The 144,179-nt window shown below is 50.5% G+C and overlaps 1 protein-coding gene across 1 annotated transcript; it reads right to left on the reverse strand.

Annotated features, from left to right (window-relative positions):
- Nucleotides 1–9,516: 9,516 nt before the first annotated feature.
- LOC140720444 (C-type lectin domain family 17, member A-like) lies at nucleotides 9,517–100,337 on the reverse strand. Its single transcript, XM_073035298.1, has 8 exons — nucleotides 100,068–100,337; nucleotides 99,197–99,288; nucleotides 86,008–86,261; nucleotides 65,571–65,684; nucleotides 58,915–59,082; nucleotides 11,435–11,577; nucleotides 10,978–11,042; nucleotides 9,517–9,697 (listed from the first exon to the last, which is right to left on the reverse strand). The coding sequence occupies exons 3-8, from the start codon at nucleotides 86,042–86,044 to the stop codon at nucleotides 9,517–9,519; spliced, it is 708 nt and encodes a 235-aa protein (XP_072891399.1). The 5' UTR covers nucleotides 86,045–86,261; nucleotides 99,197–99,288; nucleotides 100,068–100,337.
- Nucleotides 100,338–144,179: the final 43,842 nt, after the last annotated feature.

Here is a 144,179-nt window from a genome sequence, read left to right on the forward strand (position 1 = left end):
TATTTTTTTGTCGTCGAATATGGGTTGCACACGGTCTTCTGGTTCATATGGATGTGCCTGGATTTAGGAACGATAAAGGGTTGCAACCTTTTAGGGGAGTGCTCCGGTATAAGGGTGCGCACCTTTTTAGGGATCGCAAAATTTAGGGTAGTTGGCGAATAAGTGAGTCTCCACGTTTTTGTGAGTGCATATCAATTTGGTGATTTTGGGATACGTGGTGGTTTTTACCAGACAGCCATTTTGTGTTTGCAATGATTATCCGTCTGGGTCATCTAATGTGCCTGTGGGGTGCTCTCGTATTTGAGGATGTGCGCAGATGTGGGGGTGCGGACGGATTTTAGTGATCAATTAGGGGAATAGTCTTGAATACGGGGCTGCAGACGGATTTGGGTTGACACGCACATTTGGGTGTGTCGCCGATCTGCAAAAGGATTTTGGCGCACATATGGCTTGCTATCCTCGAGACGGTCATTTTCTGAATTGATTGAAATGTTCCTTGCCTGGGATAATCCATTATGCCTCTCGGGTGTCAGAGGGTTTGGGGTGCGCACCGATTTTGGGTTTGCGCAGATTTAGGGCTGCTTCGGCATATCTGGGTGGCAACCGATTTGCGATGCGAAGGGATTTAATAAAATCAGCGGATTTAGGGGTACACAGAGATTTGGTCTTTTTAGGAGAGTTTCGGCGAGTACGTGTGCACAGTGATGGGTGGATTTGGAACCACATACGTATCTGATGGTGGTATCTGATTGGGAGGTTGCACAAGATTAGGAACCAATATGGGGGCACAGGACGTCAGTATGGATTTGGGGTGCACACGGGTGCCTGACGATTGGGGATGAGGACAGGTTTAAGTGCGTGTCGGCGCGTATGGGTGTATTCACTAACATGAATTTGTTAGTGTCGGTCGATTTGGGGTTGTGGTGAATCTCAAGGTCATTTCATTTATAGTGCCTTTAATAATAGCTGCACTATGCCCTCGCGACTTCTTAAGGTGACTCTTCCTTTGGGAAAATCAAATGCGTACACGTGAGTATCAGCAGGTTTGGTGATGTACACGATCTTAGATGCTCCCGGATTTGGGGTCCTGACAAATCTCACGGTTGTTTCATTGATAGGAACTTTACTAATGCATACACTTTTTCTACTCTGAAAGAAAAGAGTTTTCTTCTCTGCTCTTGCTGTGATTTTTAAGTTGGAAGTTACTACTTTCTGAACTATTTGAAATTATTTCTCCTCTCGGATAATCTGTAAGTGGGAGGTGTTGACAGGTTCGGAGTGCGCACCCATTTGGGTGTGCATACGGATTCGGGAATGCACGTGGATTTTGGTTGTCGGAGGAATTGGGTAAAATGCCAAAATTCAAATTGTTTCTTTTACAGATACTCGGATAAATAATGCACTTTAACGTTGAGCCTTGTTCTTGCTATTTTTTAAAGTGGATTAAGCTATCTTGTGAAATATTTGAAATGTTTCTCTCTCTGGGATAAACAATTGTACATATAGGGGCGGACTCGGATTTGGGGGTTCTCAGAGATTTTGACATGTGCGCGGCGAGTTTGGGTACACACAGATTTGGGTGTGTCGGTGGATTGGGGGGGCGTGACGAATTACAAGGTTGTTTCACTTATAGATACTTTAATAATAGAACTTGGAAGTTTGATTTAGGTTTTTGAAAGCGAAGCTATTTTGTGAACTGTTTGACCTGACTCGTGATTTCGGATAATCCAGCGTGCATGTGGGTTTGTCGTCAGGATTGGGGTGCATATGGATTCAGGGCGAGCTCTTACTCGGTCATGCGCACAGATTTATGGTTGAATACGGACTTGGGAATGTGCGCAGATTTAGGCGTCTGTTGTCTAATATGGAGGTTCACAGGTTACACTCAGATCTGTGTGTGTCAAACGATCTGGAATTGCAGATGCATTTCGGGATGCGTGCTGATTTTAATGTCGAAGCAGTCATTTTCTGATCGATTTGAAATGATTCCCGCTCTGAGATCATCTATTATGCATGTTGGGGAGACAGCGTGTATGGAGAGAGCACTGATTTTTGGGATTACGCAGATTTAAGGCGGGTGTCGGCAAATATGTCCTCACACACTAATCTGAGGATGCGAACAGATTTAGTGATTTGGAGTTGTTAGATATCTGAAGGTTGTTTCATTCAGAGATAATTTCAGAACCAATGCTCCTTGAACTTTTCACCAGTATTCTTGTAAGTTTATGCTGGAGGCAGGCATTTTGTGAACTGTTCGAGATTATTCTTGCCCTGTGACACTGTATGGGAAGTGTAGGGGTGTCAGCGGGTTTGCGATGCCAATTGAATTGAACATTACACAGAGTTAAGGCAAAATAGTCAAACATGTAATGCCTTTGATGGCTGGATCTCAGAAGAATGAGGGGGACGGATGTTGTTGTTGGAAATGATCGGATGTTTAAAGGCATCGATAAAGAAGAAGTGGAGAGAAGGTTCCCCGTGGCGGGACAGTCAATACCAGCGGACCCACATCGGAATGGAGGTCCGTCCTTTCAGAACGGAGATTGGGAGTGTTAGGTACACGTAAATGTGTGTGGTAAAACAATCAGCAGCAATAGAACAGACCTGGAGTCTGGTTTTGCTGTTAGCAAACATTATTCAATTAGCAACCACTTAATATAGCATCTTAAACCAGAAAATCGAAAGTTAGCAGAGTTATGCTGATATAGGCGAATAAAATAAAGTTCCCGAACTCATTCAAGTTCGGCAGGCAAGAGTTACAGTCTGACGATGGTCTGTAAGAAACTTCAGTTCAATCCACAGAACTGAGCTGAGAGAGAGGTATTTGTAATCTGAATAAACAGGGGTCGTCGGTCTTGCCGTTCTCCTCTGAATCCTTCAAGTTAGTCAAATGTGACTCCCCTAAGGGTACCGTCTTCAAGGGGTAAATCTACTAAGCCAGACAAGGGTTAAACACACCGGTAGTTTGCACAACGTCACCCTTGCACTCACTGTGACGGCCTCTGATCAATCTCACTTGATCGACCCTCAAACCACCCTCGTGTGCACTCGAAGAGTTCATCCAGTGACTCCTTCGTCACCAGCCTCTGTGAGTCTCTTCTGTTTGTCTGCGAGAAAGACAGTTGGCCTTACACACGCTGAACATCAGATGTCCATCATGTAACTCCTCCTCTCTCTCCATAGCAACTCGGGCAGCAGCAGAAGACAGCTGCTTTTCGTAACACTGTATTCCGTCTCTCTCTCTCTCTCTCACTCTCTCTCTCTCTCTCTCTCTCTCTCTCTCTCTCTCTCTCTCTCTCTCTCTCTCTCTCTCTCTCTCTCTCATCTCTCTCTCTCTCTCTCTCTCTCTCTCTCTCTCTCTCTCTCCTTAAAGGCACAGTCAATAGTGAATGAAACATAAGATCCCATCACAGGAGGAATTTATTTCCTCACAATATGGTAAATCTGTAGAACAGGTTACACAGGCGGCTGTGGAGTCTGACTTTAGATATATTGAAGTCAGAGGTGGACATATTGTTGATTACTCAGGGCATGAAGGAATACGTTGAAAAGGCAGGAGATTGGGGCTGAGGGGGACCTGGATCAGACATGATGAAATGGCGCAGCAGACTCGATGGCCTAATTCTGCTCCGATATCTCATGGTCTGATTTTAGGTTCCTGTGTTGCCGGGTGTCAGCATCTCAGTGGATCTGTCCTGCGACCAACCGAGAGTGGGGGAGAGGGAGAGATTGACCGAGACGGAGGTGAGGAATAGCAGGAGAAGTAGGAACAAATGAAATGGGTAGTGATGCACAGTAAGGAGGAGTCAGGGAGTCGGGGTAGGTTTTAGCGGATGGATGGGGTAACATAAAACTGTTCGGATGTCGGAGAGAGAGGAGATGACGGAGACGAAGAAGGTTGTAGTTGAGTAAGTATTCAGGTTGAGAAGTCACGTTGCTGTTGAAAAAGACATTCGAGAGGGGCACCAGGTTCGGCTCTGCTCGCCCCCTTCTCTTCTGTAACCTCCGTCTCGAAGGCCGATGTAAGAATCATCCCTCAGGTAGGTGAACCTCGCAGATCATGGGGTTCCGAATGTGTACCAGGTAGGGCACTGAAAACCTTTGCCACCAACAGGCTGGATTGTTCAAGGACTCGGTGGTGAGGAAGGCAAATAAAAGGTTCTCATTCATTTCCCGGGCAAGGATTTAATTTTAACGTTCTGCTGTGGCCTCATTTGGAGGGTGCGTAGCTGTCACTTTCAATTTAAAACTCGGACTGCCAATTTCTGTCTGTCACAATCCTTCCTCAAAGTTTGTAATTCAAGAGTTCGTGCTGAGCACTCAGTGCTCAACCGTAGGAAATCCATTTCCAGCACTGTTGGTTGTGATCCGACACCTCCCAATATTCTTATGAAACAGCGCTTGGGCTTCAACTTACAAGGTTCATCTTTGCCAGAAAACAGCCTGGCCGAATCCACACTTGCCAGATCATTCCTGCCTCCAAAAAATGTCAGCCTTCATTCAATTTAGAACTAAACCCGATGTCATAAATACCCTTTTCCATAATCACCTTGAAACTTATGGCAATATCATCACGTGATGCAAATTTGTCACCTGCACTAACTTTTGTCACCTGCCTTGTTCCATTCCGCAGGAGGGGATCCAGTATTGCACTCTCGGGTTGGAATTATCTACGTACTGATTAAGGAAACTTTCTTGAAAACATTTGAGAAGCTACCCCACTGGTCCTTTCACGGTATGGAGCTCACAGATAATACCTGTTAAAATCACCCAATATCACAACCTAATGTTTCGCTACAGGTTTGTTCCTCTGAATCCCGGGGGACTATTAGGTGATTGATAATATGGCCCCATGATCGAGTTCATACCTTTCTTATTCCTCAGTTCCTCCCTAAAAAACCTCACCGGGATGGGTTCCCCAGACTGTCCTGACTGAGTACCGCCGTGACATTTTCCCTGACGCAAAGCCGCCCCTCATGTTTGCATTGATTGCGCATTAGCACGACTAAAACAGCCGAATCTCAGAATATTCAGCTAACGGTCCTACCTCTCCTGAAACAACGTCTCACTACTACCTACAATGCCATACTTCCAGACTTTGACCCCCCTCCCTGAGCTCATCTGCTTTTCGTGGAATACTTCCTGCATTGAAACGGAGGCAGCTCAGAACATGAACCCCAGCAGGCTCAACCTTTTACTTCCTGACTTCGTCTGAGTCCTTAACTGCATCTGTTCCAACAACCTTTCTTCTATCTGTGATGGCATTACGGTTTTCACCCCCCTGTAACTCTAGTTTTATGACCTCTTTTATGCCAGGAATTGCCGCTGAGATATTATTTCAACTCAAGTTGCTGTGTAAACTGAGAGAGTTGCTCGCTGGCAGAGGAAGTGAAGGAGCTGCACACGGTAGAGCGGTGTGGCGTGGCCTCCAGGCAGGAGTCTGTGCTGCCCCCCAGTGTTCGCTCAGCAGAAGACAGCCTCTGTTGAGGGCGACTGCAGATATCAGTGGTATTCAGTTGACCCAAGGCCTCCAACTGCGTTGGTATTTTTTTTCTATTTTATACATATTTTTGTGCTTTCTGCCGTGTCTGAATGCTGACAATGTGTTTTGCACCTTGTTTCTGGAGTAACGCTGTCTCGTTTGGCTGTATTCATGGATGTTCTTGTGTCGTCCTGACCTGTGAGATATAGCTCCACTTGGCCATTTTAACCTGTCTCTCCCGACCAGAAGTATACAAACTGGTGTACCTGTTATTGAGCCGCTTGGCCACAGGGAGACGCTGTACTGGGCCTGGATTATTTAACCCATTGAATCATCACACAAGTTCGGGGTCAGACAAGGAGTGAAGCTCCCACTCACAGTCGTATAACGTATTTCCGGAGTCAGAGAGAGACTGAATCTCCCTCCACACTGTCCCATCACACACTGCTGGGCTCAGACACAGAGTGCGTCTCCCCGCACGCCGTGCTAAAGCACACTCCCGGGATCAGACACAGTGTGAGATCCCTCCACACCGTCCCGTCACACAGCTTTCCGGAGCAGACACAGAGTACAGCTCCCTGCACACCGTCCCATGGCAGATCCCCGGCATCAAACACGTGATGCTCCCTCGACACTGTCCCATCACATTCTTTCTGGTACAGACACAGAGTGAATTCCCTGTTCCCCCTCCCTTCACACACTCACCGTTCAGATATTGTTCAGTTCATCAGCAACTCCCCAGCTCAAAACCCGCACAATAGCATCACACACTACCCAGGTCAATAGGAGAGCTAAACCCCCTCCGTCCTCCACTCTCCCCTCTCAGCAATCCCCAGCGCTCCGCCATCCCAGTCGTCTGGAATTCTGTCCCGGATACTGTGAGTGCGCGTGACAGGATGTGGATTATTCAGCGCGCACGTGCTCCCGGTTTTAATCAGCGACTCCAAATCCCGGGCTGGGGTCCGTCCCTCTGCAACGGGATGATAGACTCCCTCATCCGGAAACCACAGACGGTACCAACGTTACCGAGAGACAGGTTGTGCTGAGGAAGCAGGGGGGCTGCAGAAGAGCTCAGAGAGATTAGGAGAATGAAAATAGACGTGGCAGAATGAATACAGTGCTGGGAATCGTATGGTCATTCAAAAAAAATCGTAGAATATTTTCTAAAGGGAGGGATATTTCATTTTTAACCCAGGCAACCTGTTCATATTCTATACCTTCACAGAATGGTCTGGGTCAATTTTGAACCGGCCCAAGAATCCCCTCATAACATGTGTCTATACAAAGTTTGAACCGCAGATCTATTTCGTATGTATAAATAGCCTATCTGACGTTAATAAATGGGTGATGAAAATTTAATTAATTTTTATAACATATAACCATATAACAATCACAGCACGGAAACAGGCCATTCCGGCCCTCCTAGTCCGTGCCGAACTCTTAATCTCACCTAGTCCCACCTACCCGCACTCAGCCCATAACCCTCCACTCCTTTCCTATCCATATACCTATCCAATTTTACCTTAAATGACACAACTGATCTGGCCTCTACTACTTCTACAGGAAGCTCATTCCACACAGCTATCACTCTCTGAGTAAAGAAATACCCCCTCGTGTTTCCCTTAAACTTTTGCCCCCTAACTCTCAAATCATGTCCTCTCGTTTGAATCTCCCCTACTCTCAATGGAAACAGCCTATTCACGTCAACTCTATCTATCCCTCTCAACATTTTAAATACCTCGATCAAATCCCCCCTCAACCTTCTACGCTCCAATGAATAGAGACCTAACTTGTTCAACCTTTCTCTGTAACTTAAGTGCTGAAACCCTGGTAACATCCTAGTAAATCGTCTCTGCACTCTCTCTAATTTATTGATATCTTTCCTATAATTCGGTGACCAGAACTGTACACAATATTCCAAATTTGGCCTTACCAATGCCTTGTACAATTTTAACATTACATCCCAACTTCTGTACTCAATGCTCTGATTTATAAAGGCCAGCGTTCCAAAAGCCTTCTTCACCACCCTATCTACATGAGACTCCACCTTCAGGGAACTATGCACTGTTATTCCTAGATCTCTCTGTTCCACTGCATTCCTCAATGCCCTACCATTTACCCTGTATGTTCTATTTGGATTATTCCTGCCAAAATGTAGAACCTCACACTTCTCAGCATTAAACTCCATCTGCCAACGTTCAGCCCATTCTTCTAACCGGCATAAATCTCCCTGCAAGCTTTGAAAACCCACCTCATTATCCACAACACCTCCTACCTTAGTATCATCAGCATACTTACTAATCCAATTTACCACCCCATCATCCAGATCATTTATGTATATTACAAACAACATTGGGCCCAAAACAGATCCCTGAGGCACCCCGCTAGTCACCGGCCTCCATCCCGATAAACAATTATCCACCACTACTCTCTGGCATCTCCCATCTAGCCACTGTTGAATCCATTTTATTACTCCAGCACTAATACCTAACGACTGAACCTTCTTAACTAACCTTCCATGTGGAACTTTGTCAAAGGCCTTGCTGAAGTCCATATAGACTACATCCACTTGCCTTTTCAGAGATCTAAAATCAATTTCAATAGATACGGGTCAAATCCGACCCGAAGCAGCTTCAATGTACAAACATTTGTAGCACCTGTACAAAAGTATAAACCTTCAGGGTGTTTTTACTGTTGTCAAATGTCAGAACAGGTCAAACATGACGGGCACAGTATGTAAGGGTTAAAAACAGTTTGCGTTGCAGAGGGATTTGGGAGATTTCGTGCAGCTTCCCGGACGTTTAACCTGCAGCTTGAGCCGGCGGTGAGGAAGGCAAATGCGATGACAGCATTCATTTCGAGAAGACTGGAACGTCAAAGCAAGGACGTCATTCTCAGGCTTAATACTTCACTGTTGAGGTCACATTTGGAGTTTTGTGGACAGGTCTCGATCGCGTATCTCACAGGGGATGTGAGACATTGGAGAGGGTTCACAGGAATGATAACGGGATTGGACGTGGTATTACAGGAGGAGTATTTGACAGCTCCGGGAGACAGAACACCCACACACAGCGATTCAGGAACCGCTTCTTCCCCTGCCCCATCAAATCTTTCAATGAATCAGCAAGAAGTCGACATTTCTGCGGTGTTTATTAATATATCAAATTTACATTAATTGTACATCTTTGCTCCGTACTGATGCTTCAAAAGAACAAATTCCAGGGGTTATAAGCTTCAGATAATAATTGAAATAGCGATTCCGGTGGAAAACATCCGATAGGGTGGACAGGGCACTTGGCACGCTGGTCTTTACCAGTCACACTGAGTACAGGAGGCGGGAGGTCACGTTCCCGTGGTACAAGACGGCGGTGACGCCGCCCTGCTTTAGGAAAAATGTCAGTGAACTGGATATATTGTACAGGGAGTTCTACGGGGATATTGCCGGAACTCGAAGGACTGATTTATGGTTGGAGGGAGGGAAGGTTGGGACTTTATTCACTGGAGCATAGTTATAACCTTCACAGAGTTCCATAAACCCGGGAGGGGCACAGACAGTGGGAATGCGCACAGACTTTCACTCAGGGTTGGGTTATCGAGCACCAGAGGGGACAGGATTGAGGTGAGAGTGAGTGGAAAGGAGAAAGAGAGAGAGAGAGATCAGGGAGACGGAGGGTATAGAGAGAACGGGGAGTGGAGGTAGAGAGTTCCTGAGGAGGGAAGGGGAGAGAGGTGTAAGAGGAGTGCAGAGGGAGCACAGAAAGTGCAGGCGGTGAATGTTCGAGGGAATAAGGGGAGCTGAGGGGTAGAGAGGAAGTAGAGGAAACTAGAAAGAGCGGTACGGGGGCAGTGGCGAGAACGAAGGGGATAGACGGCGAGAGGGGTTTGTCGGTGTCTGCTGGGGATAATATGATGGTGACAAAAGGAGGAGATGGAGTAGGACGGAGGGACAGAGAGGGTGGGGAGCGAATTTGAAAGGATTTAGGAGGGAGAGTGAAGGGGACAGAAGGAGGAGAAAATGGGGGTAGTCACTTGATTCATGTTGACTCCACTGGCTGTTGACAGAGACCCAGGATCTTTTCAGGAACGTCCGGGAACAAAGGTGCCGACCTCTCGCAGATGAAATTTCGATCACCATCACAAGTGTTACTCGTTCCGCACTGAATGCATTCGGGATTTCCCGGGGACGCCTTGTACAGGAGATTCCGGCCCACATTCCTATCCAGGAGGGTTAATAAATTTCAACAGAGACAAAACAGCTTCAGTGGAGGACCCGAGCCGAGACCGTCCCCAAGCTAATCCCATGAATTCGATCTCTCCTAATTGCCTGTGTGAGTCCCCAAACTCATCCCATTCAACTACTCTCCCCCCACGGCAGTGTCAGTACCGAGGCAGACACCACGGTCCCAATGTCTCCCCACAATCCTGTGTCAGTCCCCAATCTAATCGTACTGACCCAATGTCTCCCCATAGCCCCGTATCCCCCAAACTGATCCCACCGAACCGCTTTCCCATCACAGTTCCCTTTCAGTCCCCAAACTCATCCCAGTCAACCACTCTCTCCCCACAGTCCATTGCCGGCACCCAGAAAAATACCACGGTCCCAATGTCTCCCCACAATCCTATGTCAGTTCCCAAACTAATCGTACTGACCCAATGTCTCCCCACAGCCCCGTAACCCCCAAACTAATCCCACCGAACCGCTTCCCCGCTACAGACCCCTTTCAGTCCCCATACGAATCGAACAGGCCCACCCTCCCCCCTCTGATCTGTTTCTGTCCCCGAACAAACCCAACTGTCCCACCGTCTCACCACAGTTATGTCTGTCCCGAAATGAATCCCACTGTTCCACACTCTTCCCTCAGCCCTGTGTGGCTCCAGGTTCATCTCGTTGTCCCTTCCTCTACCCGGAGCTTCGTGTCTGTCTCCCGACATATCCCACTACACCGCGCTCTCCCCACCGCCTCTGGTCCGCCTCCAGACTTATACCACTGGCACCCTCTCCCCCACATCCTTGCCTCTATTCGCAAACTAATTCCGTTAACCCACTGACTGCCACCGCCCTGTATCGGTCTCCACACTACTCCAGGTGTCCTACTCTCGCCCCTCAGATCCGTGTCATTCACCAAACTAATCCCACTGTTGATCCCTCTCCCCACAGCCCGGCGACGATCTCCAAAATGATCCCACTGCACCGCGCTGTCCTCACCTACTTGCGTCAGTACCACAATAATCCCTGTGTACTGATCTTTCCCCACGGCCCCCTGGCAGTTTCCGAAATATTCCCACTGCCCTGTCCTTCCCCGACAGACTCGTGTCGGACCCAAAATGTTCCCATTGTACCACGCTAGCCCCTACCCACGTACAGTCTGCAAACAAATCCCAATGCCCCTCCCTTTTCCCAAGAAACTACTTCAGTCCGTAAACTAATCCCATTTTCTCCCGTCAGGACTATCTCAATAACCAATATTCACCCCAGAGATTAGTGATAATCTCACCCGTTTTCGCATTTTTCAATCCAGTAAACAAGGTTGTTGTCCGGAAGATTGTGGGATACAAAGCGCTGGGAAGTTAAATTTACTTGATTAATGCCTAGAATCGAAAAATATGTACTGAGCTTCTCTCAGCTGATTACAACAGAAATCTGGGATGGGTCTGCCTGGAAGGAGATTCACTCTGAGTCTGACCCCGGCAGTGTGTTGTGGGACGCTGTGGAGGGAGATTCACTCTGTGTCTGACCCCGGGAGTGTGTGATGGGAAAGTGTGGAGGGAGATTCACTCTGAGTCTGACCCCGGCAGTTTGTGGTGGGACGGTGTGGAGGGAGATTCACTCTGTGTCTGACCCCGGGAGTGTGTGATGGGAAAGTGTGGAGGGAGATTCACGCTGTGTCTGACCCCGGGAGAGTGTGATGATTCTCGTGTTACTGTGGGATCTTCTAGTGCAGTGACACATACCGCTTCATCCCTTGAATTGATTTCCAGCAGCCTTGAATCACGGTTTGAACATTCTTGCTTCGCTTTTTGGAAAGATGTATGAAACGTGGATACGTAATAACACCGGTCTTTATTTGTGAGCCAGTCCTTGGAACACGTTTGCTCTGGAAATCAGGAACAAGAAACAGTGAGACACAGAGTGAATTTCCCTTCAAACCTTCCTGTCACACACACCCGGGGAGACACAAAAAGTGAAATTCCCTCCACGGGGTACCATCCCGCACAACGTCTCATCGTAAATTAACAAGCATCAGACACAGTGAATTTCTCTACACACCATCCATCACACTCTTGCGGGATCAAGACACAGGGTGAATAGAACATGGGACATAGAATAATACAGCACAGTACAGGCCGTGTGGCCCACAATGTTGTGCCTACACTTTAACCCTTCCTCCCATATATTCGCCTACCTTAATTTCCTCCATATACCTGTCTAGTAGTCTCTTAAATTTCACTAGTATATCTGTCTCCACCACTGACTCAGGCAGTGCATTCCACACACCAACCACTCTCTGAGTAAAAACACCTTCCTCTAATATCCCCCTTGAACTTCCCACACCTTACCTTAAAGCGATGTCCTCTTGTACTGATCAGTGGTGCCCTGCAGAAGAGGCGCTGGCTATCCACTCTATACATTCCTCTTAATATCTTATACACCTCCGACATGTCTCCTCTCATCCTCCTTCTCTTTTGGTAAAGCCCTAGCTCCCTTAATCTCTGATCATAATCCACACTCTCTAAACCAGGCAGCATCCTGGTAAATCTCCTCTGTACCCTTTCCAATGCTTCCACATCCTTTCTATAGTGAAGCGACCAGAACTGGACACAGTACTCCAAGTGTGGCCTAACCAGACTTTTCTAGAGCAGCATCATTACCTCGCAACTCTAAAACATAGAACATAGAATAGCACAGTACATTACAGGTCCTTCGGCCCACAATGTTATGCCGACCTTCAATCTTTACATCCCATATTACCCCCTACCTTAAATTCCTCCATATACTTGTCTAGTAGTTTATTAAACTTCACTGGTGTATCTGTCTCCACCACTGACTCAGTGAGTGAAATACCTGCCTCTAATAGCCCCGGTGAACTTTCTTCCCCTTACCTTAAAGCCATGTCATCTTGTGTTGAACAGTGGTGCCCTGAGAAAGAGGCGCTGGCTGTCCACTATCTATTCCACTTAATATCTTGTATACCACTGTCATGTCTCCTCTCCAGGCATGCGGCACTGTTCCCTGTGTCAGACACACGCATGACCCCAAACCCAAAACCTCTCACCCACCCCCATTCCCGACATAGCTACTCATCACAGGCGCACTGTGTCAAACACAGAGTCCCATCGTACATACACGGGGTGAGACACAGTTTTAAGATACCTGCACCTTCCGATCACACACTAACACGGTCAGACGCAGATTGAATCTCCCTCTCCACGGACCCATCACACACTCCAGGCGTCAGACGTGGTGTGAAGCTCCGTGCACACTGCCTTTTATAAACGCCCGGGGTCAGACGTGGAGTGAAGGTCCGCGTACACTGCCTTTTATAAACGCCCGGGGTCAGACGTGGAGTGAAGCGCCGTGCACACTGCCTTTTATAAACGCCCGGAGTCAGACGTGGAGTGAATGGCCGTGCACACTGCCTTTTATAAACGCCCGGCGTCAGATGTAGAGTGAGGCTCCGTGTACACTGCATTTTATAAACGCCCAGGGTCAGACGTGGAGAGAAGCTCCGTGCACACTGCCTGTTATAAACGCCCGGGGTTAGACGTGGAGTGAAGCTCCGTGCACACTGCCTTTTATAAACGCCCGGGGTCAGACGTGGAATGAAGCTCCGTGCACACTGCCTTTTATAAACGCCCGGGGTCAGACGTGGAGTGAAGCTCCGTGCACACTGCCTTTTATAAACGCCCGGGGTCAGACGTGGAATGAAGCTCCGTGCACACTGCCTTTTATAAACGCCCGGGGTCAGACGTGGAGTGAAGCTCCGTGCACACTGCCTTTTATAAATGCCCGGGATCAGACGTGGACTGAAGATCCGTGCACACTGCCTTTTATAAACGCCCGGGGTCAGACGTGGAGTGATGCTCCGTGAACACTGCCTTTTATAAACGCCCGGGGTCAGACGTGGAGTGAAGCTCCGTGCACACTGCCTTTTATAAACGCCCGGGGTCAGATGTAGAGTGAGGCTCCGTGTACACTGACTTTTATAAACGCCCGGGGTCAGACGTGGAGTGAAGCTCCGTGCACACTGCCTTTTATAAACGCCCGGGGTCAGACGTGGAGTGAAGCGCCGTGCACACTGCCTTTTATAAACGCCCAGAGTTAGACGTGGAGTGAAGCTCCGTGCACACTGCCTTTTATAAACGCCCGGGGTCAGACGTGGAGTGAAGCGCCGTGCACACTGCCTTTTATATACGCCCGGGGTCAGATGTGGAGTGAGGCTCCGTGCACACTGTCTTTTATAAACGCCCGGGGTCAGACGTGGAGTGAAGCGCCGTGCACACTGCCTTTTATAAACGCCCGGGGTCAGACGTGGAGTGAAGCTCCGTGCACACTGCCTTTTATAAACGCCCGGGGTCAGACGTGGACAGAAGCTCCGTGCACACTGCCTGTTATAAACGCCCGGGGTCAGACGTGGAGTGAGGCTCCCTGCACACTGCCTTTTATAAACGCCCGGGGTCAGACGTGCAGTGAGGCTCGGTGTACACTGCCTTTTATAAACGCCGGGGGTCAGACGTGGAGTGAAGCTCCATGCACACTGCCTTTTATAAACGCCCGGGGTCAGACGTGGTGTGAAGCTCCGTGCACACTGCCTTTTATAAACTCCCGGGGTCAGACGTGGAGTGAAGCTCCATGCACACTGACTTTTATAAACGCCCGGGGTCAGACGTGCAGTGAAGCTCCGTGCACACTGCCTTTTATAAACGCCCGGGAACAGACGTGGAGTGAAGCTCCGTGAACACTGCCTTTTATAAACGTCCGGGGTCAGACGTGGAGTGAAGCTCCGTGCACACTGCCTTTTATAAGCTCCCGGGGTCAGACGTGGAGTGAAGCTCCGTGCACACTGCCTTTTATAAACGCCCGGGAACAGACGTGGAGTGAAGCTCCGTGCACACTGCCTTTTATAAACGCCCGGGGTCAGACGTGGTGTGAAGCTCCGTGCACACTGCCTTTTATAAACGCCCGGGGTCAGACGTGGAGTGAAGCTCCGTGCACACTGCCTTTTATAAACTCCCGGGGTCAGACGTGGAGTGAAGCTCCGTGCACACTGCCTTTTATAAACGCCCGGGAACAGACGTGGAGTGAAGCTCCGTGCACACTGCCTTTTATAAACGCCCGGGGTCAGACGTGGTGTGAAGCTCCGTGCACACTGCCTTTTATAAACGCCCGGGGTCAGACGTGGAGTGAAGCTCCGTGCACACTGCCTTTTATAAACGCCCGGTGTCAGACGTGGAGTGAAGCTCCGTGCACACTGCCTTTTATAAACACCCGGGGTCAGACGTGGAGTGAAGCTCCGTGTACACTGCCTATTATAAACGCCCGGAGTCAGCCGTGGAGTGAGGCTCCGTGCACACTGCCTTTTATAAACGCCCGGGGTCAGACGTGGAGTGAAGCTCCGTGCACACTGCCTTTTATAAACGCCCGGGGTCAGACGTGGAGTGAAGCTCCATGCACACTGCCTTTTATAAACGCCCGGGGTAGGACGTGGAGTGAAGCTCCGTGCACACTGCCTTTTATAAACGCCCGGGGTCAGACGTGGAGTGAAGCTCCGTGCACACTGCCTTTTATAATCGCCCGGGGTCAGACGTGGAGTGAAGCTCCGTGCACACTGCCTTTTATAAACGCCCGGGGTCAGACGTGGAGTGAAGCTCCGTGCACACTGCCTTTTATAAACGCCCGGGGTCAGACGTGGAGTGAAGCTCCGTGCACACTGCCTTATATAAACTGCCGGGGTCAGACGTGGAGTGAAGCTCCGTGCACACTGTCTTTTATAAACGCCCGGGGTCAGACGTGGAGTGAAGCTCCCTGCACACTGCCTTTTATAAACGACCGGGGTCAGACGTGGAGTGAAGCTCCGTGCACACTGTCTTTTGTAAACGCCCGGGGTCAGACGTGGAGTGAAGCTCCGTGCACTCTGCCTTTTATAAAAGCCCGGGGTCAGACGTGGAGTGAAGCTCCGTGCACACTGATTTTATAAACGCCCGGGGTCAGACGTGGAGTGAAGCTCCCTGCACACTGTCTTGTATAAACGCCCGGGGTCAGACGTGGAGTGAAGCTCCGTGCACACTGCCTTTTATAAACGCCCGGGGTCAGACGTGGAGTGAAGCGCCGTGCACACTGCCTTTTATAAACGCCCGGGGTCAGACGTGGAGTGAAGCTCCCTGCACACTGTCTTTTATAAACGCCCGGGGTCAGACGTGGAGTGAAGCTCCGTGCACACTGCCTTTTATAAACGCCCGGGGTCAGACGTGGAGTGAAGCTCCGTGCACACTGCCTTTTATAAACGCCCGGGGTCAGACGTGGAGTGAAGCTCCTTGCACACTGCCTTTTATAAACGCCCGGGGTCAGACGTGGAGTGAAGCACCGTGCACACTGCCTTTTATAAACGCACGGGGTCAGACGTGGAGTGAGGCTCCATGCACACTGACTTTTATAAATCCCCGGGGTCAGACGTGGAGTGAAGCTTCGTGCACACTGACTTTTATAAACGCCCGGGGTCAGACGTGGAGTGAAGCTCCGTGCACACTGCCTTTTATAAACTCCCGGGGTCAGACGTGGAGTGAAGCTCCGTGCACACTGCCTTTTATAAACGCCCGGGAACAGACGTGGAGTGAAGCTCCGTGCACACTGCCTTTTATAAACGCCCGGGGTCAGACGTGGTGTGAAGCTCCGTGCACACTGCCTTTTATAAACGCCCGGGAACAGACGTGGAGTGAAGCTCCGTGCACACTGCCTTTTATAAACGCCCGGGAACAGACGTGGAGTGAAGCTCCGTGCACACTGCCTTTTATAAACGCCCGGGGTCAGACGTGGTGTGAAGCTCCGTGCACACTGCCTTTTATAAACGCCCGGGGTCAGACGTGGAGTGAAGCTCCGTGCACACTGCCTTTTATAAACGCCCGGGGTCAGACGTGGAGTGAAGCTCCGTGCACACTGCCTTTTAATAACGCCCGGGGTCAGACGTGGAGTGAAGCTCCCTGCACACTGCCTTTTATAAACGCCCGGTGTCAGACGTGGAGTGAAGCTCCGTGCACACTGCCTTTTATAAACACCCGGGGTCAGACGTGGAGTGAAGCTCCGTGTACACTGCCTATTATAAACGCCCGGAGTCAGCCGTGGAGTGAGGCTCCGTGCACACTGCCTTTTATAAACGCCCGGGGTCAGACGTGGAGTGAAGCTCCGTGCACACTGCCTTTTATAAACGCCCGGGGTCAGACGTGGAGTGAAGCTCCATGCACACTGCCTTTTATAAACGCCCGGGGTAGGACGTGGAGTGAAGCTCCGTGCACACTGCCTTTTATAAACGCCCGGGGTCAGACGTGGAGTGAAGCTCCGTGCACACTGCCTTTTATAATCGCCCGGGGTCAGACGTGGAGTGAAGCTCCGTGCACACTGCCTTTTATAAACGCCCGGGGTCAGACGTGGAGTGAAGCTCCGTGCACACTGCCTTTTATAAACGCCCGGGGTCAGACGTGGAGTGAAGCTCCGTGCACACTGCCTTATATAAACTGCCGGGGTCAGACGTGGAGTGAAGCTCCGTGCACACTGTCTTTTATAAACGCCCGGGGTCAGACGTGGAGTGAAGCTCCCTGCACACTGCCTTTTATAAACGACCGGGGTCAGACGTGGAGTGAAGCTCCGTGCACACTGTCTTTTGTAAACGCCCGGGGTCAGACGTGGAGTGAAGCTCCGTGCACTCTGCCTTTTATAAAAGCCCGGGGTCAGACGTGGAGTGAAGCTCCGTGCACACTGATTTTATAAACGCCCGGGGTCAGACGTGGAGTGAAGCTCCCTGCACACTGTCTTGTATAAACGCCCGGGGTCAGACGTGGAGTGAAGCTCCGTGCACACTGCCTTTTATAAACGCCCGGGGTCAGACGTGGAGTGAAGCGCCGTGCACACTGCCTTTTATAAACGCCCGGGGTCAGACGTGGAGTGAAGCTCCCTGCACACTGTCTTTTATAAACGCCCGGGGTCAGACGTGGAGTGAAGCTCCGTGCACACTGCCTTTTATAAACGCCCGGGGTCAGACGTGGAGTGAAGCTCCGTGCACACTGCCTTTTATAAACGCCCGGGGTCAGACGTGGAGTGAAGCTCCTTGCACACTGCCTTTTATAAACGCCCGGGGTCAGACGTGGAGTGAAGCACCGTGCACACTGCCTTTTATAAACGCACGGGGTCAGACGTGGAGTGAGGCTCCATGCACACTGACTTTTATAAATCCCCGGGGTCAGACGTGGAGTGAAGCTTCGTGCACACTGACTTTTATAAACGCCCGGGGTCAGACGTGGAGTGAAGCACCCTGTTCACTGCATTTTATAAACGCGCGGTGTCAGATGTGGAGTGAAGCTCCGTGCACACTGCCTTTTATAAACGCACGGGGTCAGACGTGGAGTGAAACTCCGTGCACACTGCCTTTTATAAACGCCCGGGGTCAGACGTGGAGTGAAGCTCCGTGCACACTGCCTTTTATAAAGGCCCGGGGTCAGACGTGGAGTGAAGCTCCGTGCACACTGCCTTTTATAAACGCCCGGGGTCAGACGTGGAGTGAAGCTCCGTGCACACTGCCTTTTATAAACGCCCGGGGTCAGACGTGGAGTGGAACTCCGTGCACACTGCCTTTTATAAACGCTCTGGGTCAGACGTGGAGTGAAGCTCCATGCACACTGACTTTTATAAATCCCCGGGGTCAGACGTGGAGTGAAGCTCCGTGCAGACTGCCTTTTATAAACGCCCGGGGTCAGACGTGGAGTGAGGCTCCATGCACACTGACTTTTATAAATCCCCGGGGTCAGACGTGGAGTGAAGATTCGTGCACACTGCCTTTTATAAACGCCCGGGGTCAGACGTGGAGTGAAGCACCCTGTTCACTGCATTTTATAAACGCCCGGGGTCAGACGTGGAGTGAAGCTCCGTACACACTGACTTTTTCAAACGCCCGGTGTCAGACGTGGAGTGAAGCTCCGTGCACACTGCCTTTTATAAACGCCCGGGGTCAGACGTGGAGTGAAGCTCCGTGCACACTGCCTTTTATAAACGCCCGGGGTCAGACGTGGAGTGAAGCTCCGTGCACACTACCTTTTCTAAACGTCCGAGGTCAGACGTGGAGTGAAGCTCCGTGCACACTGCCTTTTATAAACGCCCGGGTTCAGACGTGTAGTGAAGCTCCATGCACACTGCCTTTTATAAAGGCCCGGGGTCAGACGTGGAGTGAAGCTCCGTGCACACTGCCTTTTATAAAGGCCCGGGGTCAGACGTGGAGTGAAGCTCCGTGCACACTGCCTTTTATAAACGCCCGGGGTCAGACGTTGAGTGAAGCTCCGTGCACACTGCCTTTTATAAACGCCCGGGGTCAGACGTGGAGTGGAACTCCGTGCACACTGCCTTTTATAAACGCTCTGGGTCAGACGTGGAGTGAAGCTCCATGCACACTGACTTTTATAAATCCCCGGGGTCAGACGTGGAGTGAAGCTCCGTGCAGACTGCCTTTTATAAACGCCCGGGGTCAGACGTGGAGTGAGGCTCCATGCACACTGACTTTTATAAATCCCCGGGGTCAGACGTGGAGTGAAGATTCGTGCACACTGCCTTTTATAAACGCCCGGGGTCAGACGTGGAGTGAAGCACCCTGTTCACTGCATTTTATAAACGCCCGGGGTCAGACGTGGAGTGAAGCTCCGTACACACTGACTTTTTCAAACGCCCGGTGTCAGACGTGGAGTGAAGCTCCGTGCACACTGCCTTTTATAAACGCCCGGGGTCAGACGTGGAGTGAAGCTCCGTGCACACTGCCTTTTATAAACGCCCGGGGTCAGACGTGGAGTGAAGCTCCGTGCACACTACCTTTTCTAAACGTCCGAGGTCAGACGTGGAGTGAAGCTCCGTGCACACTGCCTTTTATAAACGCCCGGGTTCAGACGTGTAGTGAAGCTCCATGCACACTGCCTTTTATAAAGGCCCGGGGTCAGACGTGGAGTGAAGCTCCGTGCACACTGCCTTTTATAAACGCCCGGGGTCAGACGTGGAGTGAAGCTCCGTGCACACTACCTTTTCTAAACGTCCGAGGTCAGACGTGGAGTGAAGCTCCGTGCACACTGCCTTTTATAAACGCCCGGGTTCAGACGTGTAGTGAAGCTCCATGCACACTGACTTTTATAAACGCCCGTGGTCAGACGTGGAGTGAAGCTCCGTGCACATTGCCTTTTATAAACGCCCGGGGTCAGACGTGGAGTGAAGCTCCATGCACACTGTATCTTATAAACTCCCGGGGTCAGACGTGGAGTGAAGCTCCGTGCACATTGCCTTTTATAAACGCCCGGGGTCAGACGTGGAGTGAAGCTCCCTGCACACCGCCTTTTATAAACGCTCGGGGTCAGACGTGGAGTGAAGCTCCATGCACACTGTATCTTATAAACTCCCGGGGTCAGACGTGGAGTGAAGCTCCGTGCACACTGCCTCTTATAAACGGCCGGGGTCAGACGTGGAGTGAAGCTCCGTGCACACTGCCTTTTATAATCGCCCGGGGTCAGACGTGGAGTGAAGCTCCGTGCACACTGCCTTTTATAAACGCCCGGGGTCAGACGTGGAGTGAAGCTCCGTGCACACTGCCTTTTATAATCGCCCGGGGTCAGACGTGGAGTGAAGCTCCGTGCACACTGCCTTTTATAAACGCCCGGGGTCAGACGTGGAGTGAAGCTCCGTGCACACTGCCTTTTATAAACGCCCGGGGTCAGACGTGGAGTGAAGCTCCGTGCACACTGCCTTATATAAACTGCCGGGGTCAGACGTGGAGTGAAGCTCCGTGCACACTGTCTTTTATAAACGCCCGGGGTCAGACGTGGAGTGAAGCTCCCTGCACACAGCCTTTTATAATCGACCGGGGTCAGACGTGGAGTGAAGCTCCGTGCACACTGTCTTTTGTAAACGCCCGGGGTCAGACGTGGAGTGAAGCTCCGTGCACTCTGCCTTTTATAAAAGCCCGGGGTCAGACGTGGAGTGAAGCTCCGTGCACACTGATTTTATAAACGCCCGGGGTCAGACGTGGAGTGAAGCTCCCTGCACACTGTCTTGTATAAACGCCCGGGGTCAGACGTGGAGTGAAGCTCCGTGCACACTGCCTTTTATAAACGCCCGGGGACAGACGTGGAGTGAAGCTCCCTGCACACTGTCTTTTATAAACGCCCGGGGTCAGACGTGGAGTGAAGCTCCGTGCACACTGCCTTTTATAAACGCCCGGGGTCAGACGTGGAGTGAAGCTCCGTGCACACTGCCTTTTATAAACGCCCGGGGTCAGACGTGGAGTGAAGCTCCTTGCACACTGCCTTTTATAAACGCCCGGGGTCAGACGTGGAGTGAAGCACCGTGCACACTGCCTTTTATAAACGCCCGGGGTCAGACGTGGAGTGAGGCTCCATGCACACTGACTTTTATAAATCCCCGGGGTCAGACGTGGAGTGAAGCTTCGTGCACACTGACTTTTATAAACGCCCGGGGTCAGACGTGGAGTGAAGCACCCTGTTCACTGCATTTTATAAACGCGCGGTGTCAGATGTGGAGTGAAGCTCCGTGCACACTGCCTTTTATAAACGCCCGGGGTCAGACGTGGAGTGAAACTCCGTGCACACTGCCTTTTATAAACGCCCGGGGTCAGACGTGGAGTGAAGCTCCGTGCACACTGCCTTTTATAAAGGCCCGGGGTCAGACGTGGAGTGAAGCTCCGTGCACACTGCCTTTTATAAACGCCCGGGGTCAGACGTGGAGTGAAGCTCCGTGCACACTGCCTTTTATAAACGCCCGGGGTCAGACGTGGAGTGGAACTCCGTGCACACTGCCTTTTATAAACGCTCTGGGTCAGACGTGGAGTGAAACTCCATGCACACTGACTTTTATAAATCCCCGGGGTCAGACGTGGAGTGAAGCTCCGTGCAGACTGCCTTTTATAAACGCCCGGGGTCAGACGTGGAGTGAGGCTCCATGCACACTGACTTTTATAAATCCCCGGGGTCAGACGTGGAGTGAAGATTCGTGCACACTGCCTTTTATAAACGCCCGGGGTCAGACGTGGAGTGAAGCACCCTGTTCACTGCATTTTATAAACGCCCGGGGTCAGACGTGGAGTGAAGCTCCGTACACACTGACTTTTTCAAACGCCCGGTGTCAGACGTGGAGTGAAGCTCCGTGCACACTGCCTTTTATAAACGCCCGGGGTCAGACGTGGAGTGAAGCTCCGTGCACACTGCCTTTTATAAACGCCCGGGGTCAGACGTGGAGTGAAGCTCCGTGCACACTACCTTTTCTAAACGTCCGAGGTCAGACGTGGAGTGAAGCTCCGTGCACACTGCCTTTTATAAACGCCCGGGTTCAGACGTGTAGTGAAGCTCCATGCACACTGCCTTTTATAAAGGCCCGGGGTCAGACGTGGAGTGAAGCTCCGTGCACACTGCCTTTTATAAACGCCCGGGGTCAGACGTGGAGTGAAGCTCCGTGCACACTACCTTTTCTAAACGTCCGAGGTCAGACGTGGAGTGAAGCTCCGTGCACACTGCCTTTTATAAACGCCCGGGTTCAGACGTGTAGTGAAGCTCCATGCACACTGACTTTTATAAACGCCCGTGGTCAGACGTGGAGTGAAGCTCCGTGCACATTGCCTTTTATAAACGCCCGGGGTCAGACGTGGAGTGAAGCTCCATGCACACTGTATCTTATAAACTCCCGGGGTCAAACGTGGAGTGAAGCTCCGTGCACATTGCCTTTTATAAACGCCCGGGGTCAGACGTGGAGTGAAGCTCCCTGCACACCGCCTTTTATAAACGCTCGGGGTCAGACGTGGAGTGAAGCTCCATGCACACTGTATCTTATAAACTCCCGGGGTCAGACGTGGAGTGAAGCTCCGTGCACACTGCCTCTTATAAACGGCCGGGGTCAGACGTGGAGTGAAGCTCCGTGCACACTGCCTTTTATAAACGCCCAGGGTCAGACGTGGAGTGAAGCTCCGTGCACACTGCCTTTTATAAACGCCCGGGTCAGAAGTGGAGTGAAGCTCCGTGCACACTGCCTTTTATAAACGCCCGGGGTCATACGTGGACAGAAGCTCCATGCACACTGCCTTTTCTTAACGCCCGGGGTCAGACGTGGAGTGAAGCTCCGTGCACACTGCCTTTTATAAACGCCCGGGGTCAGACGTGGAGTTTAGCTCCGTGCACACTGCCTTTTATAAACGCCCGGGGTCAGACGTGGAGTGAAGCTCCGGGCACACTGACTTTTATGAACGCCCGGGGTCAGACGTGGAGTGAAGCTCCGTGCACACTGCCTTTTATAACAGCCCGGGGTCAGACGTGGAGTGAAGCTCCGTGCACACTGTCTTTTATAAACGCCCGGGGTCAGACGTGGAGTGAAGCTCCGTGCACACTGCCTTTTAATAACGCCCGGGGTCAGACGTGGAGTGAAGCTCCGTGCACACTGCCTTTTATAAACGCCCGGGGTCAGACGTGGAGTGAAGCTCCGTGCACACTGCCTTTTATAAACGCCCGGGGTCAGACGTGGAGTGAAGCTCCGTGCACACTGCCTTTTATAAACGCCCGGGGTCAGACGTGGAGTGAAGCTCCGTGCACACTACCTTTTCTAAACGTCCGAGGTCAGACGTGGAGTGAAGCTCCGTGCACACTGCCTTTTATAAACGCCCGGGTTCAGACGTGTAGTGAAGCTCCATGCACACTGCCTTTTATAAACGCCCGGGTTCAGACGTGTAGTGAAGCTCCATGCACACTGCCTTTTATAAACGCCCGTGGTCAGACGTGGAGTGAAGCTCCGTGCACATTGCCTTTTATAAACTCCCGGGGTCAGACGTGGAGTGAAGCTCCCTGCACACCGCCTTTTATAAACGCTCGGGGTCAGACGTGGAGTGAAGCTCCCTGCACACCGCCTTTTATAAACGCCCGGGGTCAGACGTGGAGTGAAGCTCCATGCACACTGTATCTTATAAACTCCCGGGGTCAGACGTGGAGTGAAGCTCCGTGCACACTGCCTCTTATAAACGGCCGGGGTCAGACGTGGAGTGAAGCTCCGTGCACACTGCCTTTTATAAACGCCCAGGGTCAGACGTGGAGTGAAGCTCCGTGCACACTGCCTTTTATAAACGCCCGGGTCAGAAGTGGAGTGAAGCTCCGTGCACACTGCCTTTTATAAACGCCCGGGGTCATACGTGGACAGAAGCTCCATGCACACTGCCTTTTATAAACGCCCGGGGTCAGACGTGGAGTGAAGCTCCGTGCACACTGCCTTTTATAAACGCCCGGGGTCAGACGTGGAGTGAAGCTCCGTGCACACTGCCTTTTATAAACGCCCGGGGTCAGACGTGGAGTGAAGCTCCGGGCACACTGACTTTTATGAACGCCCGGGGTCAGACGTGGAGTGAAGCTCCGTGCACACTGCCTTTTATAAACGCCCGGGGTCAGAGGTGTAGTGAAGCTCCGTGCACACTGCCTTTTATAAACGCCCGGGGTCAGACGTGGAGTGAAGCTCCGTGCACACTGCCTTTTAATAACGCCCGGGGTCAGACGTGGTGTGAAGCTCCATGCACACTGCCTTTTATAAACGCCCGGGGTCAGACGTGGAGTGAAGCTCCGTGCACACTGCCTTTTATAAACGCCCGGGGTCAGACGTGGAGTGAAGCTCCGTGCACACTGCCTTTTATAAACGCCCGGGGTCAGACGTGGAGTGAAGCTCCCCGCACATTGTCTTTTATAATCGCCCGGGGTCAGACGTGGAGTGAAGCTCCGTGCACACTGCCTTTTATAAACGCCCGGGGTCAGACGTGGAGTGAAGCTCCCCGCACATTGTCTTTTATAATCGCCCGGGGTCAGACGTGGAGTGAAGCTCCGTGCACACTGCCTTTTATAGACGCCCAGCGGCAGACGTGGAGTGAAGCTCCGTGCACACTGCCTTTTATAAACGCCCGGGGTCAGACGTGGAGTGAAGCTCCGTGCACACTGCCTTTTATAAACGCCCAGCGGCAGACGTGGAGTGAAGCTCCGTGCACACTGCCTTTTATAAACTTCCAGGGTCAGACGTGGAGTGAAGCTACAAAGACACTGCCTTTTATAAACGCCCGGGGTCAGACGTGGAGTGAAGCTCCGTGCACACTGCCTTTTATAAACGCCCGGGGTCAGACGTGGAGTGAAGCTCCCCGCACACTGCCTTTTATAATCGCCCGGGGTCAGACGTGGAGTGAAGCTCCCCGCACACTGCCTTTTATAAACGCCCGGGGTCAGACGTGGACTGAAGCTCCGTGCACACTGCCTTTTATAAACGCCCGGGGTCAGACGTGGAGTGAAGCTCCGTGCACACTGCCTTTTATAAACACCCGGGGTCAGACGTGGAGTGAAGCTCCGTGCACTCTGCCTGTTATAAACGCCCGGGGTCAGACGTGGAGTGAAGCTCCGTGCAGACTGCCTTTTATAAACGCCCGGGGTCAGATGTGGAGTGAATCTCCGTGCTCACTGCCTTTTATAAACACACGGGGTCAGACGTGGAGTGAAGCTCCGTGCACACTGCCTGTTATTAACACACGGGGTCAGACGTGGAGTGAAGCTCCGTGCACACAGCCTTTTAGAAACGCCCGCGGTCAGACGTGGAGTGAAGCTCCGTGCACACAGCCTTTTATAAACGCCCGGGTTCAGACGTGGAGTGAAGCTCCGTGCACACTGCCTTTTATAAACGCCCGGGGTCGGACGTGGAGTGAAGCTCCGTGCACACAGCCTTTTATAAACGCCCGGGGTCAGACGTGGAGAGAAGCTCCGTGCACACAGCCTTTTATAAAGACCCGGGGTCAGACGTGGAGTGAAGCTCCGTGCACACAGCCTTTTATAAACGCCCGGGGTCAGACGTGGAGTGAAGCTCCGTGCACACTGCCTTTTATAAAGACCCGGGGTCAGACGTGGAGTGAAGCTCCGTGCACACAGCGTTTTATAAACGCCCGGGGTCAGACGTGGAGTGAAGCTCCGTGCACACAGCCTTTTATAAAGGCCCGGGGTCAGACGTGGATTGAAGCTCCGTGCACACTGCCTTTTATAAACGCCCGGGGTTAGACGTGGAGTGAAGCACCGTGCACACTGCCTTTTATAAGCGCCCGGGGTCAGACGTGGAGTGAGGCTCCATGCACACTGACTTTTATAAATCCCCGGGGTCAGACGTGGAGTGAAGCTCCGTGCACACTGACTTTTATAAGCGCCCGGGGTCAGACGTGGAATGAAGCACCGTGCACACTGCCTTTTATAAATCCCCGGGGTCAGACGTGGAGTGAAGCTTCGTGCTCACTGCCTTTTATAAACGCCCGGGGTCAGACGTGGAGTGAAGCTCCGTACACACTGACTTTTAGAAACGCCCGGTGTCAGACGTGGAGTGAAGCTCCGTGCACACTGCCTTTTATAAACGCCCGGGGTCAGACGTGGAGTGAAGCTCCGTGCACACTGCCTTTTATAAACGCCCGGGGTCAGACGTGGAGTGAAGCTCCGTGCACACTGCCTTTTAATAACGCCCGGGGTCAGACGTGGAGTGAAGCTCCGTGCACACTGCCTTTTATAAACGCCCGGGGTCAGACGTGGAGTGAAGCTCCGTGCACACTGCCTTTTATAAACGCCCGGGGTCAGACGTGGAGTGAAGCTCCGTGCACACTGCCTTTTATAAACGCCCGGGGTCAGACGTGGAGTGAAGCTCCGTGCACACTACCTTTTCTAAACGTCCGAGGTCAGACGTGGAGTGAAGCTCCGTGCACACTGCCTTTTATAAACGCCCGGGTTCAGACGTGTAGTGAAGCTCCATGCACACTGCCTTTTATAAACGCCCGGGTTCAGACGTGTAGTGAAGCTCCATGCACACTGCCTTTTATAAACGCCCGTGGTCAGACGTGGAGTGAAGCTCCGTGCACATTGCCTTTTATAAACTCCCGGGGTCAGACGTGGAGTGAAGCTCCCTGCACACCGCCTTTTATAAACGCTCGGGGTCAGACGTGGAGTGAAGCTCCCTGCACACCGCCTTTTATAAACGCCCGGGGTCAGACGTGGAGTGAAGCTCCATGCACACTGTATCTTATAAACTCCCGGGGTCAGACGTGGAGTGAAGCTCCGTGCACACTGCCTCTTATAAACGGCCGGGGTCAGACGTGGAGTGAAGCTCCGTGCACACTGCCTTTTATAAACGCCCAGGGTCAGACGTGGAGTGAAGCTCCGTGCACACTGCCTTTTATAAACGCCCGGGTCAGAAGTGGAGTGAAGCTCCGTGCACACTGCCTTTTATAAACGCCCGGGGTCATACGTGGACAGAAGCTCCATGCACACTGCCTTTTATAAACGCCCGGGGTCAGACGTGGAGTGAAGCTCCGTGCACACTGCCTTTTATAAACGCCCGGGGTCAGACGTGGAGTGAAGCTCCGTGCACACTGCCTTTTATAAACGCCCGGGGTCAGACGTGGAGTGAAGCTCCGGGCACACTGACTTTTATGAACGCCCGGGGTCAGACGTGGAGTGAAGCTCCGTGCACACTGCCTTTTATAAACGCCCGGGGTCAGAGGTGTAGTGAAGCTCCGTGCACACTGCCTTTTATAAACGCCCGGGGTCAGACGTGGAGTGAAGCTCCGTGCACACTGCCTTTTAATAACGCCCGGGGTCAGACGTGGTGTGAAGCTCCATGCACACTGCCTTTTATAAACGCCCGGGGTCAGACGTGGAGTGAAGCTCCGTGCACACTGCCTTTTATAAACGCCCGGGGTCAGACGTGGAGTGAAGCTCCGTGCACACTGCCTTTTATAAACGCCCGGGGTCAGACGTGGAGTGAAGCTCCCCGCACATTGTCTTTTATAATCGCCCGGGGTCAGACGTGGAGTGAAGCTCCGTGCACACTGCCTTTTATAAACGCCCGGGGTCAGACGTGGAGTGAAGCTCCCCGCACATTGTCTTTTATAATCGCCCGGGGTCAGACGTGGAGTGAAGCTCCGTGCACACTGCCTTTTATAGACGCCCAGCGGCAGACGTGGAGTGAAGCTCCGTGCACACTGCCTTTTATAAACGCCCGGGGTCAGACGTGGAGTGAAGCTCCGTGCACACTGCCTTTTATAAACGCCCAGCGGCAGACGTGGAGTGAAGCTCCGTGCACACTGCCTTTTATAAACTTCCAGGGTCAGACGTGGAGTGAAGCTACATACACACTGCCTTTTATAAACGCCCGGGGTCAGACGTGGAGTGAAGCTCCGTGCACACTGCCTTTTATAAACGCCCGGGGTCAGACGTGGAGTGAAGCTCCCCGCACACTGCCTTTTATAATCGCCCGGGGTCAGACGTGGAGTGAAGCTCCCCGCACACTGCCTTTTATAAACGCCCGGGGTCAGACGTGGACTGAAGCTCCGTGCACACTGCCTTTTATAAACGCCCGGGGTCAGACGTGGAGTGAAGCTCCGTGCACACTGCCTTTTATAAACACCCGGGGTCAGACGTGGAGTGAAGCTCCGTGCACTCTGCCTGTTATAAACGCCCGGGGTCAGACGTGGAGTGAAGCTCCGTGCAGACTGCCTTTTATAAACGCCCGGGGTCAGATGTGGAGTGAATCTCCGTGCTCACTGCCTTTTATAAACACACGGGGTCAGACGTGGAGTGAAGCTCCGTGCACACTGCCTGTTATTAACACACGGGGTCAGACGTGGAGTGAAGCTCCGTGCACACAGCCTTTTAGAAACGCCCGCGGTCAGACGTGGAGTGAAGCTCCGTGCACACAGCCTTTTATAAACGCCCGGGTTCAGACGTGGAGTGAAGCTCCGTGCACACTGCCTTTTATAAACGCCCGGGGTCGGACGTGGAGTGAAGCTCCGTGCACACAGCCTTTTATAAACGCCCGGGGTCAGACGTGGAGAGAAGCTCCGTGCACACAGCCTTTTATAAAGACCCGGGGTCAGACGTGGAGTGAAGCTCCGTGCACACAGCCTTTTATAAACGCCCGGGGTCAGACGTGGAGTGAAGCTCCGTGCACACTGCCTTTTATAAAGACCCGGGGTCAGACGTGGAGTGAAGCTCCGTGCACACAGCGTTTTATAAACGCCCGGGGTCAGACGTGGAGTGAAGCTCCGTGCACACAGCCTTTTATAAAGGCCCGGGGTCAGACGTGGATTGAAGCTCCGTGCACACTGCCTTTTATAAACGCCCGGGGTTAGACGTGGAGTGAAGCACCGTGCACACTGCCTTTTATAAGCGCCCGGGGTCAGACGTGGAGTGAGGCTCCATGCACACTGACTTTTATAAATCCCCGGGGTCAGACGTGGAGTGAAGCTCCGTGCACACTGACTTTTATAAGCGCCCGGGGTCAGACGTGGAATGAAGCACCGTGCACACTGCCTTTTATAAATCCCCGGGGTCAGACGTGGAGTGAAGCTTCGTGCTCACTGCCTTTTATAAACGCCCGGGGTCAGACGTGGAGTGAAGCTCCGTACACACTGACTTTTAGAAACGCCCGGTGTCAGACGTGGAGTGAAGCTCCGTGCACACTGCCTTTTATAAACGCCCGGGGTCAGACGTGGAGTGAAGCTCCGTGCACACTGCCTTTTATAAACGCCCGGGGTCAGACGTGGAGTGAAGCTCCGTGCACACTACCTTTTCTAAACGTCCGAGGTCAGACGTGGAGTGAAGCTCCGTGCACACTGCCTTTTATAAACGCCCGGGGTCAGACGTGGAGTGAAGCTCCCTGCACACCGCCTTTTATAAACGCTCGGGGTCAGACGTGGAGTGAAGCTCCCTGCACACCGCCTTTTATAAACGCCCGGGGTCAGACGTGGAGTGAAGCTCCATGCACACTGTATCTTATAAACTCCCGGGGTCAGACGTGGAATGAAGCTCCGTGCACACTGCCTCTTATAAACGCCCGGGGTCAGACGTGGAGTGAAGCTCCGTGCACACTGCCTTTTATAAACGCCCAGGGTCAGACGTGGAGTGAAGCTCCGTGCACACTGCCTTTTATAAACGCCCGGGTCAGAAGTGGAGTGAAGCTCCGTGCACACTGCCTTTTATAAACGCCCGGGGTCATACGTGGACAGAAGCTCCATGCACACTGCCTTTTATAAACGCCCGGGGTCAGACGTGGAGTGAAGCTCCGTGCACACTGCCTTTTATAAACGCCCGGGGTCAGACGTGGAGTGAAGCTCCGTGCACACTGCCTTTTATAAACGCCCGGGGTCAGACGTGGAGTGAAGCTCCGGGCACACTGACTTTTATGAACGCCCGGGGTCAGACGTGGAGTGAAGCTCCGTGCACACTGCCTTTTATAAACGCCCGGGGTCAGAGGTGTAGTGAAGCTCCGTACACACTGCCTTTTATAAACGCCCGGGGTCAGACGTGGAGTGAGGCTCCGTGCACACTGCCTTTTATAAACACCCGGTGTCAGACATGGAATGAAGCTCCGTGAACACTGCCTTTTATAAACGCCCGGGGTCAGACGTGGAGTGAAGCTCCGTGCACACTGCCTTTTATAAACGCCCGGGGTCAGACGTGGAGTGAAGCTCCGTGCACACTGCCTTTTATAAACGCCCGGGGTCAGACGTGGAGTGAAGCGCCGTGCACACTGCCTTTTATAAACGCCCGGGGTCAGACGTGGAGTGAAGCTCCCCGCACATTGTCTTTTATAATCGCCCGGGGTCAGACGTGGAGTGAAGCTCCGTGCACACTGCCTTTTATAAACGCCCGGGGTCAGACGTGGAGTGAAGCTCCCCGCACATTGTCTTTTATAATCGCCCGGGGTCAGACGTGGAGTGAAGCTCCGTGCACACTGCCTTTTATAAACGCCCAGCGGCAGACGTGGAGTGAAGCTCCGTGCTCACTGCCTTTTATAAACGCCCGGGGTCAGACGTGGAGTGAAGCTCCGTGCACACTGCCTTTTATAAACGCCCAGCGGCAGACGTGGAGTGAAGCTCCGTGCACACTGCCTTTTATAAACGCCCGGGGTCATACGTGGACAGAAGCTCCATGCACACTGCCTTTTATAAACGCCCGGGGTCAGACGTGGAGTGAAGCTCCGTGCACACTGCCTTTTATAAACGCCCGGGGTCAGACGTGGAGTGAAGCTCCGTGCACACTGCCTTTTATAAACGCCCGGGGTCAGACGTGGAGTGAAGCTCCGGGCACACTGACTTTTATAAACGCCCGGGGTCAGACGTGGAGTGAAGCTCCGTACACACTGCCTTTTATAAACGCCCGGGGTCAGAGGTGTAGTGAAGCTCCGTGCACACTGCCTTTTATAAACGCCCGGGGTCAGACGTGGAGTGAAGCTCCGTGCACACTGCCTTTTAATAACGCCCGGGGTCAGACGTGGTGTGAAGCTCCATGCACACTGCCTTTTATAAACGCCCGGGGTCAGACGTGGAGTGAAGCTCCGTGCACACTGCCTTTTATAAACGCCCGGGGTCAGACGTGGAGTGAAGCTCCGTGCACACTGCCTTTTATAAACGCCCGGGGTCAGACGTGGAGTGAAGCTCCCCGCACATTGTCTTTTATAATCGCCCGGGGTCAGACGTGGAGTGAAGCTCCGTGCACACTGCCTTTTATAAACGCCCGGGGTCAGACGTGGAGTGAAGCTCCCCGCACATTGTCTTTTATAATCGCCCGGGGTCAGACGTGGAGTGAAGCTCCGTGCACACTGCCTTTTATAGACGCCCAGCGGCAGACGTGGAGTGAAGCTCCGTGCACACTGCCTTTTATAAACGCCCGGGGTCAGACGTGGAGTGAAGCTCCGTGCACACTGCCTTTTATAAACGCCCAGCGGCAGACGTGGAGTGAAGCTCCGTGCACACTGCCTTTTATAAACTTCCAGGGTCAGACGTGGAGTGAAGCTACATACACACTGCCTTTTATAAACGCCCGGGGTCAGACGTGGAGTGAAGCTCCGTGCACACTGCCTTTTATAAACGCCCGGGGTCAGACGTGGAGTGAAGCTCCCCGCACACTGCCTTTTATAATCGCCCGGGGTCAGACGTGGAGTGAAGCTCCCCGCACACTGCCTTTTATAAACGCCCGGGGTCAGACGTGGACTGAAGCTCCGTGCACACTGCCTTTTATAAACGCCCGGGGTCAGACGTGGAGTGAAGCTCCGTGCACACTGCCTTTTATAAACACCCGGGGTCAGACGTGGAGTGAAGCTCCGTGCACTCTGCCTGTTATAAACGCCCGGGGTCAGACGTGGAGTGAAGCTCCGTGCAGACTGCCTTTTATAAACGCCCGGGGTCAGATGTGGAGTGAATCTCCGTGCTCACTGCCTTTTATAAACACACGGGATCAGACGTGGAGTGAAGCTCCGTGCACACTGCCTGTTATTAACACACGGGGTCAGACGTGGAGTGAAGCTCCGTGCACACAGCCTTTTAGAAACGCCCGCGGTCAGACGTGGAGTGAAGCTCCGTGCACACAGCCTTTTATAAACGCCCGGGTTCAGACGTGGAGTGAAGCTCCGTGCACACTGCCTTTTATAAACGCCCGGGGTCGGACGTGGAGTGAAGCTCCGTGCACACAGCCTTTTATAAACGCCCGGGGTCAGACGTGGAGAGAAGCTCCGTGCACACAGCCTTTTATAAAGACCCGGGGTCAGACGTGGAGTGAAGCTCCGTGCACACAGCCTTTTATAAACGCCCGGGGTCAGACGTGGAGTGAAGCTCCGTGCACACTGCCTTTTATAAAGACCCGGGGTCAGACGTGGAGTGAAGCTCCGTGCACACAGCGTTTTATAAACGCCCGGGGTCAGACGTGGAGTGAAGCTCCGTGCACACAGCCTTTTATAAAGGCCCGGGGTCAGACGTGGATTGAAGCTCCGTGCACACTGCCTTTTATAAACGCCCGGGGTTAGACGTGGAGTGAAGCACCGTGCACACTGCCTTTTATAAGCGCCCGGGGTCAGACGTGGAGTGAGGCTCCATGCACACTGACTTTTATAAATCCCCGGGGTCAGACGTGGAGTGAAGCTCCGTGCACACTGACTTTTATAAGCGCCCGGGGTCAGACGTGGAATGAAGCACCGTGCACACTGCCTTTTATAAATCCCCGGGGTCAGACGTGGAGTGAAGCTTCGTGCTCACTGCCTTTTATAAACGCCCGGGGTCAGACGTGGAGTGAAGCTCCGTACACACTGACTTTTAGAAACGCCCGGTGTCAGACGTGGAGTGAAGCTCCGTGCACACTGCCTTTTATAAACGCCCGGGGTCAGACGTGGAGTGAAGCTCCGTGCACACTGCCTTTTATAAACGCCCGGGGTCAGACGTGGAGTGAAGCTCCGTGCACACTACCTTTTCTAAACGTCCGAGGTCAGACGTGGAGTGAAGCTCCGTGCACACTGCCTTTTATAAACGCCCGGGGTCAGACGTGGAGTGAAGCTCCCTGCACACCGCCTTTTATAAACGCTCGGGGTCAGACGTGGAGTGAAGCTCCCTGCACACCGCCTTTTATAAACGCCCGGGGTCAGACGTGGAGTGAAGCTCCATGCACACTGTATCTTATAAACTCCCGGGGTCAGACGTGGAGTGAAGCTCCGTGCACACTGCCTCTTATAAACGCCCGGGGTCAGACGTGGAGTGAAGCTCCGTGCACACTGCCTTTTATAAACGCCCAGGGTCAGACGTGGAGTGAAGCTCCGTGCACACTGCCTTTTATAAACGCCCGGGTCAGAAGTGGAGTGAAGCTCCGTGCACACTGCCTTTTATAAACGCCCGGGGTCATACGTGGACAGAAGCTCCATGCACACTGCCTTTTATAAACGCCCGGGGTCAGACGTGGAGTGAAGCTCCGTGCACACTGCCTTTTATAAACGCCCGGGGTCAGACGTGGAGTGAAGCTCCGTGCACACTGCCTTTTATAAACGCCCGGGGTCAGACGTGGAGTGAAGCTCCGGGCACACTGACTTTTATGAACGCCCGGGGTCAGACGTGGAGTGAAGCTCCGTGCACACTGCCTTTTATAAACGCCCGGGGTCAGAGGTGTAGTGAAGCTCCGTACACACTGCCTTTTATAAACACCCGGGGTCAGACGTGGAGTGAGGCTCCGTGCACACTGCCTTTTATAAACACCCGGTGTCAGACATGGAATGAAGCTCCGTGAACACTGCCTTTTATAAACGCCCGGGGTCAGACGTGGAGTGAAGCTCCGTGCACACTGCCTTTTATAAACGCCCGGGGTCAGACGTGGAGTGAAGCTCCGTGCACACTGCCTTTTATAAACGCCCGGGGTCAGACGTGGAGTGAAGCGCCGTGCACACTGCCTTTTATAAACGCCCGGGGTCAGACGTGGAGTGAAGCTCCCCGCACATTGTCTTTTATAATCGCCCGGGGTCAGACGTGGAGTGAAGCTCCGTGCACACTGCCTTTTATAAACGCCCGGGGTCAGACGTGGAGTGAAGCTCCCCGCACATTGTCTTTTATAATCGCCCGGGGTCAGACGTGGAGTGAAGCTCCGTGCACACTGCCTTTTATAAACGCCCAGCGGCAGACGTGGAGTGAAGCTCCGTGCTCACTGCCTTTTATAAACGCCCGGGGTCAGACGTGGAGTGAAGCTCCGTGCACACTGCCTTTTATAAACGCCCAGCGGCAGACGTGGAGTGAAGCTCCGTGCACACTGCCTTTTATAAACGCCCGGGGTCATACGTGGACAGAAGCTCCATGCACACTGCCTTTTATAAACGCCCGGGGTCAGACGTGGAGTGAAGCTCCGTGCACACTGCCTTTTATAAACGCCCGGGGTCAGACGTGGAGTGAAGCTCCGTGCACACTGCCTTTTATAAACGCCCGGGGTCAGACGTGGAGTGAAGCTCCGGGCACACTGACTTTTATAAACGCCCGGGGTCAGACGTGGAGTGAAGCTCCGTGCACACTGCCTTTTATAAACGCCCGGGGTCAGACGTGGAGTGAAGCGCCGTGCACACTGCCTTTTATAAACGCCCGGGGTCAGACGTGGAGTGAAGCTCCCCGCACATTGTCTTTTATAATCGCCCGGGGTCAGACGTGGAGTGAAGCTCCGTGCACACTGCCTTTTATAAACGCCCGGGGTCAGACGTGGAGTGAAGCTCCCCGCACATTGTCTTTTATAATCGCCCGGGGTCAGACGTGGAGTGAAGCTCCGTGCACACTGCCTTTTATAAACGCCCAGCGGCAGACGTGGAGTGAATCTCCGTGCTCACTGCCTTTTATAAACGCCCAGGGTCAGACGTGGAGTGAAGCTCCGTGCACACTGCCTTTTATAAACGCCCGGGTCAGAAGTGGAGTGAAGCTCCGTGCACACTGCCTTTTATAAACGCCCGGGGTCATACGTGGACAGAAGCTCCATGCACACTGCCTTTTATAAACGCCCGGGGTCAGACGTGGAGTGAAGCTCCGTGCACACTGCCTTTTATAAACGCCCGGGGTCAGACGTGGAGTGAAGCGCCGTGCACACTGCCTTTTATAAACGCCCGGGGTCAGACGTGGAGTGAAGCTCCCCGCACATTGTCTTTTATAATCGCCCGGGGTCAGACGTGGAGTGAAGCTCCGTGCACACTGCCTTTTATAAACGCCCGGGGTCAGACGTGGAGTGAAGCTCCCCGCACATTGTCTTTTATAATCGCCCGGGGTCAGACGTGGAGTGAAGCTCCGTGCACACTGCCTTTTATAAACGCCCAGCGGCAGACGTGGAGTGAAGCTCCGTGCTCACTGCCTTTTATAAACGCCCAGGGTCAGACGTGGAGTGAAGCTCCGTGCACACTGCCTTTTATAAACGCCCGGGTCAGAAGTGGAGTGAAGCTCCGTGCACACTGCCTTTTATAAACGCCCGGGGTCATACGTGGACAGAAGCTCCATGCACACTGCCTTTTATAAACGCCCGGGGTCAGACGTGGAGTGAAGCTCCGTGCACACTGCCTTTTATAAACGCCCGGGGTCAGACGTGGAGTGAAGCTCCGTGCACACTGCCTTTTATAAACTTCCAGGGTCAGACGTGGAGTGAAGCTACATACACACTGACTTTTATGAACGCCCGGGGTCAGACGTGGAGTGAAGCTCCGTGCACACTGCCTTTTATAAACGCCCGGGGTCAGAGGTGTAGTGAAGCTCCGTGCACACTGCCTTTTATAAACGCCCGGGGTCAGACGTGGAGTGAGGCTCCGTGCACACTGCCTTTTATAAACACCCGGTGTCAGACATGGAATGAAGCTCCGTGAACACTGCCTTTTATAAACGCCCGGGGTCAGACGTGGAGTGAAGCTCCGTGCACACTGCCTTTGATAAACGCCCGGGGTCAGACGTGGAGTGAAGCTCCGTGCACACTGCCTTTTATAAACGCCCGGGGTCAGACGTGGAGTGAAGCGCCGTGCACACTGCCTTTTATAAACGCCCGGGGTCAGACGTGGAGTGAAGCTCCCCGCACATTGTCTTTTATAATCGCCCGGGGTCAGACGTGGAGTGAAGCTCCGTGCACACTGCCTTTTATAAACGCCCGGGGTCAGACGTGGAGTGAAGCTCCCCGCACATTGTCTTTTATAATCGCCCGGGGTCAGACGTGGAGTGAAGCTCCGTGCACACTGCCTTTTATAAACGCCCAGCTGCAGACGTGGAGTGAAGCTCCGTGCTCACTGCCTTTTATAAACGCCCGGGGTCAGACGTGGAGTGAAGCTCCGTGCACACTGCCTTTTATAAACGCCCGGGGTCAGACGTGGAGTGAAGCTCCGTGCAGACTGCCTTTTATAAACTTCCAGGGTCAGACGTGGAGTGAAGCTCCATACACACTGCCTTTTATAAACGCCCGGGGTCAGACGTGGAGTGAAGCTCCGTGCACACTGCCTTTTATAAACGCCCGGGGTCAGACGTGGACTGAAGCTCCGTGCACACTGCCTATTATAAACGCCCGGGGTCAGACGTGGAGTGAAGCTCCCCGCACACTGCCTTTTATAAACGCCCGGGGTCAGACGTGGACTGAAGCTCCGTGCACACTGCCTATTATAAACCCCGGGGTCAGACGTGGAGTGAAGCTCCGTGCACACTGCCTTTTATAAACACCCGGGGTCAGACGTGGAGTGAAGCTCCGTGCACACTGCCTGTTATAAACGCCCGGGGTCAGACGTGGAGTGAAGCTCCGTGCAGACTGCCTTTTATAAACGCCCGGGGTCAGACGTGGAGTGAAGCTCCGTGCTCACTGCCTTTTATAAACACACGGGGTCAGACGTGGAGTGAAGCTCCGTGCACACTGCCTTTTATTAACACCCGGGGTCAGACGTGGAGTGAAGCTCCGTGCACACAGCCTTTTAGAAACGCCCGGGGTCAGACGTGGAGTGAAGCTCCGTGCACAAAGCCTTTTATAAACGCCCGGGGTCGGACGTGGAGTGTTGCTCCGTGCACACAGCCTTTTATAAACGCCCGGGGTCAGACGTGGAGTCAAGCTCCGTGCACACTGCCTTTTATAAAGACCCGGGGTCAGACGTGGAGTGAAGCTCCGTGCACACAGCCTTTTATAAACGCCCGGGGTCAGACGTGGAGTGAAGCTCCGTGCACACAGCCTTTTATAAAGGCCCGGGGTCAGACGTGGAGTGAAGCTCCGTGCACACTGCCTTTTATAAACGCCCGGGGTCAGACGTGGAGTGAAGCTCCGTGCACACTGCCTTTTATAAAGACCCGGGGTCAGACGTGGAGTGAAGCTCCGTGCACACAGCCTTTTATAAACGCCCGGGGTCAGACGTGGAGTGAAGCTCCGTGCACACAGCCTTTTATAAAGGCCCGGGGTCAGACGTGGAGTGAAGCTCCGTGCACACTGCCTTTTATAAACGCCCGGGGTTAGACGTGGAGTGAAGCACCGTGCACACTGCCTTTTATAAGCGCCCGGGGTCAGACGTGGAGTGAGGCTCCATGCACACTGACTTTTATAAATCCCCGGGGTCAGACTAGGAGTGAATCTCCGTGCACACTGACTTTTATAAGCGCCCGGGGTCAGACGTGGAGTGAAGCACCGTGCACACTGCCTTTTATAAGCGCCCGGGGTCAGACGTGGAGTGAAGCTCCGTGCACACTGCCTTTTATAAGCGCCCGGGTTCAAACGTGGAGTGAAGCACCGTGCACACTGCCTTTTATAAGCGCCCGGGGTCAGACGTGGAGTGAGGCTCCATGCACACTGACTTTTATAAATCCCCGGGGTCAGACGGGGAGTGAAGCTCCGTGAACACTGACTTTTATAAACGCCCGGGGTCAGACGTGGAGTGAATCTCCCTGTACACTGCATTTTATAAACGCGCGGTGTCAGACGTGGAGCGAAGCTCCCTGTACACTGCATTTTATAAACGCCCGGCGTCAGACATGGAGTGAAGCTCCGTGCACACTGCCTTTTATAAACGCCCGGGGTCAGACGTGGAGAGAAGCTCCGGGCACACTGACTTTTATGAACGCCCGGGGTCAGACGTGGAGTGAAGCTCCGTGCACACTGCCTTTTATAAACGCCCGGGGTCAGAGGTGTTTGAAGCTCCGTGCACACTGCCTTTTATAAACGCCCGGGGTCAGACGTGGAGTGAAGCTCCGTGCACACTGCCTTTTAATAACGCCCGGGGTCAGACGTGGAGTGAAGCTCCATGCACACTGCCTTTTATAAACGCCCGGGGTCAGACGTGGAGTGAAGCTCCGTGCACACTGCCTTTTATAAACGCCCGGGGTCAGACGTGGAGTGAAGCTCCGTGCACACTGCCTTTTATAAACGCCCGGGGTCAGACGTGGAGTGAAGCTCCCCGCACATTGTCTTTTATAATCGCCCGGGGTCAGACGTGGAGTGAAGCTCCGTGCACACTGCCTTTTATAAACGCCCGGGGTCAGACGTGGAGTGAAGCTCCCCGCACATTGTCTTTTATAATCGCCCGGGGTCAGACGTGGAGTGAAGCTCCGTGCACACTGCCTTTTATAGACGCCCAGCGGCAGACGTGGAGTGAAGCTCCGTGCACACTGCCTTTTATAAACGCCCGGGGTCAGACGTGGAGTGAAGCTCCGTGCACACTGCCTTTTATAAACGCCCAGCGGCAGACGTGGAGTGAAGCTCCGTGCACACTGCCTTTTATAAACTTCCAGTGTCAGACGTGGAGTGAAGCTCCATACACACTGCCTTTTATAAACGCCCGGGGTCAGACGTGGAGTGAAGCTCCGTGCACACTGCCTTTTATAAACGCCCGGGGTCAGACGTGGAGTGAAGCTCCCCGCACACTGCCTTTTATAATCGCCCGGGGTCAGACGTGGAGTGAAGCTCCCCGCACACTGCCTTTTATAAACGCCCGGGGTCAGACGTGGACTGAAGCTCCGTGCACACTGCCTTTTATAAACGCCCGGGGTCAGACGTGGAGTGAAGCTCCGTGCACACTGCCTTTTATAAACACCCGGGGTCAGACGTGGAGTGAAGCTCCGTGCACTCTGCCTGTTATAAACGCCCGGGGTCAGACGTGGAGTGAAGCTCCGTGCAGACTGCCTTTTATAAACGCCCGGGGTCAGACGTGGAGTGAATCTCCGTGCTCACTGCCTTTTATAAACACACGGGGTCAGACGTGGAGTGAAGCTCCGTGCACACTGCCTTTTATTAACACCCGGGGTCAGACGTGGAGTGAAGCTCCGTGCACACAGCCTTTTAGAAACGCCCGGGGTCAGACGTGGAGTGAAGCTCCGTGCACACAGCCTTTTATAAACGCCCGGGGTCAGACGTGGAGTGAAGCTCCGTGCACACTGCCTTTTATAAACGCCCGGGGTCAGACGTGGAGTGAAGCTCCGTGCACACTGCCTTTTATAAACGCCCGGGGTCAGACGTGGAGTGAAGCTCCCCGCACATTGTCTTTTATAATCGCCCGGGGTCAGACGTGGAGTGAAGCTCCGTGCACACTGCCTTTTATAAACGCCCGGGGTCAGACGTGGAGTGAAGCTCCCCGCACATTGTCTTTTATAATCGCCCGGGGTCAGACGTGGAGTGAAGCTCCGTGCACACTGCCTTTTATAGACGCCCAGCGGCAGACGTGGAGTGAAGCTCCGTGCACACTGCCTTTTATAAACGCCCGGGGTCAGACGTGGAGTGAAGCTCCGTGCACACTGCCTTTTATAAACGCCCAGCGGCAGACGTGGAGTGAAGCTCCGTGCACACTGCCTTTTATAAACTTCCAGTGTCAGACGTGGAGTGAAGCTCCATACACACTGCCTTTTATAAACGCCCGGGGTCAGACGTGGAGTGAAGCTCCGTGCACACTGCCTTTTATAAACGCCCGGGGTCAGACGTGGAGTGAAGCTCCCCGCACACTGCCTTTTATAATCGCCCGGGGTCAGACGTGGAGTGAAGCTCCCCGCACACTGCCTTTTATAAACGCCCGGGGTCAGACGTGGACTGAAGCTCCGTGCACACTGCCTTTTATAAACGCCCGGGGTCAGACGTGGAGTGAAGCTCCGTGCACACTGCCTTTTATAAACACCCGGGGTCAGACGTGGAGTGAAGCTCCGTGCACTCTGCCTGTTATAAACGCCCGGGGTCAGACGTGGAGTGAAGCTCCGTGCAGACTGCCTTTTATAAACGCCCGGGGTCAGACGTGGAGTGAATCTCCGTGCTCACTGCCTTTTATAAACACACGGGGTCAGACGTGGAGTGAAGCTCCGTGCACACTGCCTTTTATTAACACCCGGGGTCAGACGTGGAGTGAAGCTCCGTGCACACAGCCTTTTAGAAACGCCCGGGGTCAGACGTGGAGTGACGCTCCGTGCACACAGCCTTTTATAAACGCCCGGGGTCAGACGTGGAGTGAAGCTCCGTGCACACTGCCTTTTATAAACGCCCGGGGTCGGACGTGGAGTGAAGCTCCGTGCACACAGCCTTTTATAAACGCCCGGGGTCAGACGTGGAGAGAAGCTCCGTGCACACAGCCTTTTATAAAGACCCGGGGTCAGACGTGGAGTGAAGCTCCGTGCACACAGCCTTTTATAAACGCCCGGGGTCAGACGTGGAGTGAAGCTCCGTGCACACTGCCTTTTATAAAGACCCGGGGTCAGACGTGGAGTGAAGCTCCGTGCACACAGCGTTTTATAAACGCCCGGGGTCAGACGTGGAGTGAAGCTCCGTGCACACAGCCTTTTATAAAGGCCCGGGGTCAGACGTGGATTGAAGCTCCGTGCACACTGCCTTTTATAAACGCCCGGGGTTAGACGTGGAGTGAATCACCGTGCACACTGCCTTTTATAAGCGCCCGGGGTCAGACGTGGAGTGAGGCTCCATGCACACTGACTTTTATAAATCCCCGGGGTCAGACGTGGAGTGAAGCTCCGTGCACACTGACTTTTATAAGCGCCCGGGGTCAGACGTGGAGTGAAGCACCGTGCACACTGCCTTTTATAAATCCCCGGGGTCAGACGTGGAGTGAAGCTTCGTGCACACTGCCTTTTATAAACGCCCGGGGTCAGACGTGGAGTGAAGCTCCGTACACACTGACTTTTAGAAACGCCCGGTGTCAGACGTGGAGTGAAGCTCCGTGCACACTGCCTTTTATAAACGCCCGGGGTCAGACGTGGAGTGAAGCTCCGTGCACACTGCCTTTTATAAACGCCCAGGGTCAGACGTGGAGTGAAGCTCCGTGCACACTACCTTTTCTAAACGTCCGAGGTCAGACGTGGAGTGAAGTTCCGTGCACACTGCCTTTTATAAACGCCCGGGTTCAGACGTGTAGTGAAGCTCCATGCACACTGACTTTTATAAACGCCCGTGGTCAGACGTGGAGTGAAGCTCCGTGCACATTGCCTTTTATAAACGCCCGGGGTCAGACGTGGAGTGAAGCTCCCTGCACACCGCCTTTTATAAACGCTCGGGGTCAGACGTGGAGTGAAGCTCCCTGCACACCGCCTTTTATAAACGCCCGGGGTCAGACGTGGAGTGAAGCTCCATGCACACTGTATCTTATAAACTCCCGGGGTCAGACGTGGAGTGAAGCTCCGTGCACACTGCCTCTTATAAACGCCCGGGGTCAGACGTGGAGTGAAGCTCCGTGCACACTGCCTTTTATAAACGCCCAGGGTCAGACGTGGAGTGAAGCTCCGTGCACACTGCCTTTTATAAACGCCCGGGTCAGAAGTGGAGTGAAGCTCCGTGCACACTGCCTTTTATAAACGCCCGGGGTCATACGTGGACAGAAGCTCCATGCACACTGCCTTTTATAAACGCCCGGGGTCAGACGTGGAGTGAAGCTCCGTGCACACTGCCTTTTATAAACGCCCGGGGACAGACGTGGAGTGAAGCTCCGTGCACACTGCCTTTTATAAACGCCCGGGGTCAGACGTGGAGTGAAGCTCCGGGCACACTGACTTTTATGAACGCCCGGGGTCAGACGTGGAGTGAAGCTCCGTGCACACTGCCTTTTATAAACGCCCGGGGTCAGAGGTGTAGTGAAGCTCCGTGCACACTGCCTTTTATAAACGCCCGGGGTCAGACGTGGAGTGAGGCTCCGTGCACACTGCCTTTTATAAACACCCGGTGTCAGACATGGAATGAAGCTCCGTGAACACTGCCTTTTATAAACGCCCGGGGTCAGACGTGGAGTGACGCTCCGTGCACACTGCCTTTTATAAACGCCCGGGGTCAGACGTGGAGTGAAGCTCCGTGCACACTGCCTTTTAATAACGCCCGGGGTCAGACGTGGAGTGAAGCTCCATGCACACTGCCTTTTATAAACGCCCGGGGTCAGACGTGGAGTGAAGCTCCGTGCACACTGCCTTTTATAAACGCCCGGGGTCAGACGTGGAGTGAAGCGCCGTGCACACTGCCTTTTATAAACGCCCGGGGTCAGACGTGGAATGAAGCTCCCCGCACATTGTCTTTTATAATCGCCCGGGGTCAGACGTGGAGTGAAGCTCCGTGCACACTGCCTTTTATAAACGCCCGGGGTCAGACGTGGAGTGAAGCTCCCCGCACATTGTCTTTTATAATCGCCCGGGGTCAGACGTGGAGTGAAGCTCCGTGCACACTGCCTTTTATAAACGCCCAGCGGCAGACGTGGAGTGAAGCTCCGTGCTCACTGCCTTTTATAAACGCCCGGGGTCAGACGTGGAGTGAAGCTCCGTGCACACTGCCTTTTATAAACGCCCAGCGGCAGACGTGGAGTGAAGCTCCGTGCACACTGCCTTTTATAAACTTCCAGGGTCAGACGTGGAGTGAAGCTCCATACACACTGCCTTTTATAAACGCCCGGGGTCAGACGTGGAGTGAAGCTCCGTGCACACTGCCTTTTATAAACGCCCGGGGTCAGACGTGGAGTGAAGCTCCCCGCACACTGCCTTTTATAATCGCCCGGGGTCAGACGTGGAGTGAAGCTCCCCGCACACTGCCTTTTATAAACGCCCGGGGTCAGACGTGGACTGAAGCTCCGTGCACACTGCCTATTATAAACGCCCGGGGTCAGACGTGGAGTGAAGCTCCGTGCACACTGCCTTTTATAAACACCCGGGGTCAGACGTGGAGTGAAGCTCCGTGCACACTGCCTGTTATAAACGCCCGGGGTCAGACGTGGAGTGAAGCTCCGTGCACAGTGCCTTTTATTAACACCCGGGGTCAGACGTGGAGTGAAGCTCCGTGCACACAGCCTTTTAGAAACGCCCGGGGTCAGACGTGGAGTGAAGCTCCGTGCACACAGCCTTTTATAAACGCCCGGGGTCGGACGTGGAGTGAAGCTCCGTGCACACAGCCTTTTATAAACGCCCGGGGTCAGACGTGGAGTGAAGCTCCGTGCACACTGCCTTTTATAAAGACCCGGGGTCAGACGTGGAGTGAAGCTCCGTGCACACAGCCTTTTATAAACGCCCGGGGTCAGACGTGGAGTGAAGCTCCGTGCACACAGCCTTTTATAAAGGCCCGGGGTCAGACGTGGAGTGAAGCTCCGTGCACACTGCCTTTTATAAACGCCCGGGGTCAGACGTGGAGTGAAGCTCCGTGCACACTGCCTTTTATAAAGACCCGGGGTCAGACGTGGATTGAAGCTCCGTGCACACAGCCTTTTATAAACGCCCGGGGTCAGACGTGGAGTGAAGCTCCGTGCACACAGCCTTTTATAAAGGCCCGGGGTCAGACGTGGAGTGAAGCTCCGTGCACACTGCCTTTTATAAACGCCCGGGGTTAGACGTGGAGTGAAGCACCGTGCACACTGCCTTTTAGATGCGCCCGGGGTCAGACGTGGAGTGAAGCTCCGTGCACACTGCCTTTTATAAACGCCCGGGGTCAGACGTGGAGTGAAGCTCCGTGCACACTGCCTTTTAATAACGCCCGGGGTCAGACGTGGAGTGAAGCTCCATGCACACTGCCTTTTATAAACGCCCGGGGTCAGACGTGGAGTGAAGCTCCGTGCACACTGCCTTTTATAAACGCCCGGGGTCAGACGTGGAGTGAAGCTCCGTGCACACTGCCTTTTATAAACGCCCGGGGTCAGACGTGGAGTGAAGCTCCGTGCACACTGCCTTTTATAAACGCCCGGGGTCACACGTGGAGTGAAGCTCCCCGCACATTGTCTTTTATAATCGCCCGGGGTCAGACGTGGAGTGAAGCTCCGTGCACACTGCCTTTTATAAACGCCCAGCGGCAGACGTGGAGTGAAGCTCCGTGCACACTGCCTTTTATAAACGCCCGGGGTCAGACGTGGAGTGCAGCTCCGTGCACACTGCCTTTTATAAACTTCCAGGGTCAGACGTGGAGTGAAGCTCCATACACACTGCCTTTTATAAACGCCCGGGGTCAGACGTGGAGTGAAGCTCCGTGCACACTGCCTTTTATAAACGCCCGGGGTCAGACGTGGAGTGAAGCTCCGTGCACACTGCCTTTTATAAACGCCCGGGGTCAGACGTGGAGTGAAGCTCCGTGCACACTGCCTTTTATAAACGCCCGGGGTCAGACGTGGAGTGAAGCTCCCCGCACACTGCCTTTTATAATCGCCCGGGGTCAGACGTGGAGTGAAGCTCCGTGCACACTGCCTTTTATAAACGCCCGGGGTCAGACGTGGAGTGAAGCTCCGTGCACACTGCCTTTTATAAACACCCGGGGTCAGACGTGGAGTGAAGCTCCGTGCACACTGCCTGTTATAAACGCCCGGGGTCAGACGTGGCGTGAAGCTCCGTGCAGACTGCCTTTTATAAACGCCCGGGGTCAGACGTGGAGTGAAGTTCCGTGCTCACTGCCTTTTATAAACACACGGGGTCAGACGTGGAGTGAAGCTCCGTGCACACTGCCTTTTATTAACACCCGGGGTCAGACGTGGAGTGAAGCTCCGTGCACACAGCCTTTTAGAAACGCCCGGGGTCAGACGTGGAGTGAAGCTCCGTGCACACAGCCTTTTATAAAAGCCCGGGGTCAGACGTGGAGTGAAGCTCCGTGCACACTGCCTTTTATAAACGCCCGGGGTCGGACGTGGAGTGAAGCTCCGTGCACACAGCCTTATATAAACGCCGGGGGTCAGACGTGGAGTGAAGCTCCGTGCACACAGCCTTTTATAAACGCCTGGGGTCAGACGTGGAGTGAAGCTCCGTGCACACTGCCTTTTATAAACGCCCGGGGTCAGACGTGGAGTGAAGCTCCGTGCACACTGCCTATTATAAAGACCCGGGGTCAGACGTGGAGTGAAGCTCCGTGCACACTGCCTTTTATAAACGCCCAGCGGCAGACGTGGAGTGAAGCTCCGTGCACACTGCCTTTTATAAACGCCCGGGGTCAGACGTGGAGTGCAGCTCCGTGCACACTGCCTTTTATAAACTTCCAGGGTCAGACGTGGAGTGAAGCTCCATACACACTGCCTTTTATAAACGCCCGGGGTCAGACGTGGAGTGAAGCTCCGTGCACACTGCCTTTTATAAACGCCCGGGGTCAGACGTGGAGTGAAGCTCCGTGCACACTGCCTTTTATAAACGCCCGGGGTCAGACGTGGAGTGAAGCTCCGTGCACACTGCCTTTTATAAACGCCCGGGGTCAGACGTGGAGTGAAGCTCCCCGCACACTGCCTTTTATAATCGCCCGGGGTCAGACGTGGAGTGAAGCTCCGTGCACACTGCCTTTTATAAACGCCCGGGGTCAGACGTGGAGTGAAGCTCCGTGCACACTGCCTTTTATAAACACCCGGGGTCAGACGTGGAGTGAAGCTCCGTGCACACTGCCTGTTATAAACGCCCGGGGTCAGACGTGGCGTGAAGCTCCGTGCAGACTGCCTTTTATAAACGCCCGGGGTCAGACGTGGAGTGAAGTTCCGTGCTCACTGCCTTTTATAAACACACGGGGTCAGACGTGGAGTGAAGCTCCGTGCACACTGCCTTTTATTAACACCCGGGGTCAGACGTGGAGTGAAGCTCCGTGCACACAGCCTTTTAGAAACGCCCGGGGTCAGACGTGGAGTGAAGCTCCGTGCACACAGCCTTTTATAAAAGCCCGGGGTCAGACGTGGAGTGAAGCTCCGTGCACACTGCCTTTTATAAACGCCCGGGGTCGGACGTGGAGTGAAGCTCCGTGCACACAGCCTTATATAAACGCCGGGGGTCAGACGTGGAGTGAAGCTCCGTGCACACAGCCTTTTATAAACGCCTGGGGTCAGACGTGGAGTGAAGCTCCGTGCACACTGCATTTTATAAACGCGCGGTGTCAGACGTGGAGCGAAGCTCCCTGTACACTGCATTTTATAAACGCCCGGCGTCAGACATGGAGTGAAGCTCCGTGCACACTGCCTTTTATAAACGCCCGGGGTCAGACGTGGAGAGAAGCTCCGGGCACACTGACTTTTATGAACGCCCGGGGTCAGACGTGGAGTGAAGCTCCGTGCACACTGCCTTTTATAAACGCCCGGGGTCAGAGGTGTTTGAAGCTCCGTGCACACTGCCTTTTATAAACGCCCGGGGTCAGACGTGGAGTGAAGCTCCGTGCACACTGCCTTTTAATAACGCCCGGGGTCAGACGTGGAGTGAAGCTCCATGCACACTGCCTTTTATAAACGCCCGGGGTCAGACGTGGAGTGAAGCTCCGTGCACACTGCCTTTTATAAACGCCCGGGGTCAGACGTGGAGTGAAGCTCCGTGCACACTGCCTTTTATAAACGCCCGGGGTCAGACGTGGAGTGAAGCTCCCCGCACATTGTCTTTTATAATCGCCCGGGGTCAGACGTGGAGTGAAGCTCCGTGCACACTGCCTTTTATAAACGCCCGGGGTCAGACGTGGAGTGAAGCTCCCCGCACATTGTCTTTTATAATCGCCCGGGGTCAGACGTGGAGTGAAGCTCCGTGCACACTGCCTTTTATAGACGCCCAGCGGCAGACGTGGAGTGAAGCTCCGTGCACACTGCCTTTTATAAACGCCCGGGGTCAGACGTGGAGTGAAGCTCCGTGCACACTGCCTTTTATAAACGCCCAGCGGCAGACGTGGAGTGAAGCTCCGTGCACACTGCCTTTTATAAACTTCCAGTGTCAGACGTGGAGTGAAGCTCCATACACACTGCCTTTTATAAACGCCCGGGGTCAGACGTGGAGTGAAGCTCCGTGCACACTGCCTTTTATAAACGCCCGGGGTCAGACGTGGAGTGAAGCTCCCCGCACACTGCCTTTTATAATCGCCCGGGGTCAGACGTGGAGTGAAGCTCCCCGCACACTGCCTTTTATAAACGCCCGGGGTCAGACGTGGACTGAAGCTCCGTGCACACTGCCTTTTATAAACGCCCGGGGTCAGACGTGGAGTGAAGCTCCGTGCACACTGCCTTTTATAAACACCCGGGGTCAGACGTGGAGTGAAGCTCCGTGCACTCTGCCTGTTATAAACGCCCGGGGTCAGACGTGGAGTGAAGCTCCGTGCAGACTGCCTTTTATAAACGCCCGGGGTCAGACGTGGAGTGAATCTCCGTGCTCACTGCCTTTTATAAACACACGGGGTCAGACGTGGAGTGAAGCTCCGTGCACACTGCCTTTTATTAACACCCGGGGTCAGACGTGGAGTGAAGCTCCGTGCACACAGCCTTTTAGAAACGCCCGGGGTCAGACGTGGAGTGAAGCTCCGTGCACACAGCCTTTTATAAACGCCCGGGGTCAGACGTGGAGTGAAGCTCCGTGCACACTGCCTTTTATAAACGCCCGGGGTCAGACGTGGAGTGAAGCTCCGTGCACACTGCCTTTTATAAACGCCCGGGGTCAGACGTGGAGTGAAGCTCCCCGCACATTGTCTTTTATAATCGCCCGGGGTCAGACGTGGAGTGAAGCTCCGTGCACACTGCCTTTTATAAACGCCCGGGGTCAGACGTGGAGTGAAGCTCCCCGCACATTGTCTTTTATAATCGCCCGGGGTCAGACGTGGAGTGAAGCTCCGTGCACACTGCCTTTTATAGACGCCCAGCGGCAGACGTGGAGTGAAGCTCCGTGCACACTGCCTTTTATAAACGCCCGGGGTCAGACGTGGAGTGAAGCTCCGTGCACACTGCCTTTTATAAACGCCCAGCGGCAGACGTGGAGTGAAGCTCCGTGCACACTGCCTTTTATAAACTTCCAGTGTCAGACGTGGAGTGAAGCTCCATACACACTGCCTTTTATAAACGCCCGGGGTCAGACGTGGAGTGAAGCTCCGTGCACACTGCCTTTTATAAACGCCCGGGGTCAGACGTGGAGTGAAGCTCCCCGCACACTGCCTTTTATAATCGCCCGGGGTCAGACGTGGAGTGAAGCTCCCCGCACACTGCCTTTTATAAACGCCCGGGGTCAGACGTGGACTGAAGCTCCGTGCACACTGCCTTTTATAAACGCCCGGGGTCAGACGTGGAGTGAAGCTCCGTGCACACTGCCTTTTATAAACACCCGGGGTCAGACGTGGAGTGAAGCTCCGTGCACTCTGCCTGTTATAAACGCCCGGGGTCAGACGTGGAGTGAAGCTCCGTGCAGACTGCCTTTTATAAACGCCCGGGGTCAGACGTGGAGTGAATCTCCGTGCTCACTGCCTTTTATAAACACACGGGGTCAGACGTGGAGTGAAGCTCCGTGCACACTGCCTTTTATTAACACCCGGGGTCAGACGTGGAGTGAAGCTCCGTGCACACAGCCTTTTAGAAACGCCCGGGGTCAGACGTGGAGTGACGCTCCGTGCACACAGCCTTTTATAAACGCCCGGGGTCAGACGTGGAGTGAAGCTCCGTGCACACTGCCTTTTATAAACGCCCGGGGTCGGACGTGGAGTGAAGCTCCGTGCACACAGCCTTTTATAAACGCCCGGGGTCAGACGTGGAGAGAAGCTCCGTGCACACAGCCTTTTATAAAGACCCGGGGTCAGACGTGGAGTGAAGCTCCGTGCACACAGCCTTTTATAAACGCCCGGGGTCAGACGTGGAGTGAAGCTCCGTGCACACTGCCTTTTATAAAGACCCGGGGTCAGACGTGGAGTGAAGCTCCGTGCACACAGCGTTTTATAAACGCCCGGGGTCAGACGTGGAGTGAAGCTCCGTGCACACAGCCTTTTATAAAGGCCCGGGGTCAGACGTGGATTGAAGCTCCGTGCACACTGCCTTTTATAAACGCCCGGGGTTAGACGTGGAGTGAATCACCGTGCACACTGCCTTTTATAAGCGCCCGGGGTCAGACGTGGAGTGAGGCTCCATGCACACTGACTTTTATAAATCCCCGGGGTCAGACGTGGAGTGAAGCTCCGTGCACACTGACTTTTATAAGCGCCCGGGGTCAGACGTGGAGTGAAGCACCGTGCACACTGCCTTTTATAAATCCCCGGGGTCAGACGTGGAGTGAAGCTTCGTGCACACTGCCTTTTATAAACGCCCGGGGTCAGACGTGGAGTGAAGCTCCGTACACACTGACTTTTAGAAACGCCCGGTGTCAGACGTGGAGTGAAGCTCCGTGCACACTGCCTTTTATAAACGCCCGGGGTCAGACGTGGAGTGAAGCTCCGTGCACACTGCCTTTTATAAACGCCCAGGGTCAGACGTGGAGTGAAGCTCCGTGCACACTACCTTTTCTAAACGTCCGAGGTCAGACGTGGAGTGAAGTTCCGTGCACACTGCCTTTTATAAACGCCCGGGTTCAGACGTGTAGTGAAGCTCCATGCACACTGACTTTTATAAACGCCCGTGGTCAGACGTGGAGTGAAGCTCCGTGCACATTGCCTTTTATAAACGCCCGGGGTCAGACGTGGAGTGAAGCTCCCTGCACACCGCCTTTTATAAACGCTCGGGGTCAGACGTGGAGTGAAGCTCCCTGCACACCGCCTTTTATAAACGCCCGGGGTCAGACGTGGAGTGAAGCTCCATGCACACTGTATCTTATAAACTCCCGGGGTCAGACGTGGAGTGAAGCTCCGTGCACACTGCCTCTTATAAACGCCCGGGGTCAGACGTGGAGTGAAGCTCCGTGCACACTGCCTTTTATAAACGCCCAGGGTCAGACGTGGAGTGAAGCTCCGTGCACACTGCCTTTTATAAACGCCCGGGTCAGAAGTGGAGTGAAGCTCCGTGCACACTGCCTTTTATAAACGCCCGGGGTCATACGTGGACAGAAGCTCCATGCACACTGCCTTTTATAAACGCCCGGGGTCAGACGTGGAGTGAAGCTCCGTGCACACTGCCTTTTATAAACGCCCGGGGACAGACGTGGAGTGAAGCTCCGTGCACACTGCCTTTTATAAACGCCCGGGGTCAGACGTGGAGTGAAGCTCCGGGCACACTGACTTTTATGAACGCCCGGGGTCAGACGTGGAGTGAAGCTCCGTGCACACTGCCTTTTATAAACGCCCGGGGTCAGAGGTGTAGTGAAGCTCCGTGCACACTGCCTTTTATAAACGCCCGGGGTCAGACGTGGAGTGAGGCTCCGTGCACACTGCCTTTTATAAACACCCGGTGTCAGACATGGAATGAAGCTCCGTGAACACTGCCTTTTATAAACGCCCGGGGTCAGACGTGGAGTGAAGCTCCGTGCACACTGCCTTTTATAAACGCCCGGGGTCAGACGTGGAGTGAAGCTCCGTGCACACTGCCTTTTAATAACGCCCGGGGTCAGACGTGGAGTGAAGCTCCATGCACACTGCCTTTTATAAACGCCCGGGGTCAGACGTGGAGTGAAGCTCCGTGCACACTGCCTTTTATAAACGCCCGGGGTCAGACGTGGAGTGAAGCGCCGTGCACACTGCCTTTTATAAACGCCCGGGGTCAGACGTGGAATGAAGCTCCCCGCACATTGTCTTTTATAATCGCCCGGGGTCAGACGTGGAGTGAAGCTCCGTGCACACTGCCTTTTATAAACGCCCGGGGTCAGACGTGGAGTGAAGCTCCCCGCACATTGTCTTTTATAATCGCCCGGGGTCAGACGTGGAGTGAAGCTCCGTGCACACTGCCTTTTATAAACGCCCAGCGGCAGACGTGGAGTGAAGCTCCGTGCTCACTGCCTTTTATAAACGCCCGGGGTCAGACGTGGAGTGAAGCTCCGTGCACACTGCCTTTTATAAACGCCCAGCGGCAGACGTGGAGTGAAGCTCCGTGCACACTGCCTTTTATAAACTTCCAGGGTCAGACGTGGAGTGAAGCTCCATACACACTGCCTTTTATAAACGCCCGGGGTCAGACGTGGAGTGAAGCTCCGTGCACACTGCCTTTTATAAACGCCCGGGGTCAGACGTGGAGTGAAGCTCCCCGCACACTGCCTTTTATAATCGCCCGGGGTCAGACGTGGAGTGAAGCTCCCCGCACACTGCCTTTTATAAACGCCCGGGGTCAGACGTGGACTGAAGCTCCGTGCACACTGCCTATTATAAACGCCCGGGGTCAGACGTGGAGTGAAGCTCCGTGCACACTGCCTTTTATAAACACCCGGGGTCAGACGTGGAGTGAAGCTCCGTGCACACTGCCTGTTATAAACGCCCGGGGTCAGACGTGGAGTGAAGCTCCGTGCACACTGCCTTTTATTAACACCCGGGGTCAGACGTGGAGTGAAGCTCCGTGCACACAGCCTTTTAGAAACGCCCGGGGTCAGACGTGGAGTGAAGCTCCGTGCACACAGCCTTTTATAAACGCCCGGGGTCGGACGTGGAGTGAAGCTCCGTGCACACAGCCTTTTATAAACGCCCGGGGTCAGACGTGGAGTGAAGCTCCGTGCACACTGCCTTTTATAAAGACCCGGGGTCAGACGTGGAGTGAAGCTCCGTGCACACAGCCTTTTATAAACGCCCGGGGTCAGACGTGGAGTGAAGCTCCGTGCACACAGCCTTTTATAAAGGCCCGGGGTCAGACGTGGAGTGAAGCTCCGTGCACACTGCCTTTTATAAACGCCCGGGGTCAGACGTGGAGTGAAGCTCCGTGCACACTGCCTTTTATAAAGACCCGGGGTCAGACGTGGATTGAAGCTCCGTGCACACAGCCTTTTATAAACGCCCGGGGTCAGACGTGGAGTGAAGCTCCGTGCACACAGCCTTTTATAAAGGCCCGGGGTCAGACGTGGAGTGAAGCTCCGTGCACACTGCCTTTTATAAACGCCCGGGGTTAGACGTGGAGTGAAGCACCGTGCACACTGCCTTTTAGATGCGCCCGGGGTCAGACGTGGAGTGAAGCTCCGTGCACACTGCCTTTTATAAACGCCCGGGGTCAGACGTGGAGTGAAGCTCCGTGCACACTGCCTTTTAATAACGCCCGGGGTCAGACGTGGAGTGAAGCTCCATGCACACTGCCTTTTATAAACGCCCGGGGTCAGACGTGGAGTGAAGCTCCGTGCACACTGCCTTTTATAAACGCCCGGGGTCAGACGTGGAGTGAAGCTCCGTGCACACTGCCTTTTATAAACGCCCGGGGTCAGACGTGGAGTGAAGCTCCGTGCACACTGCCTTTTATAAACGCCCGGGGTCACACGTGGAGTGAAGCTCCCCGCACATTGTCTTTTATAATCGCCCGGGGTCAGACGTGGAGTGAAGCTCCGTGCACACTGCCTTTTATAAACGCCCAGCGGCAGACGTGGAGTGAAGCTCCGTGCACACTGCCTTTTATAAACGCCCGGGGTCAGACGTGGAGTGCAGCTCCGTGCACACTGCCTTTTATAAACTTCCAGGGTCAGACGTGGAGTGAAGCTCCATACACACTGCCTTTTATAAACGCCCGGGGTCAGACGTGGAGTGAAGCTCCGTGCACACTGCCTTTTATAAACGCCCGGGGTCAGACGTGGAGTGAAGCTCCGTGCACACTGCCTTTTATAAACGCCCGGGGTCAGACGTGGAGTGAAGCTCCGTGCACACTGCCTTTTATAAACGCCCGGGGTCAGACGTGGAGTGAAGCTCCCCGCACACTGCCTTTTATAATCGCCCGGGGTCAGACGTGGAGTGAAGCTCCGTGCACACTGCCTTTTATAAACGCCCGGGGTCAGACGTGGAGTGAAGCTCCGTGCACACTGCCTTTTATAAACACCCGGGGTCAGACGTGGAGTGAAGCTCCGTGCACACTGCCTGTTATAAACGCCCGGGGTCAGACGTGGCGTGAAGCTCCGTGCAGACTGCCTTTTATAAACGCCCGGGGTCAGACGTGGAGTGAAGTTCCGTGCTCACTGCCTTTTATAAACACACGGGGTCAGACGTGGAGTGAAGCTCCGTGCACACTGCCTTTTATTAACACCCGGGGTCAGACGTGGAGTGAAGCTCCGTGCACACAGCCTTTTAGAAACGCCCGGGGTCAGACGTGGAGTGAAGCTCCGTGCACACAGCCTTTTATAAAAGCCCGGGGTCAGACGTGGAGTGAAGCTCCGTGCACACTGCCTTTTATAAACGCCCGGGGTCGGACGTGGAGTGAAGCTCCGTGCACACAGCCTTATATAAACGCCGGGGGTCAGACGTGGAGTGAAGCTCCGTGCACACAGCCTTTTATAAACGCCTGGGGTCAGACGTGGAGTGAAGCTCCGTGCACACTGCCTTTTATAAACGCCCGGGGTCAGACGTGGAGTGAAGCTCCGTGCACACTGCCTATTATAAAGACCCGGGGTCAGACGTGGAGTGAAGCTCCGTGCACACTGCCTTTTATAAACGCCCAGCGGCAGACGTGGAGTGAAGCTCCGTGCACACTGCCTTTTATAAACGCCCGGGGTCAGACGTGGAGTGCAGCTCCGTGCACACTGCCTTTTATAAACTTCCAGGGTCAGACGTGGAGTGAAGCTCCATACACACTGCCTTTTATAAACGCCCGGGGTCAGACGTGGAGTGAAGCTCCGTGCACACTGCCTTTTATAAACGCCCGGGGTCAGACGTGGAGTGAAGCTCCGTGCACACTGCCTTTTATAAACGCCCGGGGTCAGACGTGGAGTGAAGCTCCGTGCACACTGCCTTTTATAAACGCCCGGGGTCAGACGTGGAGTGAAGCTCCCCGCACACTGCCTTTTATAATCGCCCGGGGTCAGACGTGGAGTGAAGCTCCGTGCACACTGCCTTTTATAAACGCCCGGGGTCAGACGTGGAGTGAAGCTCCGTGCACACTGCCTTTTATAAACACCCGGGGTCAGACGTGGAGTGAAGCTCCGTGCACACTGCCTGTTATAAACGCCCGGGGTCAGACGTGGCGTGAAGCTCCGTGCAGACTGCCTTTTATAAACGCCCGGGGTCAGACGTGGAGTGAAGTTCCGTGCTCACTGCCTTTTATAAACACACGGGGTCAGACGTGGAGTGAAGCTCCGTGCACACTGCCTTTTATTAACACCCGGGGTCAGACGTGGAGTGAAGCTCCGTGCACACAGCCTTTTAGAAACGCCCGGGGTCAGACGTGGAGTGAAGCTCCGTGCACACAGCCTTTTATAAAAGCCCGGGGTCAGACGTGGAGTGAAGCTCCGTGCACACTGCCTTTTATAAACGCCCGGGGTCGGACGTGGAGTGAAGCTCCGTGCACACAGCCTTATATAAACGCCGGGGGTCAGACGTGGAGTGAAGCTCCGTGCACACAGCCTTTTATAAACGCCTGGGGTCAGACGTGGAGTGAAGCTCCGTGCACACTGCCTTTTATAAACGCCCGGGGTCAGACGTGGAGTGAAGCTCCGTGCACACTGCCTATTATAAAGACCCGGGGTCAGACGTGGAGTGAAGCTCCGTGCACACAGCCTTTTATAAACGCCCGGGGTCAGACGTGGAGTGAAGCTCCGTGCACACAGCCTTTTATAAAGGCCCGGGGTCAGACGTGGAGTGAAGCTCCGTGCACACTGCCTTTTATAAACGCCCGGGGTTAGACGTGGAGTGAAGCACCGTGCACACTGCCTTTTATAAGCGCCCGGGGTCAGACGTGGAGTGAGGCTCCATGCACACTGACTTTTATAAATCCCCGGGGTCAGACGTGGAGTGAAGCTCCGTGCACACTGACTTTTATAAGCGCCCGGGGTCAGACGTGGAGTGAAGCACCGTGCACACTGCCTTTTATAAGCGCCCGGGGTCAGACGTGGAGTGAAGCACCGTGCACACTGCCTTTTATAAGCGCCCGGGGTCAGACGTGGAGTGAAGCACCGTGCACACTGCCTTTTATAAGCGCCCGGGGTCAGACGTGGAGTGAGGCTCCATGCACACTGACTTTTATAAAGACTCGGGATCAGACGTGGTGTGAAGCTCCGTGCACACTGCCTTTTATAAGCGCCCGGGTTCAGACGTGGAGTGAAGCACCGTGCACACTGCCTTTTATAAGCGCCCGGGGTCAGACGTGGAGTGAGGCTCCATGCACACTGACTTTTATAAATCCCCGGGGTCAGACGTGGAGTGAAGCTCCGTGCACACTGACTTTTATAAACGCCCGGGGTCAGACGTGGAGTGAAGCTCCCTGTACACTGCATTTTATAAACGCGCGGTGTCAGACGTGGAGTGAAGTTCCCTGTACACTGCATTTTATAAACGCCCGGCGTCAGACATGGAGTGAAGCTCCGTGCACACTGTCTTTTATAAACGCCCGGGGTCAGACGTGGAGTGAAGCTCCGTACACACTGACTTTTACAAACGCCCGGGGTCAGACGTGGAGTGAAGCTCCGTGCACACTGCCTTTTATAAACGCCCGGGGTCAGACGTGGAGTGAAGCTCCCTGCACACTGCCTTTTATAAACGCCCGGGGTCAGACGTGGAGTGAAGCTCCCTGCACACTGCCTATTATAAACGCCCGGGGTCAGACGTGGAGTGAAGCTCCGTGCACACTGCCTTTTATAAACGCCCGGGGTCAGACGTGGAGTGAAGCTCCGTGCACACTGCCTTTTATAAACGACCGAGGTCAGACGTGGAGTGAAGCTCCGTGCACACTGCCTTTTATAAACGCCCGAGGTCAGACGTGGAGTGAAGCTCCGTGCACACTGCCTTTTATAAACGCCCGGGGTCAGACGTGGAGTGAAGCTCCGTGCACACTGCCTTTTATAAACGCCCGTGGTCAGACGTGGAATGAAGCTCCGTGCACACTGCCTTTTATAAACGCCCGGGGTCAGACGTGGAGTGAAGCTCCCTGCACACCGCCTTTTATAAACGCCCGGGGTCAGACGTGGAGTGAATCTCCCTGCACACCGCCTTTTATAAACGCCCGGGGTCAGACGTGGAGTGAAGCTCCATGCACACTGTATCTTATAAACTCCCGGGGTCAGACGTGGAGTGAAGCTCCGTGCACACTGCCTTTTATAAACGCCCGGGGTCAGACGTGGAGTGAAGCTCCGTGCACACTGCCTTTTTCAAACTCCCGGGGTCAGATGTGGAGTGAAGCTCCGTGCACACTGCCTTTTATAAACTCCCGTGGTCAGACGTGGAGTGAAGCTCCGTGCACACTGCCTCTTATAAACGCCCGGGGTCAGACGTGGAGTGAAGCTCAGTGCACACTGCCTTTTATAAACGCCCGGGGTCAGACGTGGAGTGAAGCTCCGTGCACACTGCCTTTTATAAACGCCCGGGTCAGACGTGGAGTGAAGCTCCGTGCACACTGCCTTTTATAAACGCCCGGGGTCATACGTGGAGAGAAGCTCCTTGCACACTGCCTTTTATAAACGCCCGGGGTCAGACGTGGAGTGAAGCTCCGTGCACACTGCCTTTTATAAACGCCCGGGGTCAGACGTGGAGTGAAGCTCCGTGCACACAGCCTTTTATAAACGCCCGGGGTCAGACGTGGAGTGAAGCTCAGTGCACACTGCCTGTTATAAACGCCCGGGGTCAGACGTGGAGTGAAGCTCCGTGCACACTGCCTTTTATAAACGCCCGGGGTCAGACGTGGAGTGAAGCTCCGTGCACACTGCCTTTTATAAACGCCCGGGGTCAGACGTGGAGTGAAGCTCCGTGCACACTGCCTTTTATAAACGCCCGGGGTCAGACGTGGAGTGAAGCTCCGTGCACACAGCCTTTTATAAACGCCCGGGGTCAGACGTGGAGTGAAGCTCAGTGCACACTGCCTGTTATAAACGCCCGGGGTCAGACGTGGAGTGAAGCTCCGTGCACACTGCCTTTTATAAACGCCCGGGGTCAGACGTGGAGTGAAGCTCCGTGCACACTGCCTTTTATAAACGCCGGGTGTCAGACGTGGAGAGAAGCTCCGTGCACACTGCCTTTTATAAACGCCCGGGGTCAGACGTGGAGTGAAGCTCCGTGCACACTGCCTTTTATAAACGCCCGGGGTCAGACGTGGAGTGAAGCTCCGTGCACACTGCCTTTTATAAACGCCCGGGGTCAGACGTGGAGTGAAGCTCCGTGCACACTGCCTTTTATAAACGCCCGGGGTCAGACGTGGAGTGAAGCTCCGTGCACACTGCCTTTTATAAACGCCCGGGTTCAGACGTGGAGTGAAGCTCCGTGCACTCTGTCTTTTATAAACGCCCGGGGTCAGACGTGGAGTGAAGATCAGTGCACACTGCCTTTTATAAACGCCCGGGTCAGACGTGGGTGAAGCTCCGTGCACACTGCCTTTTATAAACGCCCGGGGTCAGACGTGGAGTGAAGCTCCGTGCACACTGCCTTTTATAAACGCCCGTGGTCAGACGTGGAGTGAAGCTCCCTGCACACTGCCTTTTATAAACACCCGGAGTCAGACGTGGAGTGAAGCTCCGTGCACACTGCCTTTTATAAACACCCGGGGTCAGACGTGGAGAGAAGCTCCGTGCACACTGCCTTTTATAAACGCCCGGTGTCAGACGTGGAGTGAAGCTCCGTGCACACTGCCTTTTATAAACGCCCGGGGTCAGACGTGGAGTGAAGCTCCATGCACACTGCCTTTTATAAACGCCCGGGGTCAGACGTGGAGTGAGGCTCCGTGCACACTGCCTGTTATAAACGCCCGGGGTCAGACGTGGAGTGAAGCTCCGTGCACACTGCCTTTTATAAACGCCGGGTGTCAGACGTGGAGAGAAGCTCCGTGCACACTGCCTTTTATAAACGCCCAGGGTCAGACGTGGAGTGAAGCTCCCTGCACACTGCCTTTTATAAACGCCCGGGGTCAGACTTGGAGTGAAGCTCTGTGCACACTGACTTTTATAAACGCCCGGGGTCAGACGTGGAGTGAAGCTCTGTGCACACTGACTTTTATAAACGCCCGGGGTCAGACGTGGAGTGAAGCTCCATGCACACTGCCTTTTATAAACGCCGGGTGTCAGATGTGGAGAGAAGCTCCGTGCACACTGCCTTTTATAAACGCCAGGGGTCAGACGTGGAGTGAATCTTCCGTCTACATTGTCCCATCAAACAATCTCGGAGTCAGACACAGACCAGATGTGAAGTGATGTTTCCTGCACAACGTCCTGTCACACTCTGCCGGGTTCAGATTCTGAGTGTTACTCCTCTGCACCCTCCCTTGCACACCGGCCCTCACACACTCCCGGGGTCAGAGTGAAACTCTCTCTCCACGGTCTCATAACATACTTCACGGGTCAGACATGGGGTATCCCTCTGGGCAGTGTCCCATCACTCAATCCCCCTGTCAGACACAGAGCGAATATGGATCCATACTGTCCCATCAGACACTCCCGGAGTGAGACATAGAGTGAAGCAGCAATGTTACGTCTCTCAATCCCGTGTACAAAAACAGAGTGGATCCACCTCCACAACGTCCCATCACACTCTCCTAGATTCAGTTACAGAGGGAAATTCCCTCCACGCAGTCCCATCATTCTCGCCGGGTCAAACACAGAGTGAATCATTTTCCGTTCCATCTCTTCACACACTCCCGATGTCAAGCACAGAGTGACGCTTCCTCTCTCTATTCCTGCCCTGTGATGAGGAGCGGGTGAAAGAGGGGGATAATGACTCACCTCTTCTGCTGGTCAACAATTCACAGATTTGAGCCTTGGTTTCGTTGACAGATCTGTACTTCGTTTCCATCTCAGTGAACTGGTGACGGAGATCGCTGTGCATTCGTTTAAGAACGGAATGATTAGCGTTTCGGTGACATGTTTCGTAAGACTGACGAATCTGTGATACTGAGAGAGATGGTGAAGTAAGTTTAGCGTTTACAGTGACACGTGAGTCAGCGTCACACTACCGACTGGGTTACGGAGAGTGTTGTGTCAGTGTCACGGTGAAGGGTGTCACACTGAACGATGTGCTGGTGTCTCAGTGAGAGGCGTCGGCGACACCTTGAGGGTCGTGTCTATGTCACGCTGAGGGTTTATCAATGTCCCGGTGAAGGTTTTGCAGTTGTTACCATGTGGTTTGCGTCAGTATCGTGCGGGGCATGTCCGAGTTGCTGTGAGTGACGTGTCCTTGACACTGTGATAGGAGATTCTGAACACCGGCGGGAGGTGTACCGGGTCACAGTAAAGAGAATCTCGATGTCAAGGCGAGGAAAATGTCAGAGTGAGGGGACTTGTGTTGTCACCGTGGGTGTAGTATCTGTGTCACGGTGTGGCTTGTGCTGGTCTCACAGACAGGGGTGTGTCTGTGTCACGTTGAGGGATATGTCCTGGCCACGGGTTGTGTGAGAAGGTCACGCTGAGGTGTGTGATGGTGTCACAGAGAGTACTATGGCGGTGTCATTGTGAATTTGGGTGTTGGTATCACGTTCAGGGGTTTGCCTATGTCAAGGTGAGGTGCGGGTAATTGCCTCAGTGAGCGGTGCATTTGTGTAATGTTGAGGGGCGATACCGTCACGGTATGGGGTGTTACAGTGACTTCTGAGTCTTTGTCACGGTGCGGGGCGAAGCGGATCACATTGAGGAGCGTGAAGATGTCACGGTGTCCGGTACCTCAGTGTCACGGTGAAGAGCGTGTCAGTGTCACTGTGAGGTGTGTTTCGGTGTCCCATTGAGGAGTTTATCAGTAACAGCGGCAGGGACATGTCGATGTCACTGAAGGGTACCATGCGGTCAGTGTGACTGCCATGTGTGTGTCACGGCGATGGTCATGTCAGTGTCGCGGTCAGGAGTGTATCTGTGTCTCGTTGAAGGTCGTTACCGTGCTACGGTAACAGTATTGTTGATGTTAGGGTGAATGTCGTGTCGGTATCAGGACGAGTCTTGATTGTGTTACGGTAAAGGCCGTGTTTTTATCACGGTTACTGTGTGCCCGTCTTATGGAACTTATAACATAGAATAATACAGTACAATCCTTTAGGCCCACGTTGTTCTGTCGACGCTTAAACCAAGTGTCCCATATAAACCCCCAGTTCAAATTCCTCCATATACCTGTCTAGCAGTCTCTTAAATTAAACTAGTCCATCTGACTCCACCACTGACTCAGGCAGTGCATTCCACGCGACAACCACTCTCTGAGTAAAAAACCTTGCTCTGATATCTCCCTTGAACATCCCACCCCTTACCTTAAAGCCATGTCTTCTTGTATTCAGCAGTTGTGCCCTGGGGAAGAGGCGCTGGCTGTCCACTCTATTTATTCCTCTTAATATCTTGTATACCTCTATCATGTTTCCTCTCATCCTCCTTCTCTCCAGACAGTAAAGCCCTAGCTCCCTTAATCTCTGATCAGAATGCATACTCTCTAAAACAGACAGCATCCTGGTAAATCTCCTCTGTATCCTTTCCAATTCTTCCACATCCTTCCTCTAGTGAGGCGACCAGAACTGGACACAGTACTCCAAATGTTACCTGACCAGGGTTCTATAGAGCTGCATCATTACCTCGCGACTCTTAAACTCCGTCCCTCGACTTATAAAAGGTAACACTCCATAAGCTTTCTTAACTAACCTATCTACCTGTGAGGCAACTTTTAGGGATCTGTAGACATATACCCACAGATACCTCGGCTCCTCCACAGTACCAGGTATCCTGCCATTTACATTGTACACTGCCTTAGAGTTTGTCTTTCCAAAGTGTACCACCTCACATTTCTCTGGGTTGAACTCCATCTGCCGCTTCTCAGCCCACTTCTGCATCTTGTCAATGTCTCTCTGCAATCTTTGACAATCCTCCACACCATCCACAACACCACAAACCTTCGTGTCGTTTGAAAACTTGCCAACCCAGACTTCTATCCCCACATCCAGGTCGTTAATAAAATTCACGAAATGTAGGGGTCCCAGAACCGACATTGTGGGGCACCACTAGTCACAGCCCTCCAATCCGAATGTACTCCCTCCACCACGACCCTCTGCTTTCTTCAGGCAAGCCAAATCTGAATCCACCTGGCCAAACTTCCCTGGAGCCCATTTCCTCTGTCATGCAGGTTCCGCTAAGTTTTGTTTCGGTAGTTTAGAGTAGAGAGAATGCCAGGCAGGATGCTGGAATGTTCTTCTTGCAGGATGTGGGAAGTGAGGGAGACCTCCGCTGTCCCTGACAACGACACCTGCAGGAAGTGCACCCAGCTGCAGCTCCTAACAAACCGCGTTAGGGAACTGGAGCAGGAGCTGGATGACCTCTGGATCATTCGTGAGAATGAGGAGTTTATAGATAGTAGTTTCAGGGAGGTAGTTACGGCAAAGAAGCAGGACACAGGTAATTGGGTTATCTTCAGGCGGTGGAGGGGGGAAAGGGCAGAAAGAGCAGTGTTCCTCCTTGGCCATGCCCCTGAACAACATGTATACAGATTTGGATGCTGTTGGGAGGGATGACTTACCTGGGACAAGCTGCGGCTGCCGGATCTCTGGCACTGAGTCTGGTTCTGCAGGGCAGAAGGGAGCGGGGCAGATGAGGAGAGCGGTAGTGATAGAGGACTCTATAGTTAGAGGTATAGACAGGAGGTTCTGTAGTCGTGACAGAGACTCCCGGATGGTTTGTTGCCTCACGTGTGCCAGGGTCAGGGATGTCTCTGATCTTCTGCACAGCATTCTGAAGTGGGAGGGTGAACAGCCAGACAGCAAGGTTCTCGTCGGTACAAATGACGTAGGAAGAAAGAGTGCGGACGTCCTGAAGTTTGAGTTTGGAGAGTTCGGTAGGAGTTTAAAAAGCAGGACCTCGAGAGTAGTGATCTCAAGATTGCTTCCTGTGCCACGTGCCAGTAAGGGTAAGTGTCAGATCTGGAGGAGGAACACGTGGTTGAGGAACTGATGTAGGGGGTACGGTTTCAGATTTTTGGATCTTTGGGATCTCCTCTGGGCAGGTGGGACATGTACAATAGAGAAGGGTTACATCTGAAATACAGGGGGCCCCTATATCCTTGCAGGGAGGTTTGCTGGTGCAATTGCGGATGGTTTAAATTAGATTTGCAAGGGGATGGGAACCAGAGTGCCAGAGCAGATACTGCAGCGGGGGTGAAAATATATGATGTTAAAAGTTCATGCAAAGTCAGAAATAGAAGAGCTGTGTGTGGTGGCAATAATCTTCTGCGATGTGCCTATTTAAAAGCGAGGAGTATTTTGAGGAAGGCAGACGACCTGAGGGCGTGGATTAACACATGGAATTATGACTTTATAGCCATTAGAGAAACTTGTCTATAGGAGGGGCAGGACTAGCAGCTTCATGTTCCAGGGATACGAATTTTCAGAGGTAGTAGAGACAAAGGGATGAAGGGAGTGTGTTGGAATTGCTAGTCAAGGAAAATTTTACAGTAGTGCTCAGGCAGGATAGATTAGAGGGCTTGTCTACCGATGTCATCTGGGTGGAACTGAGAAACAGGAATGGTATGACCACATTAATGGGATTGTATTTCAGAACACGCAATCGTCAGCGAGAATTGGAGCTGCAAAACTGCAGAGATAGCAGACAACTTCAGGAAACATAAAGTTGTGATAGTAAGAGATTTTAATTTTCCACATATTGTTGGGGCTCCCATACTGACTGGTCAGATTTTGTAAAATGTGAACAGGAAAGTTCTCTAAATCAATATATAGAGGTACCAACTAGATAGGATGCAATAGTGGATTTCCTATAAGGCATATATGTCAAATGCAAGGCCCACGGGTCAAATCCGGCCCGCGGTGGAATTATCTTTGGCCCGCGAGATAATATCTAATTACTATTAAAGCTGGCCCCAGTAATCGAAGAGCCTATGGCGTATGATATGGCTAATGCTGAGTTTATTCAGGTACCAGGTTTTCAGGGTTTTTAGTGTTTATTCGGCAGTCTTGCTCGGCAGTCTTCTTCATAAGAAACGGAATTTGTAAAGTGAAACACGTTGTAGTTATAGCAGAGACTGAGACACATGAGAGCAGGCTGAAAAAACGGAGGCAACGAAAGCTGCGTTCGCACGCGTCCGACTGATCCGGCCCGCATGAAGCTGCATTTTGCTCAATCCGGCCCGTGACCTAAAATGAGTTTGACACGACTGCTTAAGGAAACGAGTTAGGACAAGTGACGGGAGTGTGTGTAGGGGAACTCTTCGGGTCCAGTGATCATAACACCATTATTTTCAACTTGGCCATGGATAAAGATGGATCAGGTCTTCGGGTTGATGTACTAAACTGGAAAAAGGGGAAATTTGAAGAAATGAGAAAGGATCGAAAAAGACTGGAATGGAAATCTGATAAAGAAGAAGAGAGGGATGTATGAAAGTTATAGGCAACAAGAAGCAAATAAGGTGCTTGAGGAGTATACAATTGAGGGATAAAATTGGTCCTCTTGAAGAGCAGAGCATTCAGCTATGTATGGAACCAAAATAAATGGGGGAGATTTTAACTGATTTTTTTTAGCATCTGTATTTACTAAGGAATTGCAAGGAGCCTCTGGAAATAAGGCAAACAAGTAGTGAGGACTCGGAACCTCAACAGTTAAAGAGGAGTATGGGCTTGCTGTCTTGAAGCAAATCAGAGTAGATAAATTCCCATGAGCAGACAGAGTATTCCCTTGGTCCTTGAAGGAGAGTAGTGTTTAAATTTCTGGGGCCCTGGCAGATATATTGAAAATGTTGGTATCGACGGGTGAGGTGCCGAAGGATTGGAGGGCACCTCATGTTGTTCCGTTGTTTAAAAAAAAAACTGCAAATGTAATCCGGGAAATTATAGGCCGGTATGTGCGACGTCAGTAGTAGGTAACCAATTGGAAGGAGTACTAAGAGATATGATCTACAGACAGTAACTTATTAGGCAGAGTCAACATGGCTTTGTGCGTGGTAGGTCGTGTTTAACCAATCTGTTAAAGTAGTTCGAGGAGGTTACCAGGAAAGTAGATGAAGGGAAGGCAGAGGATGTTGTATACATGGACTTCAGTAAGGCCTTTGACATGGTCCCACAAGGGAGGTTAGTTAGGAAGATTCAGTCGCTAGGTATTTATGGTGAGGTAGTAAATTGGATTAGACATTGGCTCAATGGAAGCAGCCAGGGACTGGTAGTGGAGAATTGGTGCTCTGAGTGGAGACCTGTGACTAGTGGTGTGCCACAGGGATCAGTGCTGTGTCCATTGTTATTTGTCATCTATATTAATGATCTGGATGATAATGGGGTGAATTGGATCAGCAAATAATACAAAGATTGGAGGTGTAGTGGACAGTGAGGAAGATTTTGAAAGCTTGCAGAGGGAATTGGATCAGCTGGAAAAGTGGGATGACAAATGGAAGATGGAGTTTAATGCAGACAAGTGTGAGGTATTTCACTTTGAAAGGAAAAACCAAGGTTGAACATACAAGGTAAATGGTAAGACACTGAGGAGTGCAGTAGATCAGAGGGATCTGTGAATACAGGTACATAATTTTCTAAATGTTGCGTCACAGGTAGATAGGGTCGTAAACAGAGCTTTCGGCACTTTGACCTTTATAAATCAAAGGATTGAGAATAAGAGTTGGAATGTTATTGCGAGGTTTTATAAGACATTGATGAGGCCGAATTTGAGTGTTCCGTTTAGTTTTGGTCACCTAATTAGAGGAAGGATATTAATAAGGTTGAAAGAGTGCAGAGAAGGTTTACAGGGAAGTTGCCGGGACTTGAGAAACTGAGTTACAGAGGAAGGTTGAATAGGTTAGGACTTTATTCCCTGAAGCGTGAAGAATGAGGGGAGATTTGATAGAGGTGTATAAAATTATGATAGGTATAGATACAGTGAATGCAAGCAAGCTTTTTTAAACTGAGTTTAAGGGAGAAAAAAAGAAACGAAGGACATGGGTTAAGGGTGAAGGGCTAAAAGTTTAAAGGGCACATTAGTGGCGGCTTCGTCACACAGAGAGTAGTGGGAGTGTGGAATGAGCCGCCATTTAATGTGGTGAATGCAGGCTTACTTTTATCATTTATGAAAAGCCTGGACTGGTACATGGATGAGAGGTCTATGGAGGGATATGGTCTAGCTGCAGGTCAGTGGGACTAGGCAGTAAAAATTGGTCAGAGGAGCGAAAGAGCCTGCTTCTGTGCTGTAATGTTCTATGGTTGGCAGTTGTGTGTCGGTATCACTTTGAGCGATGTGTTGGTGGGGGCTGTGTCGCGGTCACGGTGAGGTATGTGTCGTAGTACTTATAAGTGGCCCGTCAGTACCACAGTGAGGGGTATCTTGGTATCACAGTGAAGGTGTTTCGGGTAATGTTGGTAATGTGTCACTGTTACAATAGCCATTCTTATTCTCTGCGGTTTGGTCGTTGCGACCGGTGTGAAACTCACCATGAATCCTCCAGCAGATACCCGTGATAATGAGGGTCGCTGTTAAAACGCAGATAAGCCATATGCTTGAGTCTGATCGGTCTCTCCGTTTGGGTCGTTCACTGTCCATGCCGTCTGTGGAAAAAAAATCGTTTCGTGACTTTGTTAATCGTCATTTTCCCTGATCTAATCCATCGCTGCTGGTTATAGATTATACTGTCTATTCCAGGCAGCGTCCCGGTGAAGTTCTTCTGCATTCTCTCCGAAGACCCCCACACTCTTCCCGTAACGAGGCAACAAGAAACTAGTTTGTGGACTCGGAAACTTGAGACTCTGTCCAAATTCCCGTCGCTCGTTTTCTCGGCTCTCCTCACCATTCACAATGTGTGTATCCCAGCAGGGTACACCAAAGTCCAATTCCCGTCGCTCGTTTCCCCGGCTCTCCTCACCATTCACAATGTGTGTATCCCAGCAGTGTACACCCAAGTCCCAATTCCCGTCGCTCGTTTCCTCGGCTCTCCTCACCATTCACAATGTGTGTATCCCAGCAGTGTACACCCAAGTCCCAATTCCCGTCGCTCGTTTCCTCGGCTCTCCTCACCATTCACAATGTGTGTATCCCAGCAGTGTACACCCAAGTCCCAATTCCCGTCGCTCGTTTCCTCGGCTCTCCTCACCATTCACAATGTGTGTATCCCAGCAGTGTACACCCAAGTCCCAATTCCCGTCGCTCGTTTCCTCGGCTCTCCTCACCATTCACAATGTGTGTATCCCAGCAGTGTACACCCAAGTCCCAATTCCCGTCGCTCGTTTCCTCGGCTCTCCTCACCATTCACAATGTGTGTATCCCAGCAGTGTACACCCAAGTCCCAATTCCCGTCGCTCGTTTCCTCGGCTCTCTTCACCATTCACAATGTGTGTATCCCAGCAGTCTACACCCAAGTCGCTCTCTCCTTCAGCCCTTCCCACCATTGACGGTCTGGGCCTTTCCCTTGGGCACGGAGGTTAAATGGCGCTTCGGCTTCAAATTACCAGCCATACCTCTGCAGGGAAATAGCCTCTCCTAATCCACTTATTGCCCAGGAATTTGGCCACAAGAATATTCTGCCCTGGCTGCGTAACCCCTTTCAGCTTCCTGACTTTCATGCCATTTCCTCTTTCCTACACGGTGGTTCTAACTACTTCCAATATGCCCTCCTTATCATCCCCTCAGCTTCCCGAATCAAGTTCCAGATCCAGCTCCTTAACCCCGAGTGTTAGAAGCTGAATCCGGATGCACCTCTGACAGGTGAAGTCGTCAGGGACGCTGGAGGTCTCCCTGCCATCCCACGTCCTGCAAGAGGAGCATTCAACGCTCCAGCCAGGCATTGCCTACTAGTCTAACTGTGCAATTCTGAAGATGGTAACAATAAATGAAACGAAAACAAATGTCTCAACAGTTTCGTGCTTTCTCTCACTCCAGACTTTCCTCCTCGAAGCACCAAAGCGGTAAATAATCGCCACGATGACACTGCCCACTCCAACAGTGCCCTCTCCGCTTGTACCAGCCATATTTTTTTATTTGCACTTGCTAATGAATCTCAGACCCTGTGGTTGCTATTTAAACGCTGATACTTCCGAGAATCGCTGCTATTTAATGGCCACTCGCCGACACGTGTGAATGACATTTACCTGACTCCTTCTCTTTGCTTGGAAACACCAAAATCACCTGTCTCCATCACTCAGACACGGGGGGGTCTCACTCCATGCCATCGAATCACACAGTTCCCCGGTGAATCTCCTTCCACATTTTCCCGTGACACGCTTCCGGGTACAGACACAGAGAGAAGCTCCTTCTTTCCCGTCCCGAACACCCACCCGTGGTCAGAGAAGAACTGAAGCACACTACAGGCAGCTCCATCACACACATCTGCAGTTAGACACTGAGTGAATCTCTCTCCACGGTCGTATCATGCACTGCCAGAGGTCAACCACTGGGGGGGTGCGCTAACCACACCGTCTCAAAACAAGCTGTTTTGTGAAGTCGATAACCTTCCCCCTGCTCCACGGATGGGGTGTGGGGAACAGAGGCCGAAATGAGTGTAGAGCGCTTTGCTGGAAGGGGTGGTGAGATTACACCCAATGGAGGATGTTGGGGTGAAACCGCATGATCGGCCTGAGCACACAGAGCAGTGGAGAGATTCAGAACCGGGAAATCGATATTCGGGGGGAAAGAGTGAGGTGTGACAACAGACGTAATCTCTCCCACTCCCTCATCACAGTTCCTTATGAATACATGGAGGGGCATAGGGGAGGTGTGGGATGACGGAAAGAGGCCAAGTGTAGGAGAGATAGGGGTGTGTAATGCATACGAGGAAAGATATGGGAGTAAGAATACGCTCGTGGATATAGAGGTTAGTTAGTGAGGAGACGGGAGGGGTACGGGTAATGGAGACCGAAAGGAGTGTGTCAGTATTATGATGTAGAGTGTGTCGGACTATCGGCGTCACAATGAAGGACGTGTCGGTTTCACGGCGAGGCTGTGTCGGTGTCGAGTGGGACGTGTGTCAGTCCCTTGGCACTCCTCACCATTCACAGTGTGTGCACCCCAGACTTGTACACCAAAGTCCCTCTCTCCTTCAACACTTTCCACTATTCAGAGCATAGGCCGTTCACTTGAACACTGAGATGAAACTGCGCTAGCGATCTAAATTATCAAGTTCACCATCACCAGAGAGAAAAAAAAACTTGTCCAAATCCACATTTCCCCGATCCATTCTGATCCAAGGTAAAATTGGCCTTGTTCCGATTTAGAATCCAAACCCGAGGACAGGACCTCTCCTTTTTCATAACTACCTTGAGACGAATGGTATCTTAATTAATAGATTAAAGATATTCCCCTGCATAAACCTCTAACACCTTAGTATTCCGAGTATTCTCAAGAGGGAGGGTGAGCAGCCAGATGTCGTGGACCATGTAGGGACCAATGAAGTGAATAGGAAGGAGGACGATGTCCTGCAAAGGGAGTTTAAGCAGTTTGGTGCAAAGTTAAAGGACAGGACCTCCAGGGTGGCAGTTTCAGTATTGCGAACCGTGCCACGTGCTAGGGAGGCTATAAATAGTAAGATAATGCAGCTAAATACGTGGCTAAGGAGTTAGTGCAGGAGGGAGGGCTTCATGTTTCTGGATAATTGGGCATGGTTCCAGGGAGAGAAGGGAACTGTTCAGACTGGACGGGTTGCACCTGAACTGGAGGGGGACTAATAGAATCATAGAACCACGGAACATTACAACATAGAAACATGCCTTCTGGCCCTTCTTCGCTGTGCCGAACCATTTTTTTCTGCCTAATCCCACTGATCAGCAACTGGACTGTATCCCTCCATACACCTCTCATCCATGTAGCTGTCCAAGCTTTTAATTACATGTTAACGGTGAGCCCGCATATACCACTTCATCTGGCAGCTCATTCCACACTCCCACTACTCTCTGTGTGAAGAAGCCCCCCCTTAATGTTCCCTTTAAACTTTCCCCCTTCACCCTTAACCCATGTCCTCTGTTTTTCTTCTCCCCTAGACTCAGTGGAAAAAAGCCTGCTTGCATTCACTCTATCTATACCCATCATAATTTTATACATTTCTATCAAATCTCCCCTAATTCTTCTGCGCTCTAGGGTATGAAGACCTCACCTATTCAACCTTTCTCTGTAAATCAGTTTCTCAAGTGCCGGCAACATCCTTGTAAACATTATGGGCACTCTTTCAACCTTATTAATATCCTTCATGTAATTCGGTGACCTAAACTGCACAGAAGACTCCAAGTTCGGCCTCACCAGTGCCTTATACAACCTCACTGTAACATTCCAACTCTAGTACCCAATACTTTGATTTATAAAGGCCAATGTACAAAAAGCTCTATTTACTAACCTATCGACCTGTGATACCACTTTTAGGGGATTTTGTCTCTGCATTCCTGTATCCCTCTATTCTACTGCATTCCTCAATGCCCTACCATTTACCTTGTATGTTCCAGCTCGTTTTTCCTTCCAAAGTGCAGAACCTCACACTTGTCTGCATTAAACTGCATCGTACTCCATCAGCACTGTACGAAAGTAATGTGGCAAATGTTCAGGGCGTATTTGCGTAGAGTTCTGCATATGTACGTTCCAATGAGAAAGGGAAAGGATGGAATGGTACAGGAACCGTGGTGTACAAAGGCTACTATACATCTAATGAAGAAGCAAAGAAGGCTTTACGAGAGGTTCAAAACACTACTTGATGACAAAGATCTAAAAGATTATACAGCTAGCAGGAAAGAGCTTAAGAAAGAAATTAGGAGAGCCAGACGGGACTATAAAAATGCTTTGGAGGATAGGATTAATGTAAATCGCAGGACATTCTATAAGTATGTGAAGAACAAGCGGGTATTTCTTGAGAGATTAGGACGAATCGAGTGTGAAAGTGGAAGAATGTGTATGGAACCGGAGGGGATAGCAGAGGTACATAATGAATACTTTGCTTCAGTATTCACTCGGGTAAAGGATTCTGCCGATTGTCAGGGTGACATAGAGCGGAGTGAAAAGCATGACCATGTAGATATTAATAAAGCCGATATGCTGTCGCTTTTAGAAAACATCAGGTTGCATGGGTCACCGGGAAAGGACGACCAGACTACTGTGCAATCCGAGCGAGGAAATTGCTGAGCCTCTGGCGATGATATTTGTACCATCAATGGGAACGGGAGAGATTCCGGAGGATTGGAGGGTTGCGGATGTTATTCCTTTATTTTTGAAGGGGAGTAGAGATAGCCCAGGAACTTATAGACCAATGAGTCCTACTTCAGTGTTTTGTAAGTTGACGGAAAAGATCCTGATAGGCTGGATTTATGAACATTTGTAGAGGTATTATATGATTAATCTGATCAGTAAGTCATAAAGATTTGTGAAAGGCAGGTCGTGCCTTCCGAGACTGGTTGAATATTTATCGGGATGTGACTGAAAATAATTGATGAAGGTAGCGCAGTAGATGTAGTGTATATTGATTTCACCGAGAATTTGATAAGTTACCCATGGAAGGCTTATTGAGAAGGTAAGGAGGCATGGGTCCGGAGGGTGCATTGCTTTGTGGATCCAGAACTGGCTTGCCCACAGAAGGCAAAAAGAGGTTGTGGACGGGTCATATTCTGCATGGAGGCCGGTGACCAGTGGAGTTCCTCAGGGATCTGTTCTGGGACCCATACTCTTCCTGATTTTATAAATGACCTGGATGAGAATGTGGAAGTGTGGTTGCTTAATATGCGGATGATAGAATGGTTGGGGCTGTTGTAGATACCCCCTATTTAGACGTCTGTCAGAGTTTGCTGCAGGACATTCATAGGATGCAAAAGAGGGCTGAGAAGTGGCCGATGGAGTTCAACCCAGTTAAGTGTGAGGGTGTTCATATTGGTAGGTTAAAATAAGATGACAGAATATAGTAGTAATGGTAATACTCTTGACAGTGTGCGGATCAGAGGGATCTTGGGGTCCGAGTCCATAGGACACACAACGCTGCGGCGCAGGTTGTCTCTGTGGTTAAGGTAGCATATGGGGCATTGGTCTTCATCAATCGTGAGATTGAGTTTAGGAGCCGAAAGGTAATGTTGCAGCTATATAGGACCCTGGTCAGACCCCATCTGAAATACTGTGCTCAGTTCTGGCCGCCTCACTACCGGAAAGACGTGGAGAGGGTACAGAGGAGATTTAGAAGGATGTTGCCTGGATTGCAGAGCCTGTCTTATGAGAATAGGTTGAGAAAACTCGGCCATTTCTCCTTGGAGCGACGGAGAATGACAGATGACCTGATAAGGTGTATAAGATGATGAGAGGCATTGATCGTGTCGATAGTCAGAGGCCTTTCTTTCCCAGTGGTGAAATGGATAGCACGAGAGGGAACAGTTATGAGCTGCTAAGAAGTAGGTACAAAGGGGATGACAGGGGTATTTTTTTTTTGGTTCGGAGAGAGTGGTGAGTACGCGTAATGCGCTGCCGTACACGGTTGTGGAGCCTGATACGACAGGCACTTTTAACAGAGAGGTACATCGAGCTCAAGAAAATAGAGAGTTATTGGTAAACCTAGGTAATTTAGAAGTCCATTCTGTAAAAGGGCTGGATGGCTCGGAGGTAAGGACATGTTCACACGATTTGTCGGCCAAAGGGTGATTTAGTTATTTTGTGTTTCTACGTTTAGACAGTAGACAATAGTCAATAGGTGCAGAAGTAGACAATTCGGCCCTTCGAGCCTGGGCCGCCATTTTGAGATTATGGCTGATCATCTACTATCAATACCCGGCTCCTGCCTTGTCCCCTATCCATAAAATACCTATCTAGCTCCTTCTTGAAAGCATCCAGAGAATTGGCCTCCACTACCTTCCGAGGCAGTGCATTCCAGACCACCACAACTCTCTGAGAGAAGAAGTTTTTCCTTAACTCTGTCCTAAATGACCAACCCCTTATTCTCAAAACATGCCCTCTGGTACTGGACTCTCCCAGCATCTGGAACATATTTCCTGCCTCTATCTTGTCCAATCCCTTAATAATCTTATATGTTTCAATCAGATCCCCTCTCAATCTCCTTAATTCCAGCGTGTACAAGCCCTGTCTCTATACCCTCTCTGCGTAAGACAGTCCAGACATCCCAGGAATTAACCTTGTGAATCTACGCCGATCTTCCTCTACAGCCAGGATGTCCTTCCTTAACCTCGGAGACCTAAACTGTACACAATTTACCAGGTGTGGTCTCACCAGGGGTCTGTACAAATGCAAGAGGATTTCCTTGCTCTTGTACTCAATTCCCTTTGTAATGAAGGCCAACATTACATTAGCCTTCTTCACGGCCTGCTGCACTTGCTCATTCACCTTCAGTGACTGATGAATAAGGACTCTCTTTGTATTTCTCCCTTACCTAACTCTAAACCGTTCAGATAATAATCTGCCTTCCTGTTCTTTCTCCCAAAGTAGATAACCTCACACTTATTCACATTAAACGTCATTTGCCAATTATTTGCACACTCACCCAACCTATCCAAGTCACCCTGAATTCTCCTAACATCCTCATCACATGTCACACTGCCACCCAGCTTAGTATCATCAGCAAATTTGCTGATGCTATTCTCAATGCCGTCATCTAAATCGTTGATGTAAATTGTAAACAGCTGGTTACATCCTCGTAAACTCCAGTAGATTTGTCAAGCATGATTTACCCTTGTTAAATCCATGCTTGCCCGGCCCAATCCTATCACTGCTATCTAGACATGCCACTATTTCATCTTTAATAATGGACTCTAGCATCTTCCCCACCACCGATGTCAGGCTGAAAGGTCGATAGTTCTCTGTTTACTCACTCCCTCCTTTCTTAAAACGTGGGATAACATTAGCCGTTCTCCAATCCTCTAGATCTGATCCTGAATCTAAGGAACATTGGAAAATGTTTACCAATGCATCTGCAATTTCCAGGGCCACCTCGTGTAGTACCCTAGGATGCAGACCATCTGGACTTGGGGATTTGTCAGCCTTCAGTCCCATCAGTTTACTCATCACAGTTTCCCTCCTAATGTCAATCTGTTTCATTGCCTCTGTTACCCTATGTCCTTGGCCCATCCATACATCTGGGAAATTGCTTGTGTCTTCCTTTGTGAAGACAGATCTAAAGTGCTTATTAAATTCTTCTGCCATTTCTCTGTTTTCCATAACAATTTCACCCAGTTCATTCTTCAAGGGCCCAACATTGTTCCTAACTATCTTCTTTCTCTTCACATACCTAAAAAAGCTTTTGCTATCCTCCTTTATATTCCTGGCTAGCTTGAGTACGTACCTCATTTTTTCTCCCCGTATTGCCTTTTTAGTTAAGTTCTGTTGTTCCGAAAAAACTTCCCAATCATCTGTCCTCCCACTCAACTTAGCTCTGTCATACTTCCTTTTTTTTAATGCTATGCAATCTCTGACTTCCTTTGTCAACCACTGTGGCCCCTTTCCCCCCTTTGAATCCTTCCTTCTCCGGGGGACGAACTGATTTTGCAACTTGTGCATTATTCCCAAGAATACCTGCCATAGCTGTTCCACTGTCTTTTCTGCTCGGATATCCGTCCAGTCAACTTTGGCCAGCAACTCCCTCATGGCTCCATAGTTTCCCCTGTTCAACTGCAACACTGACACCTCCGAGCTGCCCTTATCCTTCTCAAATTGCAGATAAAAACTTATCATATTATGATCACTACCTCCTAATGGCTCCTTTACTTCAAGATCGCTTATCATATCCTGTTCATTACACAAGACTAAATCCAGAATAGCCTTGTCCCTGGTCGGCTCTCGTACAAGCTGTTCCAAGAATGCATCCCGTAGGCACTCTACAAACTCCCTATCCTGGGGTCCAGCACCAACCTGATTCTTTGCCACATGCCAATGTTAACTCCTTATTCAACATGCACCCAATATCCATGCTACTGTTTCTATGACCTCTGGACGGAGCGGTCTGAGGAGAGTGGGTCCGAGGGTCGCCTACGCTCGGGAGAGGTCGACTGGAACAAATGGACGACACTATGAGCTACAACGTTGGAATATTAGACTGTTTCATAAGAATGTGCCCATTTCTTTTTTCTATGTTGCTTTACTAACCATATAGTCAAAATACAAAGTTAAAGCTCAATCGTTTGCACTCATATTGTGTACTGTTTCTAAACATCGTATTGCATCTACCCAAACGAGATTTCGTAAATTTCTCAGGCCGGGGGCTAGCATCACCCGGATGAAGCCGCGAGCCGGACCGATGTTTGAATTCCCACTATTTTCTATTTTCTTGTAAGCCCTTTCTTTAGCCTTTACAAGAGTTTTGAGTTCCCTTTTCGGGCCAAAGTTGAATACTTCTTGAGTACTGAGAACTTCTTCATTTTTGGAATACACATGTCCTGCACCTTCCTCATCTTTTCCTAGAAACGAAAGCAATTGCTGCTCTGCTGAAATCCCTTGCAGATGTGGTTGGAGAAATGGCAGATGAGTTCAACCCGGACAAATAGAAAGATACAGCACACTATTAAAGACAAGTCAGTGTCGATGAGCAGAGGGATCTTACGGTCCGTGTATGCAGCTCCATGAACGTGGCTCCACAGTATGGAGACGATATGAGGATCAGTGGAGGGGAAGGTAGTTTTTGAGGAAGTAGACAGGCTACAGAAGGGCTTAGACAGGGCAAAGTAATGGCAAATGTACTGCTGTGTTGAAACATGGTCATGCACGTTGAGACAATATAAAAGCGTTGAGTGTTTTATGAATGGAGAGAAAGCATTAAAAAAAAATCAGAGCTTCAAACAGACTTTAACGTCCTTGTGCGGGATTCCCTAAAGGATAATTTGCAGGCTGGACATAGAAATCTACGGCACATTCCCGGCCCCTCAGCCCACAATGTTGTGCCGATGATGTAACTTTCTCAGGTTGAGTCTGTGGTGAGGAGGGCAAATGTATGTCAGCATTTCGACTCGAATATAAAAGGAAAGGTGTGATGCTGAGACTTTATAAAGCACTGGTGAGGCCTCACGTGGAGTATTGTGAACAGTTTTGGGCCCCTTAACTTAGAAAGATGTTGCTCAAAGTAGAGAGGGTTCAAACAAGGTTCACAAAAATGATTCCAAGAGTGAAGTGCCTCATATGAGAAGTGGTGGATATCTCTAGACCCGCACTCACTGGAATTTAGAAGGAAGAAGGGTGACCCCATCGAAATCTATTGAATATTTAAATGCCTTGGTCGAATGGGTGTGGAGAGGATAGTTTCTATGGTGGGGGAGTCGAAGACCAGCGGACAAAGACTTAGAAGAGCGGCGCGTCCTTTTAGAACAGAGACAAGGAGAAATTACATTAGCCAGAGTGCGGTGAATTTGTGGATTTCTTTGCCACAGGCGGCCGTGGAGGCCAAAGCTTTCTTTTTTATATATTTATGGCAGAGGTTCTTGATTGGTCAGGGCTTGAAGGAATACTGAAAGAAGGGAGATAATTGAGGCTGAGAAGTAAATTGGATCAGACACGATGAAATGGTGGAGCAGACCAAATGGGACAAATGGTCTAATTCTGCTACTAAATCCTACGTTCTCATGCTACGTTACTTTGTCTGAATGTGGAAAAAAATGTTTTTGCGAAGCTGGACTTGCTGAAGTTTGAGGTCGAAGGGCACAGGATAGGATGCAGACGCTGCCTTGATTGTGCGACCTAACAAAAGCTAGTAGCGTTGCATACCTAGAATGAGGTAATGTTAACTTTTATCCAACACAGTCTTGGTAAAAGAGGAACTAACTGCAGACGTGCAGTTCTAATTTTGTGCACCACCTCGAGGCATTCGTAGACTGTCTGATATCCAACAAGTGCTTCTTGAAATCGCTCACTGAGTATATTTGGCTGTTGGCTCGTGCCCAAAATTCACTGTATAAATTTAAGATATAACCTGACATTGGCGGAGTCGTAGGGCAACGGGAGCACCTATTGCAGGGTTAACCGTACACCGTTGTTTGTGCCTTTATTTCTGTTTGATCCCGGACTAAATTATTTTACAGTCCAATTCGGTAAAACAGGGTAAATCCTTCGAGAATAATGATGTGGGATACAGGGAGAGATGACCGGATGATTTGATTGTGTAGGAGCTATTTTTTGTATTGGTTTGTGTAATAAACATATATACGTCCATTAAGAATATCCCAGATGGTAGACATACTAGGAGATGGAAGATTGGGAGAGACGGACATGAACTGGAGTGGTGAGAGAGGGAAAGAGAGGAGGAGATTGGGAGCGTGGAACATCGAAGGGGAGGGAGGTATCAGGTGGCGTGAGACCCAGGGAGAGTTGTTGGTCTGATTTGACCGGGGAAGGTAGATCACGCACGGATAGTAGATGTAACTTTCATGGAATTTAACAAGGCTTTTGACAAGGTCCAGTTTGCAGACTACACTGGAGGATGATGTGGAACCCGGGAACACCTCTCTGAGCAGTTTGATTGCGTTCAGCTATATGGCGGTTTGCATGATAATGTACAAGGAGCTGTGAATAGCCTTGCCGAAGAGAGTAATGTTGGTGGTGTTGTCTCTGACTATCCACACGATCAATACCTCTCATCATTTATACACATCTGTATGGTCAACTCACATCCTCCGTCGTTGCAAGGAGAGAATTCCGAGTTGACTGAAACAATTAATAGAAGGCATGATCCCCAATCCAGGCAAAATCCTTGTAAAGCTCCTCTTTACCATTGCTATAGGTTCCACATTATTCCTGTAGTGTGTTGACCAGAACTGAGCACAGTTCTCCAAGGTAGGAGGGGGTTGGTTTGACCGGTGTGCTATAGGGTTGTAACATTACCTCTCGCTGTTGAACTCAATTCTACGGTTGATGATTACCAATGCATCGTATTCTTAAACACAGAGTCAAACTGCGCAGCAGTTATAACTGCTATAACTGTTATAACTGGGATCTCCAAGATCCCTCTGATCGTCCACACTACAAGGTTTACCATTAGTAATATATTCTGCTGTTATATTAAACCTACACAAATGAACCACCTCCCACTTACCTGGGTTGTACGCAATCTGCCAATTCTCAGCCCAGTTTTGCATCCATAACACCATAAACAAAGGAGCAGAAGTCAGCCATTCGGCCCATCGAGTCTGCTCCGCCATTTTATCATGAGCTGATCCATTCTCCCATTCAGTCCCACTCCCCCGCCTTCTCACCTTATCCTTTGATGCCCTGGCAACTTAGATAACTATCAATCTCTGCCTTAAATGCACCCAATTACTTGAAATCCTCTGCCGCCCGTGGCAACAAATTCCATAGATTCACCACCCTCTGGATAATGAAAAAAATAAATCTTCACATCTCTGTTCTGAATGGGCGCCCTTCAATCCTTAACTCATGTCCTCTCGTACTTGACTCCCTCACCTTGGGAAACGACTTTGCCACATCCACACTGTCCATGCATTTTAACATCAGAAATGTTTCTAACAGTTCCCCGCTCATTCTTTTAAACTCCAAGGAGTACAGTCCAAAGCAGTCAAACGTTCCTCATATGTTAACCCTCTCATTGCCGGTATCATCCTAGTGAATCTTCTCTGAACCCTCTTCAACGTCAGCACATCCTTTCTTAAAAAAAGGAGCCCAAAACTGAAACACAGTACTCCAGGTGAGGTCTTATGAATGCCTTATAGAGCCACAACATCGCATTATTGTCCCTGTACTCTATTCCTCTCGAAATAAATGCCAACATTGCATTCGCATTCTTCACCACCGTCTCAACATGGAGGTTATAATTTGGGTGTTCTCGTGCAGGACACCCAAGTCCTTTTGAATCTCAGAATTTTGAATTATCTCCTTACTTGAATTATATTCTGTCCGTTTATTTAACCATATTACCATATAACAATTACAGCACAGAAAAAGGCCATCTCGGCCCTTCTAGTCCGTTCTGACGCTTACACGCACCTAGTCCCACTGGCCCGCACTCAGCCCATAACCCTCCATTCCTTTCCTGTACATATACCTAACCAATTTTACTTTAAATGACAATATCGAACCTGCCTCTACCACTTCTCCTAGAAGCTCTTTCCACACAGCTACCACTCTCTGACTAAAGAAATTCCCCCTCGTGTTACCCTTAAGCTTTTGCCCCTTATCTTTCAACTCATTTCCTCTTGTTTGAATCTCCCCTAATCTCAATGGAAAAAAGCCTGTCCACGTCAACTCGATCTATCCCCCTCATAATTGCAAATACCTCCATCACGTCCCCCTCCACCTTCTACGCTCCAAAGACTAAAGAGCTAACTTGTTCAGCCTTTCCCTGTAACTTAGTTGCTGAAACTCAGGTAACATTCTGATAAACCTTCTCTGTACTCTCTCTATTTTGTTGATATCTTTCCTATAATTCTGTGACCAGAACTGTACACAATACTCCAAATTCGGCCTTACCAATGCCTTGTTCAATTTGAACATTACATGCCAACTCTTATACTCAATGGTCTAATTTATAAAGGTCATCATACCAAAAGTTTTCTTCACCACACTATCCACATGAGATTCTACCTTCAGTGAACTATGCACCATTATTCCTAGATCACTCTGTTCTACTGCATTCTTCAATGCCCTACCATTTACCACGTATGTCCTATTTGGATTATTCCTACAAAAATGTAGCACCTCACATTTATCAGCATTAAACTCCATCTGCCATCGTTCAGCACCCTCTTCTAACTGGCCCAAATCTCTGTGCCAGCTTTCTTCTACCAAAGTGCATGACCGTGCACTTTCCAACATTATATTTCATTTGCCAATTATTTTCCCGTTCTCACAATCTATCCGTCTGTCTGCAGACTCCCTGTTTACTCAACACGACCTGCCCCTCCACCCATTTTGAATCATGAGCAAACATTGCCAGATAGCAATCTATTACCTAATCCAAATCGGTGCTATACAACGTAAAAATTAGCGGCCACAGCACAGAGCCCTGTTGAACGCCAAAGGTAAGCGGCAGCAGACCAGAATGGGATCCCTTTATTCACACTCTCTGTTTCCTGCCAATCAGCCAACGCTCTATCCACGTATGTAACTTTCCCGTAATTCCATGGGCTCTTGTCAAGCTCATAAGGCACGTCCTGCCCTTGACAAAGATATGCTCTCTATTGCTAAACATATTATAGCTCCACAAATGTGCATAAATCCTGCCTCTTACGATCTTCTCCATCAACGTACCAACCACCGAGGTAGGAATCACTGGTCTAGAATTTCCTGGGCTGCATCTACCCCCTTTCTGGAATAAAGGAACAACATCCGCAACCCAGCAATCCACGGGAACCTCGCCCGTCCCCATTGAGGCTACAAAGATCAATCCCAAAGTCTCGGTAACCTCCTCCCTTACTTCCCAGAGTCGCCTTGGGTACATCTCATCCGGTCCCGGCGACTTATCCAAATGATGGTTTCCAAAATCTCCATCACATCCTCTTTTTTTAATATCTACGTGCTAAAGCTTTTCAGTCTGCTGGAAGTCATCACAACGATCACCAATATCCTCTTTCATAGTGAGATCTCACTGAGATCTAACAACTGACAGGTTAATTTTCCAATACTAAATTAAGAACAGCTTCTCGTCTTGCAGGCTTATCTACATATTGTGTCAAGAAACCTTCCTTAAGACACCCAACAGACTCCAATCCATCTAAACCTCTTGCCAACCGAAATTTGGGAAATTAATATCTCTCATCGCGACTACTCTGCTATTATCATAACCTTCCAGGATTTGTTTCCCTATCTTCTCCTCGATATTTCTGCTACTATTGGGCGGCCTATAAAAAAACACTCGGTAAAGTTATTGACCCTTGCCTGTTCACAATCTTCACCCTAAGAGTCTCCGTAGATAATTCCTCCATGGTGTCCACCTTTTCTGCAACTGTGTCACTAGCTCTGATCAACAGTGCCACGCCCACAGCTCTTTTGCACCCCACGTCCTTTCTGAAACATCTAAAAGTTGGCACTTGAAGTATCCATTCCTGACTCTTGAGCCATCTAAGTCTCTGTAATGTCCACCACATCATATCTCCAAAGGATTACTTCGGCAGTTCGAACGGGGCACGACTGTGCAAGTGCGTGAAAGTGAGGTAAGGCCGGGTAATCTCCTTTAATTAATCTAATTAGTTTAGGGGTAGGTAATGGAGGTAGCAGTTAGGGCAGTCGAGAGAACCGTTAACAATATGTGGGAAGTCCGGACGAGTACAAACGTGCCTGATGGCCACACCTGCAAAAGGTGCATCCAGATGCAACTCTTGACAAACCGAGTTAAGGAGCTGGATAAACTTCAGATCATTCGGGAGGCAAAAGGGGAAATAAACAGGAGGTTCTGCATGACACTCACCCCTAAATGTTAGGAGGCATGTATCTGGGTGACTGTGAGCGGAGGGAAGAGGAATAGACACAATGAGCAGAGCACCCCTGCGGCCGTTCCCACCAATAATCAGTACACCGTTTTGGATACTGTTGGTGGGGACGACCTACCAGGGACAATTTGTGGTGGTCACGTCCCTGGCACTAAGACTGGATCCACAGCTCATAAGGGAAGGAGTAAAAAGAGAAGAACAGTAGTGATAGGGGATTCGATGGTTGGGGAGAGAGATAGGAGGTTCTGTGAGAGAGATCGAGGATCCCGAATGGTCTCTTGCCTCCCTGGTGCCAGGGTCCGCGATATCTCGGATTGAGTTCTCCGTATTCTCACGATGGAGGGTGAGCAGCCAGATGTCGTGGTCCACGTAGGGACAAATGACATGGATAGGAAGAAGGAGGAGGTCCTGCAAAGAGTGTTTAGGGAGTTAGGTGCAAAGTTGGAGTAAGGGACCTCCAGGGTTACAATCACAGGATCGCTACCCGTGCCACGTTCTAGTGAGGCCAGAAATAGGAAAATAATGCAGCTAAATACGTGGCTAAGGAGTTTGTGCAATAAGGATGGCTTCATATTTCTGGACAATTGGGCCTTGTCCCAGGGAAGGTGGAACTTGTACCGACGGGAGGTGTTGCACCGGAACTGGTGGCGGACTAACATCCTTGCGGGAAGGTTTGCTGGTGCTGCACCGGGGGGTTATACTAGATTTGCGGGGGGAGGGGAACCAGAGTGTTAGAGCAGATGGTGAGGTGGGGAAGGATAAAGGTCATGCGAGAGCTGCAAGTACAGTGCATGGAGTAAAGCCAGATCTAACATTTCAGGAAACAGAAACAGAATAAAGGGTGTAAAGGTAGTTAGGTAGAAGGGCTAAAGTGCGTGTACGACAATGCAAGAAACATCATGAACAAAGGTGATGACAAATTGCCCATACAATTTCTCAGTTCTATCCATACTGACTCTATATCTCCTGATTCTATGTGACACCTCGCAAGGGACTGAATTTCATTCCACACCAGCACAGCTACCCCACCCCCTCTGCACACCTGCTTGTCCTTCGATAGAATGTATACGCTTGAGATGAAAAGTGTGAGGTGGTACACTTTGGAAGGACAAACTCCAGGACAGACTACAAAGTAAATGGCAGGATACGTGGTTGTAGGGAGGAGTAGAGTGATGTGGGGGTGGGGGGTTACATGTCCACAGATCCATGAAAGTTGCCTCACAGATAGGTTAGATAAGAAAGCCTATGGGGTGTTAGCTTTCATAAATCGAGGGATAGAGTTTTAGAGTGGCGATGTAAAGATGCATCTCTATAAAATCCTGATTAGGCCACACTTGGAGTACTGTGTCAGTCTAATCGCCTCACTACAGGAAGGATGTGGAAGCATTGGAGAGGGTACAGAAGAGATTTACCAGGATGCTTCCTAGTTTAGAGCGTATACATTATGATCGGAGATTAGGAGAACTAGGGATTTACTCTTTGGAGAGAAGGAGGATGAGAGGAGACAGGATAGAGGTATACAAGATATTAAGAGGAATAGATAGAATGGACAGCCAGAGCCTCTTCCCCAGGGCACCGCTGCTCAATACAAGAGGACATGACTTTAAGTTAAGGTGTTGGAAGTTCAACCCCTGTACTATTCTATTTTCTATGTTGTAACATTGCCATACATTTCTTATTCGTCACTTCCTCCCATAAAGTCTCACTTAGACGAATTGTCTTGCCTGTCCTGACACTCCACTGCGGTGACACTTTCTCAGCCTAGTAATGGCACCCCTCCTCCATTAATTCCTTCCTCTTTCTCACGACTAAAAATAGGGAATCCCGAAATATCGTGCTCTCCTGCTTGCTCCTCCTACAACCAATTCTCAGTAATGTTCACAATTTCCGCTATTTGCTCTGGAGCTCTGATTCCCATCCCCCTGCAACTCAAGTTCATCAACTCTCCCAAAAAATCTCATGCACAGTACTGACAAACCTTCCCGCTGGGATATCAGTTCCCCTTCAATTCCAGTGTGAACCGCATTACATCTCTTCTATACAGATCCCACCTTCCTCGAAAAAAATACAATGATTCAAAATTTTGGAGCCCACCCACTTACACCACGTCCTAATCTGTATGGTCTTCCTATGTCTGAACACACTGGGACGGGTAGTTGTCTTGTCCTTTAATTTAATAGCTAAATCCCTGTCCTCACTTTGCAAAACCACCTTCCCATACATACCGATTTCATTGCTACATATATGCTACTCACTCACTTAAGAATCATAGAGAAGGAATGGTGTGCTGTGAAAAGAGGAAGGAAGAGGAGGAGAGTGGGGCCACAGAGAGGGTGACTCAGTTTGCAGCCGTTGGAGCAGAGGATGAGAGTTACCATTTTCTTGCTCCCTATCTTTGCTTGGAGTCAGCTTAAAAGCCGAAATCCACTGACCCATGACTAGGAGTCATAGACAGAGCGAGAATTCCTCCATACAATCCCATCGCTCACTCCTGGAAACATACACTGAGTAACGCTGCCTCCGCAAAGATCCATCACACACAGCCGGGGTCAGTCACAGAGTGCAACTCCCCCCATATTGTCTCAACACACACTCCCGGGGTCATACACTGAGTAAAGCTCCGTCCACACCGTCCCATCACACTTTTCCTGGGTCTGATAACCAGCGAAGCTCCCTAAATATTATCCCATGACACTCCGGGAGTCAGACATGTGAAGTACCTCCCGCAACATCGCAGTACACTCCACTAGAATGAGAAAAAGTACGAAACCCTCTCCCTCCTCCGTCTCCCCACTCACCAATACCCAGCCTTTCGGCTTTCCAGTAGTCTTGAATCGTGTGTGTCTCTCGGAGATGGTGTGTGTGTGTGAGCGGACTGTGTGCTGCCGTTAGAGGAAGGAAGGGGAGGAGAGAGGAGGCCAGGGAAAGGGTGGTGAGTTTGCAGCCACTGATACAAGTGGTGTGGAATCACGTGACCGGCCTGAGCATGCAGAGTTGTGGAGAGATTCAGATCCTGGATATCGATATCAGTTGGAATGTGCAGGAGATGTATCACCACCCATCATGTCTCCCTCAAACTACGCTCAATTACCTGTGCCACAGAGTGGGAGAAGAGTGGAGGGACGACGTAGATGGTGAGTGTTTAGCACATGGGGTGTATCACCGAGATGGGGAAGGGACGGATGGGTACGTACGGGATGATGGAGACGGCGAAGTGTGCAGAAGGGGGTTTGGGTCACGGAGACGGGGTTGCTTGGAACTGAGGGGTGGGGACGGAGACGGGAGTGGTGTATTGCAGACAGTGTGTGACGGTGACGGGAAGTAGTGTAGGGGAGAACGTTTGACGGGGTTCAGAGGGATTTTGCAGAGTGAGGGAGTTATGCACACGGAGTTAAGTGTTTTCGATTGTTTTAGAATTACATTGCAGGTTAACTTTCTCTAATATGTCCTCCCTATCACACCCTCGGCATCCCGAATGACCCTGAATGCATCCAGTTCCATTTCCGACTCCTCAACGCGGAGTGTTAGATGCTGCAGCTGGATACACTTCAGACCATAAGACTCAGGGGCAGAGGTCGGCCATACGTCCCATCGAGTCTGCTCCGCTATTTTATCATGAGCTGATCCATTCACCGATTTAGTCCCACTTCCCCCGCCTTCTCACCATAACCTTTGATGCCCTGGCTACTCAGATACCTACCAATCAGTGCCTTAAATACACCCAATGACTTGGCCTCCACTGCCGCCTGTGACATCAAATTCCAGAGATTCAACACCCTCAGGCTAAAAGAATTTCTTCGCATCTCTGTTCTGAATGGGCGTACTTCAATCCTTCAGTCATGCCCTATCGTAATAGACTCCCCCACCATGGAAAACAACTTTGCCACATCCACTCTGTCCATGCCTTTCAGCATTTGAAATGTTTCTATGAGGTCCCCCCTCATTCTTCTAAACTCCGAGGAGTACAGTCCAAGAACAGTTAAACGTTCCTCATATGTTACCCTCTCATTCCCGGGCTCATTCTAGTGAAATTTCTCTGAACCCTCTCCAACGTCAGCACATACTTAATTAAATAAGGAGCCTAAAACTGCACACAGCACTCCAAGTGAGTTCTTACCAGTGCCTTATAGAGCTTCAACATCACACCCATGCTCCTATAATCTATTCTTCTAGAAGTAGACAATAGGTGCAGGAGTAGGCCATTGGAGCCAGCACCGCCATTCAATGTGATCAGGGCTGAACATCCACAATCAATACCTTGTCCTGCCTTCTACCAATATCCCTGGACTGCGCTATCTTTAAGAGCTCTATCTAACTCTTTCTTAAACGCATACAGAGAATTGGCCTCCACTGCCTTCTGAGGCAAAGCATTCCATAGAGCCACAACTCACTGTGTTATTTTTTTCCTGAACTCCGTTCTAAATGGGCTAATCCTTAAACTGTGGCCTTTGGTTCTGCACGCCCCCCATCATCGGGAACATGTTTCCGGCCTCTGGCGTGTCCAATCCCTTAATAATCATATATTTTTCAATCAGATCCCCTCCCATCCTTCTAAATTCCAATGTATACAAGTCCAGTACTCCAATCTTTCAACACCTGAAAGTCCCGCAATCCCGGGAATCAACCTCGTGAACATATGCTGCACTCCATCAATAGAAAGAATGTCCTTCCTCAAATTTGGAGACCAAAACTGAACACAATACTGTAGATGTGGTCTCACGAGGGCTCTGTGCAACTGCAGAAGGACCTCTTTGCTCCTATACTCAACTCGCCTTGTTATGAAGGTCATCATGCCATTAGCTTTCTTCACTGTCTGCTGTACCTGCAAGCTTTCTTTCAATGTCTGATAAACAAGGACATCTAGATCTCATTGTACTTCCTTTTTTCCTAACTTGACACCATGCAGATAGTAATTTGCCTTCCTGTTCTTGTCACCAAAGTGGATAACCTCACATTTATACACATTAAACTGCATCTGTTATGCATCTGCCCACTCACGCAACCTGTCCTAATCACCCTGCATTCTCCCAACACCCTCCTCATATTTCACACTGCCACCCAGCTTTGTGTCATCTGCAAATTTACTAATGTTACTCTAAATCCCTTTATCTGAATCATTAATGTTAATTGTAAATAGCTGCGGTCCCAGCACTGAGCCTTGCGGTACCCCACTAGTCACTGTCTGCCGTTCTGAAAATGACCCGTTAAACCCTAGTCTTTGTTTCCTGTCAGAAAAACAATTTTCTACCCATGTCTGTACTCTACTCCCAATTCCATGTGCTCTAATTTTGCCCACTAATCTCCTGAGTGGGACCTTATCAAAGGCTTACTGAAAGTCCATGTACAGTACATCCACTGACTCCCCTTGTACGGTCTAGTGGTTCTTGTCCTCTCTGTCTCTGTCTCTCTGTCTCTCTGTCTCTCTCTCTCTCTCTCTCTCTCTCTCTCTCTCTCTCTCTCTCTCTCTCTCTCTCTCTCTCTCTCTCTCTCTCTCTCTCTCTCTCTCTCTCTCTCGAGGGTAGGAGCGGGGGAATGGGGGCTTTTACCTCACCTTTCCTGCAGGTCAACGTTGGCAGAATAATTTGCATTCGGGGATAGAGCTGTTGTGATTGACGATGCACATGTTCCTGAGACAGGTGGCCTGGCAGAGGTCCCGAAGGGATTTCGCGATTGTCCTGGATTCAAGGGGCGAATATAACTCAAGGAATGTTAGTCGATATTGGCTCCAGGTCCTGTTCATCTCCTGATATTGTTCCACAAAAGTCAGCTGATCTCGTTCGGAAGAGATCAGGGAGAGGCGAAACTCTGTCAAGAAGAAAAGAGAAAATTGCAAAAGTTTCGGAAGGCAAGGTAATATCTAAAAGATTGTAAGGCTAGCAGGAAGGATCTTAAGAGGGTAATTAGGAGGGCCAGAAGGGGCCATCTGAAGCCTTGGCGGGCAGGATTAAGGAATAATTCACCGGGACTGGATGAGATGTGCTCCAGGCTACAATGACAGGCGAGAGAGGAGATTGCTGAGCCTCTGGCGATGATCTCTACATCATCAATGGAGACGGAATAGGTTCGGGAGGATTGGAGAGTTGCGAATATTGTTCCTTTATTCAAGAAAGGGAGCAGAGATAGCCCAGGAATTTATAAACCAGTGAGTCTTAACTCATTGGTAGGTAGGTTGATGGAGTAGATTCTGAGATGCAAGATTTATGAACATTTGGATAGGTATGATGTGATTAGAAATAGTCAGCATGGCTTTGCCTAGGACAGGCTGTGCCGTACGAGGCTGATTGAATTTTTTGAGGATGTGACTAAACACATTGATGAAGGAAGAGCAGTAGATGCAGTGTATATGGATTTCAGCAAGGCATTTGATAAAGTTTTCCAGGTAATGATTATTGAGAAAGTAAAGGAGGTATGGGATCCAAGGGGACATTGTTTCGTGCATCCAGAACCGGTTCACAGAAGGTTATGAGTTGTTTTAGACGTGTCATGTTTTGCATGGAAGTCGGTCACCAGTGGAATGCCTCAAGGATCTGTTCTGGGACCCTAACTTTTAGTGATTTTCTTTAATGACCTGGATGAGGAAGTGGAGGGTTGGGTTAGTACGTTTGCTGCTGACACAAAGGTTAAGGGTGTTATGTACAGTGTGGAGGACTGTCAGAGTTTACAGCGGGACCTTGATAGGATGCAAAACTGGACTGAGAAGTGGCAGATGGATATCAACCCAGGGAAGTGTAAAGTGGTTCATTTTGGCAGGTCAGATATGATTGCAGATTATGGTATTAATGGTAAGACTCTTGGCAGTGTGGAGGATCAGGGGGATCTTGGGGTCCGAGTCCATGGGACGCTCAAAGCAGCTGCGCAGGTTGACTCTGTGGTTAAGAAGGCGCATGGTGTATTGGGTTTCATCAATCGTGGAACTGAATTTAGAAGCCCAGAGGAAATGTTGCAGCTAAATAGGTCCCTAGTCAAACCATTGGAGTACTGTGCTCAGTTGTTTTCTCCTCACTGAAGAAAGGATGAGGAAGCCATAAAAAGAATGAAGAGGATATTTACAATGATGTTTCCTGGAATGGGGAGCATGCCCTATGTGAATAGGTTGAGTCAACTCGGCCTTTTCTCATAGGAGCGACGGAGGATGAGAGGTGACCTGATAGAGATGTATAAGATGATGAGAGGCATTGATCGTGTGGACACTCAGAGACTTTTTCCTACGGCTGAAATGTCTATCAGGAGTGGGCACAGTTTTAAGGAGCTTGGCCAGTAGGTACAGAAGTGATGTCAGCGGTATGCTCTTTACTGAGAGAGTGATGAGTTAGTGGAATGGGCTGCCGGCAACGGTGGTGGATGCGAATAAGATAGGGTCTTTTAAAAGACTTTTGGATAGCTGCATGGAGCAGAGTAAAATAGAGGGCTATAGGTAAGCCAAGTAATTTCTAAAGTAGGGACATGTTCGGCACAAATTTGTGGGCCGAAGGATCTTATTGTGCTGTAGTTTTTTCTGTTTTCATGAAAACTACGCAACTCAGAACATGGGTCCCACCAACATACCATCCGGGACTCTCGCTCTCTCCACAGATCCTCATTTTGTTACCCTTGATAACGAATCCCCTGTCACGACAGCTCGCCTCTGCTCTCCCTCACATTCCCTTCAAGGTCACAGAACATTAAACAGAGACACCAAACTGCTGTCAGCAACTACCAACACACACACACACACACACACACACACACACACACACACACACACACACACACACACACACACACACACACACACACACACACACACACACACACACACACACACCAGTAGCCCAAGTGTGTGGTTGTGTATGTGTGTGGGAGGCGGGTGTGTGGGGCCTGAGGCCGGAATGGGAATATACGGGTGGTGATATAGTGGGTCCTACAGGGAGTTGTGTGCACGCAGACATGGGGTCACTGATGTAAAATTGCTCCGGCACCATCACAGCACACTCTAATGGAGTCAGTAAAACTGCGCAACGCTCTCCCTCCTCCGTGCTACCCACTCACCAATACCCAGCCTTTATGCTTTCGAGTGTCGAATTGAGTGTGTCTCTCCAAGATGGTATGTGTGTGTGTGACCGTATAATTTGCTGCGAGAAGACTAAGGAAGGGGAGGAGAGAAGTGGGCAGGGAAAGGATGTTAAGATTGCAGACACTGAAGCAAGTGATGTGGAACCGCACGACAGGCCTGAGCATACAGAGCTGTTGAGAAGCTCAGATCCTGGTGATAGATATGCAGTGGAAGGGGCGAGGTGTAATACTAGACGTCATCTCTCCCTTATACTCACCACAATTGCCTCTGACACAGGGAGGGAGGAGGGAGCGGGGTCGACGGAGATGGGGAGCGTTTTAGCAAATGGAGTGTATCTCGGATACGGAGATGGGCGTAGGGAACGTACAGTATGTGAGAGGGGGGTAGAGAGTTTGTGTCAAATAGAGGCAGTAGAGCAAAAGAGGAAGTGTCAGTGCAGAAAGAGAGAGAGGGAGAGTAGAGACATTGAGATTTGGGTGAGGACAGAGAGTGTGTGTGTGGGCGGTAGAGTGCACAAAGGGAAAGAGAGAGAGAGAGAGAGGAGAGAGGAGAGAGAGAGAGAGAGAGAGAGGAGAGGAGATGAGAGAGAGAGAGAGAGAGAGAGAGAGAGAGAGAGAGAGAGAGATACAGAACAATAACCCATTGAATGTCCAAACAAACACGACCGGGGTCAGACACAGAGAGTGAAGTTCCCTCCACACCTAATGCTTTCGGGTATAGAGAGATTCTTGTTGAGGGTGTAAGCATTCTTGAGACAGTTGCTCTGGCCGAGGACCAGAAGTTAATTAGCGGTTATCCTTGATTCAACGTGTGTGAATGAAACTCATGGACATTTAGACGATATCGGCACCGGTTCCTGTTCCTCTTGTTCCCAAAGGTCTACTAGTCTCGGTCGGAAGTGATCGGAGAGAGACAAATATCTGTCAGAAAGAAAAGAAAAGCTTCCGAAAGGGGTTCACAGAGTTTGGTTAATGTCAGAGATCTCGAAGATTATAAGGCTAATAGAAAGGAGCTGAAGAAGGAAATTAGGAGAGCCGGAAGGGGCCATGTGAAGGTGTTGGCGGGCAGGATGAAGGAAGACCCCAAGACATTCTACAAGTATGTGAAGAGCAAGAGGGGAAGACGTGAAAGAATTGGACCCATCAAGAGTGACAGTGGAAAGTGTGTATGGAACCAAAACAAATAGCAGAGGGACTTAATGAATACTTTGCTTCAGTATTCACTATGGAATAGGATCTTGGTGATAGAGGTGATAACTTGCAGCAAACTGAAAAGATTGATCATGTGGAAAAGTCACTTAGACCGGATGAGATGTAACCCAGGCTACCATAAGAGGCGAGGGAGGAGATTACTGGGCCTCTGGCGATGATCTTTGAATCATCAGGAGAGTTCCTGGAGGATTGGAGGGTTGCGGATGTTGTTCCTTTATCCAAGAAAGGGAGTAGAGATAGCCCAGGAAATTATAAACCAGTGAGTCTTACATCACCGGTTGGTAAGTTGATGGAGAAGATACTGAGAGGCAGTATTTATGAACTTTTGAGCGGTATGATATGATTAGGAATAGTTAGAATGGCTTTGTCAAGGGCATGTTGTGCCGTACGAGACTGTTTGATTTTGCTGAGGATCTGACTGAACACGTTGATGAAGGAAGAGCAGAAGATGTAGTGTACATTGATTTCAGCAAGGCATTTATTAACGTACTACATGTATGGCTTACTGAGGAAGTAAAGTGGCATGCGATACAAGGCGACATTACCTTGTGGATCCAGAAATGGTTACCTACGGAAGAAAAAGAGTGGGTGTGGACGGGTCATTTTCTACAGGGTGGTCGGTGACCAGTGGGTTGCCTCAGGGATCTGTTCTGGGACCCTTACTGTTCGTCTTTTTTTTTAATGGGCTGGATTGAAGAAGTGGAGCGATGGGTTAGTAAGTGTATTGATGACACAAAGGCTGGAGGATTTGTGGGTAGTGTTTAGGGCTGTCACACGTTACAGCGGGACATTGATTGGGTGCAGAACTGGTTTGAGAAGAAGTAGAAAGAGTTCAACCCAGATTCTTGAAAAGTGGTCTATTTTGGTAGGTCGGTGATAAGGCAGAATATAGTATTAATGGTAATAATGTTGGCACTGTGGAGGATCAGTGAGATCTTGGGGTCCGAGTCCATAGAACGCTCAAAGCAGCTGCGCATGTTGACTCTGTGGTTGTGAAGACGTACGGTGTATTTTCCTTCATCAATCGAGGAATTCAATTTAGAGCCGAGAGGTAATGTTACAGCTATATATGCCCCTGAACCAATCCCACTTGGAGTACTGTGTTCACTTCCCGTCTCCACACTGCGGAAAGGATTTGGAAGCCATAGAAAGGGTGCAGAGAAGATTTACAGGGATGTTTCCTCGAGTGAGGACTATTATACAATACAATACGTAATATATTATAATTTTATAATTTTATATATTTTAAATTATAATTTTATATAATTATATAATTATAAATAATTATAATTATAATAATATATAATATATTAGTATAAGTATACACTTATTACTTAATACGTTGAGTTTTTCTCCTTGGAGCCAAAGAGGATGAGGTCACCTGACAGAGGTGGAAAATGTGATGAGAGGCATTAATCGTATGGATGGGCAAAGGCATTTTTTCCCAAGGGCTGAAATGGTTGCCACAAGAGGACACCGCTTAAGTAGCTGGGGTGTAGGTACAGAGGGGATATCAGAGGTATATTTTTAATCAGAGAGAGGTGAGTACGTGGAAATGGTGACAGGCAGCAGTGGTGGAGGCGGATACAACAGGGTCTTTTAAGAGCCTTCGAAATAGGTACATGGAGCTTAGTAAAGGGCTATAGGTAAGCCAAGTAATTTTTAAAAGAGGGTCATGTTCGGCACGAGCCTGTATTGTGCTGTAGATTTTCTATGTTTCTATGAAAACTGCGCAACACAGAACATGGGACCATCCATGACTCTCGTTCTCTCCACAGAGTCTCCGTTTGTTACCCATATTAATGAATCCCCTGTCACGACAGCTCGCCTCTGCTCTCCCTCACATTCCCTTCTGAGTCACAGTACATTAAACAGAGGCACCAAACTGCTGTCAGCAACTACACACACACACACACACACACACACACACACACACACACACACACACACACACACACACACACACACACACACACACACACACACACACACACACACACACACACACACACACACACACACACACACATCCGAACTGTGTGATTGTGTATGTGTGCGGGGTAGAAGACGGAATGATATGGTGATACAATGGGCACTACAGCGGGTGGTGTCCACGCAGACATGGAGGTCACAGAAGTAAAGTTGCTCCGGCACCATCGCAGCATACTCTAATGGAGCCAGAAAAAGTGCTCAGCCCTCCCCCTCCTCCGTTCTCCCCACTCTCAAATACCCTGCATTTCGGCGTTCCCCTAGTCTCGAATTGGGTGTGACTCTCGGAGATGGTATGTGTGTGTGTGTGTGTGTGTGTGTGTCTGTGATTGATCATGTGCTGCAGGAAGAGCAAGGAAGAGTAGGAGAGAAGAAGGGAGATAAAGGGTGTTAAGTTTGCAGATAGAGCAGCAAGTGGAGTAGAACCACACGACCGGCCTGTGCATACAGAGCTGTGGAGAAGCTCAGATCGTGTGGAAAGGGCGCGGTGTAATACTAGACGTCATCTCTCCCCTACACTCCCCACAATAGGCTATGACACAGGGAGGGAGGAGCGAGCGCGGGGCGAGGTAGATTGGGAGCGTTTAGCAGATGGCGTGTATCTCGGAGACACAAATAGGTGTAGGGAACGTACAGGATGTGAGAGAGATTAAAAAAGTGTATGTCAAATAGAGGCAACAGAACAAAAGAGAAGAGTGTCCTCATAGAAAGAGAGACCGTCCCATCTCACAATCCCGGGCTCAGACATTGAGTGAAACTCCCTCCACACCGTCCCATCACACAGTCCCGGGGTCAGACACAGAGTGAATCTCCCTCCACACCGTCCAATTATCCTTTCACATTGTCAGACACAGTGATCTCCCTCCACACCATCCCATCACACACTCCCGGGGTCAGACGCAGAGTGAATCTCCCTCCACACCGTCCCATCACACACTCCCAGGGTCAGACACAGAGTGAATCTCCCTCCACACCGTCCCATCTCACACTCCCAGGGTCAGACACAGAGGGAATCTCCCTCCACACCGTCCCATCACACACTCCCGTGGTCAGACACAGAGGGAATCTCCCTCCACACCGTCCCATCACACACTCCCGGGGTCAGACGCAGAGTGAATCTCCCTCCACACCGTCCCATCACACACTCCCAGGGTCAGACACAGAGTGAATCTCCCTCCACACCGTCCCATCTCACACTCCCAGGGTCAGACACACAGTGAATCTCCGTCCACACCGTCCCATCACACACTCCCGGGGGTCAGACGCAGAGTGAATCTCCCTCCACACCGACCCATCACACACTCCCAGGGTCAGACACAGAGTGAATCTCCCTCCACACCGTCCCATCTCACACTCCCAGGGTCAGACACACAGTGAATCTCCGTCCACACCGTCCCATCACACACTCCAAGGGTCAGGCACAGAGTGAATCTCCCTCCACACCGTCCCATCACACCACTCCCAGGGTCAGGCACACAGTGAATCTCCGTCCACACCGTCCCATCACACACTCCCGGGGTCAGACACAGAGGGAATCTCCCTCCACACCGTCCCATCACACACTCCCAGGGTCAGGCACAGAGTGAATCTCCCTCCACACCGTCCCCATCACACACTCCCGTGGTCAGACACAGAGGGAATCTTCGTCCACACCGTCCCATCACACACTCCAAGGGTCAGGCACAGAGTGAATCTCCCTCCACACCGTCCCATCACACACTCCTGGGGTCAGACGGCGAGTCTTTCTCTCTCTCTCTCTCTCTCTCTCTCTCTCTCTCCTTAACATTAGGAGCGGGGGAATGCGGGATTTCACTTCACCTTTCCTGCTGGTGCACAGCTGGCAGAAGAATTTGTTTTCGGGGAGAGAGAGTATTTTGTTGAGGGTGTAAGCATTCTCGAGACTGGTGTTCTGGCCGTGGACCAGAAGGACACACACACACACACACACACACACACCCACACACACACACACACACACACACACACACACACACACACACACACACACACACACAGAGTAAGGTGGGGGGGGGGGGAGGTTCAGAGGCCGGAATGGGACTATATTGCTGGTGATATAGTGCACACTAGAGGGAGTGGTTTCCACGCAGAGCCGTGGAGAGATTCAGAACCCAGAGGTCAATATCCGGTGGAAAGGAGGAGATGTGACAACTGGCACCAATATTCCCCTTCCTCATCACACATCCCTCTGATCACAGAGAGGGAGTGGTGCAGATATACTGAGGGGGTAGTGGAGGTATGGGGAAGACGGAAATGGAGAGGGGTATATGGGAGGACGGGGTGACGCATGCGAAGAAGAGTATGGGGAGGGTATTCGGTTTGGAGACATGGAGGTTTTTAAGGGAGGGAAGAGTGAAGGGGACGGGGTGGGGTCCCCTCTATTCACATTGTGTATTCCCCAGCCTTGTACACCAAATCCATCTCTCCTTCAACACTTCCCACTATTCACAGTATAGGACGCTCCCCGGCTACAACGAACTATGCACCGCTTAGTCACCAAGTTACCAAGAGCATATTTGCCAGAAAACATCTTCTCCAAATCCACACATTCCACATAATTTCTGATCCAAGGTAAACTTCGCCTTGTTCCAATTTAGAATCTAAACTTGAGGAACGTCCTATCGTTTCTGATAATTATTTGAAGCTAATGACTTTCTGATCACTAGATACAATGTGTACCCTGGCATAAAACTCTGACACCTGCCTTGTCTCATGCCACAGTAGCAGTTCAGGTCTTTCTCAGGTATGTGTCGGGGATAGTGTGGCGGGCTGTCAGACGTTACAGCGGGACATTCATATGATGCAAAACTGGGCTGAGAAGTAACAAATGGTGTTCATCCGAGATAAGTGTAAGGTGGCTCATTTTGGTAGGTCAAATATTATGACAGAATAAAGTCTTAATGATCAGACTCTTGTCAGTATGGAGTATGAGAGAGATCTTGTGGACCGAGTCCATAGGAAGCTCAAAGCCACTGCTCAGGTTGACTCTGTGGTTAAGAAGGCATACGATGTGTTGGCCTTCATCAATCCTGGGATTGAATTTAGGAGCAGAGAGGTAATGTTGCAGTCTTATGGGACACTGGTCAGACCCTATTTGGGAGGACTGTGCTCAGTTCTGGTCGCCTCACTATAGGAAAGTATGTAGGACGTTTCCTGGACTGGGGAAATTGTTTTATGAAAACAGATTGTGGGAACTTGGCCTTTTCTCCTTGGAGCGACGGATGATCAGATGTCACTGATAGGGGTGTATAAGATGATGAGAGGCATTGATAGTGTGGATAATAAGAGGCTTTTTCCCAGGGCTGAAATGGTTGCCACAAGAGGACACAGGGTTAAGGTGCTGGGGACTGGGTACACAGAAGATGTCAGGGGTACGTGTTATATGCAGAGAGTTTGTGAGTGTGTGGAATGGGCTGCCGGCAACGGTAATGGAGACGGATACAATAGGCTCTTTTACGAAACTTTTGTACAGATACATGGAGCTTAGAAAAATAGAGGGCTATGTGAAAGCCTAGTAATTTCTAAGGTAGGGACATGTTGAGCGCAAGTTTGTGGGCCGAAGGGCCTGTATTGGGCTGTAGTTTTCTTTGTTTCTATATATCCACCCACAAAGCCCACAGGGGATGCAGAGTCAGTGTGAATAGAACTGAGAAATTCTAAGGGTAGAAACACCCTAATACAAGTTATCTACAGGCATGCAAACAGTAGTCTGGATGTAGGGTGTAAGTTGAATGAAGAGTTAAAATTGGCATGTCGCAAAGGTAATGATACAGTTGTCATGGGAGATTTCAACATGCAGGTCGACTGGGAGAATCAGAATGGTACTGGACCCCAAGAAAGGAAGTTTGTGGAGTGTCTCCCAGATGGATTCTTAGAACAGCTTGTACTGGAGCCTACCAGGGAGAAGGGAATTGTAGATTTAGTGTTGTGCAATGAACCGGATTTGATCAGGGACCTGGAGGTAAAGGAGCCATTAAGAGGGAGTGACCATAATATGACGTGTTTTAACCTACAATTTGAGAAGGAGAAGGGAGAATCGGATGTGTCAGTGTTACAGATGAACAAAGTGAAATAAGCAGCTATGAGGGAGGAGCTGGCCAAAGTTCAATGGAACAATACCCTAGCAGGGAAAACAGTGGAACAACAATGGCAGGTATTTCTGGGAATAATGCAGTAGGTGCAGGATCGATTCATTCCAAAGATGAAGAAAGATCCTAAGGGGAGTAAGGGGCAGCCGTTGCTGACGAGGGAAGTAAAGGGCAGAATAAAAATAAAAGAGAAGGATAACGTAGCATGATGAGCGGGAAGCTGGAGGACTGGCAAGTTTTTAAAGAACAACAGAAAATAGCAAAAAAGACAATGTGCGGAGAAAAAAAATGAGGTACGAAGGCAAACTAGCCAAGAATATAAAGGAAGATAGTAAAAGCTTCTTTAGGTATGTGAAAAGGAAAAAAAAAACAGTTAAGACCAAAATTGGGCCATTGAAGACCGAAACGGGTGAATTTATTATGGGGAACAAGGAAATAGCAGATGAGTGGAACAGATACTTTGGATCTGTCTTCACTAGGGAAGAAACAAACAATCTCCCAGATGTAATAGTGACCAAAGAAACTACGGTAATGGATAAACTGAAGGAAATTTATATTAGGCAAAAAACGGTGTTGGATAGACTGTTGGGTCTGAAGGCTGATAAGACCCCGAGATCAGATGGTCTTCATCCCAGGGTACTTAAGGAGGTGGATCTAGAAATCGTGGACGCATTGGTAATCATTTTCCAATGTTCTATAGATTTAGTATCAGTTCCTGTGGATTGGTGGCTAGAGTTGTCCCACTTTTCAAGAAAGGAAGGAGAGAGAAAACAGGGAATTATAGACAGGTTTGCCTGACGTCCGTGGTGGGAAAGATGCTGCAGTCAAGTATAAATGAGGAAATTACGACACATTTGGATAGCAGTAGAAGGATCAATCCGAGTCAGCATGGATTTGCGAAGGGAAAATCATGCTTGACTAATCTTCTGGAGTTTTTTGAGGATGTAACTATGAAAATGGGAAAGGGAGAGCTAGTGGATGTAAAGTAGTAGGACTTTCAGAAAACCTTTGATAAAGTCCCACATAGGAGGTAATTTGGCAAAATTAAAGCACATGGTATTGGGGGCAGAGTACTGACATGGATTGAAAATTGGCTGGCTGACAGGAGACAAAGAGCAGCGATTAATGGGTCCCTTCCGGAATTGCAGGTTGTGTCCAGTGGGATACCGCAATGTTCGGTGCTGGGACCGCAGCTGTTTACAATATTCATTCATGATTTCGATGAAGGGATTGAAAGTAACATTAGCAAATTTGCCGATGACACAAAGCTGGGTGGTAGTATGAAATGTCAGGAGGATGTTATGAGAATGCAGGGTGACTTGGACAGGCTAGGTGAGTTGGCGAATGTATGGCAGATGCAGTTTAATGTGGATAAATGTGAGGTTTTCCACTTAGGTGGCCAGAACAGGAAGGCTGATTACTATCTAAATGGAGTCAAGATAGGAAAGGGGGAAGTACAACGAGATCTAGGTGTTCTTGTACATCAGACAATGAAAGCAAGCATGTAGGTACAGCAGGCAGTGAAGAAAGTTAATGGCATGCTGGCCTTTATAACAAGATAAATTGTGTATAGGAGTAAAGAGGTCCTTCTGCAGATGTACGGAGCCCTGGTGAGACCCCATCTGGAGTATTGTGTGCAGTTTTGTTCTCCAAATTTGAGGAAGGACATTCTTCCTATTGAGGGAGTGCAGAGTAGGCACACAAGGTTAATTCCCGGAATGGCGGGACTGTCATATGTTAAAAGATTGGTGCGACTGGGCATGTATACACTGGAATTTGGAATGATGAGAGGGGATCTGATTGAAACATATAAGATTTTAAGGGATTGGGCAGGCTTCAGGCAGGAAGCATGTTCCCGCTGATGGGTGAGTCCAGAACTAGATGCTACAGTTTAAGAATAGGGGTAGGCCATTTAGAAGAGTGATGCGGAAAAACTTTTTCACACAGAGCGAGGTGGATTTGTGGAATGCTCTGCCCCAAAAGGCAGTGAGGGCGAAGTTTCTTGATACTTTCAAGAGAGGTTAGATAGGGCTCTTACAGATAGCTGGGTCAAGGTATATGGGGAGATGGCATTAACGGGGTACTGATTGAGTATTGTCAGCCATGATAACAGTATATGGCGGTGCCGGCTCGAAGGGCCGAATGGCCTACTCCTGCATCTGCTGTCTATTTTCTATATGTGTAAACTCTCTTCCATCTAATCAGTAGACATCCCACGTTCCTTGGAATAAACACAATGAATTTTGAAGCCCTCCCGCCTGTACTGTAATTTGAGCCACGTGCTAAACTGTATGGTCTTCCTGTGTCTGGGCACACTGGGACGGGTGGTGGTCCTGTCCTTTAAGTTAATAGCTAAATCCCTGACCTCACTGCGCAGATCCACCTTCCCAGACATATCGATTTCATTGGTACATATATGGACCAGGACGTCGAGCGGCTCACTCACCCACTTAAGAATCATAGAATATTTCTGCAATAGCAGTTGAGCCTCTTTCTATTGCACTTAAGTCAACTACATTATTCCAAGGTGTTAGGAGACGGGTCATAGAACATTCCCATTGAAATCCTCTCAATTCACATCTAACCCTGTCGTGCTCTCCACCCTCAAAATGTTTAATCAATTTCGCTGCCATTGTACGTTCACATCAGTTCAGTTTTGGGTCCCATTCATAGAAACCATCTATTTCTTCCCTCCACACACGATTCAGTTTTTAGACAATGGGGTTTGAACGGTCTTATGCCCATTAATGATTTGTGCACTGAAAATATATTCAACAGTTTTGATAACCTGTGCAGTAAATATGGCCTTCTGCAGAATCATTTTTTTCCATACCTGCATATTCTCCACTTTGTCAAGGAAAACATTCCCTCTTTTCCTGATGTACCACCTGCTATGTTGTGGGACAAACTCACTCTTAGCTTTAATAATAAAGGGCTGATCTCTGTACTATACCTTCAGCTGATGTCTTTGGGAGTTCAAGATCAAAACAAAACTACGACTGGCTGGGAGGATGACCTTGGTGTGGATCTGGCTGAGGGATATTGGGGAAAAGCACTGAATATGGTCCATTCCTCGTCATCATGTGCTAGACTCGGGCTCATACAATTTAAAGTTTTACACTGTACATTTAAGTAAAGCCAGGCATGCTGACATATATCCTGGGACAGACGCAGGCTGTGACGGGTGTTCCTTCTCTCCGGCTGGTTTAGTGCATGCATTTTGATCTTGCCCTAGGCTTGATGGCTATTGGGAACTGGTTTTTAAAATTATCAGTGAGGTTTGGGGGTGACACTGAGACCCTGCCCGCTTATAGCTGTATTTTATGTGGCAGATGATGTTTTGGGTTTAAATGCAAAGCAGTAGGATATCATTTTACTTACATCGCTTTTGGCCCGTAGGACAATCTTGCTGGTCTGGAAATCTGCCACTCCCCCATCTGCTGCTGCTTGGTTAGAGGACGTAATGTTTTATTCTGAAATTAGAAAAAGATTAAATTCACTCTGAGGGCGTCTGTGAGAAAGTTCTATTCGAAATGGGGGCCCTTCTTGTCATATTTTGGGAGTCTGAAGGAATTACCTACCAGTTAAAGACATTTGCTTGTACTTGGGAAGTTGCTTCCTTTTGACACGCATATGGTTTACCTCACAGGGTGGTTGATGAATTGTAATATGAGTGTATTCTGGATCATCTGAGATGTTGTAGATGTGTGTGGGACTTCGTCTTGAAGTAGTGTGGGGGTATGGCATTGAAATGTCCGTACATTAGCTGTCATTGTATGTTCGGGGAGGGCGGGTGAGGGGAGGTTTCTTTAGGAGTAAGATACAAAAGCAAAATGGAGGAAATTGTAATCCATTATTATTCTGTACAGTGACCTTTCTTCAATAAAAAATATATTACAAATAAAAAAGAATCATAGAGAAGGAATGGTGTGCTGTGAAAAGAGGAAGGAAGGGGAGGAGAGTGAGGCCACAGAAAGGTTGTTCAGTTTGCAGCCGTTGGAGCAGAACGTGTCAGGCACCATTTTCTTGCTCCCTATCTCCGAATGGAGTCTGTTTGAACGCCAAAATCCACTGACCCATGGCCAGGAGTCACAGACAGAGTGAGAATCCCTCCATAAAATCCGATCACACACTCCTGGAAACATACACTGAGTAACGCTCCCTCCGCAACGATCCATCACACACCCCCGGGATCATACACGGAGTGCAACTCCCTCCATATTGTTTCAACACACACTCCGGGGTTACACACCGAGTGAAGCTCCGTCCTCAACGTCCAAACACGCAGTCTCTGGTTCGAATAACCAGCGAAGGTCCTTAAATATTATCCCATCACACTCCCGGGGTCAGACATGTGAAGTACCTCCCGCACCGTCGCAGCACACCCTACCGGAGTCATCAAAAGTGCGCAGCCATCTCCCTCCTCCGTTCTCCCCACTCACCGATACCCAGGCATTAGGCCTTCCAGTAGTCTGGAACTGTGTGTGTCTCTCGGAGATGGTGTGTGTCTGTGAGCGGACTGTGTGTGGCCGTTAGAGGAAGGAAGGGGAGGAGAGAGGAGGCCAGGGAAAGGGTGGTGAGTTTGCAAAGACTGATGCAAGTAGCGTGGTGGAATCACATGACCGGCCTGCGCATACAAAGTTGTGGAGAGGCTCAGCTCCTGATGATCGATATCCGGTGGAACGGAGGGAGGTGCAATACAGAGAGAGAAAAAAAAACTAAATGTATCAGGGATGGGGTAGGAAGGGGAGGAGGGGCATTATCAGAAGTTAGAGAAGTCAATGTTCATGCCATCAGTTTGGAAGCCGGTATATACCGGCTGGGTAGCCTCCAAACTGATGGCATGAACATTGAATTATCTAACTTCAGTTAATGCCCCTCCTCCACTTCTTACCCCATCCCTGACATACTTAGTTGTTTGTGTTTTTCCCTCTCTCTGCCCATCATTCTATGCTTGTTCTCCATCTCCCTCTGGTGTCATTTTTCTAATTTTGTTGACACCTACACGTAAATAAGTTTGGAGAACCGGCTCCCTTTTTCTGCCTATACACTGGTGACGGTAACGATCGCTTACCATCGACGAATCTCGTTCTCGTCCACAGTTCCTCTTTTCCGTTCCCCTAACAAAGAGAACCCTATCAATACAGCTCGCCATATTTCACCCCTTTCTCTGCTGAGCCACAGAACCACAGTCAGTGCCAGAGACCTGACCGGTGAGACTTTCCCCTGCTTGATCATTTGCACCTCTCTCCTCCCATCCAGAAGTATCCAAAGTGGCCTACCTGTTATTGAGCGGGTTGGCCACAAGGTGTCTCTGCATAGGTTCTGGCTGTTTAAACCCTTTCATCTTCAGGTCTGTCACCCAGTTTCAAGTATCCGAAACATTGGGTGTAATTCCTCTCTATATGACCCCTTATCACCCGCTCAGCTTCCCGAATGATCCAAAGTTCATCCAGTTCAAGTTCCAACGCTGTTCCGCAGAGTGTCACGCGGGATGCGTGTGGGTGTCACCGTGTGGGGTCGCTTAGCGTCCGGTCGGGGTTGTGTCCATGTCATGGTGAGGGGTGTGTAGGTGTCACAGTGACAGCTGTGTGGCTCGCTCACTGCCTATGCTGTCTGTGAACCTATGCTGGTTGTTCTCTGTGTTTCTCAATCTATCGTCAAAGTCCTTGATCCACCCCACCCAGTTATCTGCCTACTCGATGAGTTTAAATCTGTCTTTTTGCCCCTCTTGCAGAGCAGTGAACGTAAATCACCGAACAGAACAGACCCTTCGGCCACAATGTTGTGATATACCAATTGAATTGAATCACTTCTCACTGCACAACAACCATCTCCCTGCATTCCCTGCACATTACCGTCCCTGTCAAAGAGGCATTTGAACTCCTCTCTCCCTGAGTTTGTCAATGAATCCCATGTGACTAGTAAAGCCGTTCCTCAACTTTGAATACTTCCCGCTTCATCACGACTAATATAATCACGTCTACAATATCATAATTCCAGCCGTGGACCCCGGACCTCAGCTCATCTGCCTTTCGTACAATACTTCCTGCATTGAAACGTACGCAGCTCAGAATTTGAGTCCCAACAGGCTCAATGTTTTGCTTCTTGACTTTGTCGGAGGCCTTAACAACATCTGACCCAACAACCACTCAGCTGTCTGCAATGGCGTTCTTGTTTACATGTCCCTGCAACTCTATTTTGTTTCACCACTCTCCCTTTTTAATGGCAAACTTTACCGATGGTATATTAGTTCCAATAAAGTTCGGGTGTAAAGTGAGAGGGTTGCTCATGGGAGACTAAATGAAGGAGCTGCGCCAGATGGAGGCAGTGAGGCGCTGCCTCCAGACAGGATTCTGTGCTGCCCCCCAGTGTTCGTTCGGCAGAAGACAATCTCTCTGTGAACAATTGTAGATTACCGTGTATTCAAAGTGCCCAGGGGCTTCAAGGTGTATGTGGTGTGTGTGTGTGTGTGTGTGTGTGTGTGTGTGTGTGTGTGTGTGTGTGTGTGTGTGTGTGTGTGTGTGGATATGTGTGTACGCGCGCGCCCGTGTACGTAATGCGTGATTGAGTTTTCTTGATAGCCTACATACGCTTGCTGTCTTTCCATTTTATACACATTGTGTGTGCTTTCTGCCATGTGGGACTGTTGGTATTGCAATTAACAGCAGGTCCTGGCTGTATTCATGGGCAGTTCTGTGTGATGGAATTACAATGAAACTTAAATTGAAATTAATTGAAATGAAATGAAACCGTTCCGTCTGTAGAGTTTGCACCTTCAGTGGAAGAGAATCTAGTGATACACATATCTGAAGTTCTCATTCCAACCCTAATGTTAAACTGAAAGTTCTTTTTAATTTTGGCCACACATGCACATACATAAGTTTGCAGAAACGGCTCCCTCTTCGATCCTATGTACTGTTGTCTGTAACATAGGCAACATAGAAACACAGAAAAATCTGCAGCACAATGCAGGCCCTTAGGCCCAGAAATCTGCGCCGAACATGTCCCTAACTTAGAACGACCTAGGGTTTAGCCATAGATCTCGATTTCTCCAAGCTCCATGGAGCCAGACTGGAGTCTTTCAGAAGTTCCGATCGTATCCGCCTCCACCACAGCCGCCGGCAGCCCATTCCACGCACTGACCACTCTACATTAAAAAAAAAACTTACCCTGACAACTCCTCTGTATATACTTCCAAGCACCATAAATCAATGCGCTTTTGTGCTAGCCATTTCAGCCCTGGCAAAAGGGGTTTTGACTGTCCACGCGATAAATGCCTCTCATTTTCTTGTTCATATCTGTCTGTTCACCGCTCATCCTCCGTCGCTCCAAGGAGAAACAATCGAGTTCATTCAACCTCATAAGGCATGCTTCCCAATTCCAGCAACAATTTGTATATTGGGGACCGCATACCATCGAGGAATCTGGTTCTCGTCCACAGTACCTCTTTTTCGTTCCCCTAACAAAGACAACCCTACCGATACAGCTCGTCAGATTTCACCCCTTACTCCCTGCTGAGCCACAGAACCGTTGTCAGTGCCAGAGACCTGACCGGTGAGACTTTCCCCTGCTTGGTCATTTGCGCCTCTCTCCTCCATTCCAGAAGTATCCAACGTGGTCTAACTGTAATTGCGCGAGTTGGCCACAAGGGGTCTCTGCACTAGTTCTGGCTGTTTAACCCCTTTCACCTTCCAGTCTGTCACCCAGATTCCTGTATCCTACACCTTGAATGTAAATACCTCTCTATATATCTTCGCTATCACCCGCTCAGCTTCCCGAATGATCCCGAGTTCATACAGTTCCAGTTCCAACTCTGTTACGCACAGTGATAGACGGTGCAGCTGGATGACCTTCTTACAGGTGAAGTTGTCAGGGACTCTGGAGGTCTCCATGCACTCCCACAATCCATAAGGCAAACAGTCAACTCTCCTGCAGGAGTGCTCACTGCTCTTTCTAACTGTAATTATAAACGAAACAATCAATAAACTGAGAACAAATCTACCGATAGTTTTGCGCCTTCTCTCACACGAGTCTCTCCTCCTTACAGCATCAGATTGGATAAGCCCTCTAACTCGAACAATGTCCGCTGCGATTGCCCACACCTTTACTCCGAGGTAAGCCCCCTCTGCTCCGGTTCATTATACTGATAGAGATTCAAACAATGAACGAAATTCACCCCACACCGTCCCATCACCCAGACGCGGGGCCAAGCACAGATTGAAGCTCCCTCCCCACGGTCCCATCACACACTGAAGGGTTCCGAAGCTGCTTTCCTCTCACCATCCCCAACACTCCGCCGTTCCAGTAGTCCTTCATTGTGTGTCTGTCTCGGAGACTGTGTGTGTGTTTGTGTTCAGATGGTGAGCAGTGAAGAGCAGAGAAGTGGAAGAGGTTGACGGGGAGGGAGTAGGGACGTGGTGTTGAGACAGTGGTCACTGGGAGAAAGTAGTTGGAACCGCAAGACCGGCCTGTCCTCACAGAGCAGTGAAAAGGATCAGAACCGAGAGATCGACATCCGGAGGAGGGGGTAGGTTGTTGTAACACCAGACGTCACCTCTCCCCCTTCCTCACCAGAATTCCAGATGAACGGGGGGCGGTGTAGAGGAGCGAGAGGGTTTATGGAACCGTGGAGATTGTAGGGGATGGAACAGGTCAGGGAGACTGTTAAAGGAGATGGGGAAGGAGGAGATAACGGAGACTGCAAGTAGTGCGGGAGACGGAAGATTGATGGAGTCGGGGTGTGTAAGATTGCGGTGATAGAAATGAAGTTAGGGGAAATCGACATCGGGTGGAGGGTGTTGTGGTGTGGTGATGTAACACCAGACGTCACCTCTCCCTCTTCCACACAATTCCACATTAACATAGAAAGGGAGCGGGGTGGAGGGGGGAACGGGATGACGGAAACTTGGAAGGCTGTAGGGGACGCAGCGTGTCAGGGAGACGGGGAGAGGAGTTGGGGAAGGGGGGATTACAGAGACGGCGTGAGGTGTAGGGGACAAAGCAGTAATGGAGACGAGGTGTGTGGCAGGGAAGGTTTGACGAAAACGGGGGAGAGTGGTGACGTAGAGGATGTCCTGTCTGCATGTGGCGAGGTTGGTTGTCGGGGAACAAGGGGTTGACGACGAGGAGAGTCGTAGGGGAGGAAGGGGCCAACGGAGACAGGGTAGGGTGCTGACCCTGCTGGTGGTGTGTACAAGAGCGAGGGGTTCATGGAGATGGGCAAGGGTGATTGGAAGGGACAGAGTGACTGGAACCGAGAGTGGGGAAGAGGGAGGGACAGACAGAGACGGGAGAGAGGATGAGGAGGAGAAGTAGGAACAACTGACATGTGTAGCGGTGTACAGGAGGGAGGGAGTCATGGAGTCGGGTAGGATTTTGGTGGAGGGGAACGGTCCTGCTGTCGGGGAGGGAGGAGATGACGGAGACGAAGGGGGTTGCAGTTGAGGAAGTATTCGAGTTGGAAAGTCACGTTACATTTCAAAAAGATGTTAGAGAGGGGCACCATGTTCGGCTCTGATCGCCCCCTTCTCTTCTGTAACCTCTATTTTCTCGGCCGATGAAAGAATCATCCTTCAGGTGGGTGAACCCTCGCAAGTTATCGGGTTCCGAATGTGTACCTGGTAGGGCACTGAAAACCTCTGTCACCAACAGGCTGGATTGTTCAAGGACTCGGTGGTGAGGAAGGCTAATAAAAGGTTCGCATTCATTTCCCAGGCAAGGATTTAATTTTCAGGCTCTGGGGTGGCCTCATTTGGAGTGTGCTTCGCTGTCACTTTCAATTTAAGACTCGGACTTCCAATTTCTGCCCGTCACAATCCTTCCTGGAATGTCTATAATGAAATGGATTGTCCTGAGCACTCAGTGCTCAACCGTAGGAGATCCATTTCTGGCGCTGTGGGTTGTGATTGACACTTTGGATGTAGTTACTGCCGGCGTTTATTTTGACTCTAAGTCTGAGATAATTCCAGACCTTACTCTGCACTTGGGTTGACACCATCCATAACTCCCTGGCCACAGAAGTTATTGTGACGTCAGGAGTTTTTGACGATTTGGTCTCTCATTGAACACGAGTAAATGTCTATGGATGTCCGCTGGGGGGCGCTCTGTCCAGTCGCATCACCGCCTGGTGTGGAGTCGACGACGCCCAGGGTGGCCAGAGACTGCAGAGGGATGTAGACTCAGCCAGTCCCGTCAAGGGAAACAGCGCTCCCGCCGTCTCGTAGTTGAAACGGTGATTATCACAATTGCAAGACGAACTCTTTCTGGACTATTTGCATTCGGAACATTCGAACTTTCCAGAGTCCATCTTGTACACAACAGGAGAGGCCACTTTCCTATCAAAAAGGGTTAGACATTCTCAACAGGAGCAAAATAGATCCAGTTGGCAACCAAGAGAGTTTTCTGGAAATATTCCCATTACTCCACTCTCTCCACGGCCCGTGTCAGTCTCTAAACTAATCTCACTACACCGCGATCTCCACGCAGCCCCATTTCAGTCTCCAAACTATTCCGATCACTACACCGATCACTCTCCACGACCCCTCGTCATTATCCAGACTAATCTCACTGCACCTTTACGGGATCCAGCGGGGCACCGAGACGGGTTGTGGCGGTGGGAAGACAGGAGATAACGGAGAGTGTGGAGAGAGGGAGTGTGTCACGAAGACGGGGCAGCTTGTAAAGGAGGGACGGTGACGGGGATGGGAGTGGTGTAAAGGAGGGATTGTGAGACGGAGAGAGGGAGTATTGCAGGAGAGCGAAGGTAGACGAAGTTGGGGAACACTCTTGGACAGCGAGGGGATTCTGCATACGGGGCGGACTGTGTCACTGCTGCGGTGAAGGTCGTGAAGGTATTTCGGTATCGTTGGGCGGTATGTTCATGTTATGCTGCAAGGCGTGTCGGTGCGTCGCTGTCACGGTGAGGGGCGCGTTCATGTCCCGTTTAGGGCTGTGTCGGTGTCACGGTGAGGGGTGTGTCTGTGTAGTAGTGAGGGCTGTGTCGGTGTCACGGTGAGGGGTGTGTCTGTGTAGTAGTGAGGGCTGTGTCGGTGTCACGGTGAGGGGTGTGTCTGTGTAGTAGTGAGGGCTGTGTCGGTGTCACGGTGAGGGAGTGTCTGTGTAGTAGTGAGGGCTGAGTCGGTGTCACGGTGAGGGGGCTGTTTGTGTAGTAGTGAGGGTTGTGTCGGTGTCACGGTGAGGGGTGTGTCTGTGTAGTAGTGAGGGCTGTGTCGGTGTCACGGTGAGGGGTTGTCTGTGTAGTAGTGAGGGCTGTGTCGGTGTCACGGTGAGGGGGGTGTCTGTGTAGTAGTGAGGGCTGTGTCGGTGTCACGGTGAGGGGGGTGTCTGTGTAGTAGTGAGGGCTGTGTCGGTGTCACGGTGAGGGGTGTGTCTGTGTAGTAGTGAGGGCTGTGCGGCTCGTTCACTGCCTATGTCGAGAGGTCGTTCCCTGAGTTTCTCAATGCAGCGTCATATTCCTTCATCTACCCCGCCCCCTGCGTTTCCAATCCCATGAGTTCAAAACACTCCCTAACCCTCCTGTGGAGCGGTGAACGTCAATCACCAAACAGAGGAGACCCTTCGGCCCGCAATGTTGTGATTATACCAAATAATCTAAATCCTTTCTGCCGACACACGTCCATCTCTATCAATTGCCTGCAAATCCACGTGCCTGTCAAACAGCCAGTGAAACGCCTCTATCGATCTGCCCACACCACCGTCTCTAGTCGCACAGAACAATCACCCACCAGTCTCTGTGTGAATAAAAAAACTTGCCGACCTCATCTCCTTTGGGCTTGGCACTCTCACCTCAATACATGCCCTCTGGCATTAAACATTTTCATCCTGAGGGTAATAACACCTGCTCTCTGGTCCATCTGTATCTGTCCCCATGAGATAACCCTCTGCCAGTTGTCCCCTCCGCCTTCGCCGCTCCAGAGAAAAGAAACCGAAAACTCTGACCACTGCCTATAGATATTGCCCTCTATACCGGGCAGCATCCTAGTGAATATCCATTGTATCGTCTCTGAACACCCCCGCACACTTCCTTTAACGAAATGTCAGTAATTAGTCAGGAATGTCCGAAACGTCAAACCCAGACCCAACTCCTATCTGCTCCGCCCCTTGGTTTCCTGGCACTCTTCCCCATTCACAGTGTGTGGTCCCCAATCCTCTAGACTGAAGTTCCTCTCTCCTTCCAAACCTCCCACAATTCTTATGAGACAGCGCCTGGGCTCCAACTTAGCAGGTACATCTTTGCCAGAAAACAACCTGGCCGAATCCGCACTTGGCAGATCATTCCTGATGCCAGAAATATTGGCCTTCATTCATTTTATGAACTAAACTCGAGGAGTAGTCAGCGTGGCTTTTTAAAGGGCAGGTCGTGCCTTACAAGCCTGATTGAATTTTTTGAGGATTTGATGATGGAAGCGCAGTAGATGTAGTGTATATGGATTTCAGCAAGGCATTTGATAAGGTAACCCGTGCAAGGTTTGCTGAGAAAGTAAGGAGGCATAGCGTCAAAGAGGACACTGCCCACAGAAGACAAAACTTGCTTTTAAACGTGTCATATTCTGCATGGAGGTCGATCACCAGTGGAGTGCCTCGAGGATCCCTTCTGGGGCCCTTACTCTTTGTGATTTTTATAAATGACCTGGATGAGGAAGTGGAGGGATGGTTTAGCACTTTTGCTGATGACACAAAGGTAGGAGGTGTTGTTGATAGTGTGAAGGGCTGTCACAGGTAACAGCGGGACATTGGTAAGACGCAAAACTGAGCAAGAAAGTTGCAGATGTTCAACCCAGATAAGTGTGAAATGGTTCATTTTGGTTGAACTTCCCAATCAACTTACCAACCAGTAAAAGACAGGATGCAGAAGGACAGACAGATTTGTAGAATGTGCAGCAAATTGGCAAATGCAACACAATTTTGGAAAATGCATGGTCGTGCAAATTGGTTGTAGAAATAAAAGTGCGGAATATTGTCAAAACGGGGAGAACATTCAAAACACAACGAGGCAAAGGGACATCTTCTTCCACTGCGCACCTTTCAACGCACGAGAACTAACTCCAAACTTTTTGCAGTATTTATTAATATTTGTAATTTACATTAATATTACATCTTTCATCCATAATGATGCTTCAGAGTAAGAAATTGCAGGCCGTGTAAGTCTCAGATAAAGGGGTCTTTATTCCCTGGAGCATAGCTGTAACTTTACAGAGTTGCATAAACTCAAGAGGGGTACAGACAGAGAGAATGCGCACATACTTTTACGCAGAACTGGGGTACGAGACCCAGACGACACAGGATTGAGGTGAGAGTGGGTGGAAAGGAGATAGAGAGAGAGAGAGAGAGATCAGAGAGACGCAGGTGTTTGAGGGAACGGAGAGGAGAGGGAGAGAGTGTGGTAGAGGGGGAAAAGAGAGAGAAATATAAAGTGGTTGGAAGAGGGAGCGGAGAAATAGCAGACAGAGTCGAGAAAATAGGGAGGAGATGGGGTAGAGAGAGTTAGAGGGAGTGAGGAACTGCGGGATGCAGAGGGATGGCGGGAAAGAACGGGATAGATGGAGATCGGGGTTTTCCATGTGTGGTGGGGAGAATGGGATTGGGAAAAGAGGAGAATAGAGAAGCAGGTACGGCAGAGAATGTATGGAGGATTTTGAGAGGATGGGGTGAGTGAGAGTGGAGGAGGGATAAGGAAGGGAAAGACGCTGTAATCATTTGATTCAAGTCGGCTCTCCGGGCTGTTGACAGAGAACCTGGATCTTTTCAGGAATATCCGGGCAGCAAGGGGCAGACATCTCGCAGATGAAACGGTGTTTCTCATGTGGGCAATATTCACTCCCACCACTCGATGTGCATGCACTGCAGGAGGACCTTCCAGAGGACACATTGTACAGCAGACCAGTGGTATCATCCCTATCAATAAATGGTTAAAAATTTTGAACAGAAACAAAACAGATCCGGCGGAACAAATGCTTGTCGCCAAACTAATCCCATTAAATCCGGGCAATCACCACAGCCCTGTGTCGTTCCCAAAATAATTCCAGTGTCCCAATGTCTCCCTACTGCTCTGTGTCAGTCGACAGATTAATCCAGCTACGACAGCTCCCCCACAGCCTCCGTTCGGTCGTCCCGCGGTCTCCACAGTCCTGTGGCAGTCCCAGTGCGAATCGAACACACCCATTTATCCAGTCAGATCTATTTCAGTCCCCAAACAAATCCCAATATGCCACCCTACCCCCACAGACATACGCGGTCCCGAAATTTATCCCATCGGCACAATCTGATCCTGCAACCCTCTGTCGGTCACAAAATACATACCACGGCTCCTCTCCCGCCCGACAGTTTATGTCCGTCTCCAGGTTAATCCCATTGCCTCTCACTGCTCCCTCAGCCCTGCGTCAGTCAGTAGACTGGACCCACTGACCGACTCTGTACCCACATCCCCGTATCGGTCTCCAAACTAATCCAGTTCTCCCACTCTCTCCCCCCAGATCAGTGTCAGACCCCAAACTAATCCAGTTGTCCCACTCTCTCCCCCCCCAGATCAGTGTCAGACCCCAAACTAATCCAGTTGTCCCACTCTCTCCCCCCAGATCAGTGTCAGAACCCAAACTAATCCAGTTCTCCCACTCTCTCCCCCCCAGATCAGTGTCAGACCCCAAACTAATCGAGTTGTCCCACTCTCTTCCTCTAGATCAGTGTCAGACCCCAAACAAATCCAGTTGTCCCACTCTCTCCCCTCAGATCAGTGTCAGACCCCAAACTGATCCTGTTCTCCCACTCTCTACCCCCCCAGATCAGTGTCAGACCCCAAACTGATCCTGCTGCATAACTCTTTCTCACAGAGTAAGGCCTGTCGTCAAACTAATCCGACTCTGCCTCCTGCTCCCACAGATCTGTGTCAGACTCCAAACTAATTCCACTGCATCTCCCAATCCCCACAGCCCTGCGTCAGTCACCAAAATAATCCCAGGGAAATAATCTCCGGAGCCCACTGACAATCGTCAAAAGTATTTCACTGCCCTGTCCCGTGACAGACGCGTATCGCTCCCTGAAATATTCACCTTGTATCATCCTCTCCCGACAACTAATCAATGTCCCGCACCCACTTCTCACAAACCTACTTCACTCCGTAAACTAATCTCATTTTCTCCCCTCAAGACAGTGTCATTCCCCATCTCTCACCACACAGTTCAGTCCAAATCTCACCCGTTCGCGCATTTTCCAACCCAGTAAGCAAGGTTTCGGTTGTCAAGAAGGCGGAAAACAAAACTCTGTAAAATTAAATCCCTTTGATTAATGCCGAGAATCGAAAACTGTTTACAGCAGTGTGTGATGGGGCGTTGTGGAGGGAGATTCACTCATTGTCTGACCCCGGGAGTGTGTGATGGGACGGTGTGGAGGGAGATTCACTCTGTGTCTGACCCCGGGAGTGTGTGATGGGACGCTGTGGAGGGAGATTCACTCTGTGTCTGACCCCGGGAGTGTGTGATGGGACGCTGTGGAGGGAGATTCACTCTGTGTCTGACCTCGGGAGTGTGTGATGGGACGGTGTGGAGGGAGATTCACTCTGTGTCTGACCCCGGGAGTGTGTGATGGGGCGGTGTGAAAGGAGATTCACTCTGTGCCTGATCCCGGGAGTGTGTGATGGGGCGGTGAGGAGGGAGAGTCACTCTGTGCCTGATCCCGGCAGTGTGTGATGGGACGGTGTGGAGGCAGATTCACTCTGTGTCTAATTCCGGGAGTGTGTGATGATTCCTGTGTTACTGTGTGATCTTCCCGTGCTGTGACACATACCGCTTCATCCCTTGAATTGATTTCCAGCAGCCTTGAATCACGGATTGAACATTCTTGCATCGCTCTGGGGAAAGATCTTTCATACGTGGATACGTAATAACGCCGGTCTGTATTTGTGGCACAGTCCTTGAAACACGTTTGCTCTGGAAATCAGGAACAAGAAACAGTGAGACACAAAGTGAATCTCTCTTCACACTTTCCTATCACACATTCCCGGAGAGACACACAGATTGAATGTCTCGCCATGCGGTCCCATCACGAACACCTGAGTTCAGGCACAAAGTGAATCTTCCTCACACCATCCAATCGCACATTACCAATGATCAGACACAATTACCTTCCCACCAAACCTTCCATCACACACTCCCGGATTCAAGACAGAGAGTGTATCTCCTACCACACTGTCCCATCGCACACGTCCGGGGAGAGACACAGAATGAAGTTCCCTCCACAACGTCCCATCATAAATTCACAGGAGCAGGCAGAGAGTGAGTTTCCTCCACGTCATCCATCACAGACTATCCAGTCAGGCATAGACTGAGACTACCTCTATGCCTCCCCTGATGCATTCACGGAGTCAGACACAGAACGGTCGTCGCGCGACAGCATCCCACCACGCATTCTGCGTGTCAGAAACAGATGCTGCCTCCACAGCGTCCCATAAGAGACCCCTGAAGTGGTGTGGAATCGTCACACAGCCTCTGGGCCGGACCCAGAGTGGTTTCCCTCAGATTCTCCACATTCAATGTTTCAGACACGGAGCGAATATCCCTCCACACCGTCCCATTACACACTCCCGGGGTCAGCACAGAGGATTTATCTCCCTCCACACTGTCCAATCACACACTCCAGGGGTCAGAGAACATAATTTAGATCCTTCCACAAAGTCCAATGACACTCAAGCTTGGTCAGACACATAGTGAATTTATCTCTCTCCATGGCCCCATCACACACTCAAACAGTCAGACACAGCAAGAAACTCTCTCAGCACACACGACATATGTCAGAGGGAGAGTGGTTCTCCCTCTACAGCTTCTCAACGCACCACACAGCAAACTGTCAGACACAGAGGGGAAACTGCCTCCGCACGGTCCCATTACACAATCCCGATTCTAACACAGTGTGAATCTACCTCCTTAAGTCCTATCACAATTCCTGGCGAGTCACAGAGTGAGGCTCTCTCTGAACCGTCCCATCACTCCCCACTGTTTTCTTACACAAAGCGAAATTCCGCCCACACCCTCCCATGGCAAACTCACGGTGTCAGTCTCCCTCCACAATATCCAATCAAACAGTTTGGCGTCACATAGAATGAACGTTCCTCTGCACTGTCCCGTCACACAATCTCGCTGTCTGACAAAGAGTGAAGCTGGATCCTTACTGTCCCATCAGACATTCCCGGAGTGGGACATAGAGTGAAGCTATAATTTTACGTCTCACAATTCCGTGTTCAGACACAGAGTAAATCCACCTCCACAACGCACCATCACATCCTCCTGGATTCAGTGATAGAGTGAAAGATCTTCCACGCAGCCCCATCACACAATGACCGTTTCAAACACAGAGTGAATCACCCTCCATACCGTCCCATCACACCCTCCCGAGGTCAGACACAGAGTGAAGCTCGCTCCATACCGCCCCTCACAAACTCCCTGTGTCAGATAACAGAATTTAGATCCCTCCACAAATACAAATCACGCTCAGCCTTGGTCGGACACAGTGCGAATCTCTTTCATCAGCACACACACACACACCACACACACACACACACACACACACAGAGTCACACAAAACCTTGATCAGGCACAGTGTGAATCTCTCTCTCACGGCCGCATCACACACTCATACGGTCAGACACGGAAATAAACTCCTACGCACAGACGACATATGTTAGAGTCACATATGTGATTCTCCCTCTACTGCTTCTCAACACATCACACTGTAAAGTGTCAGATACAGAGGGAAGCTGCCTCCACACGGGCTCATCACAAACTCGCGAGTCTAACACAGTCTAAAGCTCCTTCCTTACGTCCCATCACACACTTCTTGGCGAGTCACAGAGTGAGGCTCTCTCTGAATTGTCCCATCATACTCCTCTGTGTTCTCCCACAAAGCGAAGTTTCGCCCAGAAGTTCCCATGCAACAGTCATGGGCTCAGACTCCCTCCACAACATCCAATCACACGGTCTTGTGTCACAGAGAATGAAGGACGTATCACAGAATCCCGCTGACAGACACAGAGTGAATCCACCTCCACAACTTCCTGTCACACTCTGCTGGATTCAGTGATAGATTGAAACTTCCTCGCAGAACCATCACACACTCACCGGGTCAAACACAGAGTGAATCACCCTCCATACCATCTCTTCACTACCATCTCTTCACTCATTCCCGATGTCACACACTGTGACGTTTCCTCTCTCCATGCCTGCCCTGTGATGAGGAGCGGGTGAAAGAGGGGGATGATGCCTCACCTCTTCCGCTGGTCAACGATTCACAGATTTGAGCCTTGGTTTCGTTGACAGATCTGTACTTCGTATCCATCTCAGTAAACTGGTGACGGAGATCGCTGTACATTCCTTTAAGAAAAGACAGATTAGTCTTGAGCGAGGAAAGCTGGGACTGAAGGGATGAGTTTAACTCATGGTAGTTTCGGTCGGTGGTGACCTTCGACTGACGAGTCTTTGATACTGAGAGACACGGTGAAGGATGTTTAGCGTTTACAGGGACACGTGAATCAGCGTCACGCTACCGAACGGGTCACAGAGAGTGTTGTGTCAGTGTCACGGTGAAGGGTGTCACAGAGAAGGATGTGCTGGTGGCACATTGAGAGGCGTCGGCGATACATTGAGGGGCGTGTCTCTGTCACTCTGAGGGGTTATCAATGTCCCGGTGAAGGCTTTGTTGTTGTTACCATGGAGACTGCCTCTGTATCTTGCGGGGGATGTCCAGGTTGCTGTGAGGGACGTTTCGGTGTCATTGTGATAGGTGTTTCTGTGCCCCGGCGAGAGGTGTACCGGGTCACAATGAATTGTATCTCGATACTAAGTTGAAGAAAATGTCAGATGAGGGGCCTTGTGGTGTCACCGTGGGTGGAATATCTGTGTCACGGAGTGCTGTTCTCACGTATGTGTGTGTCACAGTGAGAGACATGTCATGGCCACCGTGTGTGTGAGAGTGTCACACTGAGATGTCCGACGGCGTCAATGTCGGTGTCATTGTGAATTTAGGTGTCGGTATCAGTTCAGGGATTTGCCTGTGTCAGGGTGAGGTGTGGATAATTGTCTCAGTGAGGGCCAATACTGATTCGGTAAGTGGTGTTACTGTGACTTCTGAGTCTTCGTCACGGGCCGGTGCGGAGGGGATCACGTTGAGGAGCGTGATGGTGTCACGGTGTACGTTATCTGAGTGTCACGGTGAAGAGCGTGTCGCTGTCACTGTGAGGTGTGTTTCGGTGTCGGTTGTGGAGATTATCAGCGACACGGTCAGGGCATGTCAATGTCACAGTGAGGGGCATGTTCCAGTCAGTGTGACTGCGATGTGTGTGTCACGGCGATGGTCGTGTCCGTGTCGCGGTCAGGAGTGTATCTGTGTCTCGGTGAAGGTCGTGACCGTGACAACGTTGTTGATGTTATGGTGAATGGCGTGTCGGTGTCAGGACGAGTCTTGGTCGTGTTACGGTAAAGGCCGTCTTTAGCACGGTTAGGGGTGTGTCCGTGATTGGTTTTAATCGGTGTTACGGTAAGCGGCATGTCAGTGTCGCTGTGGTGTTTTACAATAACAATGTATTCCACTCTCTTTTTCATGGTCTGACTCCACCCGGAGACCGTTCCACTCACCATGGATCCAGAGACCGGCCACAATCACGATGAGGGCGGACGTAACTAGGCAGAGTAGGCAGATCAGACGGTACGGTCTGTTTCCGATCTTCACTTTCGACTCCTGTTCATGCGCAGCTGTGGACAGACCACACGACCATGCGACCATCAGATATAGTAGCAGAAGGAGGCGATTCGGGACATCGCGTGCCCCGCCATTCAATCATGGGCCGAAGCAATTCTTCCAGTCATCCCCACTCCCCTGCCTACTGCCGATACCCATTAATGCCCGGGCTAATCTAGAGCCTATCTCTCTCTGCACCCAATAATTTGGCCTTCACAGCCGCTTATGGCAACAAATTCCACAGATTTAACAGCCTCGGAAAAAAAATTAATTTCTCCGCATCTCAGTTCTAAAAGGACGTCCTTCAATCCGGAAGTCGTGGCCACTTGTCCTAGAATCGCTTACCATTGGAAATAATATTTCCATATTTAATCTGTTCAGGCTTTGAAGATTCGGTAAGTTTCGTTGAGATCCTCCCCCATTCTCCTGAACCCCAGGGAATACAGCCCAAGAGCTGCCGGATGTTCCTCATACAGCGACCCTCTCATTCCTGGAGTCATTCTCCTGAATCTTCACTGAACCCTCTCCAATGTCAGTATTTATAAGAAGCCAAAAGCTGCACACAATACTCTCAGTGTGGTCTCACGGGTGCCTTTTGGTGCCTCAGTATCACATCCCTGCTCTTATATTCTATACCTGAATGTCAGGTATTCATTCGCTTTCTTCACCACCAACTGAACATGGAGTTTAAGCTTTAGGATCCTTTGCACAAGTACTCCCAAGTCCCTTTGCAAATCTGCATTTTAAGTTCTCTCACCATCTAAATAATAGTCATACAATAAAGTGAATGACCATTCATTTTCCAACATTGAATTCCATTTGCCTCTTCTTTGCCCATTCCCCTAAACTATCTGCGTCCCTCTGTAAGCTCACTGTTTCCTCAAAACTTCCCGCTCCTCCACCTATCTTTGTATCATCGGCAAATTCTGCACAAGTCCATGAATCCCATGGTCCAAATCTTTGACAGACATTGTAGAAATCAGCGGTCCCAACACCGACCCCTGTGGAACTCCACTGGTAACCGGCAGGCATCCAGAATAGTATCCCTTCACGACCACTCTCTTTTCTGCCGATCAGCAAATGCTCACCCGGTGCTAGAAACCTCCCTGTAACTCTACGGGCCCTGATCTTCATAAGCAGCCCCATTTGCGGCACATTGTCATAGGCCTTCTGAAAATCCAAATACTCTATCGATTCCTGAAAGATCATTGTTGATCCCTCGGCAATCTCTCCGCCTACTTCCTTCAGAACCCGAGGCTGCATTCCATCAGGTCCATGAGAATTAATCCAAGTCACTGGCATCATCAGTCACTTTCAGCCGTAATCGCCTAGAGTCCAAATTCCTTGACTCGGCAAAGGCTGAGAAGTGTCTGACTGATTCCTGAGGTGTTTTACTCTCTCCTATGCGATTGATTAAGTTGGAGTTCTGGGTGTTGTCTCCGTCAACTTCATTTGGGTGTTTGACTGTGTCCCTCGGGGGAGGCTTATCCAGAAAATTATGATACAGGGGACACACGGGCAATTGACCGTCTGGATTCAGAGTTTATTATTTTTCACAGTTGTATTATTGTTTGCCCGCTTTGTTCTTTTCCCTCACATCGGATACATGACGGACTAAACTCTTCCATTCTCCAGATGGATCTGTGACTGATCTCTGTCACAATGAACTCTTTTTTTTTTTTTTGCCACTTTCCAACATAATCCACAAGAGCACCCATCTTCGCATCGGGTGCAATTCACCAACTCACCCACCTACAGTTTCAACCAGCTGATTTAAAAATTGGAAACAATTGGCAAATGACACCTGACGATTCCAGAATGGCGTCACTACTGTGAACTCTGACCTGTCTGTGGAGTAGTCGGCAGCCCTCCGGGTCCTGAGGCAATGGGAGGATTCTCGTCCTCGTCGATGAGCGGCTCTTCTTTCCGAATGTTCAGCTCTGAGTAGGGGGAGGTCAGGCCATCTGGGAGGGAGAGTCGGACAGGCAGATTAGGGAGAGATTGAGACAGCGGGAGAGAATGGGGGAGAGACACAGAGGGAGAGAAGAGACAGCAGAGAGGGGTAAGCGAGAGGGAGAGAGGGGTAAGCGGGGGAATGTGAAAGAGAGGGAGCAGAGAGAGTGGGGAAGGGGAGAGTGGGGAAAGGGAAGTAGATAGAGGGGAATGTCAACGGAGAGAGCAGGAGTCGTAGAACGGGAGAGATGTGGAAAAGACAGTGAGAAGGGTTGGGAAAGGGGAGAAAGCGTGAAAGTGTAGGTAAAGGAAAGGAAATAGTGGGCCAGGGAGGAAGAAAAGAGGATGAGTGAGCATCAGTGTGTGAGAGACAGGGGAAGAAAGAGGGAGACAAGGAAGAGAGAGGAGAGAGCGTGATGAGAGTGTTGGTTTGGAACGGGGTCAGTTCCTCACTGAATCTTGCCACTCTTCCCAAGGTGTTTCCTGCTCACCGGCCATGCCACAACACTCCCTGCTCCCGCACACGCCCCATCAGACAGCTCCCCTCCTCAGTGTCCCCAATTTAACCCCCTCTCGCGGTACTCCCACCACACAAAAAAATTCATGGCATTCTCTGCACCGACCCCACCTAGAGAAACTCCTCATTCCTTTCTACAGCCATCCCTCTGTACCACCCCGCCTGTTGCTCTGCCTCCGCCCCGACCCTTCTCAGAGCGCTCCTTCCTTACCGAAATTCCGAAAGAGCCCGTCTCTCATTCCTTTCCACAGACCTCCCTCTCTACAACCCCGCCTGTTGCTCTGCCTCCGCCTTGACCCTTCCCAGTGCGCACCTTCCTCACCGACCTTCCCATAGAGCCCGTCTCTCATCCAGTCTCGCACGCATTGCTACTGACCTATTGTCTAACAGGGAAAAATCAGGGTTAACTGTGCGCTTGGGCATGAGATTTCTCGACAGGAAGATTCACATCAGATGAACAGTGTCAAACAAACAAAGTGAAACTGACCTCCATTCGTCCGGACCCGGGGATCAGAGTGGGATTTAAAATGAAGTTCCACATACGATACACAAGGTTTAGCTGGGGACAGAATAGTGAGAGTCAGAAACAGGGTGAAGCTCCCTGCACACGGTCCCATCACACACCGCCCGGTGTCAGACACAGAGCGAAACTCCCTCCACACCGTCCCATCACACTCTCCCGGGGTCACACACAAAGTGAATCTCCCTCCACACCGTCCCATCACACACTGCCGTCATCAGGCACAGAGTGAAACTTCCTTCACTCTGTCCCATAATGAGGGACAGACTACACTTTGGAGCGTAGAAGGTTGAGGGGGGACTTGACAGAGGTATTTAAAATTATGAGGGGGATAGATCGAGTTGACGTGGATAGGCTTTTTTCCATTGAGAGTAGGGGAGGTTCAAACAAGAGGACATGATTTGAGAGTTAGGGGGCAAAGGGTTAAGGGTAATACGAGGGGGAATTTCTTTACTCAGTGAGTGGTAGCTGTGTGGAATGAGCTTCCAGTAGAAGTGGTGGAGGCAGGTTCGGTATTGTAATTTAAATTAAAATTGGATTGGTATATGGAATGGAAAGGAATGGAGGGTTATGGGCCGAGTGCGGGTCAGTGGGACTAGGTGAGAGTAAGCGTTCGGCACGGACTAGAAAGGCCGAGATGGACTGTTTCCATGCTGTAATTGTTATATGGTTGTTATATGGTTTATGTTATACAGTCTCGTGTTCAGACACAGAGTGAAGTTTCCTCCGCACTCTCCCGTGATCAGAAAAGTAGGGACACTCCCTCCACACCGTACCATCACAGACTCCCGGGGTCAGACACAGAATGAAGGTCCCTCTACACACCCCATTACACACTCCACGGGTTAGAAAGAGACAGAAACTCCCTCCCTCCATCTCTGCCCCACTCACCTCCCGATGGAGACGGTGAGTCCGGTTTTACAAGTTGCTTTTTCATGGACGTCTCGCTCTTGGCCATCCTGTCGAGAGTCCGCTGCGTCTCTGAGCTCAGCGAGGGGAAGTAACCGTTGTCAGAGGAAGCCCGTGTTGACAAGTGGATCAGAACGAGACCAGCAAACACCGGATGAGCAGCTGATGAAGACAGGAGCCGAGAGCAGAGGGAGGAAGCGCTGGGGAAGAGAGAGATTTAGAGTGTGATGGGGGTGGCCTGTAGCGATGAGAGTTGCGCGGGGAGGAGTAGTGCGAGTTGGGAGAAACATAGGGAGGGGGAGTGAGGGGAAGGTTAAGGTTGGCGGAAAGATAGTCGTGAGTGACAGGGGTCAGAAAAGGGTATCACTGCAAGAAGTGGAGGACAAATATCTGGGATGGAATGGAGGGAGGATTGTTGGAGAGCTTCAATTTCGCCCCTCTCTCCAACTCTCTGCTTTTTCCTCCAATCCCTCTCTCTCCTCTGCCTGTCTATCACATCCTCCACTGAAAGCAAAGGGGGGAAAGTGAAAGGAAATGGGGGTTTTTGAAATGGGGTAATTGAAGTGGACAAAGGGGTGGTGGTGCGGGAGGCGATGTGCTGTAGCAGTTCAGTGTCTGTGTCTGGGAGGTGTGTGTGTGTGTGTGTGAGAGAGAGAGAGAGAGAGAGAGAAAGAGAGAGAGAGAGAGAGAGAGAGAGAGAGAGAGAGCAGAGAGAGAGAGAGAGAGAGAGAGACTGAGAGAGAGAGAGAGAGAGAGAGAGAGAGAGAGAGACGAGAGAGAGAGAGAGAGAGAGAGAGAGAGAGAGCCTCGACATCGGCTGAACTATCACTCCCGGGATCAGACATTAGTGCAGTTCCTTCCATACCGTCCCATTGCACAGTCCCGCGGTCAGACACAGAGCTAAACCGACGCGTCACAGTCCGATAACACAGTAACAGATTCAGAAACAGATCGAATCTCCCACTGCACTCTGTCTCAGCCTGTCAACAACCAGCAGTTTTTCAGCGTTCCTCAACAGTGTGAACAGTCTTCAACAGTGTGTCTGTCTCAGATATAATAAGTGTGTGTAAGGTCAGAGGCAGAAAAGTGGATGGGGGGGGACGAGAGGTAGGGCTTTACAGGGAAGATGAGTTTGCAGTCACTGGGGAAAAGCGGTGAGAAAACTACACGACCGGCCTATACACACAGATGTGTGGAGGAAACTTGATTCTGTGTCTGACCCCGGGGAGTGTGTGATGGGACGGTGTGTAGGGAGATTCACTGTGTGTCTGACTCCGGGAGCGTGTGATAGGTCGGTGTGGTGGGAGATTCACTATGTGTCCTGAGCCCGGGAGTGTGTGATGGGACGGTGTGGAGGGAGATTCACTCTGTGTCTGACCACTGGAGTGTGTCATGGGACGGTGTGTGGGATGATTCACTCTGTGTTTGTCTCCGGGAGTGTGTGATGGGACGGTGTGGAGGGAGATTCTCAGTGTGTCTGACCCCCGAAGTATGAAATGAGTTTGAGTGGAGGGAGTGTTACTCTGGTGTGAATATATCACACATCTGAATTCCTCATTTGAATTTATTTCAAGACGCTTTGGAGCAGAGATAGAATAATGTTGCTTCGCCCCATCGTCTGCTCTGAAAATAGGAACAATAAACATTGGATCTGTCTCCTCAGCTTCAATTACATCCGCGGGTAGTCAGACACAGAATGGGAATCCTTTCACACATGCCCACCACACATTCCAGGCGTCAGTTGTAAAGTGAAGATCACTCCGAACCACCCGAATCACACACACTCGGCGGGTCGAGACAGAGACAAGCTCCTAATGCACTCTTCCATCAAATTATCCTGTTGGCAGACATACAGAGAAATTCCTCGTACACTCTCCCAAATCACCTTCCCGGGATCAGACACAGAGTCAAGGTCCCAAAACACAGTCCCAGCACATAATAATTGAGCTAGAAAACAGAGTAAAGTTGCTTTCACACCGTCCAATTTCACACTCCCGGTGTCAGCCACAGAGTCAATCTCCCTCTTCACTCCCTCTCTCCCTCTCACCAATCACCAGTATTTCAGCGTTCCTGTAGTCTCCAACAGTGTGTCTGTCTCAGAGATAAAAAGTGTGTGTGAGATCAGAGGTAGAACAGAGGAGGGTGGGGGGAGTGGAAAGCGGGCTGTGGAGGGGTGGTGAGTTTCCAGTCACTGGGAGGAAGTGTTGTTAAACCACACGACCGGCCTGTACACACAGAGACGTAGAGAAGCTCAGAAGAGAGAAATCGATATCCGGTGGAAGTGAGCAGCAGTAACTCCAACGTTGTGCAAGGAGTTGACCACGTGTCTGACCCCGGGAGTGTGTGATGGGGGGGAGGGGTGGAGAGTTAGTCACAGTGTCTGACACCTGTAGTCTGTAATGGGACTGTTTGGATGGCGATTCAACATGTGTCTGATCCCGGGAGTCTATGATGGGACGGTGTGGAGGGAGATTCTCCCTGTGTCTCACCCCGGGCGTGTGTGATGGGTCGGGTTGGAGGGAAATCCAGTCTGTGACTGACCCCAGGAGAATGTTGTAAGGCGGTGAGGAGGGAGCTTCTCAGTGTGTCTGAGCCGAGAAGTATGAAATGGGATGGAGTGAAGGAAGTGTTACTCTGGTGTGAATATATCACACATCTCAATTTCTCATTTGAATTTATTTCAGGACGCTTTGGAGCAGAGTCAGAACAAAGCTCCCTCGCCGCATCGTCTGCTCTGCAAAATAGGAACAATAAACAGTGAATCTCTCTTCTCAGCGTCAATTACATCTGCGGGTAGTCAGACACAGAATGGGAATCCTTTCACACCGGCCCATCACACATTCCAGGCAACAGTTGTAAAGTGAAGTTCACACCGTACCGTCTGATCACACAGACTCGGCTGGTAGAGACTGACTGAAGGTCCCTATGCACTCTCCCATAAAATTATCCTGTTGGCAGACATACAGGGAAGTTCCTAACACACTCTCCCAAAACACATCCCCGGGATCAGACACTGAGTCAAGATCCCAAAACACAGTCCCAGCACATACGAACTGCGCTAGAAAACAGAGTAAAGTTGCTTCCACACCGTCCAATTTCACACTCCCGGGGTCAGACACAGAGCGAATCTCCCTCTTCACTCCCTCTCTCCCTCTCAGCAATCACCAGTTTTTCAGCGTTCCTGTAGTCTCCAACAGTGTGTCTGTCTCAGAGATAATAAGTGTGAGTGAGACCAGAGACAGAACAGAGGAGGGTGGGGGAGTGGAGAGAGGGCTGTGGACAGGTGATGAGTTTGCAGTCTCTGGGAGGAAATGGTGTGAAACCACACGACTGGCCTGTACAAACGGAGACGTAGAGAAGCTCAGAAGCGAGAAATCGATATCCGGTCGAAGTGAGCAGCAGTAACTCCAACGTTGTGCAAGGAGTTGACCACGTGTCTGACCCCGGGAGTGTGTGATTGAAACGGTATAGAACATAGAACAGAAAACGATACAGCACAGTCCTGGCCCTTCGGCCTACAATGTTGTCCCGACCCCTATACCCTGCTCCCATGTAAAACCCAAACTTAAATTCCCCCATATAGCTGTCTAGTAGTCTGTTAAATTTCACTAGAATATGTGTCTCCACCACAGACTCAGGCAGTGGATTCCACGCACCAACCACTCTCTGAGTAAAAAAAAAACCTTCCTCTAATATCTCCCTTGAACTTTGCTCCCCTGAACTTAAAGCCACGTCCTCTTGTATTGAGCAGTGGTGTCCTGGGAAAGAGGCGCTGGCTATCCACTCTATCTTTTCTTCTGAATATCTTGTTCACCTCTAACATGTCTCCTCCCATCCTACTTCTGTCCAGAGAGTAAAACCCTAGATCCCTTAATCTCTGCTCATAATGCACACTCTCTAAACCAGGCACATCCTGGTAAATCTGCTCTGCACCCTTTCCACTGCTTCCACATCCTTCCTATAGTGAGGCGAGCAGAACTGGACACAGTACTCCAAGTGCGGACTAACCTGTGTTTTACAGAGCTGCATCGATAAGCCGCGACTCTTAAACTTTGTCCCTCGGCTTATGAAAATTAACACTCTGTTGGCTGCCTTAACTACACTATCTACCCGTGAGGCAACTTCCAGGATTCTGTGGACATGTACCCCGGGGTCCCTCTGGTCCTCCACACTTCCATGTATCCTGCCATTTACTTTCTATCCTGCCTTGGAGTATGTCCTTAAAAGTGTACCACTTTACACTTCTCCGGGTTGAATTCTATTTGCCACTTTTCAGCCCAGTTAAGCATCCTATCAATGTCTCTCTGCAATTTTCGGGATTTTTCTACACTGGCCGCAACACCACCAACCTTTGTGTCGTCTGCAAACTTGCCAGCCAGCCCTTCTACTCCACCGTTAGGTGGTTAATAAAATCACGAAATATAGAGGTCGCAGAACCGATCCCTGCGGGACACGACTCGTCACAGCCTTCCAATCCGACTGTACACATGCTCCACAACACAGTGCTTTCTGCAGCCAGGCCAATTCAGAATCTACCTTGACAAATGTCCCTTGACCCCATGCCTTCTGAATTTCAGAATAAGCCTACCGTGCAGAAACTTGTAAAATGCCTCACTAAAATTCATGTCGATTTTTCATCCACTGCGCTGCCCTCATCTATATGCCTGGTCACCTCATTAAGGAACTTTATCAGCCTTGTTAGCCACGACCTGCCCTCTGCAAAGCTATGCTGACTGTCCCTGATCAGACCATGATTCTCTAAAGGCCCATAGATCTTATCTGTAAGAATACTTTCCTACAGCTTTCCCACCGCAGACGTAAGGCTCACTGGTCTATAATTACCCAGACTATCCCTACTAACCTATTTGAAGAAGGGGACAACATGCGTCTCCCTGCAATCCTACGGTACCATTCCCGTGGAGATCGAGGACATAAAGATCGTAGCCAGAGGCTCAGCGTTGTTTTCCATCGCCTCGTGGAGCGGCCTGGGGACTATTTCTTCAGGCCCCGGGAAATTATCCACATTACAGTATTTTAACAACTACAACGCGTACTCTCACTTAATATCATCGTGCTCCAGAACATCAACCACATTCATATTGTCCTCACCGAAAAAAAGTTCTCTAACATCAGTGAATACAGAAGACAAGTAATTATTGAGGACCACGCTCTATTCCACACAACCGCCAGGCACAGCTTTCCATCTTTATCTCTAATCGGTCCTATCTTTAGTCCTCTCAACTTATTGTTCTTAACATAATTCAAGAATTCCTTGGCGTTTTCCTTTACCCTTCTCACCAACTGCTTCTCATACCCTCTCCTTGCTCTCCTTAGTTCCTTCCTAAGCTCCATTCTTGCTACCCAATATTGCTCAATAGACCAATCTGATCCTTGCTTCCTAAACCTCATGTCTGCTGCTTAATTCCACCTGACTAGATTCTCCACCGCGCTTCTCATCATCGTGCCTTCACTCTACCATTCTTTATCGTCCTCATCGAAACAAATTTAACCCTAATATCCTGCAAGAGATAACTAAACATCGATCAAATGTCCATAGTACATTTCCCTGCAGAAACATCATCCCAATTCACACACGCATGTTCTAATTTTATAGCCTCATAAACTGTCGATCCCCACTTAAAAATGTTCTCTGCACTTTCTGTTTTTTACGGATTTCCATGAGTCAAATGGAGGCAAACTCTCTGTCTGAAACCGGGAGTGTGTAATGGGACGTCGTGGGGGGAGATTCACCATGTGTCTGACCCCGGGAGTGTGTGATGAGATGGTGTGGAAGTTTCTTCACCATGTGTTTGACACCGGGACTATGTGATAAGACGGTAAGTAGTACAATGCTTGACTGACCACGGGAGTGTGTAATGGGACGGTGCGGAGGGAGATTCACTCTGTATCTACCCCCGGGAGCATCTGATTGTTTCGCTAAGTGTCTGTCCTGGGTACTGTGTGATGGAACGGTGTGGAGGGAGATTAATTCTGTGTCTGATCCCGGGAGTGTCTGATGGGGCGGTGTGGATTGAGCTGCACTGTGTGTCTAACACCCGAATTATGAAATAGGATGTAGTGGAGGGAGCTTCTGTCTGGTATGTACGTACGTTCTGTGTGTCTAACACTTACCTCTTCCTCTTTTGAATGTATTTCAAGACGCTTTGAAAGAGAGTTAGAAGAATGCTGCCTCGCCCCATCGTCTTCTCTGGAAAATAGGACTCTCTCCACATCGTCCATTACATCCGCCGGTAGTCAGACACAGAATGGGGAGCCTTTCACAACGGCCCATCACACATTCCCGGCGTCAGCTGTAAAGAGAAGATCCCCCCGAACCGCCCGATCACAGAGACAGAGTTTAGAGACAGAGTGAAGCTCCCTCTGCACTCTCCCATCAAATAGTCCTGCTGACAGACATACAGAGAAATTCCCGAAACACTCTCCCAAAACACTCACCCGGGATCAGAATTAGAGTCAAGATCTCAAAGCACAGTCCGAGCACATACAAACAGCGTTAGTCTCTGAGTGAAGTTGCTTTCACACCGTCCAATTTCACACTCCCGGGGACAGACACAGACTGTAGCTCCAGCCACACCGTCCCATCACACAACCCCCGGGTCGAGCTCGGAGTGAAGCTCTCTCCGCATAGTCCACACACACCCACACACACAACACACACCCCCCACCCCCCGCGATCAGAAACAAAGAGAGAAGCTTCGCACACACCGTCCCATCTCCCGTGGTCAGACTCGGAGTGATGTCCCGGGGTCCGACAAAGACTGAAGCTCCATATACACCGACCTGTCACACACACTCGGGGTCAGACAAAGTGTGAAGTTCCCTCTACTCCGTTCCATCACTCACTCCCGGAGTCAGAAACAAAGTGAAGCTCCAATTACTCTGTCCCATTACACAGCCCCTGGGTCAGACGCAGTGTGACTCTTCCTCCACACCGTTCCATCACACACTTGCGGGTCAGAGGCGGAGGGAAGTTCCCCTGCGCACGTTCACACAACTCTCTCCCGGGGTCGGACACATAGTGAAAGTACATCCAGTCCGCCCCAGCGCACAGTCCCTCGGTCAGACAAGGAGTAAATCTCCCCTCTAAACCGTCCCATCACACATTCCCGTGGTCAGCCAAAGAGTGAATCTCCCTCCACACAGTCTCATCACACACTCCGGGGGTCAGACACAGAGTGAATCTCCCTCCACACCGACCCATCACACACTCCCTGGGTCAGACACAGAGTGAATCTCCCTCCACACTGACCCGTCACACACTCCCGGGGTCAGACACAGAGTGAAGCTCCCTCCATACTGCCCCATCACACCCTCCCGGGGTCAGACACAGAGTGAATCTCCCTCCATACAGTCCCATCACACACTCCCGGGGTCAGACACAGAGTTAATCTCCCTCCACACCGTCCCATCACATACTCCCGGGGTCAGACACAGAGTGAATCTCCCTCCACACCGTCCCATCACACACTCCCGGGGTCAGACACAGAGAGAATCTGCCGCCACACAGTCCCATAACACAGCAACGGTTTCAGAAAGAGAGCGAATCACCCCACCCCCGTCACTCCCTCTCTCCCTTCTCACCAATCGCCAGCACTTCAGCGTTCCAGTAGTCTCCAAAAGTGTGCCGGTCCTAGAGATAATTAGTGTGTGTGAGACCAGAGGTAGAACTGTGGCGGGGGGTGGGGGGGAGGGTTGGGTGCGAGGGGAGAAAGCGCTGAGACGGGGGTGAGTTTGCAGTCACTGGGAGAAAAGGGCATGACACCACACGAACGGCCTGTACTCGCAGAGACGTCGAGAAGCTGAGAACCGAGAGATCGATATCCGGTGGAAATGAGCAGAAATAACACCAACGGTGTGCTAGGAGTTTGACCCTGTGCCTGCCCCTGGGAGTGTGTGATGGGATGGTGTGGAGGGAGATTCGCTCTGTGTCTGACCCCGGGAGTGTGTGATGTGACGGTGCGGAGGGAGATTCACTCTGTGTCTGACGCCGGGAGTGTGTGATGGGACGGTGTGGAGGGAGATTCACTCTGTGTCTGACCCCCGGGAGTGTGTGATGGGACGGTGTGGAGGGAGATTCACTCTGTGTCTGACCCCGGGAGTGTGTGATGGGACGGTGAGGAGGAGGTTCACTCCGTGTCTGACCCCGGGAGAGTGTGGTGGGACCGTGTGGAGGGAGATTCACTCTGTGTCTGACATCGGGAGTGCATGATGGGAGGGTGCGGAAGGAGATTCGCTCGGTGTCTGACCCGGAGAGTGTGTGATGGGACGGTGTGGAGGGAGATTCACTCTGTGTCTGACCCCGGGAGTGTGTGATAGGACGGTGTGGAGGGTGATTCACTTTGTTTCTGCCCTGGGAGTGTGTGATGAGACGGTGTGGAGGGAGATTCAATCCGTGTCTGACCCCGGGAGAGTGTGATGGGACCGTGTGGAGGGAGATTTACTCTGTGTCTGACCCCGGGAGTGTGTGATGGGACGGTGTGGAGGGTGATTCACTCTGTGTCTGCCCCGGGTGTGTGTGATGGGACGGTGTGGAGGGAGATTCACTCCGTGTCTGTCCCCGGGAGTGTGTGGTGGGACGGTGTGGAAGCAACTTCACTCCGTGTCTGACCGAGTGTGCGATGGGACGGTGTGGAAGCAACTTCAATCAGAGTCTAACACTGTGTGTATGTGCTCAGACTGTGTTTTGAGATCTTGACTCTAATTCTGATCCCGGGAATCTGTTTTGGGAGAGTGTTTCTGGAATTTCTCTTTCTGTCTGTCAATAGGACTATTTGATGGGAGAGTGCAGAGGGAGCTTCACTCTGTCTCTAAGTCGCCGAGTCTCTGTGATCGTGTGGTTCGGAGGGATCTTCTCTTTACAACTGACGCTGGGAATGCGTGATGGCCCGTTGTGAAAGGATTCCCATTCTGTGTCCGACTACCGGCGAATGTAATGGACGATGTGGAGAGAGTCCTATTTTCCAGAAAAGACGATGGGGCAAGGTCGCATTCTTCTCTCTATCAAAGCGTCTTGAAATACTTTCAAAAGAGGAAAAGGTATGTGTGAGTCACACAGAACGTACGTACATGCCAGACTGAAGCTCCTTCCACTACATCCTATTTCATACTTCGTGTGTTAGACACACAGAGCAGTTCCCGACACACCGCCCCATCACACACTTCCAGTGTCGGAGACAGAGTGATTCTCCCTCCACACCGCCCCATCACACACCCCCGGTGTCGGACACAGAGAGAATCTCGCTCCACACCGTCCCATCAAACACTCCGGGGGTCAGACACAGAGTGAATCCCCTTCCACACCGTCCCATCACACACTCCCAGTGTCAGATACAGAGTGAATCTCCCTCCACACCGTCCCATTACACACTCCCAGGGTCAGATACAGAGTGAATCTCCCTCCACACCGTCCCATCACACACTTCAGGGGTCAGACACATGGCGAAACTCAATCCACACCGTACAATCAGATACACCCGAGTTTAGACCCAGAGAGAATCTCCCACCACACTATCCACCACATACTCCAGGGGTCAGGCAGAGTGATTCTCCCTCCACCCCGTCCCATCAAATACTCCCGAGGTCAGATGGAGTGAATCTCCCTCCACACCGTCAACTCACACACACCCGGGGTCAGACATAGAGTGAAGCTCCCTCCACACCGTTCAAACACACACACCCCAGGGTCATACGCAGAGTGCATCTCCCTCCACACCGTCCCATCACACACTCCCGGGATCAGACAAAGAGTTAATCACACTCCACACCTTCCCCTCACAAACTCCCGAGTTTAAGTGCCTCCATTTGCCTCATGGAAAACGGTAAAAAAACACAAGACGGAGAACGTTTTAAGTAGGGAACGACAAATTATGAGGCTATAAATTTAGAACATGCATGTGTGAATTGGGATGATGTTTCTGCAGGGAAATATACTATGGACATTTCTTCGATGTTTAGGGATTTCTAGCAGGATGTTAGGGTTAAATCTGTTTCTGTGAGGAAGATAAAGAATGGCAGAGTGAAGGCACGATGGTGACAAGCGCGGTGGAGAATCTAGTCACATGGAATTAGGCAGCATACATGAGGTTTGGGAAGCAAGGATCAGATGGGTCTATTGAGGAATATTGGGTAGCAAGAAAGGAGCTTAGGAAGGAACTGAGGAGAGCAAGAAAAGGCTATGAGAAGGCCTTGGCGAGAAGGATAAAGGAAAAGGCCAAGGAATTCTTCAATTCTGTGAAGAACAAAAAAATGAGATGAGTGAAGTTAGGTCTGATTAGAGACAAAGGTGGTAAGATGTGCCTGGAGGCTGTGGAACAGGGCGAGGTCATCAATAATTGCTTGTCTTCGGTATTCACTAATGTGAGAGAACTTTTTCCGTTGAGGACAATATGAGTGAGGTTGATGTTCTGGAGCACGTTGATATTAAGGGAGAGCAGAAGTTGGAGTTGTTAAAATAATTTAGTGCGGGTAATTCCCCGGAGCCTGAAGGAATAGTCCCCAGGCTGCTCCACTAGGCGATGGAAAACATTCCTGAGCCTCTGGCTACGATCTTTATGCCCTCGTTGTCCACCGGAATGGTACCGCAGTATTGCAGGGACGTGAATGTTGTCCCCTTCTTCAAATAGGTTAGTAGGGATAGTCCGGGTAATTATAGACCAGTGAGCCTTACGTCTGCGGTGGGAAAGCTGTTGGAACAGATTCTTACAGTTAGAATCTATGGGCCTTTAGAAAATCACGCTCTGATCAGGGACAGTCAGCGTGGCTTTGCTAAGGGCAGGTCGTGTCTAACAAGGCTGACAGAGTTCTTTAAGGAGGTGAGCAAGCAAATAGATGAGGGCAGAACAGTGGATGTAAAATCTACATGGAATCAAGTAATCATTTTACAAGATTCTACACGGTAGGCTTATTCTGAAAGTCAGAAGTCATGGGATCCAGGGAAATTTGTCAAGGTAGATTCTCAATTGGCTTGGCTGCAGAAAGCAGTGTGTTGTGGAACATGTGTACATTCGGATTGGAAGGCTGTGACGAGTGATGTCCCGCAGGGATCGGTTCTGGGACCTCTACATTGCGTGATTCTATTAACGACCTAATGTTGGGGTAGAAGGGCTGGTTGGCAAGTTTTCAGACGACACAAAGGTTGGTGGTGTGGCGGACAGTGTAGATATCTCCCGAAGATTGCAGAGAGACATTGATAGGATGCTTAACTGGGCTGAGAAGTGGCAAATAGAATTCAACCCGGAGAAGTGTGAGGCGGTACACTTTGGAAGGACATACTCCAAGGCAAAGGAGAAAGTAAATGGCAGGATACATGGAAGTGTGGAGGAGCAGAGAAATCTCGGGTTACATGTCCACAGATCCCTGAAAGTTGCCTCACAGGTAGATAGGGTTGTTAAGAACGCTTATGGGGTGTTAGATTTCATAAGTTTGGGGATAGAGTTTAAGAGACGCGATGTAATAATGCAGCTCTATAAAACTCTGGTGAGACCACACTTGGAGTATTGTGTCTAGTTCTGGTCGCCTCACTACAGGAAGGACGTGGAAACATCGGAAAGGGTACGAAGGAGATTTACCAGGATGGTTCCTAGTTTAAAGAGTATGCATTATGATCAGAGATTAAGGGAGCTAGGGCTTTACTCTCTGGAGAGAAGGAAGATGAGAGAAGGCATGTTAGAGGTGTACAAGATATTAAGAGGGAAATATAGAGTGGATAGCCAGCGCCTCTTCCCCAGGGCACCACTGCTCAATACAAGAGGACATGGCTTTAAGGTAAGTGGAGCAAAGTTCAAGGAGGATATTAGAGGAAGGACTTTTACTCAGAGCGTGGTTGGCGCGTGGAATGCACTGCCTGAGTCAGTGGGGGAGGCAGATACTCTAGTGAAATTTAAGAGATCACTAGACAGGTATATGGCGGAATTTAAGGAGAGGGTGTGGAGTTTCCGGGAGGCAGTGTTTAAGAGTCGGCACAACTTTGTGCGCCGAAGGGCCTGTGCTGTGTTGTACTATTCTATCTTCTAAGTTGTAACATTGCCATAAACGTTTAAGAGACTGCTAGACAGTTATATGGAAAAAATTTCGGTGGGTGGTTATATGGGAGGCAGGGTTTGAGGGTCGGCACAACGTTGTGGGTCGAAAAGCCTGTAACGTGTGGTATTGGTTACCTTTCAATGAGCTATACCGACCCATCTCACACTACCGAGGTCAGAAACATCGTCATGGACCCTGCACACCGTTGGTGCTACAGCTGCTCACTTCCACCGGATATCGATTTCTCGCTTCTCAGCTTCTGTACGTCTCTGTGTCTACAGGCCGGTCGGGTGGTTTCACACCTTTTCCTCCCAGTGACTGCAAATTCACCAGCTGTCCACAGCCCTCTTTCCACTCCCCCACCCTCCTCTGTTCTGCATCTGGTCTCGCACACACTTATTATGTCTGAGGCAGAGAGGGAGAGAAGAGGGTAACAGTTTTCTAGCTAAGTTAGTCTGTGCTGGGATTGTGTATTGGGATCTTGACTCTGCGTCTGATCCCGGGAATGTGCTTTGGGAGAGTGTGTTGGGAACTTCTCTGTATGTCTGGCAACGGGAAATTTGATGGGAGAGTGCTTTAGGAGCTTCACTTTACACCTGACGCCTAGAATCTGTGGTGCGCATGTGTAAAAACATCCCCATTCTGTGCCTGATTACCCGCGAATGTAATTGACGCTAAGGAGACAGCTGCACTGTTTATTGTTCCAAATGTTCAGAGCAGGGCCAAGCAACATTGTTCTAAATCTACTCCAAAGCGTCCTGAAATAAATTCAAATGAGGAATTGAGATGTGTGATATCTTCCCACCAGAGTAACACTAACTGCACTCCATTCCATTTCATATTTCGGGGGTCAGACACACTGAGAAGCTTTCTCCAGAACGTCCTACCACTTTCTACCGGGGTCAGCCACAGAGTGAATCTCCCTCCACACAGTCTCATCACACACTCCGGGGTCAGACACAGAGTGAATCTCCCTCCACACCGACCCATCACACACTCCCTGGGTCAGACACAGAGTTAATCTCCCTCCACTCTGACCAGTCACACACTCCCGGGGTCAAAGACAGAGTGAAGCTCCCTCCACACCGTCCCATCAGACACTCCGGGGGTCAGACACAGAGTGAATCTCCCTCCACACCGACCCATCACACACTCCCTGAGTCAGACACCAAGTGAATCTCCCTCCACACCGTCCCATCACACACTTCCGGGGTAAAGCTCGGACTGAATCTCCCTCAACACCGACCCGTCACACACTCCCTGGGTCAGACACAGAGTGGATGTCGCTCCATACTGACCCGTCACACATTCCCGGGGTCAAAGCTCCCTCCACACCGTCCCATCACACACTCCCGTGGTCAGACACAGAGTGAACCTCCCTCCACACCGTCCCATCACACACTCCCGTGGTCAGACACAGAGTGAACCTCTCTCCACACCGTCACATCAACTAGTCCCGGGTTCAGACACAGAGTGAATCTCCCTCCAAACCGTCCCATCACAAACCTACGCGGTCAGACACAGAGTGAATCTGCCTCCACACCGTCCCATCACAAACCTGCGCGGTCAGACACAGAGTGATTCTCCCTCCACACAGTCCCATCACACACTCCCGGGGTCAGAGACAGAGTGAATCTCCCTCCGTATCGACCCATCACACACTCCCGTGGTCATACACAGAGTGAATCTCCCTCCACACCGTCCCATCACACACTCCCGGGGCGAGACACTGAGTGAATCTCCCTCCAAATCGTCCCATCACTAACATGCGCGGTCAGACACAGAGTGAATCCCCCTCCACACCGTCCCATCACTCACTCCAGGGGTCAGACACAGAGTGTATCTCCCTCCACAACCGTCCCATCACACACTCCCAGGGTCAGACACAGAGTGAATCTCCCTTAACACCGTCCCATCACACAGTCCCGGGGTCAGACACAAAGTGAACCTCTTTCCAGACCGTCCCATTACACACTCCCGGGGACAGACACAGAGTGAATCTCCCTTAACACCGTCCCATCACACACTCTCGGGGTCAGACATAGAGTGAATGTCCCTCCACACCGTCCCATCATACAGTCCCGGGGTCAGACACAGAGTGAATCTCCCTCCACACCGTCCCATCACACACACCCGGGGTCAGACACAGAGTGAATCTCCCTCCACAACAGTCCCATCACACACTCCCGGGGTCAGACACAGAGTGAATCTCCCTCCACAACCGTCCCATCACACACTCCCGGGTTCAGACACACAGTGAATCTCCCTCCACAACCGTCCCATCACACACGCCCGGGGTCAGACACAGAGTGAACCTCTCTTCACACCGTCCCATAACACACTCCCGGGGTCAGACACAGAGTGAATCTCCCTGAACACCGTCCCATCACACACTCCCGGGGTCAGACATAGAGTGAATGTCCCTCCACACCGTCCCATCACACACTCCCGGGGTCAGACACAGAGTGAATCTCTCTCCACACCGTCCCATCACACAGTCCTGTGGTCAGACACAGAGTGAATCTCCCTCCTCACCGTCCCATCCCACATTCCCGTGGTCAGACACAGAGTGAATCTCCCTCCACACCGTCCCATCACACAGTCCTGAAGTCAGACACAGAGTGAGTCTCCCTCCACACCGTCCCATCACACAGTCCCGAGTTCAGACACAGAGTGAAGCTCCCTCCACACCGTCCCATCACACAGTCCCGGGGTCAGACATAGAGTGAATGTCTCTCCACACCGTCCCATCACACACTCCCGGGGTCAGACACAGAGTGAATCTACCTCCACACCGTCCCATCACACATTCCCGTGGTCAGACACAAAGTGAATCTCCCTCCACACCGTCCCATCACACAGTCCTGGGGTCAGACACAGAGTGAATCTCCCTCCACACCGTCCCATCACACACTTCCGGGGTCAGACACAGAGTGAATCTCCCTCCACACCGTCCCATCAGACACTCCCGTGGTCAGACACATTGTGAAGATCCCTTCAGTCCGTTGGCGTCACTTCTGCTCAGTTCCAAGAATATCTCAACTGTTCTCAACTTTTCTACGTCTCTGTGTGTACCGGCCCGTCGTGTGGTTTTTCACCCCTTTCTCCCAGTAACTGCAAACTCACCAGCCCTCCACAACCCTTACTCCCCTCACCCTCCATCCTCTGTTCTGCCTCTGGTCTCACACTCTCCGTTGGCGACTACAGGAACTTTGTTGAGGAACGCTGAAAAACTGTTGCTTGGTGAGAGGCAGAGTGGGAGTGAAGAGGGAGATTCGATCTGTTTCTGAATCCGTTATTCTGTTATCAGACTGTGAGACGGCAGATTAACCCTGTTTCTGACCCCGGGAGTGTGTGCTGGGGTATGAGAACGGAGCTTCACTGCTTCTGACCCCAGGGAGGGACGAGTGAACGCGCGCAGTAGAGCTTCACTCCACATCTGACCCGGAAAGTCTGTGATGGAAAGGTGTTTTGGGAGCTTCCCTCGATGTCTGACCGCGGGGCTGTGTAATGGGACGGATTAGAGGGAGCTTCACTGTGGGTCTGAAGCCGGGATTGTGTGACGGGACGGTGTGGAGGGAACTTCACTCCGAGTCTGACCACGGAGGAGTGTGATGGGTCGGTGTGGAGGGAGCTTCACTCTGTTTTCTAGCGCAATTAATATGTGCTGTGACTGTTTTTTTAGGATATGACTCCCGGTCTGATCTCGGAAATGTGTTTTGGGTGACTGTTTTGGATACCTTTCTGTATGCCTGCCAACAGGACAGCAGAGTGGAGTTAGAGCCTGTGAAATCGGACGGTTCTGAGTGATCTTCTCTTTACAACCGAAGCCGTGAATGTGTGATGGGCTGGTGGGAACGATTCCCTTTACTCTGTCTGACTACCGGCGGATGTAATGGACGGTGTGTAGAGAGATTCACTGTTCAGTGGTCCTGCTTTCCAGAGCAGACGATGGGGCGAAGCAGCATTGTTCTAACTCTGTTCCAAAGCGTCTTAAGAGGAATAGATATGTGTGATAGATACACACCAGAGTCAATCTCCCTCTGCTCTGTCCAACCACTCATTTCCGGGGTCATACACAGGGTGTAACTCTGCCGGTGTCAGGCACATGCTGAATCTCCCACCACACCGCCCCATCACAAACTCCTGGGGTCAGACACATGGTGAATCACTTTCTACATCGCCCCATTACACACTCCCGGGATCAGACACAGAATATAGTCCCTGCACCCTGTCCCATTACACTCTCCTGGGGTCAGACACAGAATAAAGCTCCCTCCACACCGTCGTATCACACACTTCCGGTGTCTGTCACAGTACGAAACACCCTACACACCGTCCATCACACACTCCTGGGGTGAGACATAAAGTGAATCTCCCTTTACATCGTTGCATCACACACACCATGGTCAGATAGAGTTTAACTTCCTCGATTTGGCTCATTGAAAAGGATAGAATCAGAGGGTGGTACCGAAAGACTGGACGGAGGCGAATGCTGTTTTCTTTTTCAAATGGTTAGTAGGAATTGTCTGGATAATTATAGACCAGTGAGTCTGACGTCTGTGGTGGGAAAGTTGTTGGAAAGGATACTTAGGGAAAGAATCTATGGGCATTTAGAGAATCATGTTCTGATCTGGGACAGGCAGCATGGCTGTGAGAAGGGCAGATCGTGTCGCACAGGCCTGGTAGAGTTCTTTATGGAGGTGACCACGCATATAGATGAGGGTAGTGCAGTGGATGTACTTCTACGCGTATTTTAGTAAGGAATTTGACAAGGTTCCACTATGCAGGCATATTCAGAAAGTCAGAAGGCATGGGATCCAGGTACGTTTGGCCAGGTGGATTCAGATTTGGCTTGCCTGCAGAAGGCAGAGGGTTGTGGTGGGGGAGTACATTCAGACTGGAGGGTAGTGGCTAGTTTTGTCCTACAAGGATCGGTTCTGGAACCCCTGCTTTTCGTGATTTCATTAACAAACTGGATGTGGGGGTTGAAGGATTGGTTGGCAAGTTTGCAGACGACACAAATGTTGGTGGTGTTGTGGATAGTGTAGAGGATTGACAAAGATTACAGCGAGACATTGATAGGATGCAGAAGTGTGCTGAGAAGTGGCCGATGGAGTTCATCACGGAGAAGTGTGAGGTGGTACACTTTGGAAGGACAAACTCCAAGGCAGAGTACAAAGTAAATGGCAGGATACTTGGTAGTGTGGAGGAGCAGAGGGATCGGGGGGGGGGGAACATGTCCTCAGATCCCTGAAAGTCGCCTCACATGTAGATAGGGTAGTTCTGACAGCTTATGCAGTGTTAACTTTCCAAAGCTGAGGGACAGACTTTAAGAGACGCGGGATGTCAGCTCACTCTTGGAGTACTGTGTCCAGTTCTGGTTGCCTCACTATAGGAAGGATGAAGAAGCATTGGAAAGGGTACAGAGGAGATTTACCAGGTTGCAGCATGGTTCAGAGAGTGTGAATTATGATCAGAGTTTAAGGGAGCTAGGGCTTTACTCTCTGGAGAGAAGGAGGATGAGAGGAGACATGATAGACCTATACAAGATATTAAGAGGGAAAGATAGAGTGGACAGCCAACGCCTCTTCCCTCAGGACACCACTTCTCAAAACAGGAGGACATGGCTTTAAGGTAAGGGTGGACAGTTCAAAGGAGTGATTAGAGGAATGGCTTTTACTGAGGGAGTGGTTCATGCGTGGAATGCACTGCCTGAGTCAGTGGTGGAGGCAGATACACAAGTGAAAATTAAGAGACTACTAGACAGGCATATGGGGGAATTTACGTTGGGGGTTTATATGGGAGGCAGTGTATAAGGGTTGGCAAAACATTGTGGGCCGACGGGCCAGTAATGTGCTGCATCATTCTCTGTTCTATGTTCTATACGGTCCAATCACACACACCCGTGGTCAGACACGTGGTCAACTCCTTGCACAACTTTGGAGTTATTGCTGCTCACTTCGACCGGATATCGATTTCGCGCTTCTGAGCTTCTCTACGTCTCTGTGTGTACAGGCCGGTCGTGTGGTTTCACACCATTTCCTCCCAGTGACTGGAAACTCACAACCTGTCCACAGCCCTCTCTCCACTCCCCCACCTTCCTCTGTTCTATCTCTGGTCTCACACACACTTATTATCTCTGAGACAGACACACTGTTGGACACTACAAAACGCTGAAAAACTGGTGATTGGTGAGAGGGAGAGAGGGAGTGAAGAGGGAAACTTTTCTAGCGCAGTTAGTATGTGCTGGGACTGTGTTTTGGGATCTTGACTCTGTGTCTGATCCCGGGAATGTGTTTTGGGAGAGTGTGTTAGGAACTTCTATGTATGTCTGCCAATAGGATAATTTTATGGGAGAGTGCATTGGGAGCTTCAGTCTGTCTCTACTCGCCGAGTGTGTGTGATCAGACGGTGCGCAGTGATCTTCACTTTACAACTGACGCCTGGAATGTGTGGTGGGCATGTGTGAAAGGATTCCCATTCTGTGTCTGACTACCCGCGGATGTAATTGACGCTGAGGAGAAAGCTTCACTGTTTATTGTTCCTATGTTTCAGAGCAGACGATGGGGCGAAGCAACATTGTTCTAACTCTGCTCCAAAGCGTCTTGAAATAAATTCAAATGAGGAAGTGAAATGTGTGATGTATTCACACCAGAGTAACACTCCCTCCACTCCATTTCATTTCATACATCTGGGGTCATACAGACTGAGAAGCTCCCTCCGCACCGTCATACCACATTCTCCTGGGGTCAGTCACAGACTGAATTTCCCTCCAACCGTCCTACCACATTCTCCTGGGGTCAGTCACAGACTGAATCTCCCTCCACACCGTCCTACCACATTCTCCTGGAGTCAGTCACAGAGTGAATCTCCCTCCACACCGTCCTACCACATTCTCCTGGGGTCAGTCACAGACTGATTTCCCTTCACACCGTCCTACCACATTCTCCTGGGGTCAGTCACAGACTGATTTCCCTTCACACCGTCCTACCACATTCTCCTGGGGTCAGTCACAGACTGAATCTCCCTCCACACCGTCCTACCACATTCTCCTGGGGTCAGTCACAGACTGAATTTACCTTCACAGCGTCCCATCACACACTCCCGCGGCCAGATACGGAGTGAAACTCCGTCCACACCGTCCCATCATAACCTTCCAGAGTCAGAGATAGTGTTAATATCGGTGCACACGGACCCGTCACACACTCACGTTGTCAGACACAGTGCGATTATTCCTCCATTCCGTTCCATCACACACTCCTGGGATCAGGTAAAGAATCAAGGTCGCTCCACACCGTCCCATCATAACCTCCCAGAGTCAGAGATAGTGTTAATATCGGTGCACACGGACCCGTCACACACTCACGTTGTCAGATACAGTGCGATTATTTCTCCATTCCGTTCCAACACACACTCCTGGGATCAGGCAAAGAATCAAGGTCGCTCCACACCATCCCATCAGACACTCACTCGGTCAGACACAGGCTGAAGCTCCCTCCACACCGTCCCATCACTCCCTACAGGGTTCAGAAACAGACTGAGGCTGGCTACACTCTGTCCCATCTCACACTCCCATGGTCAGACACAGAATGAATGTCCTCTCACACCGTCCCATCACACTCTCCCGGGATCAGACACAGAGTGAAGCTAACTCCACACCATCCCATCACACAATCCCGTTATATGGTTATATGGTTATATGAGTGATAGGACGATGTGGCGGGAGCTTCACTTTGTGTCTGACCGCGGGAGTGTGATACCGGACAGAGTGGAGGGAGAACCACTCTGTGTCTGATCCCGGGGGGCGGGAGGAGTGGGTGACGCGATGGTGGGGAGGGAGCTTCACTCTGTGTCTGATCCCGGGTGTGTGTGACGGGACGGTGTGGAGGGAGCTTCACTCTGTGTCTGATCCCGGGAGTGTGAGATTGGACGGTGTGGAAACAATTTTTCTCTGTGTCTAACGCAATTACTATGTGTTGGAACTGTGTTTTGGGATCTTGACTCTGCGTCTGATCCCGTTAATGTGTTTTGGGAGAGTGTTTTCAGTGTTTTCGAGAGTGTGAGACAGTTTAACTTCACTGTCTGTCTGCCAACAGGACTATTTGATGGGAGAGTGAAGAAGAGGATTCACTCATTCTCTAAACCGCCGAGTCTGTGTGATCGGAGGGTCCGGACGGACCTTCACTTTACAACCGACGAGGTGAATGTGTGATAGGCAAGTATGAAAGTATCCCCATTCTGTGTCTGACTACGGTCGGATTTACTGGACTGTGTGGAGAGAGATTCACTGATCACTGGTCCTGTTTTCCAGAGCAGACGATGGGACGAAGCAACATTGTTCCAAAACCGTCTGAATGTGAAAGAAATTCAAAAGAGGAAAACGGGTGTGTAATATATCCAGACAAGAGCGAAGCCCCTTCCACTCCAACCCATCATATTCTTTGGGGTCAGACGCACAGAGTAGCTCCCTGCAGGCCATACCATCAGACATTCCCGGGGTCAGACATATGGTGAAACCCCTTCCTCACCGTCCAATCACATACTCCCGAGGTCAATCACAGAGTGAAACTTCCTGCAAAACGTCACATCACACACTCCTGGAGTCAGACACAGGGTATGACTTCCTCCACACTGTCCCATTACACACTTCCGAGATCATGCACTGGGAGTAGCTCCCTCCGTACTGTCCTATCACACTCTCCCGGGTCAGACATATGGTGTATCTCCCTCCACACTGTCCCATCATAAACCAGTGGTGTCAGACACATGTTATATCTCAATCCACACCGCCCCATTACACAATCCCGGGGTCAGACACTGACTGACGTCCCTCCACATCGTCCAATCACACAACCCCACGGTCAGACACAGAGTGAAACTCCCTGTAAATCGTCCCATCACACTATCTCGGTGTCAGACACAGGGTATGCCTCTATCCAGTCCGTCCCATGACACACTTCCTGGGTCATACACAAGGTGAAGCTCCCTCCACAACGTCCTATTACAAACTTACGGGGTGAGGCACAGAATGAAGCTCAATCCACACCGAACCATCACACACTCATGTGGTCAGACACAAGGTGGATCTCCCTCCACACAGATCCTCATACACTACTGGGCTCAGACACAGAGTGAATCTCCCTCCACACAGATCCTCATACACTACTGGGCTCAGACACAGAGTGAATCTCCCTCCACACAGTCCCTCATACACTACCGGGGCCAGTCACACTGAGACGCTCCCTCTACACGGCTGCATCACACACTCCCGGGGTCAGGGAAATTTTAACTCCCTCCATTCGCCTGATGGAAAAGGATAGAATCAGAGAGGACAGGGAAATTTTTAATTGGGAATCGGCAGATCATGAGGCTGTAAGGTTAGAACTTACGGTGTGAATTGTTTGATGTTTTGCAGTAAAATATACAATGGACATGTGATCGGTGTTTAGAGATCTCTTGCGGGATGTTAGGGTTAAAATTGTCCCGGTGAGGAAGATAACGAATGGTAGCATGAAGCCACCATAGTAACAAGTGCGGTGGAGAATCTAGTCAGGCGGAAGAAGGCAACATACATGAGGTTTAGGGAGGAAGGATCAGATGGGTTTATTGAGGAATATTGTGTAGCAAGAAAGAAGAATGGGCTGAGGAGAGCAAGAATGGAGCATTGAAGACCTTGGAGAGAAGGGTAAAGGAAAACCGCAAGGCATTATTCAATTTTGTGAAGAACAAATGGATGAGAGGAATGAAGATAGGGCTGATTAGAGATAAAGGTGGGAAGATGTGCCTGGAGGCAGTGGAAGTGAGCGAGGTCCTCAATGTATTCTTGTCTTCGGTATGATCAAATGAGAGGGAACGATGACGGTGAGGACAATATGAGTGAGGTCAATGTTCTGGAGCATGTTGATATTAAGGAAGAGGAGGTGTTGGAGTTTGAAAAATACAGTGGGAAGGATCGTTCCGCCGGGCCTGACGGAATATTGCCTAGGCTGCTCCACGAGGCAGGGGAGAGATTGCTGATCCTCTGCATAAGAACTTTATGTCCTTGTTGACGACGGGAACGGTACCGAAAGGATGAATGTTGTTCCTTTCTTCACAAATGTTAGTAGGCATAGTCTGGGTAATGATTGACCAGTGAGCCTGACGTAAGTGATGGGAAAGCTGTTGGAAAACATTCTTGGACATTGGATCTATGGCCATTTAGAGAATCATGATCTGATCAGGGACAATCAGCATAGCTTTGTGCAGGGCAGGTAGTGTCTAACAAGCCTGATGGAGTTCTTTGAGGAGGTTACCAGGCATATAGATCAGGGTAGTGCAGTGGATGTGATCTACATGGATTTCAGTAAGGCATTTGAAGAGGTTCCACAGGGTAGGTTTATTCAGAAAGTCAGAAGGCATGGGATCCAGGGAAGTTTGGCCAGGTGGATTCAGAATTGGTTTGGCTGCAGAAAGCAGTGGGTTGTGGTGCAGTGAGTACATCCGGAACGGAAGATTGTGACCAGTGGTGTCCTGCAAGGATCGGGTTTGGGAAGTCTACATTTTGTGATTTTTTTTATTTACGACGTAATGTGGGATAGAGGGTTTGGTTGGCTGGTTTGCAGACGACAGAAAGGTCGGTGGTGTTCTGGATAGTGCAGAGGACTGTCGAAGATTGTAGAGAGACATTGCAAGGATGCAGAACTGGGCTGAGAATGGCAGATGGAGTTCAAACCGGAGAAGTGTGAGGTGGTACATTTTTGAAGGACAAACTCCAAGGCAGAGTAGAAAGTAAATGGCAGGATACTTGGAACTGTGGAGAATCAGAGGGTTCTGGGGGTAAATGTCCACAGATCTCTGAAAGTTGCCTCACAGGTAGATAGTGTAGTTAACAAATCCTCTAGAGTGTTAGTTTTCAGAAGCCGAGGAATAGAGTTTAAGGGTCGCGGGGTAATGATGCAGTTCTGTAAAACACTGTTTCGACCACACTTGGAGTACTGTGTTCAGTTCTGGGCGCCTCACTTTTGACGGATGTGGAAGCATTGGAAAGGGTACAAAGGAGATTTACCAGGTTGATGCCTGGTTTAGAGAGTACGCATTATGATCAGAGATTAAGGGAGCTTGGGATTTACTCTCTGGAGAGAAGGAGGAAGAGAGGAGACATGATAGCGCGATAGAAGACATTAAGAGGAATAGGTAGAATGGACACCCAGCGCCTCTTCCACAGGGCACCGCTGCTCAATACAAGAGGCTTTTAGGTAAGGGGAACAAAGTTCAAGGGTTTATTACAGGAAGGTCTTTTACTCAGAGAATGGTTGGTGCGTGGAATGCACTGCCTGAGTCAGTGGTGGAGGCAGATACACTAGTGAAAGTTAAGAGACAACAATACAGGTATATGGAGGAATTTACGGTGAGGCGTTAAATGGGTGGCAGGGTATAAGGGTCGGCACAACATTGTGGACCAAAGGACAATGATCTGCTGTATCATTTTCTGTTTTATGTTCAATACCGTCCCATCACACACCTCCGGGGTCAAACACAGGGTCAAGGTCCCTCCATACCGTTGTAGTTATTTCTGCGCGCTTCCACCAGGTAGTCGTGTGGTTTCAGACATTTTCCTCCCAGTATGTGCAAGATCATTACCCCTCCACAGCCCTTCCTCACTTCCCCCTCTCTCCTCTGTCCTCCTCTTGACTCACACACACTTATTATCTCTGAGACAGACACACTGTCGGAGACTCCAGGAACGCTGAACAACTGCTGATTAGTGAGATACAGAGAGGGAGTGAAGACGGAGATTCTCTCTCTTTCTGAATACGTTAATGTGCTACCGGACTGTGAGGTAGACTAACTCTGTGTCTGACCCCGGGAGTGTGTGATGGAAGGTTGTGGAGGGTGATTCACTCTGTGTCTGAACCCGGGAGTGTGTGATGGAACGGTGTGGAGGGAGATTCACTCTGTGTCTGACACGGGGTGTGTGTGATGGAAAGGTGTGGAGGGAGATACACTCTGTGTCTGACACGGGGTGTGTGTGATTGGACGGTGTGGAGGGAGATTCACTCTGTGTCTGACACGGGGTGTGTGTGATGGAACGGTGTGGAGGGAGATTCACTCTGTGTCTGACACGAGGTGTGTGTGATTGGACGGTGTGGAGGGATATTCACTCTGTGTCTGACCCCGGGTGTGTGTAATTGGACGGTGTGGAGGGAGATTCACTCTGTGTCTGACACGGGGTGTGTGTGATTGGACGGAGAGGAGAGAGACTAATTCTGTGTCTGACCCCGGGAGAGTGTGATGGAACGGTGTGGAGGGAGATTTACTCTGTGTCTGACCCCGCGAGTCTGTGATGGGACAGTGTGGAGGGATATTGACTCTGTGTCTGACCGCGGGAGAGTGTGATGGAAGGTTGTGGAGGGAGATTCACTCTGTGTCTGACCCCCGGACTAGGTAATAGGACAGTGTGGAGGGAGATTCACTCTGTGTCTGACCCCGCGAATATGTCATGGGACGGTGTCGAGGGAGATTCACTATGTGGCTGACCCTGGGAGTGTGACATTGGATTGTGTGGAGGGAGATTGATTCTGTGTCTGACCCCGGCAGTGTGTGATGGAAGGTTGTGCAGGGAGATTCACTCTGTGTCTGACCCCGGATGTGTGTAATTGGACGGTGTGGATTGAGATTGACTCTGTGTCTGACCCCGG

This window comes from Hemitrygon akajei, unplaced genomic scaffold (genome assembly GCF_048418815.1).
Source record: "Hemitrygon akajei unplaced genomic scaffold, sHemAka1.3 Scf000042, whole genome shotgun sequence".
In the NCBI taxonomy this organism is placed as follows: domain Eukaryota; kingdom Metazoa; phylum Chordata; class Chondrichthyes; order Myliobatiformes; family Dasyatidae; genus Hemitrygon; species Hemitrygon akajei.

What these genes read in the sequence shown, in the direction of transcription:
- LOC140720444 (XM_073035298.1), bottom strand. Translation starts at nt 86,044, where the DNA reads ATGCAAATTATTCTGCCAACGTTGACCTGCAGGAAAG. An exon ending in AACGTTGACCTGCAGGAAAG is followed by an intron (nt 65,685 to 86,007) that starts GTGAGGTAAAAG and finishes TTTTTTCCACAG; the next exon opens with ACGGCATGGACAGTGAACGA. An exon ending in ATTGTTGACCAGCAGAAGAG is followed by an intron (nt 11,578 to 58,914) that starts GTGAGTCATTAT and finishes CCTGATTTCCAG; the next exon opens with AGCAAACGTGTTCCAAGGAC.